The 144,179-nt window shown below is 44.9% G+C and overlaps 1 protein-coding gene across 1 annotated transcript; it reads left to right on the top strand.

Annotated features, from left to right (window-relative positions):
* The first annotated feature begins 43,097 nt into the window (after positions 1-43,097).
* Positions 43,098-138,937, top strand: LOC147673707 (maestro heat-like repeat-containing protein family member 1). Its single transcript, XM_086946407.1, has 22 exons — positions 43,098-43,109; positions 44,802-44,862; positions 52,472-52,599; positions 63,875-63,997; positions 79,505-79,667; positions 80,872-80,970; positions 82,499-82,620; positions 83,379-83,525; positions 89,584-89,676; positions 91,201-91,279; positions 91,698-91,811; positions 92,459-92,520; positions 94,331-94,450; positions 97,620-97,740; positions 99,861-99,901; positions 100,213-100,354; positions 103,247-103,299; positions 103,832-103,939; positions 114,644-114,763; positions 115,657-115,755; positions 129,124-129,207; positions 138,854-138,937. The coding sequence occupies exons 1-22, from the start codon at positions 43,098-43,100 to the stop codon at positions 138,935-138,937; spliced, it is 2,175 nt and encodes a 724-aa protein (XP_086802533.1).
* Positions 138,938-144,179: the final 5,242 nt, after the last annotated feature.

Below are 144,179 nucleotides of genomic sequence, written 5' to 3'. Positions count from 1 at the left end.
GCCAGCAAATGGGGGTATTTTTCAAGCATGGTGCCAGGAAGGGGGAGCTCCAGACCAGTCTCAGGGCTTGGGTGGAGGCACACCAAGAAAGGAAGGAGGAGGATGAAGGGGTAGACCAGGACACGGTGGGGGAGATAGATGGGTTATTCCACTCTGAGGGGGAAAACTTACTCCCAGGACCAGTGTCCTACTCCAGAAGGGGCAGTAGCGCCTCTGGGGGAAGCTTAACTGAAGCCGAGCTCACGGATAGGAGGGAGAAAAGACAGTTGAGATGGGAGTTGGCTAAGTTGGAGCAGGAGAAGGAGGAGAGGAGGATGGCCCATGAGTTCAGGCTGAAAGAATTAGAACTCAGAAGCCTGCAACGGGGGTCCTCTCCTGAAATGAATGGTGGCAGCGAGACAAAAGAGACAGCCAGGGAGACCAGACCCTATTTGCCGAAAGACCTTACAGCTAGCTTCAGTCAGGGGGATGACATAGCTAAGTGGCTGGCTGCTTATGAGGTCTCCCTAAGAGCCCATGAGGTGCAGGAAAAGCACTGGGGGGGTGGTTTGTATAAATACATGCCTCCTGCTGGTCGGGACACCTTGCTGGCCCTGGAACCAGAGGAACAAACCAACTACACCACCATGAAGCTGGCGTTGTTAAGGAAGTTTGGGCTTACCCCAGAAAGGTACCGACAGAAGTTCAGGGGGAGCCACAAATTAAGCACCCAGAACTGGGTGGACTTCCTTGACTACGCCAGAAAGGCCTTAGAGGGTTGGGTCAAGGGCAGTGAGGTGAAAGATTATGAGGGGCTGTACAATCTATTTTTGAAAGAACACCTCCTCGAGAAATGTTTTCCCGAGCTGCGCCAACACCTGGTGGACAGCAAGCTGACCGATCCCCGGAAGCTTGCAGAGGAGGCGGACATCTGGGCAAGTACCCGGGTGTCCTCAAAGGGGTCTGGAGGGGATTCTCAAAAAGCCGGACAGGGCGCCCCTCAGAAGAAGGAGGGGGGAGAGAAAAAGAGTTCTCTAAAGGTCCCCAAAATAATTTCCAAGGAAAGGGAGCAGGTTTCACCCCTAGGGCAAACCAGCCCAGAAACCCTAATCCTGGCCAAAGCCAGCAGCCAAGGGTTCTCCACTGTTTTGAATGTGGTGGTGTTGGACATTATAAGGGGGATGTCAGATGCCCAAAGAGACCACCCCCTCCCACCGGAGGAAAGTCACCGGGAGTAGCTAGTGTAGCGCTCGGGGAGGAGTTGCCCTTAGATAAGGGGGTGAGTGGGCGGGTGTCACCTTAGTGTCCCTGGGAGAGCGAGAGATGGTTCCAAAGATCCAGGTGCCCCCAAATACTACAAAGTATGGGCAATGGGTCACCATCAATGGCCAGAGAGGGGAGGCTCTGAGAGATACAGGAGCCAGTATGACTATGGTGAGAAGTCAACTGGTGTCTCCAGAGCAGGTTGTTCCTAATGTACACCACCCCGCCGCGATGGCTGACAGCAGAATGGGCCACTATCCAGTGGCTGAGGTTCCCTTTGAGTGGGAGGGGGTTGCAGGTTCACTTCGAGTTGCCGTAAGCCCTGCCGTGCCAGTCGATTGTCTGTTGGGGAATGACATGGAACACAACACTTGGAGAGAGGTGGAATACCGGACGCATTCTGCGATGCTGGGTACACCTGACTGGGCCTGTGCAAGCACACGGTCTGCGACTGCCCGGAGAGGGAGTTCGCCTGGGTTGGAGCCTGGAACAATGGCCCAACCCGCTGCTAAAAAGGGACAGACCCGGAGACAGGGAGAGCCTGCTCCGGCTTCCACACCCCATGTGACAGATCGGCCACCTGCGGTGGTGGACCAGGAGTCCGTGGAGGGGGAAGTAAACTCTCTGGAGGATTTACCCATCCCTGCTGAGTGGCATGTGGAGGGAGGTCCTACCAGAGAGGAATTCTGTAAGGGGCAGAGGGAGTGCCCCACCCTTGAGGGACTGAGGCGACAGGCTGAAGCCCAAGCAGCAAGTGATGTTACGGGACACTACCATATTTACTGGGAGGATGGACTCCTCTACAGTGAACCCAAGGTACCCTTGCCTGGTTCATCAAGGGCCTTGGTAGTCCCGCAACAATACCAAGCCTTTCTTTTGGAATTGGCTCATGCCATACCCCTGGCAGGACACTGAGGCCAGGACTAGACCTTTGCACGGCTTGTCCTCCACTTTTACTGGCCTCAGATGAAAGTGGCGTCCAACACTTACTGTCGGACATGCGTAACCTGCCAGGCCAGTGGGAAAACAGGGGTGAAGCTAAAGGCTCCCCTGGAACCACTTCCAGTCGTTAGCACACCCTTTGAGAGGGTGGGCATCGACATTGTAGGGCCTTTAGATCCACCAACAACAGCTGGTCACAGGTTTATCCTGGTTCTGGTGGATCATGCCACACGGTACCCAGAGGCAATTCCTCTGAGGACAGTCACTGCACCTGTAGTGGCGAGAGCCCTAATGGGGATCTTTACCCGAGTGGGATTTCCCAAGGAAGTTGTGTCCGACAGGGGGACCAACTTCATGTCAGCTTACATGCGGGCAATGTGGAAGGAGTGTGGTGTGACCTACCGGTTCACCACTCCTTATCACCCCCAGTCGAATGGACTGGTTGAGAGGTTTAATAAGACCTTGAAGGGCATGATCAGAAGTCTGCCCGAAAGCCTGCGGAGGAAATGGGACGTCCTTCTAGCCTGTTTGCTCTTTTCCTACAGGGAAGTGCCACAGAAGGGAGTGGGCTTCAGCCCCTTTGAACTTCTGTATGGGCACCCTGTACGCGGTTCTCTCAGCCTGGTGAAGGATGGTTGGGAGAAGTCTCCCAGGAAACCCCCCCAGGATGTGGTGAGCTATATGCTGGCCTTCAGGAGCCAAATGGCGAAGTTGTGGAAGCAAGCTTCTGACAACTTGGAGGCCAGCCAGGCAGTCATGAAGGAGTGGTATGACCACAATGCTCACCAGGTGGAATTGGAGTCTGGCCAGAAAGTGTGGGTGATGGAGCCTGGAGAGCTTAGTGCCCTCCAGGATCGCTGGACAGGCCCCTTTGAAGTGTTGGAGAAGAAGGGTAAGGCCACATACCTGGCGGACCTTAAGACCCCTCGACAGCCCCTACGGGTGCTGCATGCCAACCGTCTCAAGCCCCACCATGAGAGGCCCGAAGTCATGTTGATGATGGTGACTGACGGGGAAGAGGAAGCGGAAAACGACCCTCTCCCAGATCTATTCTCGTCTCAAGAGAAGGATGGGTCAGTGGAAGGAGTGATTCTCTCTCCCACTCTAACTCCTGAGCAACGGGAGGACTGCCGCCAGATCCTGGAGCAGTACTCTACGTTGTTCTCCCTTGTCCCGGGAAGGACTCACCTGTGTACCCATGACGTGGACACAGGGGACAGCCCACCAGTGAAGTCGAAGACCTACCGGCTGTCCGACAAGGTGAAGGCTAGCATCCATGGAGAGGTTGCCAAGATGCTAGAGCTGGGAGTTATTGAACCTTCCAACAGCCCTTGGTCCAGTCCGGTGGTGCTCGTGCCAAAAGCCGCACCACCAGGCACCACACCCGAACTGAGGTTCTGTGTGGATTACCGAGGACTGAACTCAGTGACAAAGACTGATGCTCATCCGATCCCTAGGGCGGATGAATTAATTGTCCGGCTAGGAGCTGCCCAATATCTGAGTACCTTTGACCTCACTTCAGGGTACTGGCAGATCTCCTTGACAGATGGAGCAAGGGAAAGGTCAGCCTTCTCCACGCCTGAGGGACACTTCCATTTCTGTGTGATGCCCTTTGGACTCAAGAACGCCCCTGCCACATTTCAGCGGCTGGTGAACCAGGTCCTCTCTGGAATGGAGAGTTTCTCTGCTGCTTACTTGGATGACATTGCTGTCTTCAGTAGCAGTTGGGAGGACCATCTGCAGCATTTGCAAGCAGTTCTCCAGGCCCTGAAACAAGCTGGATTGGCAATCAAGGCCAGCAAATGCCAGATTGGGCAGGGGTCGGTTGTGTGCCTTGGACACTTGGTGGGTAGGGGGACTGTGCAGCCCCTGCAGGCGAAGATTGAGGCAATCATGGCCTGGGAACCCCCCAAGACACAGACTGAGGTCCGAGCTTTCCTGGGCCTCACAGGCTACTACCGTCGCTTTGTGAAGGGGTATGGCACTATTGTAGCGCCCCTCACAGAGCTCACCTCCAAGAAACAACCTTGACGGGTAGTTTGGACGGGAGCTTGTCAGCAAGCTTTTGAGAAATTGAAGCAGGCAATGTGTGCGGCACCGGTCCTGAAGGCCCCAGACTTCTCCAAGGAGTTCATTGTCCAAACAGATGCATCAGAACATGGCATTGGGGCAGTGTTATCGCAACTAAATGAAGAGGGCCTGGATCAGCCTGTAGTCTTCTTATCCAGGAGACTGCTTCCCCGGGAACAGAAGTGGAGTGCAATTGAGAGGGTAGCTTTTGCGGTGGTGTGGGCTCTGAAGAAGCTGCGGCCATATCTCTTTGGCTCGCACTTCCTGGTTCAGACTGACCACCGCCCCCTTCGTTGGCTGATGCAAATGAAGGGGGAAAATCCCAAGCTGTTGAGGTGGTCCATCTCCCTACAGGGAATGGACTTCCGGGTGGAACATCGGCCTGGAGTGGACCACGCCAATGCAGACGGTCTCTCCAGGTATTTCCGCCTTAGTGATGAGGACTCCCAAGGGGTTGGGTAGTTCTCCCCACTTTCAGCTGGGGGGGACGCGTGTTAGACCTGTCTGGCTTTTTGCGTAGTCCCTCCAATTTATTATTTATTTTGTCCCCTTTTTGCCCCTCGTACCTTTAATAATTTTTGTGTCCACTAGTTTTTATAGGTGCTGGCCAAGGGGATAGGTGTTCTTTTGTCCCTCATAGTTTTTCACCTCAGGCCCAGAGGCCTGTTCTGTCAGGAAACTGCTGTAATTCACAAAATGGAGGGCCCTAACTGTTTCCAACTGCCACATCTTAGACTGCCCCATAGTATAACCTTAGGCCTTCCAGAACTTTCTGGACCCTACTGGACTCTGTGGGGGTTGTCTATAAAAGGGCAGGGGTTGGGAAGCCATTTTGTGTTGACCAGAGAGTGGAGGAGTGAGGCAGTGGTGAGAGGAGGAGGACGCACTGGGAGCAGTAAGTTTGTCCTTGTGACAGACAGCCACTACAGGGAGACGTTCCCCCTTCAACCCCTGACCAATCCCTCCCAACCACCTTCTTCTGCTGAAAGGTTCGATCTAATTGTGGTGGAAGCCCCCTCTAAACCTTGGCCCCATTGATCCCAGTCAGGACGCTCCTGCTGAGAGACCTCACTGTATTTCCCCCTCTGGCAGTGCTTCACCTACCAGCGTTGTGGAGGAAGCAGATTCAAGCCAGGTGTTGTGCCCTGTGTTTCCCTGAAGCTGCGAGGAGGAGGCGAGTGTCCGCGGAGCCTTTGTGGCCCTGCGAAGTGAGCGTTCCGCTCTGGGCAGTGTTATCCTTGGAGCCAGGTGAGGGGAAAGACTGCGAGCGAAGGAGCGGAGACAGGGCGGCGCCAAGCGGGAACACTAGTCCCTCTCGCCCGCGCTGCCTCGCTCCTTGTCTGTGGAGGCGGAACCTGTAACACGCAGGCCTGCGGAAGGCGAGGCCTGCGAGAGGCGGGGCTGAGGAAGGAGCGCGTCTTAGAGGCGAGTCGCCTCAGTGTACAGGCGGCCTGGGTCATGAAGCGGAAAGCGTCTAGGAGACGCGCAGGCTCAGTGGGAGGCCGGCGAACCCTGTGTTAAAGACCCGGCGGGAGGCGGAGAAGCCTTTCGTCAATGGAGTAGGCGAGAAGTGCCCTCGTAACTTTCTGCTACAGGAGCCCCTCGCCCAGCGCTGTGTTAAGGGAGCGTGGCTGGATGGAGGGAATCGGCGGGGAAGGCGAACTGCCCAACAGAAGCTCTTCCTTTGCTCCTTTTGCCCCCCCTACTCCCAGCATTCCTGTGCAGCGTGACAAGGGGACCCTCATTAAAGTAAGGAGAGTGGGGGTGTGGGAAATCAGCGGACAGGGAGCCTCTTCGGTCAGATAGAGTCTCTGATACAGGAGGGGATCCCCAGAAGCCTCACAGTTTGTCATCAAGGATTTTAGGTCGACAGGAATCTAAAGAGCTTGGTAAGAAGGTGTCAGAGGAGTGATCCTAGCCATCCTACAGGGTGCCATCTTTGGGATTGACTGCTTGGAAGAAACCTACCTCGTTTTAATCTTGCCAGGGTGTCCCTAGCATAACTGAGGTTATTGATCTTCCCTACTCTAGTCAATTGCTCAGTAGTTGTACCCTCTTTACTGTAAAGTGTATGGAGCAGAGGGGTATACGTGGAGAAAGTTAAAGAGGAATTCTTCAGTGTGCAACTGTTCTGCTTCCCCCTCTTTATTGAACTGTAATGTCATGGAATTGTAGAACATAGAAGGTCCATTGTGATTCTTACTGAAGCTGAATATGTATTGAAGTTGTGATTCTTACTGAAGCTGAATATGTATTGAAGTTGTGATTCTTATTGAAGCTGAATATGTATTGAAGTGAACTGTTGATGCAAGTAATGTATTGATTTGGTAATCTGGAAAGTAATATCATCTATTCTCAAAACAAGCTGTAAAAATACTAAACTGCATTTCTGAACCAGAGAGTAGAGCTATATTTTTATAAAGCAGTGCTTATTTTTCCACATTTTTGGTGTAGCGTTAGTTTTGTGTGTTATTGCGTGGTTTTACTATTGGGTGGTTTGCAACCTTCACACTGTGCCTCTAGAAGTGCATGCCTTACCCCTAGGCCAGGCTACCCTAGGTGACCTGACATCCCAGGTTCCAACAATATGTTTTTTTAATTTTCTGAACGTTTTTTGATTTTTTAGTTTTTTGTGTTAAAAAAAGGCAACAAACTTAAAACAGAGAATTATAAATGGCTCAACAGGAGCAAAAAATAAGAAATTAATTATTGTTTTTTCCGACTGCAATTATGTTTCTCCATTCTATTGTTGATTGTGGTGATATTGTTTTCACCAAAACAAAGTATTGCCCCACAAAAAATACAAATTAATTTCAAATCTCCAACATTTTCTTGTATGTTGAGGACCATGTTGTCTCCTTCAGGTCTGGATTGAGTGGCTTGTCCAGTGGATGTGCTGGGTAAAGGATTTGAAAGGTTTTGGGCAAGTTCAGTATTTTGAGCCTGTGCCAACCAGGTCACTTCCTCCTCCTCCTCCTCTTCCTCATTCTCCTCTTCTTGACCACAAAAGTACTGTGGTGGTGGTCTTTGCTGTGGTGGAGGTGGTGGTGGTGGTGGTGCACCAGCTGAAGCAACAACGCTAGCCATTGTTCAAATCCAAAATGGCTCTTCCTCTCTCTTCTCCAAAATAGGTCTTCCTCTCTCAAAGTAGAAAGTAAGAATGAGGAAAAAAGGAGGGGTCTTTCATCATTTGGAAAAAAAAATGTTCTGAACCAATGAAAAGTGTTATTTTCAGGTCACATGTCTCGTTGCGCTTACTTTACGCTCTCCGGGTCGCGCCTCGGAACGCTTCCTGGTACGCGAACGCAGCGCGTCATAGGATGCATCATGCGACTTCGCGATACGTCACTCTTGCGCGACGCGTCACGATGTTGTGTTCGATCGCGGCAGTTGCGCTAACGGAACGTTTCCCGGTGCGCGGACCGGGTCGCGGTACCAAATTGAGCTAACGGGAAGCTACCCGGTGCGCGGACCGGTAGCGAAACAAAAAAAAATTATTAAAAAAAAAAAAGAAATTATATTAAAAACATATAAAATATATTTTTCCCTTAAAATAAGAATACATTTTACAGCTTACATCATTCATGACATGGTCAGTGACATCAGTGATGACATTACTGATGACATCATCCAGTGACTGTATGTTTCTGTAAAGTTAAAATATGTCTTAATATTGAAGAATGAGTGGATGTATAAGTGTCTGGATGAAGGATTTAGTAGGTGCATTACTGACTGTATGAGAGAGTGATTAAATGTGTCTCACTGAGTGCATGGGTTAGTGACTAAACTGTCTTAATTTGTGCATCATTATATATGTTGTTCTGTAAACTGTATGGGTTATTGATTGGTTGCCCAAGTATTTGTATGGGAGAGTGAGTGTGTGTGTATGGGTGGCTGGGAGGTGTGTGACTCTGTGCATAGATGTGTGAACAGTTGATTCACTAGATGTATGGGTTCAAAACTGCATGTGGAAACAGCTGTATGGGTAGTTGACTGTGTGCATGAGTGTATTGGTGAGTGAATGAATATCTCAGTGCTGCAAGTCAAAGTAAGTACATATGTAAAACACAGTACATGTGAGAGTTGACATATATAAATTACTGTGTATAAGAGCCAGTGAATGTGTGAGTGGCTGCATGGATCATTGAAAACGTGTATCAGTGATTGTATAAGAGAGTAAATATGTGTTAGAATATGTTTGAATAAGTAAGGTGTGTATAACTGTATAGTTGAGGAAATGGAGGTGGGATTGATTTTTTGCATTACTGACTAGGTGTGTGAGTAACTCCATGGATGAGTGACAATCTGTGAGTGTCTGTTTACACTGAGTGTATCTAAGGTTATATTAGAGTCTGAAGAGGTTCATCATATTATCACTGGAATGATGTCATCAGTGATGTTGTCAGTGATGTCATTTGAGTTGTCAACAGTGATGTCATCAGTGATGTCACTGACCATGTCATGAATGATGTAATATGTGACATCATCAGCAGTGGATTGTGGGTGCGCGATATATAGTTAGTGCATTTGGATGTTTAGTGGCCCGCTCTGGGCACGAAGCTGCCCACCTGCTGACGCTGCCCACTTGCTGACGCTTTATGTCCGGTTGTTCTACTAAACAGAACAACACTTGGGAACAAAGTCACCTTGTTCATTTGGGGATGAGAAAAGCAGCAGAAGCGGCGTAACCTGTAATGTGCATTATTCACCTAGGAAAGCACAGAGACAGCTGCGAGCAAGCCCCCAACTACATTTACCAGAATGCTTGATGCCACACGCCCTTTTGGGCGGTACTGTGAACATTGAAAATGAATGTGGGATACAAGGCAGTTGTACCTTTCCTTCTGCGCCTGCCATTGAAGAAGAGAGAAATGTCTCAGAAACGTGTCTGGCGAAAGGCTGTAAGAGACTTACCAAATTCAGTGCGCTGTGCCTCTGCTATTGCCGATTTGAATAAAAGAAGGTTTCATCTGTACTTCGTGTGCGGCGCTTCACCTTGAGAGCAAGTTTCATTTGGATATATATTTATATATATATATGTGTCTCTGCAAATCCTGACCGCCAGTCGAACCGCGGAATGCGCCAGGCAAGGACCTCTGCACCCAATCCAAAATCCTCAATGAAGTGTCAAAGCCACATTAGCGAACAGTTCCATCCGTTTATTACCTAGGTGAAAATGCCAGACCAGTGTCCTCCATATATATATACATAATATCAAAGTTCCAATTTGAAATGGACCATCACTCACTGGAGAGTTTAATCCTCTTTTAGATTTCTTTTTGACAATCAATTTTTTTAAGTTTATTACAACAAGACACATTCATTGGTTGCAGTTCAATTGAGGTCCGAAAAAGAAAATAACAGTACACACAGTTGACACGAAGCAAAACTGTCCTTCAGGATGAGCATGGCAGAGCATAGACGAGGCAGAATTGCACATAAAGGAGGGTGAAATAAAGATACGATGAACAGGTAAATAGGCAGATCCTCAAGGGGGAAGCATAATAAACCATTTACCCCATACTTTATTAAACAAATCCGGGCACCCCGAGCTTCGAACAAGGCTTCCTCCTGGATCCCGCACCAGTCCACTCCCCTCCTCCACTCCTTTAGCGTGGGCGCCTTGGCCTGGGACCAGTGTGCCGCAATGTCTCTCTTGGCCACTGCCACAGCTGTCCCCAGTAGGCGCTTATCTACCCCAGAAACATCCAGGCCATCAAACACCCCAAGCAACAAACATATGGGGTCGTGAGGAACCTCCCAGCCCAATGCGGTCGTGAGCTCTCTTTCCACCCCCTCCCAGATTGGCGCCAAGGCCGGACAGCACCATACCATGTAATATAAGTCAGCTGTGGCAGATGTACATTGTGTGCATGCCGGGGAGGGCTTCAGCCGGGCCTGGAATAGCTGTGTCGGGTGAGATAAGCCGTGTGTAAATAATAGACCTGGACCAGATGAAGCTTGGAGGATGTGGTCAGGGTTTTATGTGCCATAAGGGCATCCCTCCAGTCCACCTCCTATAGGGGGCCCACCCAACTCTCCCATCGACCCCTGAGCTGGTCTAGAGAAGCGGGGCCATTATTCACTAAGGATCAGTAGATACGGACACTCCTCCCCTCCCCAGATTTCCCATCATCACTTGGGCTTCTAACGGGCTGAACTCTGGAAGAGAGACAGAGGGTGAGACATGGGTATGGAGGGCCTGTCTGAGCTGCAGGTATTTATAGTGTTGGGAGTGTGCAAGGGTGTGTCGGTGCTGCAGATCCGCAAAGGAGCGGATGTGATCCCCCACCCAAACATCACCGAGTACTGAGATTCTGACAAGGTCCCACCGTCGGAACCTCTGCAAGGATGAGACCTCTTGCATCCAGGACCCGTTCCATAATGGCGACTGCCGAGTTAGTTTCTGATCCCACCACACATGGCGGAGTGCCGTACGCCAGGCCAGAAACACCATCCTGGTGACCAGGGGCAAGGCCTGCGGGGCTGGGCTGAGGTACAAATAGCCCTGGATCTGTGTAAAGTTCGACGCACCGAGTTCCACCCGATATGCAGGGTCGGACGAGCCGTCTGTATACCAATCATGGATGACAGTGAGCTTCGTGGCTAGGTAGTAGAGGTGAAGGTTGGTTACCCCCATGCCTCCATCAAAGGGGGGGATACTACAGTGCACCAGAGATAGGCATGGCCTACCCCCTCCCCAGAGAAACCGGGTGAGGACACTGGCCAGTTCGCAGAACCAGCTACTCGACAGGTGGACAGTAATGTTTAGCATTATGTAAATAGAACGGGGGAGGACCATCATTTTGAACAACGCACTCCTTCCATAAGGGTTGAAGGGGGGAGTCTGCCACCTCTTGAGATCCGCCTTCATGTGGGCAACCAAAGGCGTGATGTTTAAAGCCCACTCAAGTTCTGGCAGAAGAGCTATCCAAACGCCGAGGTTCTTGACCGAGTGCCTTCTAAGGGGGATGTCCGACTGCCAGTCAAAACAGTCCCGGGAGGGGTGTTGGGGCACTAGGGTTGACTTCGCCGGGTTAAGGCGGAGTCCTGAATACCCGTTCAAATGCGGCAAGGGTAGCCAGGCACCCGGGGCCAGAACTATCAGGGTCAGCCAAATATAGCAAAACGTCAGCCGCGTATAGGGCTATCTTGTCTACTTGACTTGAGTCCCAGGCCCATCCCCGGATAAGTGGGTCCTGCCCAATGAGAGCCGCCAGGGGCTCCATCGCCAGCGCGAATAAGAGTGGCAAGAGCAGACACCCCTGGCGTGTACCCCTTCGGATCGGAAAGACCCCGGACAGCTTGTTGATGAGTACTCGGGCTCTGGGGCTAGCGTAGAGAACACTGATCAGATGGCGGAACGAGGGACCAAAACCCATCCTGTCCATCACATCATGCAGATATTCCCAGTTCACCGTATGAAAGTTCTTCTCGAAGTCTAAGAAGAGTAGTGCCAAGTATGGGGTGAGACGGCCACGGTGAGCCGAAGCAAAATGGAGCCGGCGAATGCAATGGCGGGTGCCTCTGGCAGGCATAAACCCACATTGGTCGGGGTGGACAAGATCTTGCAGAAGGGGTCGTAGCCTTTGAGCCAAGACAGTGGCGAAAATCTTCATCTCTGTATTAATCAGCGAAATCGGATGGTAGTCCTCACAGCTCATGGAGGGCGGTTGTGTCTTTGGAATGACCACTATCATAGCAACATCCGACTAGGGAGGGAATGCCCCTACCTCCGCCACATGGCGGAAAAGATCCACCAAATGGGGGGCCAGGACATCCCGAAAGGTTGCGTAGTACTCTTGAGGAAACCCATATGGACCAGGCGTCTTCCCGGGATGCAAGAGTGAGATAGCGTCCTGGACCTCCTCCAGGGTGAAAGGACGATCTAGAGCCTCCGCTGCCTCTGTGGAGAGGCCCGGGAGTCGGGTATCTGTCTCGTCCAACAAGTCATCTAGGGAAGCACCTGGGGGACGGGTGGTGTAAAGGGTCTCATAGTAATCCGCGAAGGTTTGAGCAATGTCTGAAGACAGCACCCGGAGAGCCCCAGTATGGGAACGGATTTCAGGGATAATACGGTGGACTTTGGGTTAAGACACTAGATTGTGGAGGAGCTTACCATTCTTGTCCCCCACACGTAAATACAGTCGACCGATGAACGCCAAAGCATCTTGGCAGATTCCAATGACGGATCTCCTCATGCACCACAGTCAGCTGTCAGGAGGAATCCCCTGTGCCGCCCCTGAGCAAAGCCGTCTCGAGCCGCTCCGCCCGGGATTCTAGGTGAGCAAGCTGGGCCATCCGCTCCAACTGCTTCGCGTGGACCAATCCCCTGGCCACCCCCGGATAACGGCCTTGCTCACCTCCCACAGGGTCCCCTGTGAGGGGACCGAGCCTGTATTAGTGGAGAAAAAATTACACAGCTCCTGGTCAAGGGACTCCACCAACGTCGTATCCTGTAAGAACCAGGAGTTAAGTCGCCAGACCGCCCACGGACCCCTCAGGGGGGTCCTGAGGCGGAGTGAGATGGGAGAGTGATCTGAGATCCACCTTGGCAGTATCACGGCCGCAGGCACTAGCTGGCAGTCCGTGGCCAGCATCAGGATAAGATCGATTCGGGAGTGAGTATGGTGGGTGGCTGACGTGTGGGTGTATTGTTCTGTACATGGGTTCCATTTTCTCCAGACATCAGACAGACCCAAGGTCGAGGACCAGCTTGAGAGAATCTTCATAGAGGAGACACATGTTCCAGATGGCGGCCCGGTCGTATCCTGCAGGGGCTGCAGAACTGCGTTGAAGTCCCCCCTACTACCATAAGGCCCTGTGGGAGGGAGGAGATCACTTGAGTAAGACCCCGGAGTGTATGGGGTAGGAGCGGGGGGAATATAGAGGCAGAGAAGGCTCAGGGGGCACCCTTCAATGGTTCCTGAGACCACCACATATCGACCCTGTGTATCCGACTCAACGTTAACGAGGGTAAAAGAAAGCCCATTCCTCAGCAAGATGGCCACCCCTCGGGAGCCCCATGTAAACCCAGAGTGCCAGACCCTATAAAAGCCATATCGAGCTAGGAAGTTGCATTGTGTACCCAAGAGGTGGGTCTCTTGGAGCAATAGAATGTCCGGCCCAAGGCGGTGAGCAGCGCGGAGGACCGCTGTACGCTTGATCCGGTCCAGGTGGCCATTGACATTCCAAGAAAGGATGTGAGGAGGTCTAGTAAGGATAGAGGTCCTCTAAGGGAGGAAACTGTGGAGGGCCGGATAACTACATGGATCCCTACCCATCCAGGGGGGAGCACCTCCCTACCCCCGGGCCCAGGATCGGAGTCGCGGTATTTGATGGTCAGCCCATCAATCTTGGGAATCGGGGAAAGGAGGTAGGTAACTGCGAGTAGGAACCCCCAGTGGCGTCCCGTAGGTGGCCAAAAATAAAAAAAACAGGAAGGATGTGATCTGAATGCCCATTGGGAAGTAATCAGAGGATCGGAAATGGCAAGATGAACTGTAACCAGCATCCCGTAGGTGGCTAAACAAAACAAACTGTCAAGGGACAACGGTCCCCTGTCCCACCCAACCGCCCCAACTCCCCCACCCTACACTTCTGAAGCGGAAGCATCTGTCGCCCAAAAACCCAACTATTAACCACACCGCAAAAGGTGATATGCTACTCTAAAACGGTTAGCTACAGTCAAGCAAGAGTCGGACCCCCCTCCATATGTATGGATACATGCCCACAGTAGGAAGTATGGTTGGACAGCAAGAAACATAAGATGGATCAAGTCTAGGATAACAGTGCAAATGTAGTCCTTGGCTAATTCGGCTATCAGAGCCAAGGGAAAACCCCGGTCACGGGGTCAGTAGTAAGTTCTCCCCTTCAGGTCCAGAGTGGTTGGGCAAAGGCATACCAATAGGAATCCTGATCACACCCCCTCCTCCCCACCAGAGCCACGAATTACAGGGCTTCCAGATAGATCCGAGTACGACATGGCCCGTCGCCGGGTAGCCGCCGGCCCAGGGGCACTGCCCATGTCGATAAGGGAGGACACCACAGCAGGGGAGGAAGCCCTCTGGCTCAGGGCCTGACTCGGGGAGTGCCGGGATTGCGTCCCCGGCGACCGAGAGCTCCGCCCCCGACGGGTGCCCCAACGTCTGGATCCAGTTTGGCGTTGTTACACCTTGGGCGCCTCCCAGCCAGATTGGCCCACAGGTTTCAGGACAGGTGCCGGGGTTGCCCCCGGAAGGAGGGGCCGTTCCTCCATAAGCCAGGTCCATGCCGCCTATGGGGTGTCAAGGAAAAAGGTTTTGTCCTGAAAAATCACCTTAAGGGAAGAGGAGTTCGTAACGAAGTCCCATGGTTCGGAGTTTCTGCTTGACCTCGTGGTAGGACCGGTGCTGTGACTGAACCTCCCTAGAGTAGTCCGGAAAAACCAGGATCCTGGAATTTTGGAAGTGCACTGGACCCTGCATCCTGGCGGCCTCTAGGATCGCGTCCTTATCCCGGAAGTTAAGGACCCGCAGGATGATGGGACGGACGGGGGCTCCGAGAGGGGGTTTAGGAGCAAGGGAATGGTGGGCTCGCCCTATCGTGAACCAGGGGGAGAATTTCTCCTTGGGGATCCAGGACTTGACCCACGCCTCGATGAAGGTATCAGTGCGTCCTTGCTCCACTCCCTCCGGAAAACCAAGGAGGCATAAGTTGTTTCTCCGAGCTCTATTTTCAGCGTCCTCTGCCCTACGGTGTAACTCCGCAGTCTGTACTTGTAGACGCGTCACCTGGGATTTAAGAACGCCCACGTCGTCCTCCACCGTGGAAATGCGGGACTCTGCTTCAGTAATCTGGGCCATGGCATTACGGAGGTCCTGCCGGATCAACCACACGTCCACCCGCACTTCCCCTATCTTGGCCTCCACCGACGCCTGTGATACACTGATCGCCTGTAGGATAGCTGAAAGGTCTCCCCCGGCTGCTTCAGGCGCCTCCGCCGACCTAACCGCCGGGTCCCGATCAGACTTGGTGAACTGGTCCATTGTAGTTTGAGTGGAGGGTCCAGGGACCTGAGAGGTGCGGTTTTTGCCCATGCTCCCGGAGGTTCAAGTGTGGGCGATCGGCCCGGGCGGAGGGGGGCCCACAGCTGCGCTCCAGCTGTGGTCCCACTGCCAGGTGTGGCGGTCGATATCCCTCCCACTCCACAGATAAAGGAAGGCGGGTGTCACGAGGATAATATACCGTGCCAGGTGTCGTCGGCTCCCCAAGTGACTCCAGCAGGCCCAGGGCCTCAGGGGCCCCCCACTGGCTAAAAGAGCCCGAGTCTCCAGGCGAAAGGAGTTCAGGCACCCACGCGCGCCACCCGACTCAGTGGCTGATCTGCCTCCCACCAAGCCAGGGCGCTCCTCTCAACTTACAGGCAGCAAGAAGGCAGGGGGGGGACCCGTCAGCCCGTAGGTCGAGGCCGGCCAGGGGACCCAGCGGGCCCTCAGAGTCGGGCACTCCCCCACCCCAGGACCTCGCTGTACACAGGCAGCCTCCTTCAATGCAGGTCTCGTTATCCGCCGCCCCACAGCTCCAGCACAGGGGAAGAACGTCCACAGACTCCGCTGACAGCCCCTCCATCGCCCCGCTCCTCCACCCCCTTCACCTTGAGGTACGTCAACGGCTGCGGATCCAAGGCAGGCTGATGGGGGGGAGGGCGCTCCAGTCGGGGACTACCACAAGGGCGCAGTGGGCCCACACCAGCAGCAAGGCAACTCTAGAAGCGGCCAGACCGGCCCTTCAACATCACCACAGGCAGGCCAATGGGGGAAGGAGGGGCGCCCCGACAGGGGACTGCCCCAAGGGCGCAATGGGGGCTGCACCAGCAGTACAGCGACTTCGGGCGTCAGTGGCAGCCCGTTCGGCCACCAGCACCACCACACCTCGTCCACCACAGCCTCATGCACCGGAGCTCGAAGCAGCACGGCTCGACACAGCTGCCGAAGGGCACGGGGGAGAGGAGGCCCACAGCGCGTTCCCCCCGCCTCCTCACCTCCTCCAGCCCACCAGCTGCCAGCACCTCCACCGCCTCCTCGCTGGATCCACGCAGAGGGACAGGCCACAATCCGATCCCGCAGCAGGATGCAGGGTCCACTCCTCAGCCGCCGGCGAGCACAGAGGCGACGCCATTCCTCCCCCGCCCGGGATTCCAGGCACCCTCTGTTGACGAGTCCCGCCACTCGCTCCGGAGCCGATCCAGCAACTCCACAGGCTCCAGAGCGGGAGGGCACCCCTCAGTCTCCAGCCGCTGCTCGGCCGCACACCACAAGGATAGGTCGGCGCCAGCGGCGGAGTGCAGGGAAGCCGGGTGGAAGGGGCGGCAAGGTGGGGACCCGGGCCGCGGGAGCTAAAGGGCCGCCATCTTAGGGTAGAAGAGGCCGTTAGGAGCCAAGAGCCCGCAGGAGATCACAGGCATCAGATCGGCCCCGCGAGGGGTCAGAGCGCTGCCGGTTGGATGCAGGAATCATTCCAAGGACTCTGGGGCACCAATGGTCGCCAGCAGTGGGCTAAGATGAGGTGGATGACGGAAGGGGTCCGGAGCCCTCTTAGAGTGCGACCACCATCTTGACGCCTCAAGCCACGCCCCCCCTTCCAGATTTATTGGCTCTTTACTTAACAAAAGTATTTTGGAGGTTCGCCTTCATCATTGAAGAAGACGGACTGCCAAAAAACGTTTGTTGTGTAAAGTGCAGATAAATACGTAAGAGGATTAAACACTCCCATGAGTACTGGTCTGTTTGAAATTTGAGCCTTGAAATATATGCTAGCCTGCCCACACACGACGGTGCACCCGCTAGTGAGTGCAGAGTAACCCTGGGTGGTGAACTTCGCTCCGCTCACGGAGTTTGTGGAGTTTCCTTCACTCTGCGTTAAGCGGAGATCACTGAGTTCCGAAAAACTCCACTTCGCGTTCCGTAGCGGAGTTTTTTACCTAGTTTGCGATCGTCAACATCAAGTTGGCGATCGCGAGCTTGGAAAATTAACATCCTGGCGAGATTTCTCAGTGCAGGGTGCATCAGGTTTCTCATGCAAGTGGTTGCAAATACTCTTGACAGCTCGCGTTGAGAAACTGCCCGTTCACGTTGTGAAAGCTGGTGCTCTAGTCAAAATCTACTTGAGCGGCACAAAAGGAATGCAGGAACCGCTTGCACTGTGCATGGTGCCATTTGCAATGATTGCACAGTGCGGACAAGCACTGCAAACAGCCTTTTTCTATCATACTCCCCCTCTCACGTTGCTCTGCATAATGTGGCTGAGATTTGTTTGCAGTTCGCATAGTGCCGTGTAGTGCAACTCTGCAAACTCCGCACAGGGTTAGTGCAGAGGCATTATCCAGGAAATAAAGCAAAGATATATCAAACAATGTTGGTATCAAAAATACTTCATAATAAAAGCAGCATTCCCTGTAAGCACCAGAAAATAGTGGCCAAAAATTATTACAACATGCAAAAATTGCGCAAATTGATAGCCACTGGTTTCCAAATGGTTTAAAAAATGTAAAAAAAGTAGCAATACTCCACAAGAATTGACAACAAATATAACTGGAAATTAGGAAACCCTTCCAATGATGTACATGGTAAATAAACAATGTCTGCTTTTTAATTAACCTCATCCGTGCGGTGCAGATTTACCGCCGGTGCTGGGCCCTAATGAAAATGGGTGTGGTCACGACGGAACGGTTCCGTCATGAGCACAGCTCGACCGATGCTCATGACAGAACCGTTCCGTCATGAGCATCGAAGGGGTTAAAGTGTACTGAAAAGTGATGCATGGAATGTTTGAATTCATCTCATTCATTGGTAATTACTCGGGCCGCATCCCAATCCATAATTATTTTCCATACCATGCCACTTCAGTTTGGATCCAACCATACGCAAATCACTCTTGCCTCTGCTCCAATGAGAACAGGCTAAGTTCTCCCTTATCGGAACCAAGCAACCTAGGACTGGTTTTGCCCTGGTTAGAGCTCATAAAATAGGTATAGCTTTGTTCCTGTAACACAGTGTATGTCCAGACGTGGTTTCAGTGATACTGTGCCACTGGAACAAAGCTTTACTTGAATTTGAAAGCTTGTGGGCATTCCCATATTGAGGAACGATGACCTTTCTGCATTTTACTTAAGGATAATCCTGCTTCTTTTGTTTGTTGGAATTTCCCACACACCAGGATTCTCAACTCATCTTCCAACCTCTCCAGATTCTGTGTGTGTGACATCATCAGACATTGCCAAGGAGCAGAAATAGAAACATAACAAGCAGATGGTTGCTGATAGTGTCATAAGGGCTCCATTAGTGCTGCCTAGGAAACTGAGGCTAAGAGTTCTAGATCTCTGGTGCAGTGGTCACTTTCCTTGGAGACTTGGAAGGAGGCGGTTGGAGCTGTGTTAGCTTATGAGAGCTGCAATTTCTTTAAACACTGACATTTATTAGTGAGCTTGAATACTGCTACAGCTGGTAAGGTCATTTATGTGTTAGAATGCTTGACTGAGGGTCTTATTTAGAGGTTTGTGGATGGGATACTCAGTCAAAAGGTGACAGATACTTCTTCCCCTATGTTACAAGTGCTTTAGATTATAATACACTTGGAATTTGATGGATGGGATATCTGTGATGTTTTGAATCTAAAACATTATGTTAATTTTAAACTTAAATAAAATATAGACATTGTGCTACCTCCAAAGGCCTGTGTATTTTCAGAATCCATGCGCACTTACATAAACACACACACATACTGGGGACAAATGATGAAACTTTACGTTAAAGTTCTGTTTATGCATTAGGGGAATAGACGTGAGGTAATGGGGTTTTAAGGTTAGAGGTTTAGGGGATAATAGTTAAGATTTTGAGGTGCAGATTTAAGTGTTAAGGGTTTTGGGCATAATGTGAAGGAGTGAAAAGGTTAGGAGTTAGGGTTATGACGGTTATAGGTGCTAGGGTTTAACATTGTGAGACATACGGTATTAGGATTGACACTTTTGGGTATAGGGTTAATGGATTAGGGTAATAGAGATTAACACATTGAGTATAAGGTATAGAGTTTAAGGGTATGAGGTAAGTATTTCAGGAATCTTTTTAAGGTTATGGTGAAGAGGGTTAAAATTGTGGATTTAGGATTAAAGAAACCCTGCTTTAATAATATAGAGGAACATGTTTTACATATGAGGTATGCTGATGAGTATTTCTAGATATTATATTAATCTGCATGAAAAATATGCAGGTTTACTTTTCATAGTAACATTGCACTCAATTTATTTCAATGGAACACACATGACTTTCCAGGCATCTATTTCTCAGTAAACAATGTGAATTATCTAGGTACACAAACACATACACTCAAACACGCACCTCTTGAGTATGTAGTTTGATTGTTATCTACAATAATTCCTATGACAATCATAGATGTCTCTCCGATCCTCTTCTTTTTTAGCTTTAAACTAAGTACCCATAGAATTGTGTTCACTAAGCACCAGTTTAGATGATTTCTCATTTCAAAAAAAGTATATTATTTATGTTTGCATGTTTAATTTTTTTGTGATTGGTTGTGTTTGCTTGTGTATTTTCAAAACATCTATAAAGGTGGTAATTGAGCTTGAAGTGTTTTAATTGTTAGGGGCTGAAGTCTGTACATATTACGATATACCTAATTTATGAAATTCATTCATTTTCAAACATTTCCTTAGTGGTTCACAGTTGATGTTTTGAAGTGAAAACTACTTTTGTTGATTTATTGTCCTCAAAATTTTACAGGCATCTCTAGTTTTTGCTTAGCTATTTTGTTTTCTGGTAAGTTGTGTTTGCTGCTGCACTGCTGGACTGGTATTGTTGTTATTAAACTCTGCTCTTCCTTCTGTCTGTTCATGTGAGTCTTGTGTTTGAGGGCTGTCAGGCTGTACACCTGTGTTATGAACTTGGGTATTGGTAAGGTATAGGAGAAAAACGTACAGGCTGTGGGGAAAAGAAGAAGGATTATTTGTGTTCTGTTCAAACACTATTTACCATCTAGAGATATCTCATATGTGTTGACATTAAGGCTGGGCTTGTCGACCTATCAATTAGAACAAGCATTTGCAATGCAATAGGTCTCGCATTAGGAAAGTTTGAGCTATTGGTATTGTAAATGACAATTTTTTTAAATTTATGTTTTGTTTTTGAAAATAGCGAAATTAATAGCTTTGTCATTTACAATGACAATAGTTATAACTTTTGCAAATGTGACACCTATAGCATTTGTAATGCAATATGTGTTGTATTTACGTGACTTACATGTGTTGATATTACAAATAACAATGGCTTTTAATTTTTTTTCAATAATTAATAATTAAATGAAAGTTATTGTAACTTATAATGGCAATAGCTTAAAATTTTGTAAATAACTTTTGTGAAGATTATGTTCAGTGCATTTTATTGTGACGAAAATCCAAGAACAGAAGTGAAGTATTAGGTATACAACGTTTACAACGAAGTTTTTACCACGCACTACCACTACAACGCAGGCATCACCACGCATACCATTACAACGCATTGCGCTGGGGGGCGCTCTAGGATAGGGAATAAGTATCATTTTATATCCAACACCTTCCCTAGTGTCCACGGGGACTGGAGTTGGAATATAAAATTATACTTACCACTATCCAGCACCTCTAAGCGCTATGCGTTGTAACGGTATGCGTTGTAAATACCGCGTTGTAATGGTATGCGTGGTAAAAGTATCCGTTGTAACGTCATACATCCGAAGTATTAACATCTTTTGGTTACAATTGTAATAAAGCTTGAAACATTGAGCGAACATATTTGAACCAGGTGTTGTTGAATGGTTGCACAGATTCATGCTGTGGTGGCGCTGAGTGATGTTGTGATGGCGAACGTGTGATGCTGTGGTGTTCAGTGATGCTGTGGTAGCGCATAGTGATGTTGTGGTGCCCATGAGTGATGCTGTGGTGGTGCGGAGTGATGCTGTATGCTATGCTATGTTTTGTTTTGAAAAACAATGTTTTGTTTTGTCATGCTATGCTATGTTTTGCTATCCTATGCTTTGATTTGTTATGCTATGCTGTGTTTTTTATGCTATGCTATGTTTTGTTATGCTATGCTATAGTTTGCTATGCAATGCTTTGTTATGCTATGCTATGTTTTGTTATGCTATGCTATGTTTTGTTGTGTTTTATTACGCTATGCTTTGTTTTGCTATGCTATGTTTCGTTATACTATGCTATGCAGTTTTTTTTGTGTTTGGTAAGCTATGTTTTGCTATGCTATTATATGTTTTGTTTTGCTATGCTATGTTTTGTTGTGTTTTGTTAAGATATGCTATGATTTGTTGTGTTTTGCTATGTTTTGTTATGCTATGTGTTGTTGTGTTTTGTTATACTATGTTTTGTTATGTTATGCTATGTTTTGTTATGCTATGCTATGCTATGTTTTGTTTTGCTATCCTATGCTTTGTTTTGTTATGCTATGCTATGTTTAGTTTTGCTATCCTATGCTTTGTTTTGTTATGCTATGCTATGTTTAGTTTTTCTATCCTCTGCTTTCTTTTGTTATGCTATGCTATGTTTTGTGTTTTGTTATGTTTTGTTATGCTATGTTTTGTTATGCTATGCTACGTTTTGTTGTGTTTTATTATACTATGCTTTGTTTTGCTATGCTATGTTCTGTTATGCTATGTTTTGTTATGCTATGCTATGCTATGCTTTGTTATGCTATGCTTTGTTATGCTATGCTAAGCTTTGTTTTGTTATGCTATGCTATATTGTGTTTTGTTATGCCATGCTATGTTTTGTTGCGTTTTGTTATGCTATGCTATGTTTTGCTATGCTTTGCAATGCTATGTTCTGTTATGTATGCTATGTTTTGTGGTGTTTTGTTATGCTATGCTATGTTTTGTTTTGCTAACCAATGTTTTGTTTTGTCATGCTATGCTATGTTTTGCTATCCTATGCTTTGATTTGTTATGCTATGCTGTGTTTTTTTATGCTATGCTATGTTTTGTTATGCTATGCTATGTTTTGCTATGCAATGCTTTGTTATGCTATGCTATGCTTTGTTATGCTATGCTATGTTTTGCTGTGTGTCATTACGCTATGCTATGCTTTGTTTTGCTATGCTATGTTTCGTTATACTATGCTATGCAGTTTTTTTTGTGTTTGGTAAGCTATGTTTTGCTATGCTATTATATGTTTTGTTTTGCTATGCTATGCTTTGTTGTGTTTTGTTAAACTATGCTATGTTTTGTTGTGTTTAGCTATGTTTTGTTATGCTATGTGTTGTTGTGTTTTGTTATACTATGTTTTGTTATGTTATGCTATGTTTTGTTATGCTATGCTATGTTTTGTTTTGCTATCCTATGCTTTGTTTTGTTATGCTATGCTATGCTTAGTTTTGCTATCCTCTGCTTTCTTTTGTTATGCAATGCTATGTTTTGTTGTGTTTTGTTATGTTTTGTTATGCTATGTTTTGTTATGCTATGCTACGTTTTGTTGTGTTTTATTATACTATGCTTTGTTTTGCTATGCTATGTTGTGTTATGCTATGTTTTGTTATGCTATGCTATGCTATGCTTTGTTATGCTATGTTTTGTTATGCTATGCTGAGCTTTGTTTTGTTATACTATGCTATGTTGTGTTTTTTATGCTATGCTATGCTATGTTTTGTTGTGTTTTGTTATGCTACGCTATGTTTTGCTATGCTTTGCAATGCTATGTTTTGTTATGTATGCTATGTTTTGTGGTGTTTTGTTATGCTATGGAATGTTTTGTTGTGTTTTGCTATGTTTTGTTGTGTTGTGCTATGCTATGTTTTGTTATGCTATGCTATGTTTTGTTGTGTTTTGCTATGCTATGTTTTGTTTTGCTATCCTATGATTTGTTTTGTTATGCTATGATATGTTTTGTTATGCTGTGCTGGTGAGGGTGTGTGTGAAGGTGAGTGAGGGTGAGGGGGTGTGATGGTGGGGGGGTGTGAGGGTGAGAGTGTGTGAAGGTGAGGGTGTGTGAGGTTGAGGGTGTGTGAGTGAGGGTGTGTGAGGGTGATGGGGTGTGAGGGTGAGGGTGTGAGGGTGAAGGGGTGTAAGGGTGAGGGGGTGAGGTTGTGTGAGGGTGAGGGTGTGAGAGTGAGTTAGGGTGTGTGAGGGTGAGAGGGGGTGAGGTGGTGTGAGGATATGTGAGGGTGAGGGGGCTGAGGGGGTGAGGGTGAGGGGGTTTGAGGGTGAGTGAGGGTGTGTGAGGGTGAGGGGGTGAGGGTGTGAGGGTGAGTGAGGGTGTGTAAGGGTGAGTGAGGGTGTGTGAGGGTGTGTGCAGGTGTGTGAGGGTGAGGGTGTGTGAGGGTTAGAGTGTGTGAGGGTGAGGGGCGTGAGGTGGTGTGAGGGTGAGGGCATGTGAGGGTGAGGGGGTGTGAGGGTGAGGGAGTGTGGGGGTGTAAAGGTGAGTGTGAGGGTAAGGGGGAGTGAGGGTGAGGGTGTGTTAGGGTGAGGGTGTGTGTGAGGGTGAGGGGTGCGAGGGTATGGGGTGTGAGGGTTAGGGGGTGAGGGTGAGGGGGTGAGGGTGTGGGATTGTGAGGGTGAGCATGTGGGGTTCTGAGGGTGAGGGGGTGTGAGGGTGTGAGGGTGAGGGTGTTAGGTTGAGGGGTGTGAGGGTGAGGGTGTGAGGGTGAGGGGGTGTGAGGGTGAGGAGGTGTGAGGGTGAGGGAGGGTGAGGGTAACAGGGATGAGGGGGTGTGAGGGTGTGGGGGTGTGAGGGTAAGGATGTGTGAGGGTGAGGGTGTGTGAGGGTGAGAGGGTGTGTAAGGGTGTGTGAGGGTGAAGGCGTGAGGGGTGTGAGGGGTTGTGAGGGTTTCAAGGTGAGGAGGTGTGAGGGTGAGAGGGTGAGAGGGTGTGTGAGGGTGAGAGGGAGTTTGAGGGTGAGGGTCTGGGGGTGTGAGGGTGAGGGTGTGTGAGGGTGAGAGGATGTGTGAGGATGAGTGAAGGTGAGGGTGTGTGATGGTGAGGGTGTGTGAGGGTGAGGGTGTCTGAGGGTGTGTGAGGGTGAGGGGGTGTGAGGGTGTGGGAGGGAGAGGGTGACAGGGGTTAGGGTGAGGGAGGGTGAGGGGATGTGGGCGTGAGAGGGTGTGTGAGGGTGAGGGCGTGTGAGGGTGAGGGTGTGTGAGGGTTAGGATGAGGGGGTGTGAGGGTGAGGGGGTGAGGGGTGTGAGGGTGAGGGTGAGGGGGTGTGAGGGTGAGGGGGTGTTGGGGTGTGATGGGGTGAGGGTGAGAGGGTTGTGAGGGTAAGGTGTGTGGGTGTGCGGGTCAGTGAGGGTGTGTGAGGGTGGGTGAGGGTGAGTGATGGTGTTTGAGGGTGTGTGAGGGTGAGAGGGTGTGAGGGTGTGTGAAGGTGTAGGGGTGTGAGGGGGTGGGGTGAGGAGGTGTATGAGGGTGAGGGGTGAGGGTGAGGGGTTGTGAGTGTGAGGGTGTGTGGGGTGTGAGGGTTTAGGGTGAGTGAGGGGGAGAGGGTTGTGAGGGTGAGGGTGTGAGTGGGTGAGGGTGTAAGGGTGAGCGAAGGTGTGAGGGTGGGTGAGGGTGAGTGATGGTGTGTGAGGGTGTGTGAGGGTGAGAGGGGGTGAGGGGGTGAGGGTGAGGAGGTGTATGAGGGTGAGGGGTTGAGCATGAGGGGGTGTGAGGGTGAGGGTGAGGGGGTGTGAGTGTGAGGTTGTGTGGGGGTGTGAGGGGTTTCAATATCTCTTGGTCTGCCTTACAACCTGCAGAAATATTACTATTTAGTGGGCTGGTAATATGAGTTCTAAATGTTAAAAGCAGCAACAGAATTAGTTGGTGTTCGACCTGGCCCTCTAAGCCAGGTCACCCCAGATGTTTACCTTCCTTCGCTGAACACAGCTATGTTGGCTTTTAGGACTTTGTGCACATTCCTCCTGCTAATCACTGGTAAACTGAGTGTGCTTTCCTTTTAAAACAGGGTCACATTGGACTACACCTGACTGGTACATTTAATTTACTTGTAAAACCCTAGTACATGGTACTAAATGTACCCACTGCCTGTAAATTAAATGCTACTAGTGGGCTGTAGCACTCATTTTGCCCCCCTGTCCCCCACTAAGGTAGCACTGCAAAACATATCTTACGTCTGCCACTAAATCTGTAGTATAATTTTTAACTAAACTGCCATTCCAACCAGGCACAATAAGCCTTTTGCTAGGCCTAAGCATTCCTGTTTAATACTTATAAGTCACCCCTAAGGCAAGCCCTAATGGCACATAGGGCAGAGTGCAATTTATTTAAAAAGTAGCAAAGGTTTACTTCAGTTTTACATGCCCTGACAATGAGAATATCTTAAAGGCATGACTCACTGTCTCCCCTTTGTTACCCTAAACAGTTTTGAGCAAATATAGGAAAGAGTGAAGTTTAGACAAATGGGACATCCCTCGCCTGCAGACTGGCACTGAAAATGTAAGTGGTACCTTCAAAACCTCTCATCAGAACATTCCTTGACCTGTGTAAGATTAAGAAGAAGAACTGCCCTGATATTTGAAGATGGAAGATCGGACCTGCTTGACTTGAGCTCAGGCTCCATGGAAATGACTCCAAGAGTTAGTTGACTGACCTCCTGTTTGGGCTACAGGGACAAGGCAACCTTCCAGGGGCCTCTCTGCAACTGCAAAGCTGACCAGCACCAACTGGGCCTGCCTGAGCCCTACTGCCGGCCTCTGCTGGAGTGAACGCTGATCCCTAATAGGTTCCCATCCAAGTCATGGAACCTTGGCTAGCATCAGAGTGTTCCCTCGTTATCCGAAACCACAAGTCCTGAGTCCCAGGTGAAGATTCTGAAGTTTTTGCCCACTCTGCGACTTTGAATGGACTCCTCATGTCACACGACACCCATCTGCAATGCCTGCCAACTTGAATCTCCTGCGAGGACTTTCTCTTCATGTCCGCTCCTAGATCCAGCACCACGCAAAGAAACGATGGATGGAATGCTGAATGAATCAAACATTGACCCCCCACTCAAGAGATCTGGTTTAAATTCATCATTATTTTGCTTCCCATGCCATCCCAGTTTAGACACAGCAATATGCAAAACAGTCTTGACCCTGCTTTTCATGGGAACAGTCCTGTCGAATGGCCAAGCCAGGCCATCCTTGTAGCAGAAACAAGCATCCTAGTATCTGCTTAGGGGTATCACCCCTCGTCAGCCAGGCTAGCCTTAATCCAGTGGCACAGTGTGCAAGGGACCCATGCCTGGGCATACCCATCCTACGTATGGAGAAAAGTGCTATGCAAACAAATGATGGCTGGAGGGCTGAATTAATCTAAATCCATTGTTCCTTTGCTCACCATGCCACTCAGCTTAGACCCAGCCATATACAAATCAGTCTTGATCCTGCTCCTCATGGAAACTGTCCAGCCTGAACTTGCTAAATTTAGTTCAATTCCGTTCAGGAGTTCAGGCTATAGCCTTGTCTAAAGTTTCCTATGGAAATGAACATGGAGAAAATGGATTTTGGGACCCTCCTTTTTTCTCGGCCCCCACTTGACAATTCACACCAAACCTTTCAAGACAGTAGCTGAACGGAGCACCTCATTAGTTTTGAAAATGTTGCGAAAATTCATCAAAGGGCCCCAAAGATATTGTTAAAAAAAAACAATTTTTTTAGCCCCAGCATGCGTCTGCCTGGTTGGTTTGAGTGCAGGACACCTGAACATCGTTAGGCTGAGGAGGGGCGAGAGACCACCTGATGGGGAGTGGCCACGATATATAAATCTGTGCGTTTGGCCCCCCTGGAAGAAGGAGCCCATCGAAACCGGCACTGATGAAGCCATTTGAAGGCTGAAACGCATCTGCCTAAGCGTTTTATGGACCATAGATACTTGTGCAAAACAAGAGCTATTAAAGCCTTTTTAATCTCCGGAGCTGAGTCGTCCCTTTTTTCCTACCTGGGAGAAAGTTTTGGTGTATATGTTTCGCCAGGAAGCAGGGCGCTGGTTGACGACCGCCCTCTCGGTCTGGAGCAACGCTGAGAGCCTTTGATTTCTGGTAGCTGAGTGAAACTACAACTCATCGCCCCACATACTTTGGGAGATAGGAGGCAACACTGTTTGCCTGAGAAGGGGACATAGGAAGGCAAAATCATTCCAGGTACCTGTGGCGTCGTTAGGATCCATAGCCAACCAGTTGGGACCTCACATGTTGTTAGGAGATGCCTGTTCCCGTTAAGAAAGCTGGCGCTCGAGTACAAATCTACTTGAGCGGCACAAAAGGAAAGTAGGGACCACTTGCACTGTGCATGGTGCCGTTCGCAATGATTGCACAGTGCGGACAAGCATCCGGTACTGTCCAATCACTGCAAACAGCATTTTCCTATCATACTCCGCCACTCGCATAGCTCTGCGTGGTGCGGCGGAGATTTGTTTGCAGTTTGCATAGTGCCGCATAGTGCAACTCCGCAAACTCCGTCCAGGTTTAGTGCAGAGGCATTAGGCAGGAAATAAAGCAAAGATATATCAAACAATGTTGCTATCATAATACTTCATAATAAAAGCAACAGAAAATAGTGGCCAAAAATTATTACAACATGCAAAAAGTGTGCAAATTGCACACTGCACGCTTGGTTATGACAACCATTTTCAAATGGTTTAAAACATTGAAAAAAAATAGCAATACTCCACAAGAATTTACAACAAATATAACTGTAAATTAGGAAACCCTTCCCATGAAGTACATGGTTAATAAACAATGTATGCTTTTTCATTAAAGTGTACAGAAAAGTGATGCATGGAAGGTTTGAATTAATCTCATTCATTGGTAATTACTTGGGCTGCATCCGAATCCATCATTATTTTCCATACCATGCCACTTCAGTTTGGATCCAACCTTATGCAAATCACTCTTGGCTCTACTCCAATGAGAACAGGCTAAGTTCTCCCTGAACCGGAACCAAGCAACCCAGGAGTGGTTTTACCCTGGTTAGGGCTCATCAAATAGGTATAGCTTTGTTCCTGTAACACAGTGTATGTCCAGACGTGGTTTCAGTGACACTGTGCCACTGGAACAAAGCTTTACTTGAATTTGAAAGCTTGTGGGCATTCCCATATTGAGGAACGATGACCTTTCTGCATTTTGCTTAAGGATAATCCTGCTTCTTTTGTTTGTTGGAATTTCCCACACACCAGGATTCTCAACTCATCTTCCAACCTCTCCAGATTCTGTGTGTGTGACATCATCAGACATTGCCAAGGAGCAGAAATAGAAACATAACAAGCAGATGGTTGCTGATAGTGTCATAAGGGCTCCATTAGTGCTGCCTAGGAAACTGAGGCTGAGAGTTCTAGATCTCTGGTGCAGTGGTCACTTTCCTTGGAGACTTGGAAGGAGGCAGTTGGAGCTGTGTTAGCTTGTGAGAGCTGCAATTTCTTTAAACACTGACATTTATTAGTGAGCTTGAATACTGCTACAGCTGGTAAGGTCATTTATGTGTTAGAGTGCTTGACTGAGGGTCTTATTTAGAGGTTTGTGGATGGGATACTCAGTCAAAAGGTGACAGATACTTCTTCCCCTATGTTACAAGTGCTTTAGATTATAATACACTTGGAATTTGATGGATGGGATATCTGTGATGTTTTGAATCTAAAACATTATGTTAATTTTAAACTTAAATAGAATATAGACATTGTGCTACCTCCAAAGGCCTGTGTATTTTCAGAATCCATGCGCACTTACATAAACACACACACATACTGGGGACAAATGATGAAACTTTACGTTAAAGTTCTGTTTATGCATTAGGGGAATAGACGTGAGGTAATGTGGTTTTAGGTTAGAGGTTTAGGGGATAATAGTTAAGATTTTGAGGTACAGATTTAAGTGTTAAGGGTTTTGGGCATAATGTTAAGGAGTGAAAAGGTTAGGAGTTAGGGTTATGACGGTTACAGGTGCAAGGGTTTAAGATTGTGAGACATACGGTATTAGGATTGACACTTTTGGGTGTAGGGTTAATGGATTAGGGGAATAGAGATTAACACATTGAGTATAAGGTATAGGGTTTAAGGGTATGAGGTAAGTATTTCAGGAATCTTTTTAAGGTTATGGTGAAGAGGGTTAAAATTGTGGATTTAGGATTAAAGAAACCCTGCTGTTACGTTTCTTTAATAATATAGAGGAACATGTTTTACATATGAGGTATGCTAATGAGTATTTCTAGAAATTATATTAATCTGCATGAAAAATATGCAGGTTTACTTTTCATAGTAACATTGCACTCAATTTATTTCAATGGAACACACATGACTTTCCAGGCATCTATTTCTCAGTAAACAATGTGAATTATCTAGGTACACAAACACATACACTCAAACACGCACCTCTTGAGTATGTAGTTTGATTGTTATCTATAATAATTCCTATGACAATCATAGATGTCTCTCCGATCCTCTTCTTTTTTTAGCTTTAAACTAAGTACCCATAGAATTGTGTTCACTAAGCACCAGTTTAGATGATTTCTCATTTCAAAAAAAGTATATTATTTATGTTTGCATGTTAAATTTTTTTGTGATTGGTTGTGTTTGCTTGTGTATTTTCAAAACATCTATAAAGGTGGTAATTGAGCTTGAAGTGTTTTAATTGTTAGGGGCTGAAGTCTGTACATATTACGATATACCTAATTTATGGAATTCTTTCATTGTCAAACATTTCCTTAGTGGTTCACAGTTGATGTTTTGAAGTGAAAACTACTTTTGTTGATTTATTGTCCTCAAAATTTTACAGGCATCTCTAGTTTTTGCTTAGCTATTTTGTTTTCTGGTAAGTTGTGTTTGCTGCTGCACTGTTGGACTGGTATTGTTGTTATTAAACTCTGCTCTTCCTTCTGTCTGTTCATGTGAGTCTTGTGTTTGAGGGCTGTCAGGCTGTACACCTGTGTTATGAACTTGGGTATTGGTAAGGTATAGGAGAAAAACGTACAGGCTGTGGGGAAAAGAAGAAGGATTATTTGTGTTCTGTTCAAACACTATTTACCATCTAGAGATATCTCATATGTGTTGACATTAAGGCTGGGCTTGTCGACCTATCAATTAGAACAAGCATTTGCAATGCAATAGGTCTCGCATTAGGAAAGTTTGAGCTATTGGTATTGTAAATGACAATTTTTTTAAAATTTATGTTTTGTTTTTGAAAATAGCGAAATTAATAGCTTTGTCATTTACAATGACAATAGTTATAACTTTTGCAAATGTGACACCTATAGCATTTGTAATGCAATATGTGTTGTATTTACGTGACTTACATGTGTTGATATTACAAATAACAATGGCTTTTAATATTTTTTCAATAATTAATACTTAAATGAAAGTTATTGTACCTTATAATGGCAATAGCTTAAAATTTTGTAAATAACTTTTGTGAAGATTATGTTCAGTGCATTTTATTGTGACGAAAATCCAAGAACAGAAGTGAAATATTAACATCTTTTTGTTACAATTGTAATAAAGCTTGAAACATTGAGCGAACATATTTGAACCAGGTGTTGTTGAATGGTTGCACAGATTCATGCTGTGGTGGCGCTGAGTGATGTTGTGATGGCGAACGTGTGATGCTGTGGCGTTCAGTGATGCTGTGGTAGCGCATAGTGATGTTGTGGTGCCCATGAGTGATGCTGTGGTGGTGCGAAGTGATGCTGTATGCTATGCTATGTTTTGTTTTGCTAGCCAATGTTTTGTTTTGTCATGCTATGCTATGTTTTGCTATCCTATGCTTTGATTTGTTATGCTATGCTGTGTTTTTTATGCTATGCTATGTTTAGTTTTGCTGTCCTCTGCTTTCTTTTGTTATGCTATGCTATGTTTTGTTGTGTTTTGTTATGTTTTGTTATGCTATGCTACGTTTTGTTGTGTTTTATTATACTATGCTTTGTTTTGCTATGCTATGTTCTGTTATGCTATGTTTTGTTATGCTATGCTATGCTTTGTTATGCTATGTTTTGTTATGCTATGCTAAGCTTTGTTTTGTTATGCTATGCTATGTTGTGTTTTGTTATGCTATGCTATGTTGTGTTGCGTTTTGTTATGCTATGCTATGTTTTGCTATGCTTTGCAATGCTATGTTTTGTGGTGTTTTGTTATGCTATGCTATGTTTTGTTTTGCTAACCAATGTTTTGTTTTGTCATGCTATGCTATGTTTTGCTATCCTATGCTTTGATTTGTTATGCTGTGCTGTGTTTTTTTATGCTATGCTATGTTTTGTTATGCTATGCTGTGTTTTGCTATGCAATTCTTTGTCATGCTATGCTATGTTTTGTTATGCTATGCTATGTTTTGTTGTGTTTTATTACGCTATGCTTTGTTTTGCTATGCTATGTTTCGATATACTATGCTATGCAGTTTTTTTGTGTTTGGTAAGCTATGTTTTGCTATGCTATTATATGTTTTGTTTTGCTATGCTATGCTTTGTTGTGTTTTGTTAAGCTATACTATGTTTTGTTGTGTTATGCTATGTTTTGTTATGCTATGCTATGTTTTGTTTTGTTATCCTATGCTTTGTTTTGTTATGCTATGCTATGTTTAGTTTTGCTATCCTATGCTTTGTTTTGTTATGCTATGCTATGTTTAGTTTTGCTGTCCTCTGCTTTCTTTTGTTATGCTATGCTATGTTTTGTTGTGTTTTGTTATGTTTTGTTATGCTATGTTTTGTTATGCTATGCTACGTTTTGTTGTGTTTTATTATACTATGCTTTGTTTTGCTATGCTATGTTCTGTTATGCTATGTTTTGTTATGCTATGCTAAGCTTTGTTTTGTTATGCTATGCTATGTTGTGTTTTTTTATGCTATGCTATGTTTTGTTGCATTTTGTTATGCTATGCTATGTTTTGCTATGCTTTGCAATGCTATGTTTTGTTATGTATGCTATGTTTTGTGGGGTTTTGTTATGCTATGGAATGTTTTGTTGTGTTTTGCTATGTTTTGTTGTTATGCTATGTTTTGTTCTGCTATGTTTTGTTGTGTTTTGTTATGATATGCTATGTTTTGTTATACTATGCTATGTTTCGTTGTGTTTTGCTATGCTATGTTTTGGTATGCTATGTTTTGTTATGCTATGCTATGTTTTGTTGTGTTTTGCTATGCTATGTTTTGTTTTTCTATCCTATGATTTGTTTTGTTATGCTATGCTATGTTTTGGTATGCTGTGCTGGTGAGGGTGTGTGTGAAGGTGAGAGAGGGGGTGTGATGGTGGGGGTGTGTGAGGGTGAGAGTGTGTCAGTGTGAGGGTGTGTGAGGTTGAGGGTGTGTGAGTGAGGGTGTGAGGGTGATGGGGTGTGAGGGTGAGGGTGTGAGGGTGAGGGGGTGTAAGGGTGAGGGGGTGAGGTTGTGCGAGGGTGAGGGTGTGAGAGTGAGTTAGGGTTTGTGAGGGTGAGAGGGGGTGAGGTGGTGTGAGGATATGTGAGGGTGAGGGGGGTGGGGGTGTGAGGGTGAGTGAGGGTGTGTGAGGGTGAGTGAGGGTGTGTGAGGGTGTGTGCAGGTGTGTGAGGGTGAGGGTGAGAGTGTGTGAGGGTGAGGGGGCGTGAGGTGGTGTGAGGGTGAGGGGATGTGAGGGTGAGGGGGTGTGAGGGTGAGGGAGTGTGGGGGTGTAAATGTGAGTTTGAGGGTGAGGGGGAGTGAGGGTGAGGGGGGGTGAGGGTGTGTGTGAGGGTGAGGGGTGCGAAGGTGTGGGGTGTGAGGGTTAGGGGGGTGAGGGTGAGGGGGTGAGGGGGTGGGATTGTGAGGGTGAGCATGTGGGGTTCTGAGGGTGAGGGGGTGTGAGGGTGTGAGGGTGAGGGTGTAAGGGTGAGGGGGTGTGAGGGTGAGGGGGTGAGGGTGAGGGGGTGTGAGGGTGAGGAGGTGTGAGGGTGAGGGAGGGTGAGGGTAACAGGGATGAGGGTGTGTAAGGGTGTGTGAGGGTGAGGGTGTGAGGGGTTTGAGGGGGTGTGAGTGTGTCAAGGTGAGGAGGTGTGAGGGTGAGAGGGTGTGTGAGGATGAGAGGGTGAGTGAGGGAGTTTGAGGGTGAGGGTCTGGGGGTGTGAGGGTGAGGGTGTGTGAGGGTGAGAGGGTGTGTGAGGCTGAGTGAAGGTGAGGGTGTGTGATGGTGAGGGGTGTGAGGGTGAGGGTGTCTGAGGGTGTGTGAGGGTGAGGGGGTGTGAGGGTGAGGGAGGGAGTGGGTGACAAGGGTTAGGGTGTGTGAGGGTGAGGGGGTGTGAGGGTGAGGGTGTGTGAGGGTGAGTGTGTATGAGGGTGAGGGGGTGTGAGGGTGATAAGGGCTGTGAGGGTGTGAGGGTGAGGGGGTGTGAGGGTGAGAGGGTGTCTGAGGGTGAGAGGGTGTGTGAGGGTGAGAGGGTGAGTAAGGGTGTTTGAGGGTGAGGGTGTGGGTGTGAGGGTGTGTGAGGGGGAGGGGCTGTGATGGGGTGTGAGGGTGAGGGGGTGTGAGGGTGAGGGGGTGTGAGGATGTGAGGCAGGGTGAGGGGATGTGGGCGTGAGAGGGTTTGTGAGGGTGTGTGAGGGTGAGAGTGTGTGAGGGTTAGCATGAGGGGGTGTGAGGGTGAGGGGTGAGGGGGTGTGAGGGTGAGGCGTGTGAGGGTGAGGGGGTGTTGGGGTGTGATGGGGTGAGGGTGAGAGGGTTGTGAGGGTAAGGGTGTGGGGGTGTGAGGGTCAGTGAGGGTGTGTGAGGGTGAGAGAGTGTGAGGGTGTGTGAAGGTGTAGGGGTGTGAGGGGGTGGGGTGAGGAGGTGTATGAGGGTGAGGGGTGAGGGTGAGGGGGTGTGAGTGTGAGGGTATGTGGGGGTGTGAGGTTTGAGGGTGAGTGAGGGTGAGAGGGTTGTGAGGGTGAGGGTGTGAGTGGGTGAGGGTGTAAGGGTGAGCGAGGGTGTGTGAGGGTGGGTCAGGGTGAGTGATGGTGTGTGAGGGTGTGAGGGTGTGTGAAGGTGTAGGGGTGTGAGGGGGTGAGGGTGAGGAGGTGTATGAGGGTGAGGGGGTGAGCGTGAGGGGGTGTGAGGGTGAGGGTGGGGGGGTGTGAGTGTGAGGGTGTCTGGGGGTGTGAGGGGTTTCAATATCTCTTGGTCTGCCTTACAACCTGCAGAAATATTACTATTTAGTGGGCTGGTAATATGAGTTCTAAATGTTAAAAGCAGCAACAAAATGAGTTGGTGATCGAACTTGCCCTCTAAGCCAGGTCACCCCAGATTTTTGCCTTCCTTCGTTGAACACAGTTATGTTGGCTTTTAGGACTTTGTGCACATTGCTCCTGATAATCACTGGTAAACTGATTGTGCTTTCCCTTTAAAACAGAGTAAAATTGGCCTACACCTGACTGGTACATTTAATTTACTTGTAAAACCCTAGTACATGGTACTAAATGTACCCACTGCCTGTAAATTAAATGCTACTAGTGGGCTGTAGCACTCATTGTGCCCCCCTCTCCCCCACTAAGGTAGCACTGCAAAACATATCTTACTTTTGCCACTAAATCTGTAGTACAGTTTTTAACTAAACTGTCATTTCAACCAGACACAACATGCCTTTTGCTAGGCCTAAGCATTCTTGTTTAATACTTATAAGTCACCCCTAAGGCAAGCCCTAATAGCTCATAGGGCAGGGTGCAGTGTATTTAACATGTAGCAATGGTTTACTTCAGTTTTACATGCCCTGCTAATGAAAATATCTTAAAGGCATGATTCACTGTCTCCCCTTTGTCACCCTGGACAGTTTTGAGCCAAATATAGGAAAGAGTGAAATTTAGACAAATGGGACGTCCCTCACCTGCAGACTGGCACTGAAAATAAAAGTGGTACCTTCAAAACCTCTCAACAGAACACTCCTTGACCTGTGTAAGATTAGGAAGAAGAACTGTCCTGCCATTTGAAGATGGAAGATTGGACCTGCTTGACTTGGACTCAGGCTCCATGGAAGTGACTCCAAGAGTCAGTTGACTGACCTCCTGTTTGAGCTAAAGGGACAAGGCATGCTTCCAGGAGCCTCCCTGCAACTGCAAAGCTGACCAGCACCAACTGGGCCTGCCTGAGCCCTGCTGCCGGCCTCTGCTGGAGTGAACTCTGATCCCCAGTAGGTGCCCATCCAAGTCATGGACCCTTGGCTAGCATTAGAGTGTTCCCTTCTTGTCTGAAACCGCAAGTCCTGAGTCCCAGGTGAAGATTCTGAAGTTTTTGGCCACTGTGCGACTGCGAATGGACTCCTCATGTCACCCGACAACCATCTGCAATGCCTGCCAGCGTGATTCTCCTGCGACGACCTGCTCTTCATGTCCGCTCCTAGATCCAGCACCACGCAAACAAATGATGGATGGACTGCTGAATGAATCAAACATTGATACCCACTCAAGAGATCTAGGTTAAATTTATCGATATTTTGCTCCCAATGCCATCCCAGTTTAGACACAGCCATATGCAAAACAGTCTTGACCCTGCTTATCATGGTAACAGTCTAGACCAAACTGAAAAGCCAGGCCATCCTTGGACCAGACACAAGCATCCTAGGACCGATTTTGGAGTATCACCCCTCATCAGCCATGCTAGCTTCAATCCAGTGCGACAGTGAGCAAGGGACTCATGTCTGGGCATACCCGTCCCACTTAGGGTGAAAAGTGTTATGCAAACAAATGATGGCTGGAACGCTGAATTAATCAAACATTCAGCCCCATTCAAGAGATCTGGGTTAAATCCATTGTTCCTTTTCTCACCATGCCACCCCAGCTTAGACCCAACCATATACAAATCAGTCTTGATCCTGCTCCTCATGGAAACAGTCCAGCCCGAACTGTCAAGCAAGGCCTTCTCTGGACCAGAAGCAAGCATCCTAGGACCGGTTTCGGGGTATCACCCCTCATCAGCCAAGCTAGCTTGAATCCAGTGGCACAGTCAGCAAGGAACACACATCTGAGCGTACTCATCCAACTTAACGTGAAAAGGTCAGAGCAAACAAATGATGGACGGAATGCTGAATGAATCAAATGTTGACCCCCAGTCAAGTGATCTGGGTTACAGCCATCGTTATTGTGCTCACTATGTCATCCCAGTTTAGACCAAGCCAACTGCAAAACAGCCTTGAACCTGCGTCTCATGGTAACAGTCTAGACCAAACTGAAAAGCCAGGCCATCCTTGGACCAGACACAAGCATCCTAGGACCAATTTCGGAGTATCACCTCTCATCAGCCATGGTAGCTTCAATCCAGTGCGACAGTGAGCAAGGGACCCATGCCTGGGCATATCCGTTTCACTTAGGGTGTAAAGTGCTATGCAAACAAATGATGGAAGGAATGCTGAATGAACCAAACATTCATCCCCAGTTAAGAAATGTGGGTTAAAGCCATTGCCCTTTTGCTCTCCATGCCATGCCAGTTTAGATCCAGCCATATACAAATCAGTGTTGATCCTGCTTCTCATGGGAACGGTCCAGCCTGTACTGTCAAGCAAGGCCTTCCTTGGACCAGAAAAAAGTATCATAGGGCCAATTTCAGAGCATCACCCGTCATCAGCTAGGCTCGCTTAAATACAGTGGCACAGTCAGTAAAGGACACACATCTAGGCTTACTCATCCCACTTACGGCAAAAGTGCTCAGCAAACAAATGATGGACAGAGAGCTGAATGAATCAAACATTCACTCCCAGTCAAGATAACCAGCATCAGCACAGTAGACTGCAATGACTGCCAAAGAGAAGCTCTAGCAACATCAATAGATTTGTCTTGCGTTGTGTTACCACTTTATTACTTTGTTTGCGTGCTGCATAAGTACTATACACATTAACCCTACCTTAAGCATAAGTGATCTTATGCCAAGGCACCAGAGGGTAAGCACAGGTTTACTTAGTGACTTTTGTGGTTAACCAGACAAGGATTATGTTTATTACTTGAGTGGTGCTTCCACCCCTCTCACTCAGTTTCTAACGCTTGGTCAGTGTAAATTAATTGTTTATGAATGAAGCCAAAGCAGAGTTATCAGTACATGCCTGGAAGGTCTCTCAGGTGCAAGGAATTGTTTTAAATGAGCCCACATGGATGACCTCAGAATGGGGCAGTGACGCAGGGTTTTCAATTATCTCTATCCAGACCTTTTCAAATGATTGTCGCTAATGGCGCTTAAATCAGACATTTTAACATAACACTCTTAGGCTAAACAAGACCATAGGAATTTCATGTGCACCTTGCAAAAAAAAGTTATTGCATCAAAATGCCATCATCAATTGGATATTTTCCCCAAAATAATTTAGCCATAAAGGACACTTTACAGTTCTTCAAATTTAAGTTGAACCACAAAGGGCCATCACCCTTTACATGTTGTTTTGTTCCTATTAGCGGAATATTATTTATAGTGAAATTATCTGTTTAACCCACTAATACATTTTGAAGCTGATGATTGAATTAGATCTCTTGCAATTTCTCATGCATCAACTAAACATTTCGGACTAGCGATCATTTAACACAACTGCCATGTTTTGCACGCAGCGGTCCTAGGTAGCATCAAATAGATGATGAGATGGAAGCTTGAGTTGTCTGAGAACCAAAACAAGACAAAGTGCTTGGCGGACCACCTGGGGGGTTAGGGGTGCGACCGACCTGTTTGCCAGTGCAGGTTTCGGACGATTTTGTTACAGGGTCCAATATTATAGCTGTGCTGCAAAAACGGCCCTGTAACAAAAACAACACCCCACAGGCCAAAAACCATCACTCACACTGGTGGCCCACCGGGGAAAAACCTAGTGCCCGCTACGCCCAGTCTGGCCATGTCTGTGGTGCATCTCAGAACCCTGAGGCAAAAGCCATTGCCTTACTCACTGATAAGCCTGGTATTTTGCCTCCCACCATACCTCTCTTTAAATCTTTCTCCTGCCAAAATATAAAAACATTATTCCTGACCTCTGGCTACCCTACCACATTTCTGTCTAGAGCTTTCATTTCCTTCCTTGCTCCAAGTTGTGCTCTCTGCTCTTCATCCAATGCTGACAGGCTCTCTGAGAGCCATGGCAGGATAACCTGGAACTGATTTATCAGTTTGCAACAGTATGAAACAACTTTTTTCCCCAGTTTTTCTGTCATAGCAATAACAGGATTTGGAATTCGGTATTCATGCTAATGGCTCTCCCTTATAGTCATACATAGCAAAATACAAATGGCTGGTGAACAAGTCACATAACAGACTAGATATTTCACAGAGTCAGGTCAGCGGTAAAATGTTTGAGTCTGGTGCGCAAGGCACAAACATTTATTTATAAAGTTTTGTATAGCGCCAAAGTGACCCTTACGGGTATCAGAGCGCTTCACAATTTTGGGTAAGAGGGATACAGTATTGGGAGGCAAAATAATCATTACATAATTATGCAAGACACGTGCAGGACTCCTGTAGATGTTGGAACTCATCACATATGGGTACAGTAATGGGTGAGGAACATTCGAACATATGTATGTACAGTGCATGTTAACGATGTTGTTCACAATGTGTGGGAGTAGCTTCTGAATGTAAGTCTGAATATCTTTTCCCACTCACGCAAGACCTTGAATCCTAATGTTGCAGCAGGGGAACATCCTTTACAACGCAACTTTTACAACGCACTACCATTACGATGCAACTTTTACAACGCAAGTTATTACAACGCATTGCGCTGGGGGGCACTCTAGGATAGGGAATAGTTTAATTACTATCCAACACCTTCCCTACTATCCATGGGGACTGGAGTTGGAATAGTAAATTAAACTATTCACTATCCAGGGCCCCGCAACGCAAGTCGTTGTAACGACTTGCGTTGTAAAACCTGCGTCGTAATGGCATGCATTGTAAAAGCATGCGTTGAAGCGTCATACATCCGTTGCAGCAAGATGGGCTTTCCAGATCCCCTTGCTCTAAAGCTTTTTACCCTTTGATAACACTCCAGATTGTGCCAACTTCATCATTTATTGGTTAAAGAAACTTTTGGAGGAACTCGTGTGATATTTGACTTATATGATTGATTATCCAGCCAACAGTTGTTAGCCCAGCTGTTTAGTTTGTTGCCCACTACTAAGTTTGATTTTATCCGCGTTAAGCACCGGATAGGAAACAGACTCAAAAGAAGCCAAAAGGCCTAAAAGAATCAGGAATGCAACAGATGGAGGGCATCCAACAGGGACGTCAAGACTTAATCAGAGGAGTGCATTGGTCTAAAACCTGATTGTTGCAGGCTGAGCAATTATTTTCCAAATAACTTGATAACTGATTATTAGCCAGGCTTTGCATCAGTTTGGTGGCAAACGATAAAAATGATACAGGTCGGTATTTGACGTCAACTTTAATTATGCTCCAAAGGCAGCAGTATTTTCCCACCCATTAGGTACCTGGCCTGATACATTAATTCTGTAAGTTTAATTCAAATAATTTCACAAACTGTGTGAATGATCTTCATCTTTCAGATATCCCGAAGAGATCATGATAATATCTCTTTCAGCCTCTCAATTAGCTCTTCCTATTTTATAGGCTTAAAACGCATAAAAGTGCAACCTCCACCCTCCAACCCACCCTCCACACTGCAACTCCACACTCCAACTCCACCTTCCAACTCCACCCTCCACCCTCCAACTCCAACTCCAACTCCACCCTCCAACTCCACCCGCCAACTCCAACTCCACCCTCCGACTCCAACTGCACCCTCCAACTCCACCCTCCAACTCCACCCTCCAACTTCACCCTCCAACTCCACCCTCCAACTCCAACTCCACCCTCCAACTCCAACCTCCACCCTCCAACCCACCCTCCACCCTCCAACTCCACCCTCCAAATCCACCCTCCAACTCCACCCTCCATCACTCAGGAACACCACCACATCCCTCAGGGACACCACCACATCACTCAGGGGCACCACCACATCACTCAGGGGCACCACCACATCACTCAGGAACACCAACACATCACTCAGGGACACCACCACATCACTCAGGGACACCACCATATCACTCAGGAACACCACGACATCCTTCAGGGACACCACCACATCACTCGAGGACACCACCACATCACTCTGGGAATACCACCACATCACTCTGGGAATACCACCACATCACTCAGGAACACCACCACATCACTCAGGAACACCACCACATCACTCAAGGACACTACCACATCACTCTGGGACAACACCACATCACTCGGGGACACCACCACATCACTCAGGGACACCACCACATCACTCTGGGACACCACCAATTCACTCTGGTACACCACCACATCACTCTAATACACCACCACTTCACTCAGCCCAACCACATCATCACTCAGCACCACCAATTCACTCTGGGACAACACCACATCACTCTAATACACCACCACTTCACTCAGCCCAACCACATTATCACTCAGCACCACAACAGCACTGTCCTTGCTTGCTACCAACAAGCATTGCCATAGCCAATAGGACCCTCCAACTCCAACTCCACTCTCAAACTCCACCCTCCAACTCCAACTCCAACTCCACCCTCCAAATCCACCCTCCAACTCCACCCTCCATCTCCAACTCCACCCTCCAACTCCAACTCCACCCTCCAACTCCACCCTCCAACTCCAACTCATTGAACTCTCACAATACGTCTGTACTCACATCCAGTTCAAAGATATACACACACACAAATAACCCATACAGGGGCACTGGGTGGCCTGCATTCATAAAATATCACTGTCACCTAAGCATGGGCGGAAAATCCGTTCCACTCGCGGATTTTGCGGATTTTCGGTAAATTCGCAATCCGCGAACGCTCGCGAATTTACCGAAAATCCGCAAATTCGCACGCAGCGGATTTTTTTTTCTTGGTGATACAATTTTGCGGCGTGCGGTGTAAGTTCGCAATTGCGAACATGTAGGTGCGGCGGGCAGCAACAATCTCGCACTCGCGAAATTACAAAATTTGCAATTGTGCACAAGAAATCCACTAGCAAGCAGCATAGACCTTCTGAAAATGATGATTTTTATCAGAATAACTCCTCAGGTTGACATTTGCCTGCCCTTTTTTGGATTTGAGGCCTTTTGACTTTCTTTGGATCACTTTTGGATTAGAAATAAACTTTCACAAGTAAGTTTGTTGGCATTACATTTGCTGTTCTGCAGAAAAACGAGTTTTGCTAAACTGAAAGCACTCAGCAGCAGGTGCAAAAGTTCAGTTCATCATTAGTAACCATTCCCTGTTGTGCTTCCTGACTGGGGCCCCTCCAAAGTTCAGTTGCTAGTTGCAACAATTGTATGACCCTGCTCTGACCCTCACAGCCGGATCATAGAATAGCTACAAGTAGGCCACAAAGGTCCTGGAAAAAAAAATTGCACTGCAACAGAAAGCAAATTACAGATAAGGAAGCAGGTGCAGACTGGAATTTTAAAACAGTGACACATTAATAAATCAACCCCAAATTAATTCATGTCAGTTGAAGCAGGACAGGTGTGCTTGCTTTTTCCCCCCATAATCTACAGTGATGATGAACCAGAGGGTGGCAATGATGTACCAGAGGGTGGCATGGGTGAAACAGAGGGTGGCAGTGGTGAAACAGAGGGTGCTGGGAACCTGTGATGATGAACCAGACGTAGAAACAACATAATCGAGACCGTTGCGAGCCGACATGTAAGTTCGCAATTGCGAACTGGTACAAAACCCTCGCGAACTGGCAGAAATCCTTGCGAACACAAAAAAAAAAATCCGCGAAAATTCGCGGATTTTGCGGATTGCGAGTTCGCAAATCCGCAAATTCGCGAACGCCAGATTCGCAAAATTTGCCCATGCTTACTCTCACCCACACATCCATTCTGCGAACAGGAGGAGTGTAATGCTCCCCTACCAGTCTCTTATGCCAACTACAATCCCTCCAAGAGATCTGCCCATTCCTTATTTTGATTCATCTACATACTTACTCCAGTAACTTATAAATTAGTTGATTAGGTAATTTTAAAGGCTTTTTGAACAGCCTAGGTGCCAGCTTGAGCTGTTCTTACCATCTATTTCCTTCATACTTATACAATTAACTTGCAACTTGAAAAGCAACCAAAAATATGTTTAAACAATGACGCTGTAGTAGACAGAGAATAGTTGTGTCACAAGCAGGTGATCTTTTAGGGCATTATTCTCATATAGCAAAATGAAGCTGATTCCATGTAACAAAAGCACTTTCGATAGTTAAAAATCATTTACAAGGTTCCATAGGGCCAACATGTTTCATCCGAAGTCTAGACAATTTTTTAGTAGTCACTTATAGAAAGGAAGTGTGACTTGATGAAAATGTGAATCCCCACAGTTTCTGATATAGGCCAATCCTTTTATGAAAACAGTAACTTAAGGTCTGGGTTTTAGGGATGAGAAGTGAGGAATTCTTTTGTACAGCACATTGCGGTGAAGGTGTTTTCTCATTCTCTTTGGTGAAATGATATTGAAATATTTTGGTATTTGGGGATTTAGTATAACGACAGCATAGGTGAGAGTCAAGTTTTCTTTTCTCCTCTCGCATCCCCTGAACTGAACCCTGGATATAGAGATAATGTTCTTTCTCTTATTATCCCTTTTTGACATCAAAAATTATTCATGTTAAAAAATAAGGTCGTAGTTCACAGACCCGTCTTGAATCTCCAGTGTTTATAAAGCATATATTGTATACTGTTTCCTACTATGGGAGGCTATGCCACTGACCTCCGACTTTCACAGCTCATGGAATCCTTTGCTCTGACATTATTGTGACAACTGAAGTTCTTGACTCAACTCATTACTTTTCTTTCTTGATTCCTAGTTAATTGTCTACAGTCTGGTTGAGTGAGCACCATCAACCACAGTTGAAATTTGAATTTTACTCAATTCAGGATGTCCAGCAATGTGAGTTTTGATTTCATGCCTGTAAGTGTAAATGAGGTATTATGCTTAGTTGTCATTATCAGGGTTTGAGTTTCTGAAATAGAGATGAGTACTGCTATTTGAGTGAAAATTCACATGTTAAGTCCCGATTCTAAAAAAAGCTGCAGGTGAACAAAGGTAAAACATAAGACATGCAATCTTTTAAAACAGGAGAGGAAACAATATAGCGTCACCTACTAAAAACACAGGGAGCGAGAAGAGTTTTTGTAGTGACCTTTGAACTATGTTTTTGTTTGATGACTGAGAAATGATCGGACCTAAATATATGGGAGCAGATTTACAATCCCCATGTGCCGCGGTGCATCTAGTTGCATGAGGCACTTGTGGCGTAGCCTGCTGAGTGATATTTACAAGCACAGGTAAAGTCATTCTGCGTGACTTAACCTGTGCTCTTAAGTATCGCCCCAGTTCATGCAACACTTTGCGTGTTAGGGGCGGGACATGGGTGTTGATATGGGTGTTCCCACGCAACACCCGTGTCCACTGATGCATTTCCAGATTTACAAGAAATTGTAAATCTGGAAATGTGTCAGAATGTCAGAAGGTGCCCCTTCCTGCACAAGAACAATCTCCCCATGACGCAGGCATCCTTGCACCACTGTGCAAGGATGCCTGCGCCGGCGCATGGCAGCTGTTTGTGTGCCAGCGCAAGGGGAAGCAGAGAGATGCAACCTACTGTTGTAAATATGTTGCATCCCTGTGCTTTGAAACTAACGCAGTGCAGCACAGCAAAATGACTTGCTTTATCGCGCTGCGTTAGTTTCTTTTAGATCTGCCCCGTGGTTTCTTCCCAACTTACAATGTTAGTTTAAAAGTTCGGCAGGATAAGTAGTGAGCAAATTATAGTGCCTACTTTAAAGTTTTCACTTTCATGAAAAGAGTTGTCATTTGAGATGTTCTCAATTTTGTTGACAATCAATTTAGTTTCTTCAAAAAAAAAGTAGGGGTGTGATCTCTTTCCCATAGTTGTACAAACATCATGTTTAGAGCTCGCTCCACTACAGGCCTTCTATGTGAAGTGAAAGAGTTACACTTGGTGAAACAATTTATTTCCCCTTCAAGGCAGGAGTGAGATATAGGGCAGCACACCGAAGAGGCTCATAGAACATGAAACAACACCGAATCAACCCCAGCCCACAAAACTACTCCTGACCCACCCACCAGCCAACAAACCAACCCGACCCACCTCCTCCAGCCGCCAAAACAAAATCTGACTCACTCCCAGCCTATAAAACTACCCCAACCCCACCAGCCTACTAAACTACAACAAAACACCCCCCAGCCCAAAACTACACCCAGCACAAATAAACTCACCGCTTCCTGCAAGGTCTTCTTGCTTCTGTCCGTAGCAGGCAGCAGTTAGTATGCATATTGCCTTAACCACACATATGCGTGCTTAGGGCATATGTGTGGTTAAGGCATGAGCTGTAGATCTAGCGGACTTGGAACACTCATGGTTTAGACCACAGTGTTCCGACTGTTCCCCGACCATGGCATTTGAATATAGCGGATTCCCTTTAGTAGTTAGCTACTACATTTCAACGAGAAAATGGCTGAGCGGCACAGGGTGTAACATTGTAAATCAATATGATGAAATGGTGAAATCTGGTTTTAGAGAGAAAGACCAAATGATTCTTTCTGTTTCTCTTGTAGTTCCGCATGCGAGCCCGCCTGAGGGCAGTAATCTGCTGCTGCAGACCAGTCCCTGAGGGAGGTAAGTGGTCGAAAGCAAAACCCCTCATTACCTCATGCCACTGAACATAAATGTACTCTGAGGGGCAGATTTACAAGCCCCTTGACACACCGGTTCATCATTCTTTGTGTTGTACCTGTGGCGCATGGTAACGCTCCATATTTACAAGGACAGGAAAAGCCGCCCTGTGTGACATTGCTTGTCCTTGTAAATATGACCCCTTTACACGCAGCACTTTGCATGAAAGGGACTTTCCATGGGTGTTGCTATGGGTGTTCACACGCAGCACCCATGGAACCAGACACATTTTCAGATTCACAAGGAATCATAAATCTGGAATTGAGTGTGAATTCTATTCCTCCCCAGCGGAGGCGTAGGGAGGCGCAACAAGGAGAAATGTATTAATTTCTCCTCGTTTTATTTTCCTCTTTCTATGTGTGCTGCATTTTGCAGCACACATAGAAAGAGAAAATCACCTCTAATGATTGTTTATGTTCAGGAAGGGTTACCTTCCGGCACATCAACAATCATTGAAACAATGCAGTTTTTCAACTTCTACGGGTGCTAATGCAGCGCACATAGAAGTTGAAAAACGGCATTTCAGATTGTTTTTGTGCAGGAAGGGAACCCTTCCTGAACAAAAACAATCTTCCCCATGACGCACGGCTCACGGGTGCAGTTTGTACGCCAGCGCAGAGGGAAGCACTGAGATGCGACATATTGTTGTAAATATGTTGCATCCCTGTGCTTTGAAAGTGACTCAATGTGGCTTGCATTAGGCACTGAGGGGCATATTATCAAGGACCGGTGTTAAAATTATCGCCATTTTATCGGCAGGAAACTGCCGATAAAACGGCGATAATGGGCTTTTTATAATATGCCTTTGTTAATTCCCATAGAAGCCCATGTTAATACCAGAACCTGGGCTTTTATGGGAATCAACAAGGGCGTATTATCAAGCCCATTTTCTGCCGATAAAACGGCGATAATTTTAACACCGGTCCTTGATAATATGCCCCGGGTCACTTTCTTGTAAATTTGCCCCTGAGTTTTCCCCTTTGTGTGAGTTCTTTGATTGTTTATAGTTTTAATGAAATGAAGGGATGCATTTCTGTAAAAAGTACATTTTCAGCAATGAACACACTGTCCTTGAAGCTAATATGTAATAATATAGTACGTGAAATGCAGGTGAATCAACCCCTCAATATTCAAGTACATGCGGATATGGAGGCAGCAGCAGTCACTCAATGTTACAATGTATGGCGCCGGCATTGATCATTTAGTATTTCATTTCTGAGCGTGTTGGGCCACAGTCATTGTGGTGGGAGGTACTGGCTGTGTTTCAAATCCTGGCACCACCTCGGCAGAATGGCCATTCAACAACCAAACACAGCACTGACAAATTATTGGAGCCTTATTGCATGGGCGTGGTAGGCTTGGAGGCCACTGGATCACCAGGCAAGATGGTCAAAGACGTTTTAAGGCGTAGGCAAATTAGGCAATTGCCCAGGGCCCCCACCTTCCAAGAGGCCCCATGGGAAAGTGAACTTTCTCACTATTTGATCTTTGACTATTCTGTTTCTCTGTTAAAACTCTCTACCTCATGCCACTACTGACACTTTTGAGTCATTTTAAGGACTTTTGGGATCCCTGTCAGGACATATTGAATCTGTTATTGTGTGCTCCTGTTATAGTGTGACATGTGATTTAGTATTGTTTGGCATCAAGCAGGATTGAAATAGTAGGAAATGGGTAATACATTTCAAATTTGTACTGTACAGATGCCCTCAAATTATGTCTTACCCAGGGCCCCCCAAATCCTTATGAGGACAATAAAGATGATCAAGTGTAGTGTGGGCTGCGAAAATGTGCAGCCAAATGCTGCTGGTGGCCGCAGAGCTACGTTAGACGGCAGGTGTCTTTGGAAGTACCTGGCACACAGTGACCGAGGGACAGTGTATGCTGATGGCAAAAGGAGAAGCCTGGGCTCGCTCACAAATAGAATCTTTGTTCAGTACGGACACATTTTTACAGAACTCCTAGGCTGTGGATAGGAGGTACCTAACCCCAGAAATATAAAGCAAAATGAACAGTTGTAGGCTGGGCCACCAAAAATGCTGACATTTTAGAACTTTCATAGCTGTGGCAAATAGCTTCAGAAGTTATTGTCCAAAACAGTGACCTGGAGAAAATACATTCCAATGGGGAGCATAGGAGCAGGAACACAACTTGTAAGCCTAACTAACAAAATGCAGTGATTTGCTACATGTGCAAATTAGAAGTGCCTGCCATAGCAGTGCCTTCTAAATCTATATATATTAATCTCTTATATTTGATACAAAAGTCACAAACAGCTGCACCATTCCTGGGTAAAAAAAAACCTTATCATGAATTCACATGTATAGTCACATAACATGAACAATTGTTCAGCTGTATCTGAAGTCAAACATAGATGAGTTGAATTGACCATGCATGGTCCCCCATCACCCATCCTGACTCAAATATTCACATTTTGCAAACAGAGAAAGGCAGGCAACATCTATACAACTGGGGGAATAGGGAGACCCAAGTTGGAGGGCCTTTTTCACCAGGAGCATTACAGGACTGGCAGTGAAACGTGCAGCTACCGAGTTTCAGGACATTTTTGTATCCATCTTTAAACTGATTAGTTTTCAAGCAAACATGACTTTTAAACTCTAGTAGATTAATAGGTTATGTTATGTTATGTTAGTTTATACTATGTTATTATATTGTATTTAATGTTATAATTTTAATCAGCAGCAACTTGGGGCATGAACGTAGGACCATCTGAGGAGCCGCTTTCTTCAGTTTGTGCAGACATATGGGACTCTGTAATCGAAATTGACATTCAATCGAGAGATACTTGTGCACTAAAAGTAACCCTAATTTCTGACCAAAGGCTCTTTGTGATTATCAAATGCCATTGGTGTCCTTTTGGATAGGTTAGAGAGCTCCTGGATATGCTGTCTTGTATGCCGGGGGCTTTAACACAGCATAACATTTGAGGAGTCTCATTATAAAACAGCTCTAGAATTTATCATGAGAGGCACTTTTATTACGTCTGCATAGTTATGGAAGCTTTGTTGGGATTGCTAATTCTCTTTACATTTCCCTCCGTAGGCTTCCTCACGTGCAAGGTGTAGTTCAAGCAGTTAGATTTACATAGAAGTAGGATACAGGAAATAACCAAACCTGAGCAAGACAGTCTGTCTTTCTCCCACAGAATGCTCCGAACTAAAACCAAGCACTCTATCACATAAATTCAACACATCCAAGATGAATCTATGATCAGTTATCATGGGGGTCTCAATTGCACTTAGGAAACGCCACACAACTCCAACAGAACACATAAGACGGAACATGTTTCACAAACTCAACACAGACAAGATATGTAATTTAGCTGGCCAGCATGTGAGTTACAGTAGCCCTACTGATTACGAAACTCACAGAGTTCCACAACATATTAAATAGAACACCACCCACATATTCAGCATGCCACACACTGTACGATGGCTATCACAGTAGCTCCTCCAACAGAAAACATTAGCATACATTGAACACAGATTCAGATACACTATACAATCAAAAGCACCAACATTACAAACACTACACACAGAGCACATACACAGAAGCACATGCACACCTATACTTAACTATTTAGAGAATGTATGCGCTGTTGGTGAACACATACAGCCTTAACCCTTAACTATCCAGTTCACCCAAAGTATGACCAGCCCACAATACCAATAACACATCTTTACTCCATAAAGCAAAGCAGAGGCTGCTCTGCTTTGTTAACACTTGCATCACGTGGAAAGCCACCAGATTGCGGACAGCACCATAGGACAAAGCCAAAGGCAAAATGTGCACTATGCAAATGCTCGAAATATAGTTTAACATGCAGATAAACTAAGCTGTCACTGATACATTTGAATAAATTTGAAATATGAGACAACCTATAGAGCAATGATGCAAAATACCAAACATTTAGCTTTGTATCTCAATTTAGGTTTTGAGTTTAGAAAAGGTTGATATATGAAATGTATGAAGGGAAGCTTTTAAGTAGATCCTTGGAGTTGGTCATCAACATTTATTAGAAGTGAGCAAATAATTCCACCATTATTTTGCTATCTCATTTGGTCCCCTTTCCACATATATGTTTTCACCTTTTAGGCCTCGCCCCATTTTTTTGGTACCTACTGGTGGTGGGTCAGGTTAAGCGGATATATTTTGTCAAGTGACCTGGTGTTCACTTCTTAGACAGGACCTAATGTCCCCCCACCTGACCTAATCGTTGCTTTCTTCTTAATGAAATACTTGTCATGTGTCAACCTGGATATACAGGGCCCTCGGGGAGCCACACCTACCTGCACATTGTCTAATGCTGCTTTATCTCACTGCTCTTGTTTTCAGCATCTGTTACCCCTAACACTACTTACCTTCTGTTCTGACAATTTTGACTTGACGCTGCAGTTTAAGCAAGTGCTGTTTCTGAAGGCCCAGATAAAGGGTGTTTCCATAGTCCAGTCTGGCCAATGACAACGTTGTTACCAATGTTTTTACTGCAGGTGGGGGAATACAAGGTTTCACCTTCTGAATTAGTTTTAGAGTTAAATGTACCTGAGAGGCGACCTTGGTTTGATGTTGGAAGGTGAGACTGTCATCGAAGATGAAGCCTAGATTTGTAGCTTTACGCACTGGGGTGGGAAGTATTCCCATAGCTGGGGGCCACCATTTCTGAGACCAAATGGTGGAGTCTGAGCCCAGCAGAAGCACCTCTGTTTTACTTCCATTAAGCTTCAGGCACTTTGCCCGCATCCAGTGATCCATGCAGGTCATGCACTGATTAAAGCTGGCCGCCGTTTCTTCCAGATTGACTCAGATGGATACTACAATCTGGGTATCATCAGCGTAGGACACTAGCGAGAAGCCAAACTGCCTGATGACGTCAGCTAGGGGGGTGACATACTGATTGAACAGCTTAGGGCTTAAAGATGAGCCCTGCGGTACCCCACAAGGAAGTGAAAAAATGTTTTGAACAAGAATCATCAATCTGAACCTACTGTCGCATATTGTTAATGTAGGATTTCATTAAGCTTAGTGCTAAGCTTGACACTCCCAACTTCTGAAGCCTTAGAATGAGGATGCCATGGTTCACGGTGTCAAAGGCCGCTGAAAGATCCAAAAGGATCAAGGCGGCCTTTGCACCGGAAACCAGCATAGAGCGAAGCTCCTCTGCTGCCATGACCAAGGCCGTCTCTGTACCATGCCTTTGCCGGAAGCCGTATTGTGAAGAGTCCAGCAGATTTTCTGAGGAAACAAAGGTCGTAAGTTGGAGATTTATTATTTTTTCCAAAACTTTAGCTGGGAACGGAATCCTTGCTATGGGCCGATAATTATTGTGATTGCTGGTGTCTAGGTTTTTTCAGCAGGGGGAGGATGGAGACCTTCCTCCAAGCCTCTGGGAAAATGCTGGACATAAGGATCTCGTTGAAAATCAGACAGAGTTGCTCGCTGATCTCATCAGCTGCCTGTTGGAATATTTTAGGAGCCCCTGCTTTCACCAATCTGACTATCTGCGAAACCTGTTCTACATTTGGGGGATAAAAGCATTCAAGCCATGGCCAGGTTGTCGCGTAGGTGAAGAGGGTTGATTCACTTGAGGCTCATTGCCTTTTCCACTGAAGAAATCATAGATAGAAAGCACTGTGTCCCTAAAGGAATCTGCGAGTTAATTGCAGAAAGTAACATTGCTATTCAGTGCTAGTGGGGTGGGAAGTGTCACTAATTCCTTTAAAGTTGAGAAAAGTAATTTACTTGAGTTGCCCGCCTGCTCAATTTATCAGAGTAATAGCTGCTTTTTTTCTCCAGAATCATCTTTTTATATTCGGTCAGTGACTGTGTATAAACGTTTTTTTTGGCTTCTGTATAAGTTTTTCTCCAGCGCCTTTCAGCTTGTCTGCATAGTTGCTTCTGGATGCGCAGTGAGTCCCAGACCAAGGTTCTGATTTCTTCAACCATTTGCTAGTAAATGTTTTTTCTGGAGCTAGAATATTTACTGCGGTTGCTATCCAATTAGTAAAATATTGGTGGATGTATTTACTTCGGGCATCAGTGTCGGTTTAGAGGCAGCTGATGTTAATTGCAGCTGCTGTGGGCTGATTTCCTTCCAATTTCTCCCTTTAAAAGTCCTAAGAGCAGAATGAGGACGAGTGAGATGATGGGACGAGGTAAGTACCAACCGAATGGCCTTATGATCAGAACATGGGATTGGCAACCTCTCCTGCACTTTCAATTGAGGATTATATAGGAATATTCCATCTAGGGTGTGTCCATCCTCGTGGGCAGGATGCTTGATCAGTTGTTCCATCAAGACAGTGGCCATCAGCTCTAGAAGCGAGATTGTATATTGGTCATTTATATTTTCTAAATGGTAGTTGAAGTCACCTAAGATAGAAAATTCCTGAAAGTCAACACTAGACTCGATGATATGACCTTTTGTCTCTACAAACTAGCCCCTGGTGGTCTATACAGCAGTATGCCGTTAAATATACAGTTTTCACTGATGGTGATTCTAAATGAAAGCAGTTCACAATCAGGACCGCTTCCTCAAGTAGAGCTTTTCATCAACAAGGTGTCCTTGATAATAATCACTATTTATCCTCCCCGCTTATCCTGTCTGTCATTCCTGATTAATAAGTATCCATCTGCCCACGTCTCCGTGACAAATGCCATATCTATATTGTGAGGTTCCAGCAGCTCGGCGAATTCAATGTTGTGTTTAATTAAAGAGCGTGTATTCAGGAGTAGGCCCTGGAGGGACTTTTGCAAAACTGTTTGCGGGTAAAGGACTTGATGCGAGTTAAAGCTGCATTTTGTTTTGGTGAAGAGGAACTTCATGTCACACAGAGGGCACACCTTAGGCTCTTTCAGAGGATCGAGTTGCAGACAGGAATCCTTCATCTGGGGGTTAAGACTTACGAGAGTATCTCTTGTATATTTTAAACTTGGGCCCAAGATCAGTAGGGAATGGACACAGGGGGTGGCCCTGTGCCCGATCGAGGCACGGATGGACGCAGAGAGGCTTGCCTTTGGCGTGCCAGCGGCACGCCCTCTGTGCATCCGCTCTGTGAAGCTGCTTAAATAGCAGTGAGTCTGGCGTCTCGCGCACACATCAGTTGTTTCCAACCAAGAAGTACTAGTCAGGTATGTCCGGTCCCTTAGCCCTCCGCAACAAACGGCACAAGCCACGGCAGAACGGGCGGGTAGGGAAGATCACAACAGCTGCCACCCTGATTAGCAAGCTAAAACAAAGTGCCGGTAAGCATGTGGAATGAGGTACAAAAACCAATTACGATCCCAGCAGGTGGAGTAAAAGTCTAAAATGAATACAAAGGTCAATCTCAATGTGGCAAGACCTACTGCTGAATTCCAGAAATAATCAATCTGTAAAAAAATAACATGAAACATAATTTAGTATTTCATGCAAATTTTGCTGCAAGATAAAAATATCTTGTGACACTTCTTTCTAAACTTCTAAAAAATGTCAAGTAACCTCTGTTTGGGCATTATTTGTACATGTGTCTGTTTCTCTGGGTTGTCATTACAGTTCGACTGATGGAAGCTGTCCGGCGCATGGACATAAACATCTTTATGGCTTTTTTGCATACATCTGCTTCTGCAAATTCAAATGAGAACATCTTGTTATGTTGTAAAATCCTGGAACATCGAAAAAAGGTAACTGTGATTCTCCATTGCTTTACCGGGCATTCTAGGGAATAAGTGGCAATGTGCTTCATTTAAACATGTGGTTGTCTCATGGTATGATATATTATGTATGTGAGAATTTCAGAGTATTATATGATATGGCAGTAGAAGCCTCATCATGGAATACAGTCACAAAAACTGTCTTGGGTCCCGTGAAGCTTGTTTGTATCACCTTTGTTCAACCCTGGGTATCTGGGGCTTCGAGCAGCAAAGCTTGACAAAGGAACTTAGGGCAAATCATGTAAGAGCACCAAACAATGGAATAAGAAAGTCACACAAGAGATACAACAATACTTTATGAAAATAGAACATATTTTTATACATTTTTAGAATCCATGTTCATCAAATTTCATTGGAGGTTCCAGAGATATGTATTTTGAAAACAATAAAAAAAACTTTCAATACAACCACAAAACAGCACTGGTCAACAAAAGTTTGTAAATTATTTTAATGTTTAAAACAGTTAGTTTGTCAACTTCAGCCTGACTTAAGGTCACTTTGGGCAGTGACCTGGCCACCAGACCCTTTTTCAGTTCAGTTCCAGCCTTTAGAAAACAACCACCATAGAGAACAATGAAGTGGTTCCTATGCTGGGGATGCAGGCAGAAAAGATGTTCAAATATCATCCTGGAGCTGTGCAGTCGACAAGGGTGAGCTGTGGGTGATTCCTTGGTGCATGGGTGAGGTGGGGAAACTTTGGCTACTGCATATGAGGTCCCATGGCATCCTCTTTGTGACAGTCGAAGGCCAGCAGCGGCTGGGCTACTGTTCTCCCAGCACAGCAATCACTGCGAATATCTTTGGTAGAGGCTAGTGTCCCTCTAAGGCAAGAAATCCTTTGATAGCAGTCCTGGGTCCAGCAGACTCGAGTGCAACTTTTGGCTACATCGGAGATGTCTCTAGGAGCACCCAACAGCAGTCAGTGGTGATTCCTCTGAAGAGGATACTGCTTTGCCGGTTTTGGCTTTCTCAACTTTGGTATCCATGGTGCTGTTCCAGGGGGCCAACCAACTAACCCTTGGAGTCACTGCTTCAATCTGGCTCTGGGATCAATGTTTTCCCAAGCCGGGAGCCGCAGGCACAGTCCACATTTTACTAGTCCAAAGTGCAGCAGGTGCAGTCCTTCCAACAGTGAATCCTCTCTTTGTGCTATTCCAAGGGCAGGAGGACAGTCTTTGTTGGGTTATTTTCCAAATCCAATGTGTACTGAGGTTTAGCATGCCAGGGGTGCCTATTTTATCCTGGGAAAGTGCCTACGGGGACAACGTGGTCACTATTCAATGGGCTAGTAGGCCCACTCCTTTTTTGCGACAAAGTTCAAGTTATGTGTGGCATTTCGCTATCCCAGTGTACAATATTCTTGCTACTATCAAGCCCACAGGAAAACAGGTTTGAGGACAGTGTTTTCCTCTCCGTCCCTGCCTCCAACTTGTCTGCAGGAACAAAAGTCATCCTGCTCGGGTGTGTTGTCACCCTTTAAGGTGGGCATTTCCTTTGAGCCTGCCTTTTGGGCTAACACCTCAGTTGGCCTTTCTGGGAGAGAAGGTGACACCTCACTCTGCGGCAACTGCCTTTGTGCTTAAGCCTTGGAGTTGTTCATATGTCTGCCCAGGTGGGCAGAAAGCTGTCTGTTGGCCCGGGCCTGCACAAAGCCACTGGACTAGCGGGGGCACAGAGTGTCAACTTTTTAAAAGCTGCCCAACTTTAACAGTGACATTAATTTCGATTTGGGCATCAAGTTGAATTTGATGTAAGGTAGTCCCATTCAGAAGTTAGCCGGACTAAATTTCCTCATCTAAACAACAACTTTTAGGGTTTTGCTGCTAAGGTTATATAAACTTATATGTCTTGCTTAACAATATACAGCTCCCTGCCATAGGGGTCTATATGGCTTCCTTAGGGGTGAATTACATATATCATTAAGGGAACGGGTGGCTTTGCCATTAATGGCAATGCCATAGTCAAACTAGCATTGTGAACACTACCCTTCTAGTCTGCAGTGGGGGGCTGGTAGCCTTCTTGTCTTTTGTCACACTCTACACCATATACTAGGGACTCAGTAAGTTAGTGCTTGCAAATTGGGGTCATCCAATTCAAGAAATCTTTTATAATGGGTCAGTACACTGGCACTGGGGTCAGGTTGACAGGCCTAAGTGCACTGAGTCGAAAAAACAGCAACTAGTACTCAAATAGGGGCAAGAAATGGGGCGGGAACATGCAAAAAGCCCGTTTCCTGACAGTGTAGGGTTGTAGTGTGATGTTTTTGGGCCCTAGGGTACTGCAAAGGACTATGTGGTGTGAAGTAGAGTTGTATAAGGTTAGGTTGTCTTGGCTTGTAGTCCAATGCTTTGCTATAGTGTACAGAATAAGTAAGTTGTGTGGTGTTGCAGTGTTACATCATAATTTTGTGCAGTTTACTATAGTCTTGTGTAGTTTGTCAGTGTCATGCTGTGCTGTAGTGCAGCTATGTGTGTTTTGTGGTGCTATGTTGTAGTATGATGCAGAGATGTATTGTAATGCATTACATCGCTGTGTTGTGTTGCAAGTGCCTGGAATGACAGATTTTCATCTAAAGCATCCATTAAGTATGCACATTGATATCGTACTTCATGGATGAGTCATTAGAGAAAACAGTATTGTAACCTTTGTTTGAACATTTCAAATCTGTTCGGTCTGAGACTGTGGGAGAAAATGGCAGACACTAACCTTTCACCGAAACATGTCATGGCAAATTCTTTCTTGGAGTGAAGAAAGAACAGTTACACTGCTAGTTTGCTGTAAAAATACTTCAGATCTTGGGGTCTACAACCTAGAACCAGAAAGACTGGATCATGCCAGGTATTCAAGATATCCCTGTAAAACAAATGTACATAACCTCATCGAAATGAAGATCATTTACCCACTCTGGTTATCCAGAAATGTAACCAGAATCTTGCGTTGAGGGACTTATTGTGAAATACCCTGATCCCGATTACAGCAAATCTGTGAATGGAAAGCTCTCATGTCAGCTACTTTTGTCCTTACAATATTATGTTGAGTGTCATCTAAATGAGCCGTTTGTGAGACGTAAGAATACATGGCTAGTTTCTACTCTGGATAAGGATAATTGAGAAAAATGTGGCACAAGGAAAAGGTCAATAATTACAGACTATTATCCCTATTCTCAAAAGTAGAAATACCTGCAAACGTGCACATTTACTCTTAGACTTTGTAGTAACTTTACTGCTTTTGGCTATTCACCGTTTTCACATGTAAAGTTACAACACAGTGGAAATGTGCATATCCTCGATCCTTGAAACTAGAGGGTGGAGGCAAATATATAAGTGACTAGTTGCCACTGGTAACGTTTCACACTTATTTCACCAGGGCAGAGTTCTCCCTATGGTGTAGTATTGGGGATTTTTAATCTTTAAAATAAGTTAATGAAAATATTTTAATGTATTTTATATTTTTTTTAAACCTAAAAGAAATTGAAAATAAATTATACAGCAATACTATCTTGAAAGTATGTTAAAATATTTCCTGTAAATATAATAAGCTAATACAAATTATTTATTTAAATATTTATTTAAAAAATCAACCAGAAAGTAAAATGTATATTTTTATTAATTCTGAATTAAAAATTACTAATTGTTTGTCGTTAAATGTATTTAAATTATAATAACTTTAATTTGTATATATATATATATATATATATATATATATCCATACACGTTTCGCACCAGTTCCTCCGAACTCACAACTGGTGCCTCCAATTAGCGGGGGTGTGACCCATTTCATTCAACAACCAAAAAAGCAACTGGAACACTCCCGGGGCTTTCAACATAACTTTATTGGCCACATACGCGTTTCAGCAATCAGCCTTCATCAGTGTGGCAAAAGTAAATGTTCGACATAGGCAGAACCATGAGAATGTAAGCAATTATTGTCACAATTGACTATTTTCTATCCAATCGGGAGAGAGTAGTTGAGCCAGTAGGCAGATGGTGAACCGACATCTCCGTTTGTTATTTTAAGGACTGTGTGACTTGTATGCCCAATGGAAAATTTGAGATGTCATCAGTGATGTCACTGAGCATGTCATGAGTGATGTAATATGTGACGTCATCAGCAGTGCATTGCATGGGCACAAGTTAAAGTTAGGTCTACTGACTATTTCTATAGTTTTGTATGAGTGAAATCTCCAACTAACTATAACGTCCCTGAAACCTATTTTTTTTTCAGTGTGGGGTCCAACTAGCCCACTCGATACATCCAGTAAGTGCCACAGTGGAGCTTGCCTCTGATTGGCTGCCAACACTTGTAACCAGGAAGTGTTGACAGCCATCTTGTCACTTGGTATGAGGAGAAAGAAAAATGATTAAAAAAGAAGAAAAGGTGGCAGGGTAAAAGCCCCCTGACCGCATAGGCCTGATCAGAGGGTCCCACAGGGCCTAAAGAGCATTTTTTTGGGGGGCTCGACTTTCACACCCAGCATGACTCCAACCGAAAATATTTTAAAAAATGAAGCGCGGGAGCCTCATGTATGTGGCGCTCCAGAAGGTGGCAAACCAAAGTGTCCATTAAGGGAATGTAGAGGAGAGGAGATAAAGGGCAGCCTTGCCTAGACCCCCTCAATATAGGGAACAAATCCATGAGGGAGCCATTGTAAGCATGAGCAAATTTTGCGGATCTCGCGTTCGCGAATTTTGCGGATTTGCGGATTCGCAATCCGCAAAATCCGCGAATTCCCGCGAATTTGCGGATTTTTTTTTTTGTGTTCGCCCGTGTTTCTGCCAGTTCGCGAGGGTTTTTACAATTTCGCAATTTGCGAACTTACCTGTCGGGTCGCAAGTTTTGCGAACTTGTTGTTTCTACGTGTCCAGCCTGTTTGGGACACTCTTCTTCATCACTGCCACTCTCTGTCACCACTGCCACTCTCTGACTACTCATGCCACCCTCTGGCCCACCCATGCCACCCTCTGTTTCATCACCACACCCTCTGGTTGTCCAGTGTACATTATTTTCGGCAAAGCAAAGCACACCTTCCCTGCCTCAAGTGACCTGAATTAATTTGGGGCTGATTAATGTGTCACAGAATATTTTTTTAGCTGGCACCTGCTTCATTAGTGCGCCCTGATTAGTGATCTTTTGCACTTGCTAAGTGCTTTCATTGTTGCAAAATTAGTTACAACACCTGCCCTGCCCCAACTGACAATAATGAATTAGGGGCTGATTAATGGATTTTAACTTCCAGCCTGGCTCCTGCTTGTCTCCCTTAGCTGTAATTCAGGACCTTTGTGGCATATGTGTAACTATTCTGAGGTTCAGAGCAGGGTCACATAATAGTTTCAACTGGCAACTGAACTCTGGAGGGGCCCCTCAGGAAGCACTACAGGAAATGGCTACTAATGATGTGCCTGAACTTTTGAACCTGGTAAGTAGTTACTTTCAGTTTTGCTAAGATCGTATTTCTGCAATTTTGCACTTATTCGCGGGGCGCGAACTCACGCGAACAGTGCGAGCAGTGCGAGCAAAATCCGCTGCTCGCGGATTTGCGGATTTTGCGGGAAATTCGCAAATCTCGCGGATTGCGGATTTCCCGAAAATCCGCAAAATCCGCGAGCGGAACGGATTTTCCGCCCATGCCTAAGCCATTGACTCCCATGCGTGCCACAGGATTAGGATATAAGAGCATGACCAAGGAGATGAGTGCGGTGGGGATTCCCAGTTTGATCAGAGCTTCTTTCAAGAAGGGCCACTCCAAGGGGTCAAACGCCTTTTCGGGATCCAATAGGGTAACTACAGCAGGTGTTTGGCAGGAGATCCTGTTGACCACTGCAAAGAGATGTAGTTGACTTGTCGTTTGAAAGCTTTATAGAAAGCTCTCATAAGGCCATCAAGGCCAGGGCCATTGGACCTGTCTAAAGAGTCGATCACCTGGGTGACCTCCTCGCAAAAAATTATCTTGCTAAAAAATTGTCATTGGCCATCAGTGGGCCAGACCTATGGCGATCTCCACCAAGTATGATGGGATCTCTGGTGCATTGTCAGGCATGCAGGATGTATAAAGGAGTTCATAATAGTATTGGGACTCTGCCAGAACATCTTCACCAGCAAAAACAGAGGACTCAGAGACGGTGCACAATTCACTGACATAACTACCTAGGCGATTAGGGTGGATTATCCGCACAAGAGTGCAGTCGGGTGCGCCCCCTCACCATAGCACGGAGCCCTAGTGTGTTTCCCTAGATATGCGATTTCCCTATCATCCAGATCGCGAAATTCAGTCAACAATACTAAACGTCAATGGAGTTGGAGGCCGCCGCCTTAGGAGGCACTTAAGTCTATACCTTGGAGGTTTAAAAGCATTGCGGTTGGGAGTGGATATCTCATAGGATACTCAGATGCTTGGATATGCACACCCCACGGATATATGCTTTAAAGGCCTTCCTGAGGGTTGTCTGTGTGGAGACCATGCCTGAATTAATTGCGAAGTAGTGGACGATGGAATGAAGGAGTTCGCTACAGAAGACAGGATCATGTAGAGCTTAGTGATGGATACTCAAGGTGCGCTCTGACCTACATCCATAGGGGACCTGTAGGGTTAAGAGAGCAGGGCTATGATCTGATAGAGTTTGCGGTAGAAGTTTTACCTTTGTAGTCCAGAGTGAAACATTAGCAGACAAGAACCAATAAATTAGCCATATCAAAATATCATGTGGGGCAGAGTGAAAGGTATAACCAGGTGTGGATGGCTGTTGACCACATCAGATATCCTGTAGAGCATAAGCGTCTGCAATATAAGGTGGAGTGCTTCCCATGATTGGGGATAACTACTCAGCTGGGTACTAGAGTCAATGCTAGAGTATGTACGATGTTGAAATCCCCATTCAGAAGAGCAAAGCTGGCATCTGCATGTCCCATATGGGCATAAAACTCCTGAAAGAATTTTGGATACTCAGTGTTCGGGGCGTATATGTTGACTAATAGAACTCGTTTGTCAGTGAGGCTGCCTTGTAGGATTAAATAGCATCCATTTGGGTCTGAGTGACATTTATGGAGGGAATAGGGGCTGCTTTTATGCATCAGGGGGCAGAATCCACAGGAATAGGAGCCGTGACAGGAGAAATAGCGTGGGGCCCCAAGTAGTCACCTATGATTAGGCGCCATTGGGTAAGAGACGTGTTTCCTGAAGGAAGGCTATGTCGCAACAGATATGAGAGGACTTTTTTCCTTTACGTGGATTATTGATGCCACATATCTTTCATGTAAGGGAAGTAATGTCTATCACCTCTCCAGGCCCTTTCTGAGATGGCATAGAGTAAACAGGTGTGAAAAGAACAGCGCCATGTTATAAACTGGCATATAGTGTACCTGTTGTAACAAACAAATACAAAACTGAATGGAAAAAAAGCAGAAAGGGCCCACACCTATCCCCCCTCCCACCCCCACTATATAGGAAAACATCCCATAAAGTCCCGAAAAGGAGAAACAAAGAACTAAACAATCCCAATGAGGCTACTGCAGTGTTCTCCATGGGGGAGAGTTGACGTGTTTGCTTGGTGTGGCCCGTTCCTAGAGGACTAGCTGAAACAGAAAGGAAGAATCAACTACATATAAACAGCATTTGTATGGAAAAAGTAATGAGAAGGCAATGATGAGCAAAGCATACTGTCTGAGGCAATCCACAGGTGTTATGCAGAAGTAGTCCCTATTTTGAGGGAGAATCCAAATACTGCAGGCCATATCAGCTCTAAGGGGACTAAGGAGCAGGAGTCGGTGATCCAGTACTTTGTAGCATGTTCTGTCTAGAAGAGGAGGACTTGAAAGCAAAGTGTTTGCAAAAGTCGTTTGCCTCTGCTGGGTTGTCACAGGAGCGAGGCTTCCCATTGACCTTAACTCATAGACAGGCAGGGTAGAGCATATCATATTTAAAGCCCAACTTGCGGAGAGAGTTCTTAACATCGCTGAATTTCCACCAGTTTCAAAACCTTCAAAGTGGGGAGTCATACCCTGGGTAAGGTCCCAGCTTTCTCTTACCTGCTGGTGCTATTTGATGCTAATATGAGTTTTAAACCCCTAGTTGAGGGTAAGACTTGTGATTTGGTCAAGACCACGGGGACTGTAGCTAGCGTTGCAGAGAGGTTGGGCTCATGGTGACTGGACCCTCTAGTTAACTATTTTAAGTCCAAGTGCATCTCCAAGGAGCTATATGACAGTGATGTATGGGGTTACATGACGGTCGATAAAATTGAACTCACAGAAAATACATTTTAAGGTGTATTCTGCGGGTCCACAAAGTAGCCCAGCTTTTTTTGTTAGTCAGGAACTGTGTTTTAGATACATTGGTGACCTTGTTGCTCTCAGACCCTTGCTGTGCTGGATCAAGATATAGACTGGGGAGGGATGCCAAATAAATAGACTGATTTTGTCTGATTGTCTGACCCTTGACAACATGCATCAAATCCCTTGGATTGCTTATATGAAGGCAGCTTTTACCAGCATGGGTTGGATGTACATATACTGCAATTATTTCTCCCCGTACCCCCTGGAACTCAAAAGACGGAGAGACTTGTTTCTCAAAAGTCCCTTATTACAACATGAACACCAAGAGCTATTGAAACGCTTTTTTATAGGGGCGTTTATTTTTAAAAACAGTTCAGGGTATGGAGCTTTCCTTTCTCTCCTATCTAATGAAAGGGATAGATTTCTGTTGGTACGATTCAAGGTTAACGTGCTGCATCATCTTTTGGCCACATCTAGTGGTCAGTCTCTTTAGGCACTTAGGGTCCTGTGGATGCAACAATATGTCTCCACAGGCTACCCTACATATTGTTGTGCAAATATTTGAGCTTGCCTAGGAAGCAGTTCCTTTTCCCGTTACTGAAAGTTCTGAACTTCTCACAAGGATACCTGGCACTTATGTATCTGCAGCTCCTGATGATCAAGCATTATCTTTTTGCTGTTTCATGCTTTCTACATGCTGCTTTGAGATCAAGACAATCTAGACCTGATTGACCTTGATGTGATGCATGAGATTATATAATGTATTGTTACTGTTGACACATCCGTATTTCTTTAAAAAATGTTAAGCCTACTAGTTTTTACCATTTTAGAAACATATGATTTTATGTTCTTGTACGGTTGTGATTATAGCCGAATAAATGTTTGTATGCTGACAATATGTATATATAGATGTATGCCATGTTACCTACTGGCAGATGCCAGTAGGTAGTTGTAGTTTGGACAATTGGACCATGTTTCCATAGGAAAAGGGTTTTGTAACTTGTTTATATATTTGGCGTAGTTTGACGAATCTTCACTATAAGTGGGCGTGTGAGTGGCTTTATTGATGAGTAAGTGGTTGTGTGAGTACTTGTATGGGTCTGTGAGTGATTGTGTGGGGGTGTGAGTGGGTGCATGAGAGGTTATATAGGAGTGTGAGAGGGTGTGTGAGTAGTTCTGTGGATAATGTCATTAGTGATGTCCTCAGTGATGTCACTGACCATGTCATGAGTGATGTAATATGTGAGGTAATAAACAGTGCACTGCGGGCCCGTAAGTTATAGTTAGATCAGATTTTGTATAAGTGGAATCTGAGCCTAACTATAACGTTCCTGTACCCTTTGTTTTTATAGTGAATAATAGATCTATCCATAGATCTATCCACTCTCCATATTCACTTGAGCAACAAAAAATGGCCAGAGACACTGCACGGCTTGAAATCTGAAGAGACAACCATTGCAAAAAGGACTGAGAGTATAGGGATCCGTTGTTTGTTTATTTACATATATTTTTAAATCACCTACTGGCAGTAGCCATTAGGTAGGAGGACCCAAAACAACTTTTCCTCATGTAATTTCCCATAGGAATTTTGAACCTGACTATAGCCCGAACTGCTGAATGGAATTACACCAAATTTGGCAGAAAGCATGCTCTCGGAATTTGGTTTAAATCTGTTCAGTAGTTTTTAAGTAAAACAAATATATATGTATATATAGAGACGTAGAGGGTCTGCAGATCCGACAGTTCTCATAGTGAGATCTGATTGGCTGCCAACACTTCTACTAGAAAGTAGTGGTAGACATTTTGGGACTCAGGACTTGGCCAAACTCACAAACAAAATGGGAAAAAAATGCAATGGGGCGGGGTAGGAATACTCTGACCCCCTAGGACTGGTTGCGGGGGGCCCCAGGTAACCGTGTCTTGGCAAAAATGTTTAGATTTAAATTGTTCTCTGATTTTCCAGAGGATCTGTGGCCAAATCCCAAAAAAATAAACAAGTACAGTCTCCTGTGCTTGTTTTCTTTAATTCCCTGGGCGGGTAAGGTCCCATGTTTTTTGTTTTTTTACAGAGTTTTATATAGTGCGAACCTGGCCCGAATCAGGTATCAAAGCGCTTTACATAGCACCAGTTGTATTACTTGAGGGCACAGTAATTTTTGCATATGCATATAGGTCAGGGGCGTACGTGGCCCACTTCCCAAGGATGAGCCAACCCTGATGTCCCCATTTCCCGGGGCCCAGCTCTATAAAATATTGAGAGGGCAGCACATAGGCCCCGTACCGTTTTCAGCCTCGGACCCCATCTTCTAGGGTACAGATATAGGTAGAAGGGCGAGTGGGCACGCAGACCCCCTCCCCGGGCTGATTCAAGCCCTAGGGACCCCATGGCCCGGCCCTGTTACTAATGGGGAGTAACTATACCTTGTGCCCTAAGGCAACTATAACTCGCAAGGTCACCATGCACCTCACATTTTACTTCACTCGTGACATCTTCTCCGATATTATTGATAATATCAGTGCAACTTTTGCTGTCAAATTGTTGATGAGATAACAGTTCATGGTGGGGTTGAGTTATAATTAACTTAGGCACAAGTTATAGTTACTTGAGATAACTCTAGCTATAACTGCTGAATTTCTATGGTTTTGAGTGTGGAAAATCTAAACCTAACTGTAACCTCCCTATAACCTTTGGTTTTTAATGAATATATATACCCAATCTACCTTTACCTAAAGCTCTCCCATTTAGTAATAACTATTACTTGTTTTCCAGCCACTCACTCCCATCCCTCCCACGGGTAGTACAAAATTATAGTTGTATGTGTAGGGCTAAGATCTCGTAGTAAAGATAAGAGAGGTGGAGGCAGAGGTCTTCATACAAAGGTTTTGGGGATAAGCATTTTGCAGTATGTTGCAGTTTGTGAATAAGTTCCTGATTGACTCTGTTAATCACATGTATGAAATGTACTTTTTCTTCCAGTTAACACCCTTGAAGGAACTAGCCATTGTACATTGTATGTATACTACCATCACTCAAAGGGAGGTGACAATGAGCAACATGTTGGTGACTGCTGACACTCTGGATAGCATCTTGACGGACTCGGTAAGCAACAGGTTCCCACCGACAGATGGTGATCGTTCATTCAGTCTTGGAAAACCTCAGAACCTTCAGGGCAAAGCAGAATTACTTCTGATCATTCAGTCAGGTATTCCAGATAGTTCCATCATGGTCTGCAGCCGGTATGGAAACTAGCAGTGTTGCAATTGAATGGTTAACAGGCTTATAAAGATGGCTCTCTCAAAGTATCTGAAAGATTTTGCACAGGATGATTAAATTGTCGCCACAATGGATGTGAGTAGAGAGCCTGGCAGACGTAGTGCATGGGAGACGCAATGGAGCACAAAAAAAACAAGATATTACTGACATGAAAAAGTCTAATCAGTTACCCAAAGGAAATAGAAGGGATTTTGTTGGATGGGGGATATCATGGGAGCTACAAGAAATATAGCAGCTCTTATAACGAGAACACTGTCTTAGTTTTACAGTGGGTGGGAATGTAGAAATCAACAGAACTATATATCAGAATATTACATATAGAATATCATTTGACAGAGGCAAGATGGCGGCCGCCAGCTCAGTCGTGTGAGCTGGTATCTCCTGTACTCCTTCACCCGTGAGGAAGATGTACTGTGGATAGTGAGAGGACGAGAGGGTGAAAGTGGGTCTGAGCACGTACCGAGGTGTGCGTAGCTCAGTCCTGGTACTATTGGCATGTTCAGGTTTGCTGCGACAGCTATTTTTCATTATCTCAGCAAAATCCGATTTGGATACATTGTAGCCGCAAGGGGCCGGGCGTAGACGCTGAGCCGAGAAGCAGCAACTGTTGCAGGCAAAACTACTGGAGAGTCGAGAACAGGATATCGCAGAACACTGATAATGCCGCCTAAAGGAGCTAGAGGGAAAGCCCAAGCCCTGGCTGATGGTGCTACCGCTGCTGCTACAGTGGCAGCCGTTGGAACTGTCTCCGGAACGATAGGGAAAACCGCGGAGCAGCTGAGCCGTAAGAAAGCCTCTAATCTCAATGGTAAAAAAAATAAAGGCGAGAGCTGTGCCCGTGGTAACTCTACAGGCATGGTCAGTCCTGCAAAATTCACTATCCCGCAAATGTTCTCACAAGGCAAAGGTGGGAAGAGTGGGAAAACGGGTGTTCAGGGTATTCCGAATCCCCAAACAGACAAGCTCCTAGGAACATTGGGTGTTGAAGCTGTTGTTGGTCCCCCCGGTCATCATGAAGGAGAGTTCAGGTGCTCAGCAGATTTCTCTGTATGGCGCTGTTGCAGTGGACAATTTAATATCTGGCAGCAATATGGATCTGGCTAACGGCGCTGGTAAAAAGGATGGGCGCAATCCTGCAGGAGTGAACAACAGTGGGGTGAACCCCTTGAACTGGGTTGCCAAGATACTGAACCAGTTGTACCACAGAAGCTTTGTAATGATAATAACATTGCGGTTAGAAGTAAAAATGACTCGGTTGGCTTGGCTGGGGCTCTTAATGGGACAGAGTCACTCAGTCTAGATTCACTAACGAAGGAGACTCATAAGCTGCCCAAGAGCTGTTGTGTCTATTTGGGGAAACTTAGAGATGGTATTTTCTGAGGGGGGGATTTGAGAGTGCAGCATTAAGGAGCAACTGCTGGAGGTATTATTAATGTCAGAGAGTATAGTTTTCACTTTGTCGAGGAAGTAGTGTTGGAGGGTGTTACAGTCTATTGGTGTTTCTGATTTTCTTGCTTTCTTGCTTAGCTCTGTGAAAATTTTAAAAGTTTCTTTCTGTGTATTTTCTGCGTTGTTAATTCAGGATTCATAGTATTCCGCTTTGGCTAACAGAATGCACTTTGTATAAAGCTTAAGAGATGCTTTATAATGGTCCCGTTCTATATGATCGTTTGTTTTCCTCCAGCATCTCTCTAAATGGCGGAGCTTTCTTTTACATTCCCTCAGAGAAGAGTTGAACCAGGGGGCCCCATTAACTTCTCTGTTGATCTTATGTTTCCTTTTGGGTGCTATCTGATCGATGGCCTGGCTAAGATTTTGCATAATGTTCGCATACTCCTGATCCAAATCACCATGGGTATTAAGCAATTGTGTGCATTTAAGGAGGGTGTCCGTCAGAGTTATTGAATCAACTGAGGTCTTGAAATGGTAAAAGTGCACCATCTTCATACAGATCTCCAACGGAGGAGATCCCCGATTCCTCCCAGTCATGTAGCCGCTGTCAATCTCCTCCATGGGGGAGCTCCTCACAGAACCACACCGGGATCTCAGGGGCATATGCCGGGCTCCCTTTATTGCGTCGTATAGCCCCATACCAACATTGCCTCAGGACCCATAGATCCCTGGATACCTCATGTTCCCGCATCGTGAGCTGTAGCAAAATCCGACTCAAGTGACGAAGCTCTAGGTCCCTTCTTCTCTGGTTTGTCTCCATTCACAGCTTCCCTGCCAGCCGTTGTGCGAACCATTGGAACTGGGCCGCATTGTAGTAGGCCTCAAAATCCGGCACTGCAAAGCCTTCCTCCCGACGCGGGCGCATCATGGTCGGCAGAGACACTCTTCTTCGTCCCGTTCCCCACAGGAAGCTCGAAACCATGGAGTTGAATTGGGCAAAGCACTTTACAGGTATCCAAATCGGCAGGGTAACAAAGTAATAAAGTAAACGGGGGAGGGTTATCATTTTTAATAATGCCACACGCCCCGCAACCGACAAAGGCAGGGAGGCCCAGAAGTCAAGGTTACTCCTGGTTGAATGCAGAGCCCTTCCGATGTTACCCTCAAATAAATCAACTGCCTCGTGCTAAATTCTAACCCCCAGATCAGACATCCTATAATTTATACCTACATACTGACTGTTGGAACTGGGGTAGCCTGGCCTAGGGCAAGACTAGCATTTCAGAGGCACAGTGTAAAGGTTGCAGACCACCCAAAAGTAATTCCACGCAATAGCACTCAAAAAGAAAACACTACACCAAAAATGTGGAAAAAATACATACTGCTTTATAAAAATAATATTCTCTTTGTTCTCACAATATAAATAACTTAGAACATTTCAGGTCACTTTAGTATCAGCAATTATACCACTTAAATTACTAGCAAATTATCAACTTGTCTTGAAAGCAGTTACTATACTCTTGAGCTTTTATCACACTTTTGCATTCAGTATATATACAGTACTTTATGTTTAGTCACACACCATAACCCTGTCTGGCATGTAACACTTACTCTTCCAAAGGCCAGTTAAAATATAGCCTGTACTCTACACTTGGTTCTATAAATATCAATAACACTGTTAAACTGCTGCACAGGTTATCAATTAATTACCATATGTCATCACTTTTAAAATTTAGCAAGAACAGCACTTTAATCCAATCAGAGCAACACTTTCCTTTACACGGGTAACAGTACAGTTTTTCTACTGAACCTATTTAAAAGCAGTTGATTAAGCACCACTTAAATCAGCAGTTAATTGAGCCCTGCCTGGGCTACCTTATGGACCCTGTACTCCTGGGGACAGTGTCTCAATGTACTCACTGGTGAGGTATCTAGCAAGAACCCCAGTTTCCCTCGTAGCAGGCACTTCCCCCTATAACCACCTCCTTACTTGTGATATACCAGGCGGTGGTATTCTTGCTGCGCCAGAGGGTGAAGGAAAAATAGTGAGCAGGAGAGAGCCACGCGCTGGCGAGATACCCAGCTTCTGGGGCCCCCCCAGCTCTCCTCTACGTGACACTAGCGACCAGAGAGGTAGATTTCACTTAAATGCCTTCGCCGCGTTTACGCTTCCTAGGCCTCCCCTCCCGCTCACGCCAGCCTCCCTGTGTGGCGCTCGAGCAGGGGAGAGAAGCTCCTAGACGCCGCTGCCGCCGTGGGACTTCCGGCACTCTTCCTCCGCTCTCCTCACACGGGAAGACGACGCGCTGTTCTCATGACCCGCCTGCCAGCTTCCGCCTCCTCTGATCCGGCTCCGCCTCACGGAGCCCGGCAGCTCAATGGGACATGCGCGAAAGGCGAGTGTCTCACCGCCTGAGATCGCGCTGTTCGATCGGCGCTGCCCTCCTCCTCCGCTCACTCCGAAATTGACAAGGGCTTACGCAGTCCGCTTCTCACCTCAGAGCCCTCGATTACAGCTCCACAGCAATGCCGCTCGCCCACACCGATGCAGGAACAGAACGGCTAGTTGAATGACCGTTTCTGCTCCCTCAGCATTCACACGCCGACCCAGGTGCAGAACAGCTTGTGGTCCCGCTGCCTCGGCTTCCCCAGCCCTCGTTGTCACAGGTAGGAGGAGGGACACAGGGGGTTTTGGCACCAGGGGGGGCGCGATTCCAGCAGTCGGGCAGCACTTGGATAACAAGCAGAGCAAGGGGAGGGGGCACCAGGATAAGCCCCTTTCCGTAGGAGAGTCCTTCTACAACAGTCTCTCTAGAATCGATCTGCTGGGCAGAGGACTGCGCACCGCAGCACTGCAGTCTCCTTCTCCTGAAGACTTCCCCTATATAATTTAGACAAGGGGCAAGCTAGGCGCCCAGGGTCTCCAGGAACCCTCCACAGCGGGGCCAGGACAAGTAACCAAAAGGGGAGTAGTGGGGTGGATCAGTAAGGCAGCTTCCCAGTCCAGGAGGTCAACCCTATATCTAACCTTTTCCCACCCTTAGCTACAGCCTGCCCTCCAGCTGACTTCCACAGGTAGACAAAATGGCTGCCCTGCATTCCGCCTTATATAGGCTGCCCTTCAGTGGTCCAGAATGGACCAGAAGGTTCTAGAATGCCCTATTCTAGGCTATGGCCAAGTTCTGTGTGTGACAGTTAGGGCAGTTGGTGGCCACCATTTTAGGTGGTGCCAACTTTCCTGTCAGAACAGGCCTCTGGGCCTGAGGTAAAAGTTTATGAGGGGGAGAAAGAACACCTATCCCCCTGGCCAACACCTACAAAAAGTCAGTAGACAAAAAAAATTATCAAGGGTATGAGGGGCAAAAAGGGGACAAAATAAATAATAATGAGGAGGGACTTCCCCAAAAAGCCAGACAGGTCTAACACGCGTCCCCCCCAGCTGAAAGTGGGGAGAACTACCCAACCCCTTGGGAGTCCTCATCACTAAGGCGGAAATACCTGGAGAGACCGTCTGCATTGGCGTGGTCCACTCCGGGCCGATGTTCCACCCGGAAGTCCATTCCCTGTAGGGAGAGGGACCACCTCAACAACTTGGGATTTTCCCCCTTCATTTGCATCAGCCAACGAAGGGGTCGGTGGTCAGTCTGAACCAGGAAGTGCGAGCCAAAGAGGTATGGCCGCAGCTTCTTCAGAGCCCACACCACCGCAAAAGCTTCCCTCTCAATGGCACTCCACTTCTGTTCCCGGGGAAGCAGTCTCCTGGATAAGAAGACTACAGGTTGATCCAGGCCCTCTTCATTGAGTTGCGATAACACAGCCCCAATGCCATGTTCTGATGCATCTGTTTGGACAATGAACTCCTTGGAGAAGTCTGGGGCCTTCAGGACCGGTGCCGCACACATTGCCTGTTTCAACTTCTCGAAAGCTTGCTGACAAGCTCCCGTCCAAACTACCCGTCGAGGTTGTTTCTTGGAGGTGAGCTCTGTGAGGGGCGCTACAATAGTGCCATACCCCTTCACAAAGCGACGGTAGTAGCCTGTGAGGCCCAGGAAAGCTCGGACCTCAGTCTGTGTCTTGGGGGGTTCCCAGGCCATGATTGCCTCAATCTTCGCCTGCAGGGGCTGCACAGTCCCCCTACCCACCAAGTGTCCAGGGTACACAACCGACCCCTGCCCAATCTGGCATTTGCTGGCTTTGATGGTCAATCCAGCTTGTCTCAGGGCCTGGAGAACGGCTTGCAAATGTTGCAGATGGTCCTCCCAACTGCTACTGAATACAGCAATGTCATCCAAGTAAGCAGCAGAGAAACTCTCCATTCCAGAGAGGACCTGGTTCACCAGCCGCTGAAATGTGGCAGGGGCGTTCTTGAGCCCAAAGGGCATCACACAGAACTGGTAGTGTCCCTCAGGCGTGGAGAAGGCTGACCTTTCCCTTGCTCCATCTGTCAAGGAGATCTGCCAGTACCCTGAAGTGAGGTCAAAGGTACTCAGATATTGGGCAGCTCCTAGCCGGTCAATCAATTCATCCGCCCTAGGGATCGGATGAGCATCAGTCCTTGTCACTGAATTCAGTCCTCGGTAATCCACACAGAACCTCAGTTCAGGTGTGGTGCCTGGTGGTGCGGCTTTTGGCACGAGCACCACCGGACTGGACCAAGGGCTGTTGGAAGGTTCAATTACTCCCAGCTCTAGCATCTTGGCAACCTCTCCATGGATGCTAGCCTTCACCTTGTCAGACAGCCGGTAGGTCTTGGACTTCACTGGTGGGCTGTCTCCTGTGTCCACGTCATGGGTACACAGGTGGGTCCTTCCCGGGACAAGGGAGAACAATGAAGAGTACTGCTCCAGGATCTGGCGGCAGTCCTCCCGTTGCTCAGGAGTTAGAGTAGGAGACAGAATCACTCCCTCCACTGACCCATCCTTCTCTTGGGACGAGAAGAGATCTGGGAGAGGTTCGCTTTCCGCTTCCTCTTCCCCGTCAGTCACCATCATCAACATGACTTCGGGCCTCTCATGGTGGGGCTTGAGTCGGTTGGCATGCAGCACCCGTAGGGGCTGTCGAGGGGTCTTACGGTCCACCAGGTATGTGGCCTTACCCTTCTTCTCCAACACCTCAAAGGGGCCTGTCCAGCGATCCTGGAGGGCGCTAAGCTCTCCAGGCTCCATCACCCACACTTTCTGTCCAGGCTCCAATTCCACCTGGTGAGCATTGTGGTCATACCACTCCTTCATGACTGCCTGGCTGGCCTCCAAGTTGTCAGAAGCTTGCTTCCACAACTTTGCCATTTGGCTCCTGAAGGCCAGCATGTAGCTCACCACATCCTGGGGGGGTTTCCTGGGAGACTTCTCCCAACCATCCTTCACCAGGCTGAGAGGACCGCGTACAGGGTGCCCATACAGAAGCTCAAAGGGGCTGAAGCCCACTCCCTTCTGGGGCACTTCCCTGTAGGAAAAGAGTAAACAGGGTAGGAGGACATCCCATTTCCTCCGCAGGCTCTCGGGCAGACTTCTGATCATGCCCTTCAAGGTCTTATTAAACCTCTCAACCAGTCCATTCGACTGGGGGTGATAAGGAGTGGTGAACCGGTAGGTCACTCCACACTCCTTCCACATTGCCCGCATGTAAGCTGACATGAAGTTGGTCCCCCTGTCGGACACAACTTCCTTGGGAAATCCCACTCGGGTAAAGATTCCCATTAGGGCTCTTGCCACTACAGGTGCAGTGACTGTCCTCAGAGGTATTGCCTCTGGGTACCGTGTGGCATGATCCACCAGAACCAGGATAAACCTGTGACCAGCTATTGTTGGTGGATCCAAAGGCCCTACAATGTCGATGCCTACCCTCTCAAAGGGTGTGCTAACGACTGGAAGTGGTTCCAGGGGAGCCTTTAGCTTCACCCCTGTTTTCCCACTGGCCTGACAGGTTACACATGTCCTACAGTAAGTGTTGGACGCCACTTTCATCTGAGGCCAGTAAAAGTGGAGGACAAGCCGTGCAAAGGTCTTGTCCTGGCCTAAGTGTCCTGCCAGGGGTATGGCATGAGCCAATTCCAAAAGAAAGGCTCGGTACTGTTGCAGGACTACCAAGGCCCTTGATGAACCAGGCAAGGGTACCTTGGGTTCACTGTAGAGGAGTCCATCCTCCCAGTAAATATGGTAATGTCCCGTAACATCACCTGCTGCTTGGGCTTCAGCCTGTCGCCTCAGTCCCTCAAGGGTGGGGCACTCCCTCTGCCCCTTACAGAATTCCTCTCTGGTAGGACCTCCCTCCACATGCCACTCCGCAGGGATGGGCAAATCCTCCAGAGAGTCTACTTCCCCCTCCACGGACTCCTGGTCCACCACCGCAGGTGGCCGATCTGTCTCATGGGGTGTGGAAGCCGGAGCAGGCTTTCTCTGTCTCCGGGTCTGTCCCTTCTTAGCAGCGGGTTGGGCCATTGTTCCAGGCTCCAACCCAGGCGAACTCCCTCTCCGGGCAGTCGCAGACCGTGTGCTGACACAGGCCCAGTCAGGTGTACCCAGCATCGCAGAATGCGTCCGGTATTCCACCTCTCTCCAAGTGTTATGTTCCATGTCATTCCCCAACAGACAATCGACTGGCACGGCAGGGCTTACGGCAACTCGAAGTGAACCTGCAACCCCCTCCCACTCAAAGGGAACCTCAGCCACTGGATAGTGGCCCATTCTGCCGTCAGCCATCGCGGCGGGGTGGAGTACATTAGGAACAACCTGCTCTGGGGACACCAGCTGACTTCTCACCATAGTCATACTGGCTCCTGTATCCCTCAGAGCCTCACCTCTCTGGCCATTGATGGTAACCCATTGCCCATACTTTGTAGTATTTGGGGGCACCTGGACCTTTGGCACCATCTCCCGCTCTCCCAGGGACACTAAGGTGACACCCGCCCACTCACCCCCCTTATCTAAGGGCAACTCTTCCCCGAGCGCTACACTAGCTACTCCCGGTGACTTTCCTCCGGTGGGAGGGGGTGGTCTCTTTGGGCATCTGACATCCCCCTTATAATGTCCAACACCACCACATTCAAAACAGTGGAGAACCCTGGGCTGCTGGCTTTGGCCAGGATTAGGGTTTCGGGGCGGGTTTGCCCTAGGGGTGAAACCTGCTCCCTTCCCTTGGAAGTTATTTTGGGGACCTTTAGAGAACTCTTTCTTTTTCTCCCCCCCCTCCTTCTTCTGGGGGGCGCCCTGTCCGGCTTTTTGAGATTCCCCTCCAGTCCCCTTGGAGGACACCCGGGTACTGGTCCAGATGTCCGCCTCCTCTGCAAGCTTCCGGGGATTGGTCAGCTTGCTGTCCACCAGGTGTTGGCGCAGCTCGGGAAAACATTTCTCGAGGAGGTGTTCTCTCAAAAATAGATCGTACAGCCCCTCATAATCTTTTACCTCACTGCCCTTGACCCAACCCTCTAAGGCCTTTCTGGCGTAGTCAAGGAAGTCCACCCAGTTCTGAGTGCTCAACTTGTGGCTCCCCCTGAACTTCTGTCGGTACCTTTCTGGGGTAAGCCCGAACTTCCTTAACAACGCCAGCTTCATGGTGGGGTAGTTAGTTTGTTCCTCTGGATCCAGGGCCAGCAAGGTGTCCCGACCAGCAGGAGGCATGTACCTGTACAAACCACCCCCCCCAGTGCTTCTCCTGCACCCCATGAACCCTCAGAGAAACCTCATAAGCAGCCAGCCACTTTGCTATATCGTCCCCCTGACTAAAGCTCGCTATCAGGTCTTTTGGTAAATGGGGTTTGGTCTCCCTGGCTGACTCCTTTGGTTCGCTGCCACCATTCCTACTAGGAGAGGACCCCCGTCGCAGACTTTGGAGCTCCAGTTCCTTCAGTCTAAACTCGTGGGCCATCCTCCTCTCCTCTTTCTCCTGCTCCAACTTAGCCAACTCCCACCTTAACTGTCTTTTCTCCCTCCTATCGGTGAGCTCGGCTTCCGTCAGGCTTCCCCCAGAGATGCTACTGCCCCTTCTGGAGTAGGACACTGGTCCTGGGAGTAAGTTTTCCCCTTCAGTGTGGAATAACTCTTCTACCTCCCCCACCGTGTCCTGGTCGGCCTCTTCATCCTCCTCCTTCTTTCCTTGGTGTGCCTCCACTCAAGCCCTGAGACTGGTTTGGAGCTCCCCCTTCCTGGCACCATGTTTGAAAAATACCCCCATTTGTTGGCAGAACATTTTCAATTGTGACACGGAATAGACCTCTAGGTTTTCCACAGCGAACTCCATTGTGAGTCAGGCAAACCTAGATACACACCAGAAATTTCAGAGTTGCAAGGGCAACCTAAAGCCAACTCCACCCACCACCAGGAATAAATTTGGAAAAATCAAAAAAGACAAATTGGGAGGGCCGCAAGGAGAAAACTCCTGGTGTAGGTTTGGTGTATTACGTCAAATTACTAGTGAGTAGCTGCAACCAAGTCAGTATCCCACCGCTAGGCACCAATATGTTGGAACTGGGGTAGCCTGGCCTAGGGCAAGACTAGCATTTCAGAGGCACAGTGTAAAGGTTGCAGACCACCCAAAAGTAATTCCACGCCATAGCACTCAAAAAGAAAACACTACACCAAAAATGTGGAAAAAATACGTACTGCTTTATAAAAATAATATTCTCTTTGTTCTCACAATATAAATAACTTAGAACATTTCAGGTCACTTTAGTATCAGCAATTATACCACTTAAATTACTAGCAAATTATCAACTTGTCTTGAAAGCAGTTACTATACTCTTGAGCTTTTATCACACTTTTGCATTCAGTATATACAGTACTTTATGTTTAGTCACACACCATAACCCTGTCTGGCATGTAACACTTACTCTTCCAAAGGCCAGTTAAAATATAGCCTGTACTCTACACTTGGTTCTATAAATATCAATAACACTGTTAAACTGCTGCACAGGTTATCAATTAATTACCATATGTCATCACTTTTAAAATTTAGCAAGAACAGCACTTTAATCCAATCAGAGCAACACTTTCCTTTACATGGGTAACAGTACAGTTTTTCTACTGAACCTATTTAAAAGCAGTTGATTAAGCACCACTTAAATCAGCAGTTAATTGAGCCCTGCCTGGGCTACCTTATGGACCCTGTACTCCTGGGGACAGTGTCTCAATGTACTCACTGGTGAGGTATCTAGCAAGAACCCCAGTTTCCCTCGTAGCAGGCACTTCCCCCTATAACCACCTCCTTACTTGTGATATACCAGGCGGTGGTATTCTTGCTGCGCCAGAGGGTGAAGGAAAAATAGTGAGCAGGAGAGAGCCACGCGCTGGCGAGATACCCAGCTTCTGGGGCCCCCCCAGCTCTCCTCTACGTGACACTAGCGACCAGAGAGGTAGATTTCACTTAAATGCCTTCGCTGCGTTTACGCTTCCTAGGCCTCCCCTCCCGCTCACGCCAGCCTCCCTGTGTGGCGCTCGAGCAGGGGAGAGAAGCTCCTAGACGCCGCTGCCGCCGTGGGACTTCCGGCACTCTTCCTCCACTCTCCTCACACGGGAAGAGGACGCGCTGTTCTCCTGACCATGCGCGAAGCGCTCCTCAGCTTCCAGACCCGCCTGCCAGCTTCCGCCTCCTCTGATCCGGCTCCGCCTCACGGAGCCCGGCAGCTCAATGGGACATGCGCGAAAGGCGAGTGTCTCACCGCCTGAGATCGCGCTGTTCGATCGGCGCTGCCCTCCTCCTCCGCCCACTCCGAAATTGACAAGGGCTTACGCAGTCCGCTTCTCACCTCAGAGCCCTCGATTACAGCTCCACAGCAATGCCGCTCGCCCACACCGATGCAGGAACAGAACGGCTAGTTGAATGACCGTTTCTGCTCCCTCAGCATTCACACGCCGACCCAGGTGCAGAACAGCTTGTGGTCCAGCTGCCTCGGCTTCCCCAGCCCTCGTTGTCACAGGTAGGAGGAGGGACACGGGGGTTTTGGCACCAGGGGGGCGCGATTCCAGCAGTCGGGCAGAACTTGGATAACAAGCAGAGCAAGGGGAGGGGGCACCAGGATAAGCCCCTTTCCGTAGGAGAGTCCTTCTACAACAGTCTCTCTAGAATCGATCTGCTGGGCAGAGGACTGCGCACCGCAGCACTGCAGTCTCCTTCTCCTGAAGACTTCCCCTATATAATTTAGACAAGGGGCAAGCTAGGCGCCCAGGGTCTCCAGGAACCCTCCACAGTGGGGCCAGGACAAGTAACCAAAAGGGGAGTAGTGGGGTGGATCAGTAAGGCAGCTTCCCAGTCCAGGAGGTCAACCCTATATCTAACCTTTTCCCACCCTTAGCTACAGCCTGTCCTCCAGCTGACTTCCACAGGTAGACAAAATGGCTGCCCCGCATTCCGCCTTATATAGGCTGCCCTTCAGTGGTCCAGAATGGACCAGAGGTTCTAGAATGCCCTATTCTAGGCTATGGCCAAGTTCTGTGTGTGACAGTTAGGGCAGTTGGTGGCCACCATTTTAGGTGGTGCCAACTTTCCTGTCAGAACAGGCCTCTGGGCCTGAGGTAAAAGTTTATGAGGGGGAGAAAGAACACCTATCCCCCTGGCCAACACCTACAAAAAGTCAGTAGACAAAAAAAATTATCAAGGGTATGAGGGGCAAAAAGGGGACAAAATAAATAATAATGAGGAGGTACTTCGCCAAAAAGCCAGACAGGTCTAACACTGACCAACAACTCCTGCACCACCACTGTCACTCTCAATACCCGCCAAATCATAAGTCTCACAAACTTTACTCTATACAGCTTATCTCAAACATAAACACAACATCCCACACCGATACCCATAAAAAATGCAACAATAAAACTGTTCTGCTTTATCTCTGATTCTTTTGCAAAATAATGGTATACTTGGTTGTGATTTTTGTAACTATTAAATACATTTTTTGCATATTGTGTTCAGAGTTTTTGAATTATGAATACATCTAACACACCTTATACATTAGAAAAACATTAATCTGGTCAAACGGAAAAAATCATAAAATCTCAAATGTTATCCACTCTATTTTTGCTGCACATTGACAGTAAAAGAAAGAGAGGTTTATCTCACAACTAACGGCAAAAGAAAGCTGTAAATACATAGATCAATTAAAAAGTAAATGAGCATTCATCAAAGTAAATATTTCTTTGTAACAATATGATGCTCAATATATATCTAGGAGAGAAACCGGTGGATTTCAACGTAGGTCTTGTTTCACCTCTTTATATATTTTGCAGAGCCTTTAACCCCTTCGATGCTCATGACGGAACGGTTCCGTCATGAGCATCGGTTGAGCTGTGCTAATGACGGAACCGTTCCGTCATGAGCTCGTTGGCTCATTAGAACCTTCAGCTCAGCGCGAAAATTCGCGCCGCGCTGAAGGTATTAATAAGACTATAACAAACATTAGGCCCCTGATTTAGAGGTTGGCGTACAGGTTATACCGTTGCAAATATGACGGAGTACCCTGCCCTCCAAGCTTTTGTCCACCTGCCTTATTTACAGGTGGGCAGACTACAACTTTTCAATCAGTGGATTTCTTGATGGCTCAGTCGACCAAAGCCTAGAATCATTTTCTTTTGCCCATCACTGCAAAAACACTTGCCTGTGAGGGACAGGAAAAAACAATAATGATCTCCACACCTTGGGAGGTAATGAATCTTTTGTTTTTCAGAAACTGCTGCTTCATGGGTTTCTGAAAAAAAAGTTAAATAGTTGGTGAACGGCTGTCAAACTGAGGATGGCCATCCACCAAACCTTTTGTACCTTGACGGAAACCGTTGTGACAGTGGTTACTTTCAAAGTACAGAGATGATCGCTGGGCAAGAGGTCAGCTTGAAACATAACAACTCAAATACCATTGGGGTGGTGGACACAATGTCCTCTGACACCCTGGAGGACACTGCTTTGCCTGTCAAATACAAAATCAGGCCCCAAATTCCATATTTTCACTCCTAAAGAACTTCTGAAATATCTTGACAAAGGTAGCAATATTGTAACACCGAGACTCGGATTCTTCTTTACATACCACAGGTAGGCAAGGGCTGAGAACACAAAATAGAGTCAATCTGTATATAACAAACTAATAGATTCAAAGGGTAAAGCTCTCTCATAGATCTTGATTTGTATTTTGTAGAATGAATTTCCTATTTTAGTACCTCATTTACACACAGAAATGTGTGTGCATGTCTGTACTGGTTTGTGTGTGTAGTTGTTTATGTCTGTGAGAAACTGAGAGAAGAGAGAGTAAGAAAGGGGAGGAGAGTTCGGGGCTGCACTGATTTAAAATCATGGACTAGATTGGCAAAAACCACAGGAGGTAGGTGGTGTTTGTTTTGCAGCAGATTCTGCCAAGGCATGTGCTGGGCCTTTTGTAACAAGCATTGTACTTGCACCCATTTCACCCCCACACTGTGTCAAGATGCATTAGACCATTTGCTAGGAGGTTAGGGCCCATACAAATGAGGGAACACTTTTGTCCAGGTGTTTCTGTTAAATTACTAAGCACTGGCAAAGGCAAACTGGATCGCAGAAGATGTCTAACTCTAAGGGAAGCGGTGCAAAGGTAGCACACCTACCGAGGCACACTTTGGGAGGTGCTACGGAGAGTCTCAGAAACCTAGTCATCCCCATGAAGATGAAGTTAAGTAATATACCCACCTCCAAATGTGTTCCGATATGCTGGCAGTACAAAACAGAACAGCAGCTTGGAAGTGCCACACATCTTTCACTGTTGCACCCTCTCTGGCCTCTGACACTTCAGGACTTCACTAGCAAGGTCATGTTTTTATCAAGATATACAAGGAGACGAAACAACTGTAGACCTATTTCGTAACACACCACATTGTTGTTAGCATGTAGTTCATGTATTATACCATTACAGTACTGTTGATTTATTGACATTGTGCTTTATCATGTATTTCCATGTATTTTTATCTAAGACAGTCGGTCCTAATTAGAGTAATTAAAATACATTTGTGTTAGTCTTAAAATAGGTAAAATATTTGTAAATATAATCATTCAGTGTTTTTAGAGTCAGTTTACCTTTTGTTCCGCTCAAAAAGATATTGCAGTCTCTAAGGCCAGTATTGTGTTGAAAAGAGGTTAAATATTTCACAAACTCATACCACTAGTACAGATATGTTATAAGTAGAAAACACTAAGGTAATCCAGGTCTAGAGAATAGCCAAATATAATTAATTATTTCTGATGATATATGACCCATGCCAATACAGAAGGCGACTAGGTCGAATAGCTCGCACCTCTCAGCCTGTACCAAGCAATACATTTGGTGCACATCCTAAATGGTATCAGTCACTTTTGGATACCTCTGCAGTGCAGAAAGACATGCATTTATAGAAAAGAAAAGCCTTTTTGATGTGAAATTAAGAAAAGACAAGAATTTCTGATATTTTGATGGACTTATTTATTCATTCATTGGAGGTACCAATATATTTATAATTTTCTTATGACCCATTTTTATCCTGTAAACATTCTTGCTGCTAGGGGTCAAGAAATCTCAGGCTACAGCCTTATTTTCAATCTGTTTTGGCAACTGCTGGTTCTACTTGGTCTATTTCAAGGAGTGATTACATTGTTGTCATTTGCTCCGCTTCTATCTTATTGATAATTGAGTCTTAGGGTCTGATTAGGAGTTTGGAGGACAGGTTTACTCCATAACAAACGTGAGGGATATCCTGTCCGCTTTATTACAATTCCATTATATCCTATGGCTGGAACATGTAATATGGCGGACAGGAGATCCGTCACGTTTGTGACGGCGTATCCCATCCGCCAAACTCATAATCAAGCCGGTATTGATTTGTTCAGGCATCCCCTGTTTCACAATATTCCCTCTATACCTGATCCATGGTACTTAATACTTGTTTTGGATTTGTTTTCCTCCTCTTGTTCGTCACAAATGTTTCAAATTACCAATATTTCCTATTTCTGCAAATTTAGGAGAATGCGCCTGAACTTGAAAGGATGGCTTTAATGTGTCAAATTACACTTACCAAGTGGATACCACAGTCAATATCATCTAAGATTGTAAATCTGTTTACGGTGCCTTCTATTCGAGAGGAGATTGTGTTTTGGGCCATTCATCAAATGGCAATTCAATACGGTAATTTGAAAAAATGCTATGTTGTTGTCAAACACTGTGCTCTGTGGCAGTCTACCGGATTCTACATTCATTTTAGGTCTGTCTGCAAATAGTTTTATCTGTCTATGGCTCATGTCATCACAACACTCAAATACACAGAGTGGGCTCTGAAGCATGCGGCAACATGTTCTTTCAGTTCCCTTACTCCATTGCTTGTTTAAAGTATTTCTACATTTTGTACAAAACCCATAACAGTATGGTGAATTTATGCATTTTACAGTGGTGATTGAGAATGGATCAATCACTAGCATTGCATATACAATGCAAATTGAAAGTGGAAAGAAGCCACAGGGTATATTTAAGTTATTTTCCACATATATTTCAAACTGATTGTGGCATTCAGAATAGAGTCCCATGCCCATGCTTTTGCCATTTCAGCCCGTATAGTTAAAACGATTAATTTTTTAAGGAAGTGACAATTAATTGGAAGGAAATACAACAGCACCACTATGTGTTGCAATCCCATGTCATAATGGTAATTCAAATAAGCTCTAAAATGATTACTTTCTGTACAGTGCTAATTAAAGAAACAAGCATCTCATTGCTTATGCCATCAGAAGGCTTCAAAATATGGAACTCCAGCAAGCGGCCTTAGAAGTGAATGGCTGCATCTTAAATACAGGTCCACTGACAGCCACTTTTGAAAGATGCAAATGTATTGCTGCTATTTTGGTTATTATGTTCAAATGATACATATTATTTTAGATTTGTTGAAATATAGTAATTTCACATTGTAGATTCACATTTTAGCACCACATACCAGCACCAGATGTCCCTTACAGGTTTTGTTTCATTATGTCTCTTGAGGAAAAACTGTTAAAAACTGAAACAGCTCTACACCAACCAGCTACTTAACTATTAAGCCTTTATTTGTACAAGGATTTAGAATTTCTGTAAATGCAGCAACTTTGCTATAATGCCGAACTCCTTCATCACGTCATAAAAAGGTGCGAGTGAATCCTGGGAAAAGACAATGTGAAACGTTCTTTAATGCTTATTGCATTACGTTTTATGTTCTGCTGGGTGGAAAATATACAAAGCTATGCATCAAGATTTTTTTACAATATGTTTCATGACCAACACCACCTTTGCAGCACGCTCATCATCTTAAGTTGGTATTAGTCTTTAGTTTAATTAATATTGTTTATCCTATTTTCTCTTACAGGACCAGAAATGGAACCATATCTAGATCTGATGCTCAGAACGTTCGTTCCTGTAATGAAGACGGCTTCTACAATCAACCAGAAATATTGGTTTAGCCTTGGTGTGCACCTGCGCTGGTGGAGCGGTCGGGTTCGGTTTGATGGTTGGGAGAGTGTGGGGAGAGGACACCTTTATTAAGTTCACTTTTGTGACATTTCCTGGGAGCACTCTTCATGCAAAGAGATGCAATTTCTTATGTCTGATTGGTGCAGAGAATAACAGTCCCTATTCATCCCATTGTTTTCAACAACTGATTACTTATCTGCATTAAACTTTAATTTGTGGCACAAATCAGACCTTAACTGCAACATTGGTCTGCATAATGTGTAACTCCACTACTTTCTGGTATATTTGCCAATTGAACTGGCATGCTGAGCTACTGTGTCAAGGTTGCCATATAACGACTGGAACACATCTCTAATCTGTATAGTGCACCTCCGGGAAACACCCTATTCTTTTCAGTAATAAAAAACTGAGGGCGTGATTTAGAGTTTGGTGGACAAGTTGTATCCTATTGTATGTGTAATAAGAGGGACGGGCTATCCCATCACGTGTGTGACGGGATACCCATCTGCCACAGCCTGAATCAGGCCTTATGTTGTGAACTTACCTCCCTAGGAAGTGGAGCATTAAAACCTGTAGAAATTGTACATCATTTCCCAGAGGTAATTGTTCACTTCAATGGCACAGACATCTTGTTGCAACCTAGAGCTCACACAATTGCAAACTAGTCACCGTGTTAAGTAAAGAAGACTGGTGCAAATCATGGAGTAAATATATTTTTACCATTTTTGCCTCTTGAAAAATAGAGAATGCAGGAAGCAAGATTTTCTCCCAACTAAACATTTTCAATATTAGGACAGAAAAAAGGGGCAATGTGATTTCACACGTTTTGCTATGCTTAATATAGGAAATTGAATGAATCAGTGTTTATTTAGATGTGAGATTAAAACCAGTGTAGTGTCTTCCTGCCTGATTAGCAGAATAGTGCAAAATCATTACACCACTTTTTTACTCTGGTGATATCTGAACCAGCACTTCTTTGTTAACCACATAAAATGATTCACAAAATTATTGATAAGGAATGCTCGGATGCATCATCTTTTATATTTTTACATACTTTTTTTTCATTTGCCAAGAGGGCAAATATCGTCATACAGTAATAACTTTTCCAAAATCTGATTTCTCCACTCTTATTTCATAAACAACAAAACTGTACAAACTAAATTGCTTTGTTGCTAATTGAATGTAAAAGGTACTCTGTTGACACATATTCTGCCTTTCCTTCATTTTAGTTCAATACAATGAGTTGCAGTAATGTGGAATTATTATCATATATTGTCTAGAATGCTTCAAAAGTGCAATAGGATGCATGATCGAAATGGATACCTTTACAGTATCTATGAGAGTCAGAAAAGTCCTATGTGAATTGAGTCTAATACCTGCTAAAAATAATTTCCTATCAGCAGACGCATTGCACTGTTTTTGCTCAGTATGTCCTATGCACTACCAGACAAGGTGGTACATATGTAGATTAATGCAACACTTAAGCCTTTGAAATTAACTGTAATGTTTTTGTTTTTGTGCAGTCATTGAGATGTTATCAGGCCAGTTTGCTTCCAGTGTAGACACTCCTCTAGTCACACTTTTCTTTGAAGCCTACTCAACCTGTAAGGTATTTCTTCTTGAAACCATCCCCAGTGTCCAGGAGGTGAGTTGGTAAAGTGGGGAAAGAACAGAGTGCAGTGGATGAAGGCTTAGAGCTGTTACGTTTTGTGAGATAACTGATGCATACACATTGACTGCCCCTTCCTCTGCCTTTGCATATATACTTCATTTGATGAAATACAAAAAAATATGAAATTCATTCTCTTGACCCAGACTTGTGATCTCTATTTATGTAGCTGAATAAAATGTGTAAAAACCTTTATTGTACCCGACCAAGTATCAAATTCCTATCAGGTCAGATATATAAAACAAAATTAAAGCTAAACCATGCTATAATACTTAAGTATTAGGGAACAGTAAGTGTAATAAGTATTTTTGAAAAAGAAAGTGACAGAATTAGATTCTAGGGCAATTTAATAAAATCGCAGCTGCAGTAGTGTATTGTCTATGTCTACCACAACCTGTCCATGAATAGGAGGCAGGGTAAATATATTTTTTTTAAAGAGCTGGGGAGAGGGAGAAAATAGAGAGAGTGGGTGGGGAACCCTCAACCAAATAAGACAAGAGTGAAACAAATTCATGGATAACATTTCTATTTTAGAGAATCAGTTTTGTCTATTGGAATATTCTGCCAGTGAAACAAACCACTGCCTTTGCATGACAGAATCACTTCCTAGTGAACAGATGTCAAGTGCAGCTGCCTCTCCAGGGAACCCTCTACTTCCACATGTGGCTCATCTTTTCTTAGTTGTTAATGTCTAGTGTGTGGAACTGAAAACCTGGTGTAATTTATCTTAACAGGTCTGGGAGCAGGTCATCACCACTCTGGGACATTTGGCCTCCGTTCTGCCAGAGGAGCAACTAGATAAGGAGATTCCTTGGTTGGTCAATGAAGTTGAAAGGCTCCAGTCCCAGCTGCCTGCTGATATGGCATTTTGTTTGCTCACGGTGAGTGTGACCTTTATTTGCTGTCCATGCTTGCCACTTCAACGAATCCCAAATGATCCACTCATAATGAACACTGTATCCCATAATGAGAGATTAGCTGCAATGAAACACTACATTATTGAGAAATTAGGGTTGAATACAGAACTACAGGATTCCATTGGTGAGTTAGTTACACCACAGGTGGAGTTGTGAGATGGTTCAGGCCTCCATCATGTGTACATTGGGCCAACATATTGGCATTCCGCTCCCGACAGTACCAATGTTGTGGGTATCAGAAATTTTGGGATGTAGGAAAAATGTATGATTCCAAGTTTGCCCCTTAGGTACCCCTGAGAAATAGAACCCACACACCAATTTGAACAGTAATTCCCCACTATTTGACACATTAATGCCTGGTAATTATTTCAGTTTTGAGCTGGTGTATTGTTTTGGGAGATGAAGGGATTACAGGGAATATAGTTTTCCAACATTAATTCCAAATACTGAACCAGCTCAATTGTGATTAGTACACAATCCATGAAGTCAGCCAGAGAAGCAAAATGCACATTTGTATTTGTTACATATGAAATCGGGAGTAATAAAGGAGGAATGTGTACCAAAGCAATTGTGCTAGAATTTAAATAAACATCAACAGTGCTGAAATTTGCTTCACCTGTTGTTGTGATACTGGGTAAGTAACATTGGTTATGGAAGTGAAATTGAGCATACTGACGCTCCATCTTGATGCGTTAATCATAACAAAACAGCAGATCTTCAGTCACTAGAGCCCTGACATAGGTCCCAAGCAGTAATTGGGCTTACTAAAGCCCTAGTGACCTCTTATAACAAACAGTGTGCCATTGCACTTTCTCTAGTCTGAGAGGCTGCTTACACCCTGTGAAATACAAGTAAATTTACAAATGACCTTCACTAAGGTGACCGAACATACAGGTAAAACAGTGAAGTCTTAAGAGGAGCACTGGAAATGTATCACGTTGGTAATCAATAATGTGTTGGAATTATAGAATACTACTTTTAGTTGATATAAAAACAAATATTAGCAAAGGAAAGAGTCCGTAGTTAGAGACGTACGAACTGTATTAGCTGAAAAAGCAAGAGTGACGTAGACCTTGGTGGACACACTATTAGAATCATTACGTCTCCAATCTGCCAATTTTCATTTCCACAGAACTATTGTTTTTGAGGCTTGAAAATTGTAGATTAATGTTGAGGATCTAAGTGGAACAGTTTCTGCTAGGTCTGAGCACTTACAGTTAAAAGGACAGGATGTTCAAATTTCCTTACAAGTCCTTCTTTTGACAGTCTCCACTTGTAATAAAAATTTGAATACCAGCTACAAACATAAAAACATGACAGAATTTTGTTGTATGGCATATTGACCATATACATAATTTGAGGTTGTTCCCCCAATGAGTCTTCCAAGCCTTCATTGCAGGTGATCATTCTCCTCATTAGCATCTGTGTAGCTAAATGTGTTCCTAAAACTGCTTTTAGTCATCACCCATCTTCTGTGTTGCAGCTCCTGCCTCCACATTGTCTTTGATTCTCATAAGCAAACACTATCCTTTTAGCTCCTCTGTACTCCCATGGTTCACAGTGTGCAGGGGTGCAAGAGGGACATTGAGCAATCCTGGTCCACAACTGTTAATAGTGAAACAGATGTAGCGGCGCATACATGGATCCAGGTTTTAGAGGAGCACCCCAATTATGTCTGTATTTTACTATCTAACAGGACAAAAGGGGAAAATGTATTTCCAATAGTGTTCATCCACCCATGCTGCATCTAAGTGTACCCTTTGGCTTGAGGGTGTATTTTGTTGACTTTAGATGAGACTACATTAGTGGAGTGTGGATCACTTGGAGAAGCAGGCAGATACCTAGAGGACCTGTAGGATGAATAGGGAGAAACAGGAGGGTGAAAGGGAGGTCAAACAGAGGAGGAGGACAAAGGAACAAGACTCTCCAAAAAGTTCAGTCCAACTGAATGGAGGAGGAGGAGGAGGACCAAGATCACTAGCAGGATTAGGAACACACAGAACTGGATTTCCAAGATAATGAAGAGAAAGCAATAGCAGGAGGACCGTGGGAAAAACCTGGAGGATCAGGCAGCCAAAAACCACAGTCGACCAGGATGACTGAGACCCCACGGACATAAGGCCCAGCATGCCCAAGACAAAGAGGAGGATCAGTAAAACCAGGAGAATAAGTAGAATGAAGTAGACCAGAAGGACCAGAACCAGGAAGCCAAAGAGGAGAAGAAGTACAAGTAGCCACTTTATTAAGCGCCATAGAAGCCAGAAACTAGCTGACTCCAAACCCTTTCGGCGGTATAACAATGAATGTATGCTAGCAAGAATTGCCCTTGGCAATGCTATCAGGGTTCGGGAAATGGGTACTGTCCGTACTGCAAGATATAAATACAAAAAAGCTATCCATAAAGCCAAGTGACTATGGGATGAGCTTAGATGGCAGGACCTAAAAGAAGCAAATTATTCTGGAATATCATTAAGTGAGGCAGAGGGGGTCAACCTGATCAGCCCCTAAGTCATGTCTCTCATGAAGGATGGGTTAATTACTTTAGGCCCCAATATGCGCGTAACCCTTTAGAGGATCAAATGGAAGAAGTTAGTTATATTTTTTATACTGATGAGGCTTTTAATGACAAAGAAGTTTTAGCAGCTCTTAGTGCACTTGCTGGAGGTAGAGCGCCAGGACTCGATGGTGTCCCTGCGGATGTGTTCCTCTACGACAAAATACGATGGGGTAGATACATCTTGTTGATGGCAAATGCAACAGCCCAGGGTGCCCGATCCCAATTTCCTGGAAAGGGGCCGTGATAATTCCAGTATATAAAAAAGGAGTTAAACTCAACCGAGGAATTACAGACCTTTCAGCTTGATAGATACGATTCAGAAGGTAGTTGGGAGGTTGATCCTGAACAATATCTTAGACTGGATTGAAGAGAATAGTGTATTGTCCCCTTTCCAAGAGGGTTTCCGTAAATACACTAGCACCATTGATCAAGTCATTAATTTTATTCTTTTATAGTGGAAGACTGTGACATTGGGCAAGGGCAGCCTTTATGCTGCCTTGTTGATCTACGTTCAGCTTTTGACCTTGCCCCCGTTCCCGGTTATGGGTGACGTTGAGGGAATTAGGCCTTTCGGACGACATCTTAACCTTCGTAATGAGGCCACACAAGGGCAATCATGCTAGAATCCGCTGGGGAGGGCAGGGTAGGGTCACCACCCAGTTTCTGGTTGAACGAGGGGTATGGCAAGGCTGTGCCATGGCACCAACGTTATTCTATTTGTATATTAATGGAATAGTGGACCGTTTGTTGCCAGTGAATACGGATGCCCCTTCTCTAGCAGGTGTACAAATTCCGATTTTAATGTTTGCAGATGACACATTAATTATTTCCAAGACTCCTAATGGCCTCCAGCGAGCTCTATCAATTTTTGAAGATTTTTCTGCTGCTCGAGGCCTGGAAGTTAATGTGTCAAAAATGAAATTAATGGCTTTTAATCCCCATTGAAGTTTTAAGGGGAGGGCTTTTATGAATAAACAACCACTTGAACTGCTCAGGGCTTTTACCTATTTGGGTATACAGTTAGAGAAGAACCTTAAGTGGGACTGCCATATAGATTTAGCAGCCCTGAAACATCGACAAGTTACGGGAGCTTTAAGTCTGGAGCATAAAACGTCTCTAACAAAACCAATTAGAACAGTCCTCCAAGTTCATGAATCTAAAGCTGTTAGCTCCGCGCTTTATGGCGCCGAATTATGGGGGTTTGAGAAAGCAGCTCCTTTAACTCTTTCTGAAAATAAGTTCCTCCGTAGCATTACCAATCTCCCACAAAGCACCCCTCTTAAGCCACTTAGATTTGATTTGGGTAGAAAAGCTATTATTGATGTCGCCAAGTTGCGTCCGATTTTATATTGGCGCAGGTTGTGAACGACACCTGAACTCTTATCATATGCCTCAGGTTTTCTGGATGTAATAAAATCTGATGCCTTCCACAAAATCGGTTGGTTAAGAGGTGTTAGGAATAGCCTGATTGGCCTGGGAATGAGAATGCTATGGGAGAGCCCATTAGAGGCTTCTTTTCCCTCTGAAAACATCCTAAAAGAGAAGTATTGGGAGTGGGCTGCTTTTAATGCTTGGAGTAACTCTGACTCATCTTCTATGGTGGGAATCTTCTTAGAAACAAAACTCACACCCAGATTAGAATCCTATTGGGATAATATCACCAGGCCGAGAGATAGGAAGCTTTACTTCCAACTCAGGGCAGGCTCCTTACCTTTAAAGTCCCTTATGTCCAGGTGGACTCCCACAGGTGATAACATCTGTCCTGCCTGTGGGAGTCATAGCGAAACAGTTGCCCACCTGATTTTTGCCTGTTCCGCCTATGCACTCCCTAGGCGAGTTTGGCTGGCTCTAGTGTGCAAACTACTTTGCACATTTAGGAGCGCCGAAGCGGAAAGGCTTATGCGCACCAGCACTTTACAATGTATCACAATAGCGGTAGCCAAATACCTAGGATGGGCGTGGGCTATAAGGCTGAAACCTAAATCTGGGTCATTCTTTGGTGAGCATTAATTTGAACTTCCCTAGCCTGGCCACTGAACGTGATTGATTATTTTAACTGGGTGTAACTTTTATCTCGTCCATTTGCTCTGAGATCTAAGTTTTATCAAACATTTTTAACTATCCAGCCAAGGCATTTTTAACTATATCTAAATGTTGTTTGTTTTGGGCTTTTATGAGTATACTTCGAATAAAGCTACTTTGGAATGGAATGGAATGGAGAAGAAGGATGTGCAAGTGGAAAGGGAGGGTCATCAGGAGCACCAGTACCACCAGAACAAGAAGGAAGAAGATGGACAGGTCAACATGGAGAACCTACACCACTGTGAAGACCCTACACAGAATGAGGAGGAGGAAGATGGCCATGAGGATGAGTAGAAGGGGAGGTGAGGGTCCAGGACAGCCAAGAAGTTTAGAAACTCCAGGACCACCAGAAGGATTTGGAAAACTTGAACCAACAGGGGACCAATACCATGTCCAAGAACTAGGAAAACCAAGTGTATCAAGACCAGGAAGACTAGGAAAAGGATTTCTAAGAGGACTAGGAAAATAAGGAGGAAAACCAGGAGGAGAGAGACCAGTAAGAGGAAGAAGACCATGAAGAGAAAGCGGAGGCTAGGAGGTCCAGAACAGCAGCCACCACCATGACCACCATGAAAAACCTGAAGGCCAACACCAGGATTACTAGGAGTAACAGCACCAGAGGATCCAGAGAATCTTGGAAGAGGATGACCAAGATTAGCTGGACCATGAACATAAGGACAATGAAGATCATGAGGACCAGCAGGGCTGGGACCAGAAGAATGAAAAGATTGAAGAACACCAGGGCAAGAGCACCAGAAGAACATCGTCGTAACAACGTACATCCCAACAAAACTGATGGGTACCATTAAGACCAAGACCAGCAGGAAGACCAAGGCCATGAAGGAAGGGACTAAGATGGCCAAGAGGATCTATACAGTGCCATAAGAAGGAGTAGCAGACAACCAAGAGAACTAGAACCACCAAGAGAACTAGGACAACCAAGGCAAGGGCCATCATCAACAGTGGCTAAGAATACAGGGCCTACGATGACAAGTGAGTCTAGGCTACATGTGTTAGGGCATGCCCCTGTTAAATGCTGAACATGTTCTCTTCTGGTTCCTTGATGGACTAAAATCCAACATCTGACTCCAACAGATAACCTCTATAGAAATCACTATGTGGATCTGAGAGATCTTAAGGCACTGTGAGTCAAGAAAACAGAGCAACCAGGAAAGAAAAAAATGGACATAAGCACGGTCATCTGTCAAATCTACTTGTGGTCATATGTGTTTAGAATTAGTACACAAGAGAGCTCATTCACACACCAACTCACTCTTGCATTCAGACAGAATTTACACTTTGAAGTTTGTAATTCACCACTGACCATCATCATTTGCACACACTGACCTTTGGCCTCATCTCAATTTTCTTATCTCCTTGCAGACCCTTGAGTTATGCATCAAGGCAGCTGTTACTAAGAGTTGCAGAGCGCTGAATGGAACTGTGCCAACCGTGCTTGCCGTCCTGCATCACCTGGTAAGTGTATACATGAGGACAAACAAAGTATTTCAGTGGGAGGCGCCAGACATTTCCTGTGTAACATATTGTAACAAATAAAGTTTCTACCTTAATCCAATTTATAGTAGGAGTGTTTTTAAAGGGCAACATTTGGGAACTCTCTTGCATAAAATATTAAATTATAATCCATAAAAATCCTATATGAACCAATTTGCTTCTAGGATGCAAAGAAAGAAGACAATGGATATAAATATGTCAGTGTTGAGAGCTCCTCTGACAGAACCCCCCATAACTCTGCCTCCCGGCAGCTCTGGCTCTGATAATAGGTAAAAGAGGAACAGAGTGACAGGGAAAGGGAAGGGACCCAGGGGGAACACCAAGGATGGAGACCTGAAAGAAAAAAAAACTGTACCGAATAACAATGGTTTACAACAGAGACATAATACTAACAAAGCTTATCTCAGAGGTTCAATTGTCCAGTTAGACTTTACTATATAACATATACTGGAATCTTCATGACATTCCAAACAACAGTACACCCAATCTTAAATCTTTATATTTAATAATAATAAGGCTATATCATATACATTTGAATAATGCCATCAATCAAGGGAAATTCAGTATTTATACCACTAAGGTTCCTAAAGTCAATATGTGCCGAAACTACCCCACAATTTAGTTCAAATAATCCAAAAACACAACATTTCTGGAATATCCTTACAATCCAAACTTGAAGCATTCAAGACCCCAGTCCACATATAAGAAGGCCCTCTGAAAACAGGTGCACAACTTGACGGCCATAAGCATGAAATTCCAAATAGCAATGCTGGCACGTGGAATCTGGAATGAATGGGAAACAAAAGACAAGCATCTCTGATGAGGACCAAAGTGCGAGAACTGAATGCCGGTAAAGAAAAAAAAATGAAGTGGTACAGCAGAAACAGCGAGTGGCGGTGAGAACAGAAAAAGGCCCTAATGAAGCCACCGACAGAAACAATCGCTCCCCACTCTGCTGACTAGAGAACTGGGACGCAAAATGGGCAAAAAGTGAAGCAAAAAAGGCCTGCTCTGAAAATCATGCAACCCACTATGCTGGCCAGACACCGTAGGACGCAAAAGGGGAACAGCTTTACCGTCCCCAGAGATAAACCAAGATGAAGTGTAACAACAGCCTTCGTCTTGATTACGTTGAATAGCTGCCACTAGTGCCAGCTTTGTTAAAAGCATTAAGAACCACTACCTTCTGCTATCTTGCCAGACTTCTGAGTCTACAAACTATCCAAAAACCATAGGAAACTAAGGCATCCATCTTAGAGCGGTAACTGAGAATTTGCACTTCCACCAATATCGGGCACCCTGAATATGCTGTATTCCACACAATTAATTTTTCTGTCGTGTGGTATGGATCTTGGCCCCATAAGTCCTGACAAACTCCTATGCTCTCATTCCCCCACTGGAAGTTATTTGCTGTCTGGATGTATGGGATTGGCTTTCAGATAGCCTAGCTTCCATTATTATTTATTATGGCTTTGTTATTGGCAGATCTGCACACCCTCAAGTGGGGTTTCCGATGAAACAGAAGAGCCACTCAAGTTGTCCACGGCTATTATCCTGTCACTGGGTGAGTTGGTCATAAATGTATGTATGTATATATTTGTGATACTGCAAGTATATATTGGCCTTTACTAGGGATCAGGTCCTCTGTAACATTAATTTCTGTACACTGCCCTGCACGTAACTTGATCGTCTTAAAAGCTACTATTGCTTCAGTATTTATCTCCCCCCACCAGTACATTGGTTGGCTTGCTACTGGAATATGGTGCCCAGTTTACTATATACAGCTATAGTAGTCACGTGAGTACCATGTGCTCGTAAGATCATCATTAAATGCTGCAGACCATTGATAATATAACTCCTGGACATGCATTGAAGAATGGCCTTGATGGGCTGCTCCCCAGCGTTGAGTTCCTTCTTGCATAATTTTATGTTGTGTTATTTTTCAATTATGTCTATTTTATCTTTTCACTTTACTCTTGCAGCCCATTCTCACTCTAGTGAGGTCCTTAAATATTTCGAAAGTAGCTTGATGCAGATAGGTGCAGAGTCCCGTGCCACAACATTACAGCTGCTCTGCAAGCTCCTTTCGGAAACTGGTAAGACTGTCAGTGGGTGGGTGGCAGTGTGTGATTTAGGCAGGGAAAATAGTTAAAGGGATATAATGCTTGTCATAGAATCCGGAGCCCTAAGTTGTATTACCAACGTACTCCCTTACTTGTCCAACATGGTGCAGCTATAAGCAGAATTCTTCAATTTTATATTCTTCAGCTACATTAACTGCCAACTTTTCCTGGTAGAGCACTGCAATTTACGAATAAAGTCTTGCTTACATCAACTTCAATTATGTGAATCATGGTGAAGAAATAAAGGAGTGCCACTGTTTTCTTTTCGGTTATTTGTTCCCATTTTGAGCCATTAATGGGACAGGGACACTGTGAAAACCGATCCGGACATAGACACTGGACAGGAACAGAAAGTGAAATAAACTATATGGAGCAGGTCGAGACAGACACGCTCAGTGGTACATGATGACACAGACATGCACGGCAAAACAGGAAGGCATTGATAGCCCCATGGGGCTCACAGTCACAGACTCACAAACCAAAACTGAAAGACAGGACCCTCAGGGTGGTAATCACAGTTGATAGTGGAAACTTCACTACTTATGTATTAATCTTGATCTTACTAGACAAAGTCAATATCTATGTGTTATGAACATTTGGTGTATGGCTTTATTTAATAGATTCAGAAGGTGCCTTTTATCTGGATGCTGTCCGTCACGTGCTTGAGGATGACAATCGCAAGGTACCATCAAGCTATTATACGTGTGTTAAAGCACTTTCATAAATAGCAACTCAATCTAATTAAAGTTATGCAATTTTTTGCATAGTGCAGTAGTCCTACTTACATGGACTCAGAGCTGTGGTTTGCACACCACAATCTGTTGACTTTCTCCAAGGCAAGTCTTCAGTGAAGGTGTTGGGTCATGCAACCTCCAGCCATTTCTGTCAGTTCAGTGTGTCTTGTGTTCCATTGTCTCCCTATCCAAGTGGACATATCCCAGTTTTCCTGCCTTAGTCTGTGTCAATGCATTATTTTCAGACCCAATCCCAGAGGTTGCTGATCCCTAATTGTTTAATAAATGTGTGTTAAAAGAAAGTTTGTGTATGCTGTTAACATATTTGGTCTGTATTTCACATTGAATTGATCTGTAATACCCCTCACTGAGGAGGAGAATGTTGATGATCAAATAAGGGGTTTTGAAGTTCAGAATATTAATATCTCTTCAAATCTTTAACAACCGTGGTGTAAGGTATTTCAAATGTCTCTACCAAGAATAATATTTGGGCTATGTCTCAGCGAAATCTCACCAAACGTGGATCGATAATACAGGATAATATTCAATGTGCACGTTTGAAAAGTCTGATTGTGATATAAAAGATGTATTTTATGTAGAAATTGGAATATATGTGAATTTCTTGATGCCATGTATGTCCACAAGGTGCCTGACTTCAGTGCCATGGAGAAAGCAAGTAACTCAGTATCAGAATCACCATGTTCAGCATGTTAGCAAGCACAGGACATAGGCACAAAGGAAATTCAACAAAGCTGTTTTCTTTTGATAACGAACAAAAGGCTGTATTGCCATAACTTTGTCTCTATTGGATTCTCTTTGAGAGGTGTATTGGGTTTGTCATTTTTAACCTCAGGGCACGATATAAACCAAGTTATCCTTAGATATTTTTCAGATTAAACCAGGAACATCAGAGACAGGACTCTGCTAGGAATGCTAGAATCACAGAAATCAAGCATGGATATATTCTTTGGTAGTTGAAGCCATAGTGGCCAGATTGTGCAAATATACAGCGTACAGAACCATGTTAGGGATGTCAATTTTAACTCAATACTGGATACAGGAGACTGTGACTATTTACGGTCTTGAGCCAAAACAACTTCTTGAAAGTGATATGGATCAACCAAACAACAAGGTGTGGGACAATGAACTCTAAGTACTGCATCCCATTTGTTATCTGCTGTCCGTGTGGGGATGTCTGTCTGCTCAATCTTACAGGTGGAGTTAGACAGCGGCCATCATTCTTCCCACAGACGACTCTAGTTTTTTTTTTATTCCCTCAGCAGTGGAATCCACGGCCTATTGAATTCTCATTTGCATTTATGTAATCAATATCAGGTCCTGAGAGCTTTTTTGTTGGTTGTAACCTACCTAGGCATATTTTGCAATGTTTTTTTGTAAATATTTTATCAAATCTCAGGCACCTATAGAAGGTGTAGCCCACCTGGAATATTTGAATATTCCCTCAATCACACTTCAGTCAGACACTCTGTAAAAACAGTTTAATTAAATTGACTCTAGTTTCATTCTCAGATTGTCATAATAGCCCTTTTTGCAACATACTTTAAAAGGTTGTATCCAGGTACTTGCTTTCCACACATAAAAATGTATATCTGTCTACTCTGTGGACAAAAGGAAGGAGAGAATGCATGGTTTTCTCACACTCCCTTGCTACTTTCTCACTGGAATGTGTGATTTTCTCCTATTCATACACCAAAAGGGTTTCTCACTAACCATGCTTACCTTTTTTCTCAATTATAGGTTATTCTTGCCACTTTAAGTTTAATGTCCAGTTTAACAGCCAAAGGTTTTTATGATGTGAACGGAAGAGCTGTGATGGATTATGTGCTTAAAAAAACCAACCTCCTTATCAAAGAGCAGGTAAGTGGCAGAGGTACATATTTGGGTAGGTGAATGTGTTAGGGAACAGCAACAGTAGTCAGCACACAAGAAATAAGTGGACCTTTTAACCCCCTTGTGTCCCAATGTAGTTACTTTGCCATATAATATACATCGGCAGTGTCACATATTTGCCCCTGGTGGTGGAATATAGACCTCATGTCCCTCTCGTTAGTTCCCATAGTCTCACCTTGACATGCTATGTTCTTCGTTTGAGCTTGATGTTCCCTACTTCCACTCCAGTGCGTCTTTCTCCCTCCGTCACTTTTATGGGTGTCCCTTATCCATTTATCTGCTTACATTTGCACCTGAAATTCAGCAGCTGCCCATCAGTGCCAACACTGTACATGCCTTTTCTTCATGTCTTATTATTCCAGGGTGCCCATGATGTGAACCAAACCCCTCAAGCGAATTTACTTCTAGCTTTCACCTTAAGAGTTATTCTTCCAGTACACCCAATCTATGGTTTTTCCATTATTGTGAAAAGTTTAACCTAGTATACCCTTACTATTGTGGGGTCTGAGTTAGCAAACTACCAAATCCTACACAAAGTAGCACAAACATACTTCAAATCAGTTTTTCATATCAACACTGCCTCCCAAAAATGCAGTTCCAGGTTTTGTCTTATTGAGTGTAAGAAGTACCATAATGTAGCACATACTTCCCCATCAAGCAGCAAGGGGAGGGCTCATGGGGCATCACAATCTTTGTAGTGAGCAAGAGAGACTACCTTGTGGTGCCAGAGGTGCAATGTCTCAGATGTAGTGTCCAGTGCATCAGAACCTTACATATGATAAGTTAGTCCACCGGTATTTTGACTGTATATGAATGCTATACACTTCTACGCCAAATGACCATATACTTTTATTCTCTGTAGAGCGGAGCATGGGTGCATAACCTCATTTATACATTTTTATTTACATGTTTGCGGCTAGTGGTTTTAATTTCACATTTGGATTTGAGCCAAGAGGTTCTCTCTGTGCTGAAAATTGTGATGTTTTCACTCTCAAATCTCTTGACCCTCCATGAGGAGAGAAAACACAGTGAAAATGATGCGAAAATATATGCTACTTTACTTCTCTTGCTTTTCCACATTTTCACAGGGCACTAGTCACATGGATCCTGAATCTGATGTTGAAGAAGAGACCATCCACATCCAAATCTCTCAGCTCCTCAATAAAATTGCATTACGCCATAAAAATACTGACGAGGTAAGTGAGAAGGATGTGAAATAAGGTGGGTCAATAAACTAGAAGTGTACAAAATATAAATTGCAGAATGTCCAAAGACTCCTCAATTCCCAGGTTATCTTCATTATCCTCTAACTCACATAATAGCATGTTTTAGTAAAGCTCTCTCTGCTGCACGTTTGTATGTGGGAAATATGCACATAGTGATCTGAACCATGAATGCATGTTTAAAATGCATTCCTTTTCCACCCTCTTTCCTTGCCTTATCATTTATTTTTGTCACCTCCTCATCTTGTTGTAAAGCGCTCCAACACCCTCGGGTCTGGCCAGCGCTATAGAAAACTTCCAAAATAAAAATAAATAAAAAATACCATGATTTGCCTTCGGGAAAGCACTGGACTTTGGAATAGTATTTACTATTCCAACTCCAGTCTGTGCAACTGTAGGGAAAGAGTTGGACTTAAAGTACAACATTAGTCCAACAACGCTTTCCTTCAGGGAAGTGGTTGTATTGGCTTGCTTGATAAAGGAATGCATTGAAAAGACACACTAGGGCACGTACAGCAATTACGAGTCTTGATGGGCAATGTGTTGGGATCTTAAATACCTTAAAAACATCTTGTCTTCCTGCCAGAAGCTGCCAGAAAGACAGTGGTCCAGTATTTAATCATGTTGAGACTGTATTACTGCATTGTTCTGTATCTCGGAGTGTCACAGACATGATGAAGAAGGCGACAATGGGTGCAGAATATGGCAGCTTGGCTGCTATTTCATCTGCCTAGACACTCACCATCAGCCCCAGCTCTACCAATGCTGCTCTGGCTTCCGTTAAGGCTTTGGGTATATTTCAAAGCCATGTGCTACTGTCACAAGATTCTCAATCATAAAGGCCCTAAATATCTTCACCTCTGCTCACACCTTATCTTCCTAAAAGAAATCTGAGATCAGCTGATGCCTCTCTTGCATCTATCCCCAGAATCAAAAGTGCTCACATTGGAGGCCATTCCTTCAACTACTTGGCAGGCAAGATGTGGAACTCCCTACCACTTTGGCTTAGGCAAGAAAAATGTGAAATACGATATCGCAAGAATTTAAAAAAATGTTTTTTCACGCTAACTTAGATTAGGGGAATTCATATTCTTACTCTGTATAATAGGACTGATACCCCAGTGCTGGGACACGCAGCTGACGCAGCTATGTGCTTTATAAATCTCATTATTATTGTTATTATTAGTGGTTTGGACCATGTTGTTAAGGCACAGCGTGATTTGAGACGCGATGTAAAGTCTGTTTCCTCTGCTGCAGGGATAGAGGTCTGCTGTCACATGCAGTCCTCATTCCCAGCATTTCCAGCATTCATAGAAGATTGTCGAATCCTACCTCACTTTTTTTAATGAGGCAGGAGGTTTTCCAAATTATTCTAAATAGCCACTTTGAAACGAGATTGAATGGCACATATGTCGCATTGCAAAACATAGCTACTCAATCTGCATCTCCAGTTTGCTACTTGCCCGATGATACATCGAGCACCAATATTTGATATCAACAGGGTCGTTCATTCCCAGCCATAGCTTTACACACTCTGGCACATTTATAAAGATAGTTCTGTTTTGTGATTGTTATGAGCATAACAGCAGATAATGAGATAATTTACAATGCAGCTCACTCACAGGGTTTTTGGAGAATAAATGTTTCACTCATTCTCTGCAAATAATTGCTCGGATATAGAATCACGGATTGTAGCATTGAACAGGGTTGGTGGTACATCAGTGTAATACCAGCAATCTGTCTTGGACCCCATCAGCAAGGAATGGTATCAGGAAGGGGATAATACAAATGTAGCCCCATCTCCAGAAGACCCACCAGAAACCCTCCCACCGGCTATGACAGTTTATCTGTGGGAATGCAGCCTTATTAAATGCTAATGATACTAATACCACATTCGCTGCTCTTTCTTGCAGGGATTTTGGAAAGAGATTTTGAGCTACATGCTGGAAGATGACTATACTTCATCCGTGCCAGCACTGTGCCAGATGCTACTTGTTGTAGATAAGAAAGCAAGCATCAACTTTCATGAATGTGGTGAGTCTTAAGCATCCTACTCATTGACACAGTGGGATCTACCATTGAAGGCGGTTAATGCTTCCTCCTCCACTCCCCAGATCCCCTCTTACTTTGTCATGATCAGGCATGAGTTGAAGAACCAGTCCATTAGCTCAGGATGTTATGGTTGAGTTACTATAGAATGTGGGTGTCAATATTTCAAATAACATTTATTGCTATCCTTTTAGAGATATATGTGGCTGTGCTGATGTTGCTGCTCGCGGTGAGCCTTATTCACAAGGAATTAACTAATTGCTGCGTCTCAAGCCATTTGGCTGTGCCACACTGCGTTAATTCCGAACCACCGGGATGCTTCATATCTTCAATGATATAATGGATCCCTTTGCTCTCCCAGTGCTGGTGCATAATTAGCTGCCATACACCTATGAAGGCACCCTTGTACCATGGTGCAAGGGTGGCTGCGTCACAGGGATGATTGTCTTTGTGCAGTAAGGCATATCTTTGTTTTTATGCAGTTAGGCATACCTTTGTGCACAAAAACAATCACAATAGGTAATTTCCTCTTCCTAAATGTGCTGCAGTATGAAGTACGCTAAAAAAGAGGTAAGCAACGAGGAGAAATAAAAATATTTGTTCTTGTTGCACCTCCCTATACCTCCCCCTGGGGAGGTGTAGCATTCTGACACATTTCCAGGTGTACTATTTCTTGTAAATCTGGAAATGCGACAGAAGCCTTGGGTGTTGGGCAGGAAATCTCACAGCAAAACCCATGGCACAACTGTTCCACACAAAGTGTTGCGTGTAAAGGGGCCATATTTACAAGGGCATTAAAAGCCACGCAGGGTGGCTTTACCTGTCCTTGTAAATATGGAGCAGCAGGTTGCACTGCTGGTGTGTCTCAAAATGTGATGCACGGGTGGCACAAGGGGCTTGTAAATAGTCCCTATATACTTTTTGTAGTTTGACAGACATAAAGTGACTTTCCTGTTTGTTTCAGCTCTTAGTCTGGTTAATGCTCCTACCCCCTAAATGCAATGTACTAACTGTCCCAGGTTTCCACACACCATGAGGCTACTCAGGGCTCTAACGCTCCTCTTCAAACCATGGAGTATTCTTGCTCTCCATGATGTTACCTCTGTCTAGTATGTTGATCATGCCCTGCTGGGTATGGTACCTATTTATGTGTTGTTACTTTTGCAGACCGCTACAGGGATGTATTTTATTTCTCCATGGAGTTACTTTTAGCTAGGATACTTGTCTCTGCAATGTTTCTGGTTCAAAATGTTGTACTTCAGCTCCATAATAAAATGCTAGTTATTGGCCCTCACTTGTAAGCAGGGATGCATGCTCAATGATGGTAAGTGAAAATAAATATTTTGACTGACTCCAAGGTTACGAAGGATATTCGCATCTGGTGGTGAATACCTGTAATTGCTATAATTCCAGGGATCCAATTAGCTCTCCCCGCTCAACTTTCCAGTGGATGTGTTGATAAAGTGCAAGTGACCTGGGCAGGTGGTATCATAGTCTATTTATTTGTCACTCATGTTAGGATCCTGAGCAGAATCGAACAGGCCAAATATGTGCTCGTTCTTGCTTGCCCCAGGTCGTTAACCTTATTGGAAAAGAGATATGCAAGAACATGTTCTGGAGTCCTCTTTTCTTCTGGGGTATCCGCTGTCAGAAAATGGCTCCTATTTTTCCATGGTCCTTCAGGGTGTAAAGCACGTCCACGGCTCATGACGCATCCTCTCTTATCCCACTGGAGTCTTCTATCCCTCAATGAAAGCTGTAGCAGGAACCTGTGCATGGCAGCTCATGTAGCTCCTCCTCCAGCTTTCATTTCTTGACAGCAACCGCTAAGGGAGGGAGGAAGAGAATTGCAGCATAGGCTGTCAAGGTACTGTACACCCCTGGGCACTCCTTAGTGGTAGGGGTGCCTTTGCCAGTATTTGCAGGAATTTCAAAGCATCCTCATGACCGCTAGAGGCTCATTGAAATGCCACCCATCATCTTCTTTACAGGTAATACTGGGTGTCTTAAGTGTGTGTGTCAGCCATATGTCTTTCTTTGGCAAGTATTGCTCAGTAATTTATGGATTGAGTATGACATGTCTTCGTTCTTTTGTACCTAAACAGCTAAAGAAATTCCAATACACAGACTCTTCATAAGATTGCTGGTGAGTATCACATTCCAACCCCATCATATTCCACCAGATCCCTCTTCCCAAGTTGTTTGCTGCCATTTCTATGCAACCTACTAATAGAGATCTTAAATTCAACGCTTTTATCCTTTTTAATTTGATGGTTTTATTTCCAGTAAATTGGTTATCAGTACGACATGCTACTTACATTGTACAGAAACAGCCAAAATGTGGTTGCTACTAAGTACTGTGTAGAGGACAAGGTAGTATTTCCAGAAGTTTTAAAGGCTAGAGAATAGGAACGCATGAAAGAATCACTTTCTGAATTCTTTGTTGTGGGTTTTCAGGTAATTTCTTCATATCCTCGCTGGGATGTCGAAAGGGGAACTTCAGTCTTGGCTTTTCTCAAGCGCCTGATTCCTGCAAATTACCCATTTCTAGCAAAACTCCTCAAAATGAAGATCCCGCCGCTGATAACATATTTAGAAGGTGAGACCCCAAAGCATGAACTAGTGAGCACACAATTTAAACAAGTATTAATGGCATTTCAAACAACCATTGACCAATGACAAAGCCATTAAGTCTGGTGTTGGCTCGTAGCTTTTAGACCTTGTCCACTCATGTTTTTTTCACGGTTTTTATAAACTTGTATTGTGGGAGGTGATGCCAGGTACATACCAAGATAAAAAATAGTGTTTTGGTCTCAAAAGATCACATTCTTATTGTTGTCCCTGGAACTAAATGAAAATAATTTGTGTGTGGATGTGCTTCTTGTGAAAAAGCAGAACGCCATTGTTCACAGTGAAGTTAGCCAACGGCAGAATTGGCCCATGATGTATGCTGCGGAGGACAAAAGAGAATGTGAATGATAGGACACGTTAGACCAGCAGATGAGGAGGTCTGGCTGAAGGCTTGTATAAGTAAGCAAAAAAAGAAATAGTCACAGTCTTTCTTTGTAGCTGGCCGATACTATACTCCAAACCGAATGAGGCAATAACAGAAACGGAGTCAGGTATCTTCTTGCAAGTTCTGGGTTACTTCCGCATATAACAGAAAGGCAGTTGACACATTGGTTTGCCGAAAAAATCAGTTTAATACAAAGCTTCAGCCATGAAGCGCTTCATCTGTCAGACACAGCCTTGATCACATAAGAATGCGGCATCTTGATTCAGTGTTTTAAAGTACATATGTGCCAAAAAACTCCATAAACATAGAAAAAATGTCTTCAGTATATCCAAGGTCAACATTATTTTAGAGCACTACCTGTTTTGGCACCTTTTCTTTTATTTCAATTGTGACTTATTGTAACAACTAAGTAGCACCAACTCTTCTAATGACTAAACTTGAAACAAAGACCCCTGGTGGCCTCAATACAGAAGAGATTTTGCACACACATTCATAAACACCAAACGCTCTCTCTGCGTTTGTATTATAAGTAGGTATTAGTCAGGGTACATGGTAGGTTAGATTAGTCTACTCAGTTGTTTGTGTGATGACTAAGGATGAACAGGGTATTTCACAGCAATTAATATGAAATAAAATGTTAGAACTCTGGTACAACCATATGTTGCAGTTAAAAGTAATGTTTTAAATGTTGCATAATTGAATCCTACTATGTGAGAAGTTCACATGGAGGAACATTTAGAAAAGTTGGTGATATTATGTTGTTAATAAATTGATTGATACATATTGCTGTAAGGTTGGACACCCTTGTTTTCTGAAAAACAAGATTTATATTTCAGCCTGTGTAGCAGATATCATGCGGAAGTGTATTATTGTGTTTTTAAGGTAGAATTAATTGCAAATTATAATGTCACTTATGTGAATTAGTCGGGTAGTTCCTACAAATCTAGAAAGGATCTCCACGTTTTAGACAACATAAACTAAGGGATCGGTGTCCAGACTGATTCCAGACACCCCCAAAGGATATGTTAGTATGTAGACCAGCTAGCTCACAGTGCCACTATAAGCCCCACAACCTTACCAAGGAGAAAATAGTTTCTGGCAACTATCGAACATGAGAACCCTGACCCCTCAGGGATCATGGAAACAGTACAATACTTTTTGCTTGGTCACTTGTGCTCACTTTATCTCAGAGAGATACACAGACTAAATGGTGGGGGCGTTTTCAATAAGTATTTATTGAACCAGAGTCATCTAGCATAAAATACATGTGCTGCAACAACCACGAGACAGAAACAGATATAGACGATTACAAGCACCAATAGAGTAAATAAAAAGTAGAATTCTACCATGGTGCTAAAATAGTGAATATATGCAGACATATAAATACATGAAGTTAATAGTGTGTACTCCTACGATGCAAACCCTAACTAGATGTACCTAAGTGTACCTAGCATGTATGTTGGTGTATAGCCAAGAACCTCCTAGGAAAGAGCAAAACCCAATACCTGATGTGAGAAAGCAAAGGACCCCATCTTGGTCTCGAGTGGACAACCCACAAGTAATGTCAGACGACTGCTAACTGGAGTATCTGCATGCAGGGACTTCAGCGTCTCGTGTCAGCATGTCAGCATAGAATCTTTTTCTCCTCCTGCTTGCCCAGCAAAGATGTTCTACTTATATACCTGAAAGGTACCATCAGGGGTTCTACCTAGATGTTCCATGGTACTGTGGGCATGTCAGCCAAGGATGACGATAGTGGTGACCCTTATACAGAGATATTATGCACAAGATTGTAATCCTGCTGTGATACTAAGAATCCTCATGCATAATAAATTAGGCTAGTTTTTTGAGAAAACTACACAACATTTATGCAGCACCTAACTAGGTAAAAGGTCAGGGCCAGAACTGTTATGTAGAGCAAGGTAGGACAAATGTCGGTAAAAGCTTGTTCGACTACCTAGGACAATATTGGGGTACATTGGGTATTATAGCAAATTAAGAAGTGTTCCAAATATTTTGGTCTTTGATATAATAAAGGAGTATTTTTCTATGTGTATGTAATTTTAGAGCACATATGCACCTTCGTACTCTGAACCACAACGGCGATCCCCTATGTGATCAAGGCTTCATCTGACAGCTGAAATGCTTATTGGCAGTAGCTCTGTAATAAACTGATTTTCTGCAAACAAGTGGTGTGGTGACCTTCCTGTTATATAAGAAAGGAAACCAGAATATATAAACCTAAAATTACAACCAGATATAAGGAGCTAAGAATGACATCAAGGGCACATGAGCAACTAATGACCTTGAACTCAATTCCCAGGACAGGCTGAGCCAACAAACACATTTTGCACACTTTGAATTGTGTGAATCTACTTCTGCTAGTGCTTGGTATGTAAGCACATTGCCTTTGAAATGTTGCTTGCTATTCACTTTTACTTACATATATTTCTTTTTTACCAACTACTATTTCAGCTTCCACGGAAAGAACCTTTAACTTGGCAAAGTGGAAATGCACGCTTGTTTCAGTAAGGATGAATTGCTAATGAATGTCACACATGACGCTTGTCTCTTTGTTTTCCATAGCCACTCATTCAGCGTGAATATATGCAGATATTAAATTCACCCCATCATAGTGCTGTTCTGCTATGAGGTTGCCCTATTCGCCCCATATCCCTATTATTTCTATGGATTATGATCGTTACTATGGTGTTGATTATGATTGGGCACAGAGGGGAAGCAGCCGTACTCGGTACATAACATTTCCATAATATGCAATATTTACCAGAAGCATTAAAAACCTTATTGGCCCAAGTTGACATTCATAAAACTGGAAATTGCATGCTTACGACACCTAGTCCTACATGTATCAGAGTTTATCTGCATGTTTTACCCAGGGAAATTACAGGCTCTACAGTGATCATTGCATTACTCATAAATCTGACTGTTGTTGCACAGGGCTACAAATGTATCTTCTCAAAATCACTGCAGACGCCAGCCGTGGATACTGCATTTACGTTTCTATTACTGCATTAAAGTCTCTCACTGTTTTCCTTGCAGTTCCTGGGGACTATCCTAAAACAAGCCGTATACAGAGAATGGCATGTCTCTTTTATGGAAGAACTCACCGAACAGATTGACAGTTTTGCCCATCATGTGAATGAGGAGGTTAGTGCTCTCAAGGGTCAGTACTGAACCATTGGGGAAGTCAATTTAACACAAAGTCGGAGAAGGGTAGAACTGTATATTCCATTAGTAAAGGTAATTTTTATAATATGGGTGCACAGCATTGGGCTTAACCTGTTGGGAAAATCAGGGATGGTTCTCCCACTCCCTGGAAGGACTGACCTACTAAGAAGAAGATGGAGATTAACTCCCTGAGGTAATCCTCTCCACTTGAATCAATAAAAGCCACAACATTTCAGGGCTATAGTCATTTCCCTAATGGATCTCCTTTTGCCAATAAGTAGCCTTCATGTTAGAGTCAATCCCCATTCAGGGGATGTGAGGCCATATTCATGCAAAAAGCAGTGGAGATATTGTTCCTATCAAAAAGCAAAGAAGAAAGGAAGGCGGGCAAAGAAGGGGGAATCTTAAGGATTATTTCTTAGTGCCCTCACACATCACTGAGGATGTAATGCTTCATAGTTGGCTTGCTTCTCATAGGTCTAGCGCTATAATGCCCTACGGGCCCCACGAAGGGTCACTTTAAGGGAGATCTTTTTATTTTTGCTGTCTGATGAGAAGTGCTTGTGTAAGGGCATTTTGAATGTGAGGGGTGGAGTAAATGTGTACAGTGAAGTAAAGGGAGACTAAAACTATCTAAGAGATACCGAACTGAAGTGTAATGTAATGGTTCCCTTGGTAGGATTAAAAAAATATAATTTGGTTGGGGCTAAGACAGGGGCGTGATGTACCCAAGTAGACTAAATCTGTGAGCGTGGTCAGGTTTCGATGGCCTAAAAAGGTTCCACAATGATTGGTCAGGACCAAAAATATGGGGGATAGTCCGACCCCACACCTAAGACATGATATGCTGCTAAGGTATTCCTTTAGAAGAAAATACCTGGTTCAAAATGTTTAGAATTGATCATCTAACCTAGAAAATAAATGAAAAAATAAAGAAAACACTCAGTAAACAAATGTTTTGTATGTTTGGTTCAATGTGTCACCAGAATCGATTTTCCAACTCACTGTATCATAGTGTCTCTAAAGGTAGACATGTGCATGCTGACCAGTCACCACAACGTGAAAGAAGTGAAAAGCACACAAGTACATATAATATAACAGAATAAGCAAGTGAACATACATGGAACAGACAAAATAAACCAATCTGTGTTTGCGTTACTCAGCGTATCATAAGTTATTGGTTGTCCTCCATTGTGAGTGACGGGTCTTACCCTTTGGATCAATTAATTATGCCCTATAGGTCAAAAGCAGAGGGTAGTGCTCAGCTGCTGGCAGTGGAAAGAGCTATGATGGTCAGTAAAGAGAAACAGTAAATCAAGGGGACCCAAATGACTTAGTGTTAAAAGAAAAAGAAAAAGTTTTAAAGAGAAGCAACCATACTCACAAGGTTTCTGCACGGAGAGCACAAGAGGCCTACCCTCCTCTGCTCGCCTGGCTCGAGACTGAGCAGAGGAGAAGACCTGTCATTGAAGGTACGGGAAATTGGAGCGATTGTCCTCAGGTGTGGTGTGGGCAGCAGCTGGAAGGAGTGATGACCTAGTGGACAATGAGGAGAGGAGGGGAGGGGCGAGCTTGAGCCAAAAGGAGTGAGCTTCTCACGTGCTGATGTAACAGAGGTATCATGCCTCAGTGGCGCCTATCCCAGAGTGTGCAATGGTTAAAAGCTGGGCATCCCAAAGTCATCCATGGTTTTTGTAAGGTGGCCTCTAAGTAGTAAACTAAGACAGTTGAATGTTTTGTTAATCAAGGGTAATGGTAAGAGAAAAGTATAGTTAACCTAAGTACTCTTGCATATACAGTGATGGAGAGCAAATCAGGTGCACATAACTCCTAGCGATCCCTCATGGTGGAATCTAGGCATATTGGCATCTGTGTTCATGTTGGAAATCTAGGCCACCTCATGTAGTAAGTAACATGAGGCGGCCAAGTGGTCTATTCCCAATGGATTAGGATGCTTGGTGAGCACTATTGGGAAATGTCAAATGAGGAGAAGAGGAAAGAGAAGAGGTAGGCTGGAGCCAATTGGAGCAAGCCCCTCATGTGCTTGTGTAGCAAAAGTATCATCCCTCCGTGGTGGACATCTTGGAGTGTGTAGCGGTCAAATGCATGCCGACCAAAGTTGTCAATGGTATTAGTAAGGCGGCTTCTGATGGATACAACTGCCAGTGGATTCCTCACCTTGTGAATATCCCCCTGCATCAGCAATGTTCAGAAAATTCTTTGTAGCTCGCCGGCGTGGACGACGTTACAGGAACGCACGACATTGCGCGCGGCTCCGCTGACGTCACCGACTCCATTATAGGCCTACGCCGGCGTGATGACATCAGTTCCCTTTTTTCCACGTCGTCGATGCTAACGGTTTCGGGGAACCTCTGTAGCTGTTAGTAACTTTGTTACTGTTTTCTCTGTTTGGTGTCTTCTTGCTTCTTTGTTTCTCGCTGAAGATGTCGTCCAAGAAGACCGGGTTCAAGCCATGTGGGGAGTGAAGCAAGATGATGTCGATTACGGACCCGTGCGAGGATTGTATCTGGTGCCTGAGTTCGGACCACAATGTCAAGGGCTGTTCTTCGTGTAAGAAGATGAACCTGAAGGCTCTTCGAGAGAGGGAAGCAAAACTTCTGGTGGCGAAGTTGAAAGGTAGAAAGGAAAAGAAGACTTCGAGATCGCGTTCGAGTAGGGCGAGGTCGAAGTCGAGGCCGAGGTCCCGCAAGGCATCGCCTTCGAGGTCATCATCAGGTCATGCTTCGAGGTCAACGAAGAAGAAGCATAAGAAGCGAAGGCATGGATCTCGACATCACTCCAGTAAGGTCTTGGAGTCGAGACCGAAGTTGCCTAAGAGGAGGCATAGAAAAGATGAGGTGTCTCCTTCACCTGGTGTTCCAGAAGGTGAGGCTTCGCCCTTGGAGTCGCCAGTGCGTTCTCCGGCTCCGGTATCGGATCCCTCTCCGCGCCGTCCCCGGCTCGAGAGGAAGAAGAGGCTCCATTACCTGAGGGCTCGATGACTCCAGTCCATCCGCCTGTGGAAGAGGAGGCGAATCTGGAACCTCCGAGAGAGCATCCTGTGGGTCCTTACCCGCCCTTCCCAGCTCCAGGTCAAGACCCTACTTCGTTTTTAAACACAATGTATGGAGTCTACTCGAGAGCTTTGTACCCCTATGGTGCACCTCCGGGTCCCATGGGTCCATTGGCATATAATTTAGTAGTTCCGCACTCCTATGCTCCAGCTCCTTTTTTGCCATTTATGCCGGTGCCGGCTCCGCCTTGGCATTTCTCGGCGCCTCCGAGGTCGTCAATGCCGATTCCATCGTCGCCGGCTCCGGCTCGACCTCGTGAGCAGCGACCTGGGCTTCCGGATCCGATCTCAACTTCGGCACCGGCTCCGTCGGAGTCGGTCACGGATCCGACGGCGCGACTCTGGAAGGAGAGATCGAGGCGAGAAGCTCAGTGCCTTATAGAGGAGCAAAGATTTAGAGAGGCTGCGGCTGAGGTGGAAGAAGGTGAGCTTCAGGAGGACTATTTTGATGATTTGAGGGATGCTAGTGGTTTGGAGCTTTCCCCTGAATGGGAGCTGTCCTCTGTATCCGATGCCCCTTCAAAGGACGTTGCACCATACCATGTGGTCATCAAAAGAGCTGCGGATCTTTTAAATTTGACTTTGCCTACAGCTGAATACAAGTTTAATCTTTTGACTTAGGTCCTCCATGCCCCATCTTCAGTTGTGGAACCATTGCTTCCTTTTAATGAGGCTTTGACTGAGCCTATATCGGAGGTTTGGAACAGGTCTCTTACAGCTCCTGCAGTGGCTAAGGGTGTTGCAAGGAGGTATAGGGTAGCACCTGGTGATACTGAGTTTCTATCCTCGCATCATTTGCCTGAAAGTCTGGTTATACAGGCAGCCTGTTCGAAGAAGACTGTTGGTGCTTTCCCTCAAGTGCCTGGGGATAAGGAGTCCAAGAAACAGGATCAGACTGCGAAGAAGATTTTCTCTTCGGCAAGTTTGGCTCTAAAATCGACCAATGCCACATGTCTCTTGGGGAGATATATACATGCCCTGATGGACTCTGTACGGCAATTGGATCCTAAAATTCCTGAGGACAGCAGGAAGGATTTTAATGAGGTGTTGGCCGATACACAGGCGGCTGCACGTCAAGTGATTCAAAGTGGTCTTGACACTGCTGATTCAGTTGCTCGCATTATGTGAATTTCTGTTGCCTCTAGAAGGGCTGCCTGGCTGAAGTCATCTGACTTTTCTGTGGACGTTCAGGCAGCCTTGTTGGATTTGCCATTTGATGGTGCTGGACTATTTGGCAAAAAATCTGATGCAGCTTTGGAAAGATTTAAGGACAGTAGGGCTACTGCCAGATCTTTGGGGCTGCAGTCCAGAGGCTCTGCGACTAAGAGGTATAGAGGTTTTGGACGTTCGTCCTTTCATCCCTACCGTCAAACTCAACAGTAGCAGCAACAGCAAAATCCACTATATAAATCCTACAGGGGCAAACAAAGAGCTCGTCCTCGAGGACGTCAATCTTCCTCCTCCTCTGCCCAACCCCCTTCACCATCAGCAAAGCAGCCCTAGATCCGCCATTCTGGATCATGCGGGTCCTGCAGGGGGTCGGCTTACCATTTTCTACGGGATTGGGAATCGGTTACATCAGATCTTTGGGTTCTCAATCTTGTAGAGAATAGGTATGCTCTTCCCTTTCGGGAATTTCCTCCAGATTACCCTCCTTGCCAAGGATTTTGCTCAGAGGACCACCTACGTCTCCTGCAGGAGGAAGTCCTGTCACTGTTACGAAAGGGTACGATAGAGGTGGTTCCGGGGCAGGAAAGGGGTCAGGGATGCTACTCCCAGTATTTCCTGATTCCCAAGAAGGGTGGCAGACTTCGTCCAATCTTGGATCTTAGGATCTTGAACCTTTACCTCAAACAGGAGAAGTTCAAGATGCTCACCCTTGCTCAGGTTCTTCAGGCGTTGCTGGAAGAGGACTGAATGGTGTCGATCAACTTGCAGGATGCTTATTTCCATATTCCTATCCTGAAGTCGCACAGAAAGTATCTCCGTTTCACGGTGGGATCGCAACATTACCAGTTTGCGGTCCTTCCGTTTGGTCTTACTACTGCACCTCGAGTTTTCACCAAGGTCATGGCTGTGGTGGCAGCACATCTCAGAAGGTCGGGGATACCTGTATTCCCGTATCTGGACGATTGATTGATCAAAGCAGAATCTCCAGAGACAGTGCTCCATCATCTGCAAGTCACAACTCAGTTGTTTTACGGGTTGGGTTTTTCAATAAATGTACCCAAATCTCACCTGGTGCCCTCCCAGCGCAACCTGTTCATAGGTGCGGTACTGGACACAACTGTATGTCGAGCATTCCCTCCACCTCAAAGGATTCTCGACATACAGGGAATGATTCCTTTTTTTCTCAATGGAGCGGTCGTTCCAGTCCTGAAGGTCCTTCGCCTGCTCGGTCTGATGCCTTCCTGCATTCTGTTGGTCAACCATGCACGCTGGCACATGAGGGCCCTCCAGTTGTATCTCCGCAGGCAGTGGTATCAACACAACAGAGATCTCAGGGGGACCGATTCACAGAACTAACTTAAGACAAAATCCTAAACGTACTACTTTTGGTATTCACAGAAGTTAGGATTTTGTCTTAAGTTTGTCTTAAGAGAGACTTAGGACAGACTTAAGACAGACTTAAGTTAGGATTTTGTCTTAAGTCAGTCTTAAGTCTGTCTTAAGACAAACTTAAGACAAAGTCCTAACTTTTGTGAATACCAAAAGTACTAAGTTTAGGATTTTCTCTTAAGTTAGTTCTGTGAATCGGGCCCAGGGAGTCTGTGAGGATCTCCAGAGAAGCTGCAGCGGATGTATCTTGGTGGAGCGTGGAAGGCAATCTGTCTCAAGGAAAGCCTTTCCATCTACCTCCATCGGTTGCCACGGTGATAACGGATGCATCCACTCTACGGTGGGGTGCTCATATGGGGGATCTGGAGATCAAGGGTCTTTGGTCTCCAGAGGAAAGGTTGCTTCACATCAACCTTCTAGAGTTGCGGGTGATACGTCTAGCACTCAAGGCCTTTCTCCCTGCCCTTCGTGGGTGGTCGGTTCAAGTCCTGACGGACAACACCACCGCGATGTGGTATGTCAACAAACAGGGAGGAGTCGGGTCGCAGTGTCTCTGCAGAGAGGCTCTGCGTCACTGGTCCCGGGTTCAGGACCATCAGATTTGTCTGATGGCAAATCATCTGGCCGGAGTTCTGAACGTGCATGCAGACAGTCTCAGTCTGCAGTTCTAGGCCGACCACGAGCGGAGGCTTCATCCAGAGGTAGTTTGTCACGTCTTTTGGACGTGGGGAAGTCCTCAGGTGGACCTGTTCACCACCCACGAGAATGCTCACTGCCCGTCATTCTGCAGTCTCCAGTATCTGATGCCCGGAGCTTTGGGGGACGCGTTTCAGTTGAGTTGGGGCTCACAACTCCTTTGCACGTTTCCTCCCATACCCTTGATTCCTCGGGTTCTGAGAAAGATTCGCCAAGACCGGGCCCAAGTCATATTGATCGCCCCAGATTGGCGAAGAAGAGTGTGGTACACAGATCTTCTCCACCTCTCCTCGTGCCCGCCGCTCCGTCTCCCTCTCAGGGCAGATCTCCTCTCTCAGATGGAGGGGCAGGTTCTACACCCCCACCTCCAGACATTACACCTTCATGCCTGGAGATTGAACGGGGCAACCTGGATTCCTTTTCTCTCCCACATGATGAGGTGGATGTCATTCTATCGGCCAGACGTGACTCCACCAAGTCTATCTATTCTTATAGGTGGTCTCGGTTTGTTTCCTGGTGTGGGGAGAAATCCATCGATCCTTTGAGGGCTCGTTTATCAGCTATACTTCAATTTGCTCTTTCTTTAGCGCAGCAAGGGTTTGCTGTTGCTACAGTCAAATGTTATCTTTCGGCTTTGTCGGCATTTCTCTGCCTGCCGGATTAGCCGTCCTTATTTAAGTCTCCTGTTGTTTTAAGATTTCTAAAGGGCCTTACGAATACATTTCCTCCTACTCCCTTTATTGTACCTCAATGGGACTTGAATCTGGTGCTTACTGGGTTCTCCTTTCGATCCTTTGCACAAGAGTCCCTTGAGACTTTTGTCTTTTAAGACGGTCTTCCTGGTTGCTATTACCTCGGCAAGGAGGGTAAGTGAGCTTCAAGCTCTTAGTTCGAAGCCCCATTCTTGACCATTCATGCTGAACGAATGGTTCTTAGGACCAGGGTTGCTTTTCTGCCTAAGGTGGTAACTCCCTTCCATCTAGTACAGTCTATTACCCTTCCTACCTTCTATCCTCCCCCTCACCCTTCCAAGGAGGAGGAACGGCTTCCCCGTCTGGACCCTAAGTGGGCGGTGAGCTTTTATCTTGATAAGACAAAGGACTATCGAGTGGATGACCAGTTGTTTGTTGGATTTGATGGCTGTAGAAAAGGAAGAGCTGTGCACAAGCGCACACTTTCAAGATGGATTATTCTATGCATCAAGATCTGCTACAACCTGGCTGGTAAGGAACCTCCAGAGGGTATAAGAGCTCACTCTACTAGAGCAAAGTCATCAACATCTGCTTTGTCTAGGGGTGTTGCTGTAGAGGACATTTGTAGAGAGGCAACTTGGGCCTCCCTCCACACTTTTGCAAAGCATTACTGCTTGGATACCGAAGTGAGGAGGGACGGCCACTTTGCGCGTACTGTCCTTCAGGACTTTCTGGTATAGAGGAGTGGACACCCTCCTCCGGGAGTGGGGACTGCTGTGGGAATCCATTCACAAGGTGAGGAATCCACTGTCAGATGTATCCATCAGAAGAACAAGTTACTTACCTTCGGTAACGCTTTTTCTGGTGGATACAGTATCTGCCTGTGTATTCCTCACAGGCCCACCCGCCTCCCCGTTGTCCACTCTTCCATACCTGAATTTCTGGTAATGTTTTTTTAATGTATACATGTTATCCTCAAAGGAAGTGTGTTCTTGTACATGATTTACTATGTTATATTCACACTATGTGTGTTAACTTGACTAGTTTGTACTGTGTATACTGTGTATATATCTATTGTTTTGGTCCGTCCGTGTGCCTCGAAGGCACGGAAAAAAGGGCGGAACTGATGTCATCACGCCGGCGTAGGCCTATTATGGAGTCGGTGACGTCAGCGGAGCCGCGCGCGATGTTGTGCGTTCCTGTGACGTTGTCTACGCCGGCGAGCTACCAAGAATTTTCCGAACGTTGCTGACGTAGGGGGATATTCACAAGGTGAGGAATCCACAGGCAGATACTGTATCCACCAGAAAAAGCGTTACCGAAGGTAAGTAACTTGTTCATCTCAAACAGTAGACTAAGACAGTTAAATGGTTTCTTATTGGAGGGTACCACCTCATTGGTATCAACAGAATCATTTGTGTTACTGAAGAAGATACCCATGCCAAGTCGCAAAATGCTTATCATAAGCACTGCTTAGTGTGGTGTCTGGGACTCCATAGCCGGGCATTCCATATGTGACATGGTGTCAATGGTGATATGGTATACCAGTATCCCATGTATGAAGAAAATGTCAATCCAGCTATAGTAAGAGAGTATCTGATTTCACAGGGGACTGAATTACACCTCGCACTAGAGGATTTCAACTTTCAAACCTTTGCTTTTGGTGGAGAGGCATAAAATCCACCCTTGCTCCATTCTGAAAAGGTTTAAAGGGCTTCATGAATTAATTGCTTCCAAAATTATCTGCCGGAGGTCATCTGGAGAGTGGTTAGAGTGGGAAAAGTGATGGCACATTTTTGTAGTGCTGTGTCTGCAGCATATATTGCTCCAGTGCTCCATTATTCTTGGTTCGATAGCGCTCGTGGTCATTCCCGCGTAATGAAGGCCACAAAGGCAGGTGATCAGGTAAACACAGTTTTTTGTACTGCAGTTACTGTGACTTTTCTGTTTCCAGGCGAATTAGGGACCCAACCTGACCTCTTAGGAATGTTTAGTCAGTGGGCATACCCCGTAGGACCCACAGGGATAGTGCCCTGTGACAGGTGGTAAGGCCCACAAGGTGTTCGGCATGTGAGACTGTTGAATAAGAGGTCTGGTGTTTACCAGGAGGTCCTTCAGTTTCTGGATACACTTAAAAGCGAATCATGGCTCTGGAATCTCAAGGGGCCCAGTGCGTCATCACTCCTTCCCACGGTCGCATGCACCCCACCCAAGGACAATCACTACAATTACCTGCACCTTAAAATACGGGTCTTCTCCCCTGCTCAGTCTCAATCCAGATGAACAGAGGATGGTAGGTCTACTGCGCTCTCTGTACAGAAACCACATGAGTATGGTTGCATCTCTTGAAAACTCTCAGTTTTTTCTTTTTTTTCTCACCCCAAGGCAATTTGGGTCCCCTTGACTTGCTGTTTCTTTATTGTTCTTTCCACAGTTAGCAGCTGAGTACTACACTCTTCTTTTGACCTATAGGTCACTGATCCAAAGGGTAAGACCCTTCACTCACTCCTGAGGACGACTTGTGATACACTGTGTAACATCAACACAGATTGGTTTTATGTTGTCTGTTACCGGTATGTCCACTTGCCTGTTCTGTTATATTGCATGTACTAGTGTGTTTTTACTTCCTTCACATTGTGGCGACTGATCAGCCATAACAATAGCATGCACATACAGTGTCCCGGAAAAGCGATCCTGGAGACACATTGACCCATACATGCAAAACATTGGTTTACTGTGTGTTTTCTTCATTTTCTCATTTTTTTTCTAAGTTGGACGATCAATTTTAAACTTTTTGAACAAAGGTATTTTCTTTTAGGGGATTACCTACACTTTATATCACATCTTAGATGTGGGGTAGGGTTAGCTCTCCCTTTTTTAGGTCCTGAAGATGTGGTACAGATACTTTTTGGGCTAACAGGCAAGAAACACGTTGACCTGACCACATTCACAGATTTAGGCTACTTGGATACATAACCTCCCTGTAGTCGCCCGTACCAAATTATGTTTTATTTAAACCTGCCAAGGAAACCATCAGTTTAAAGTCCAGTTGAATACCTCTTTTTAGTCTCTCTTCATTTCACTATACACATTCACTCAACCTCACACATTCAAAACGCCCTCACACTGGCACTTTCATCAGATGGCAAAAATAAAAAGATCTCTGCTAAAGCGACCCTTCGTGGGGCCCACAGGGCATTGCATTGCCAGCCCTATGAAGAACACCCTTGATGATGAGACATTACATGCTCATGGATTTGTGAAGGCAGCAAGAAAAAATCCTTAGGATTCCCCTTTCTTTGTCCGCCTTTCTTTCTACTTTGCTTTCTGAAAGGAGCAGTATTTCCACTGGTTTCTGCATTAGCACTTTCAGAGCCTAGGTAATGGACCTTCATTGGCTCACATTACCCCTCACTTCCTTGTTTTGAGTCATATTCAGGACCATATACAAATCTATACAATGTCCAGAAAATATAACTATACTATACATAAGATAATAAACATTTCACTCAACTTATTAAGTGCTATTTGAAAGTGTGAGACAAATATGTGCGTAGAGTGAATCAAAGATGAATACTCCAAGATAAGTAAGACTTTTATAGAGTGAGCAGGAGATGCTGTTTATTCTTAACTCAGACTGTCTTTAATTCACTCCCATATTAGGGTTTTATTTTCCAGTGCCTTGGTAAGTGCATGGCCAGCTGTGATGATACTGCACTGATCTTACCCTTCCTTCGAGGCATGTTCGAATCTACTAGGTTCATCGCTACGCCTTACCATGCAGTGAGTACCAAGTGCATTTCTTACAATTATCATAGATTTATTTCCCGAGAGTATTTCACCCTGTACGACCACAACAAAAACAAGTTGAGAAGGTAGTCATATGGGGCTGTGGAGCATCTGGATGGACATTGTGTAGATTTGTAACTTCATTCATAGAGCTTGATGGTAAATTATTGATGACCGGTGAAACATTCCTCACTCAGTACTTCCTCTCACCCAAAAGTGTGATTTTGTACTCCGTGCATAGGCAAATTATAGTAGAGTCAAACCCCTCTACAGAGTAGATGAGGACTAAGTTAGCAGAAACTGAATGTAGAGCTCCTTTTTTCAGGTGACTAATAATGCATTTCATCAGGGATAGTTAGGAGCCTCTTTAGGTGATCTCTCTTGATAGAAGCCAGTGTTTGAACAAGATAAATCAACCTTAATCAATGTAGCAGATAAAGCGGTGAAAGACATAAAGCTATGTGATGACTTTGAAATGACTCTCTCAGAAAGGCCTTCAAAATAGACAACAGTAGACATGAGGAAGAAAGGATAAGCACCACTTCTAAAGAAATCGCACTCCTTTGTTGTAAAGAAGGCTTGTGTATTGAACTGTCCTTGCAGTTCCTTTATGTGAAACACCAGAGAGAACAAAGTGACAGAAAACAAATAGTGACGAAACTCTCATCTTATTGTCCAAAGATGCTTTTTAAGTAGCATGGTAATGGCCCTCCAGCATAGCTGTATGAAGGTATCCTTAAATCATGCTTTCAGGCCACTGAATATATTTGCTTTACTAGTTGACAATCATTCACCAATACCAGCTGAAATCTCTTGTACTAAATGTCTGTGTTTGGTTAATGTCTATTGTCTCCCTGAGGCTGAGAGTTGTCTTTCCCTATTTGCAGGGCATAGTAATTGGTTTCCAAACATGTGCCAAGGTTCATCCTTTTGCATGCCGGCAGGTACTTGAAGCGTACAAGGGTTGTCTTTCTGATATTGAGCTGGTAAGAACCATGCATCTCTTTCTGTCTCATATTTCAAACTTTCCTCAGCAGCGGCGGTTCACATTTATTAAATGTATTTTACAATTAGATAAAAGTTTACGAGAAAGAAAAGCTAAAATATGTCTAAAGACGTAGGCAGTCTACAATTCCGAAAACAAAACTGTATCAAATAAATGGCCAGTGCAGCTTCCATTCCTCATGTGTATATAACATTTGTTGAAGAAATTTAGAAATTTGTTTAGAACATTTATTTTGAAGGGGCTTATGATACCAAATGCAAGAATCTCTTAAATTTACCATAAAAACAAGCCATTCAACCTTTACTTTCTCCTTTGATTTACTCATGACTTCAGAAGTAATAGAGCACAAATGCCACCCTCCAAGACAACTTACATTTAGGAATGTGGGTGTTCAATACAAGACCGGGTCTAAGACCAGGCCCTGGACTCAAGGGGGGAGTGGTACTCGATATCAAACAACAGGCCTGGGTAAAGGCTGGGCTCTGTATCTACAGAATACAGTTACATTGAGGAAAAGGTATACGGCTGAGTCCATATTCTATAGCACAGCTTACTGTATTCTAAACTCCTACTGAAATGGTGACTGGCCCGGGCCAGGAGGCAACCGGCACCAGCACTGGTGTGTTGTGTTACAGGACTACCTCTCCTGTCTGAGGATGGGCCTTCATGAGGCCAACGTGAACAACCCACCCTGACACACGGCAGTGTGATTGCATTGTAGGGGCAGAGAACCACACATGGGAGGATCATTGTATTTGGGGGCTGGGTGACACTGAGGCCAGGGTTGATTTAGGCAGCCGGGTAAGGCAATATTCACTGGATCATTGGTTTTGATGGGCATTTTCTTCGTGGCCTTCCTGCCGCCTTTGAGGTTGTGTGTGTGTGTGTGTGTGTGTGTGTGTGTGTGAATAAGAGTTAGGGTTAGGGTAATGGTACACATTAAAGTTAGGTGTAGAGTTAATGTAAGCATAAAGGATAGAGATTGACTTCAGGCTGCGCATATTGTGCCAGTTACTGAACAGTTCTTGTTTAATGTTAGTCTTAGGGATAACTTTATGGCTAGAGATGAAGTATGGGCATGATACAGGGTTAGGGTAAATAATTTGTTCAGCATACTTTGCTGGAATGAAGTAGGTTCCGGTCTATGAAAAGTGGTGGGAATATTATCCTCCTAGTGTTAGGGGGTTTGGGTTTCGGTTATAGTACATAATAGTAATGGGCAAGTGATAGTGATAGCATTATGGTTAGGCATAGGATTTTGGATTTGTGTACCTTACAACAAGAATAAAATCCTATAAAATCATTTTCAGATACTTATACAGCATTAACATTTGAAATATCAGTTTCTCACTTTTCTTTTTTTTTTTTTCCTCAATTTTTTTTCCTCAATATTTAATTTCTAAATTTTAACCTAAATACCACTGGCAGGGGACAAGAGTCTTTTGAGCAGACAAGGGCAATAAGGTAGTGCTGCCCAAAAGTTCTTTGACACCATAATTCAACTTTGAGTGAATAATTTATGTTTCCTGCGCCACCACAATTGTCTGGCACAGAAAAAGAATTGTGTTTAAACTTTATCATAACCAACAGCCATTACACATCCCTCACTTATTTCACAGTACATTGCGTACCAGGGCAAGTGGAAGCTGCACTCCAATAAATGCGCCAATAGCTGTGACAAAAAATGTGTTTGTTAAGGCATGAAACCTATTAGCTGCACCCTTTAAACGAAATAAAAATAAGCTGTATAAGTTTATAAATGATATTAAGTGTGATGAAATGTAGGTTTTTCATTTGAAGTTTAGCAGTGCCCAGAAGCTGCATGAAGCCGTCACTAGATGGATGAAATTACTTTTTCCGACAGGTTAAAGATCCGCTTTCTTGCAAAGCTCTTAACTTACAAAAGTGGTTACTTCATAGGTCTTTGCTCTAGACAGCGCGTGTGCACTGCTCTAACCAGCCTGCCCATAGGCTTCCCTTTTGCTGCCCCAATCGTCACTCCATTCATCCGTGGCATGAATACATCATGCCTCTTCCTGTATTGAACCCCCCCTGAAAGCACCAGCCAATTACTTATGTGTTAACACAGTGGCCAATTTAGGTACTCATTTTGGGAATACTTTTTCCATTGGTTAGAGCTACTGTGCACGGTGGTTACAGGCGCACTCTCTCGTTGATCTTGCAAATGCTTCTTTTTTATTGTTATCTTGTGCTTTTATCTCAACACATTATTGGCTCAGGTTTGTTTTCCGTTTGTGGTGTTTCCGTTGTTCAGCAGGTGCCCCTTTATGGCCGCTGCTTCATTGATCTAAGGGGTATCGCAAAGAAATTGGAATTTCAACAGCACAATGCCTGTCGTGTAAAAAGCTGTTTTTCTGTAGTGAGAGCATAATTCTGACAATGCCCAATGCTGTGTTGGCTAAAACACCGCTTCTAAGTTGTGAAAATCAAATAGGAGCGCTCAGTCAGATCATATTGGAAGCAAGCCTGCCTATATGACCTGGTAGTAAGATCATAGATGGGACCAAGCAAGATGTGAAAACATGGGGTACACGCTACATAGGGCTGCAGTCTTCTCTGCAGGTTTCGTTCTCACCCAGCAGAAACATTCAGTTTACTCGTATACTTTCTTTCTGCTCTCCTCCTTCTGACTCTGCGCACATGTTCATGTTTAACAGCCTGAACACCGTAATATTAATAATGTATGTTTTCATTTATAGCTCATGTAACTGCATTTTTGTAGTTTCATAGCATTGCAGCACGTCTTGCAGATAATGTTTTTAACAACCCAGGCACAAATAGATATCACATAGGCCGAGGACTTTAAGTGGGCTGGGTCTTGCTGGTGCACCAGCAGGTCTAAAAAGCAAGTGCTTGGACTGGTCCTTAACGGAGTCTCCATTTTTGCCCGCACCCTCCAGGCAGACACCTCCGTTTTGTCTGATTCCTCTTTTTAACTGGAATGTCTGCTCTGATCCCGCTGCTATGGGGAAGTTCCTTGCTACAGGGAAGCATGGGTCTTTTACCATTGCAACATACTCTGCAGAACAGCAATATAATGCAGAGTGCATTATACAGTGTTCACTACAAATGACATTAACTGTCATTGTCCTCTACTAGGGAAGGTTTTCTGCCCTTCATGTGCTTGTATACTTCTGCAATTAAGGCAACGATTATGCTTACATGCTGTTGTTGCACAAAAGGACATATGACTTGCCAGGCCACACCAAGGTCACGTTATGCTTTTTTCGTTCTTTTTTTTCTGGCAGTTTAAATAGTGTAAACTTGGCCCTAGGGCACTAAAGGGCTTTACATGTAAACCATATATTTTTACATGACAACTGTTCTGCAGGAAGAAATGCTTTGAGTGTGTAATCGAGGTATTGAAGCATATATTTAGTTAAACACCAAGGTTGTTAAAAATAAGTTGTGCAGGAAAAAAAGTTTTGAGAGAAAGGCAAGGGCTTTACTTGGATATCCTGCGTTAAACTCAGGAAAAACAGAAGATGGCCTATTTAAACTAACCTTTTCAAATCCTCCCTTTGATAACCAGCCCCCATTGAGAGAGAAAAGACTTAAAAGGAAACACATTATTTGAAAAGGGCATGGAAATGTTCCCCCTCAGATATAGCCAATGGAAATACACACCATTGACAAAGCTGACAACCTGGGCTTGTTGTATCAGCCATGTAACTTGCTGTATTATATATCTGGGTACAATGACAGCAGCTCCAAAATACTAGTGGGGAGGCACACTATACATAAGCACATATTTTTAGCTTACATGTTTTAAGCCACATCCGTAATCTTCTTGCCACGCCCCTTTGAGGGACCCACCAGTTTTTTCATACCACTTGAAGCCCTGCATAGGCCTTTCGTCGTAGGCCAGGGTTTATTTAATGAAGCATGCTACAAACAGTAACTTTCTACATTTAATTTTTTTCTTTCTGAGCATGATGAGCTGCCAACTGTGGTAGACTTTTATGTTTATGGTAATTCAGCATTAGTCGTATCATGTTGGAAATGTGTATAACACGCCCTGGCAGCCGGGGCTGCCGCAAATTGCTGGAATCTTTGTTTCAATTCTTTTGAGGCTAGTCTTGTTCATTATTCTATGATTCTAACTCCTCTGGCCTTGCACCCCTCACACTGTAGTGGAATTGAAAGTGTGAGCATTTAATTGTCCCTTTACACCGCCCACCTGGGCTCTGCAGGTAGGGCCTTTTCCTGCAAAGTGTGGCCCGCACTGAAGTGGCCTCCCACTCCGTGCACTGCCTGGTCAATAAAACATGAACATTGCCTATTTTTCTCAGAAAGTAAATGTAGGTCAAACAGTTAGTATGTGTATGGAAATCAGTGGCAAACTGTAAGGTGCTACACAATAAACATTTTGGTAACTGTCAAAGTCATTTTACACTCATTATCTGATCCAATGAAACCTGTTACATATGTTTCTGTTATTATATCGATTATACCGTAATTGCATGTACATGTGATTTTTCTAGGATTACCTTTGTGGGCATTCTTCCAAGGGCAGGATGACATATAGAACATTTAGTGACACCCATATTTTCTGCATCTACAAATCTGTCAACTGCCCCCACACCGTGGTCAAAACACACACAGCCATTTTGTTTCAAAAAGGGGGTGGGGTCGCACACTACTCACACACCGGCGGAAGTTGCCCCTAAGGACTCTGGTCATTGTAGTAGAGTGTTCGCGATGCATCATCTTTCGATCTTGCTATCTTCGCTGTCTTCGCCATCCCTGGACACGTGTTTCGGGTTTTCAACCCTCGTCAGCAGGGATAGGCAGTGTTCTGGGGTCGCCGATGGCTGCCAATATCTTCCAGGTATAGTACCACTCGGGTGCGTAGGTGCGGGATCCCAGGCTCGTCAGCCCACTGCTCAAGGGAGCTTTAAGTTACAAAAAGGGGGTGGGGTTGCACACTACTCACACACCGGCGGAAGTTGCCCCTAAGGACTCTGGTCATTGTAGTAGAGTGTTCGCGATGCATCATCTTTCGTCCTTGCTATCTTCGCTGTCTTCGCCATCCCTGGCCATTTTGTTTGTCGGGAATGCTGCTACGACTTATTCATAAACTACAATGTCTGCTTGCTCATTCAATCTTGCTCTCTGTCTCACTCTGAGAACACGGAAGAGAACACATATGCCCTTGTACAGGCAAAGCATTGCAGCACTATTTAGTATCTCTCTGATGGTAAACACGCAGCTGGATAAAGTCATGTTTTTTAGGCCTCAGCTCTAGACGGAGCATATGGGTTGTCTCAAACCGTGACATGCTGCATCTACTGGAAGGGCTTTAGCCTGCCCATGGGCTTCCCATTTGCTGCCACCATCATCACTCTTCAGTTATATCCACATATTCCAGAGCACACCATGCCACATATTTCCTCTACACAACTTCACACCATGCCATACAATTCCACAACAAACAATTCCAATCTAACACATCACTCACTCCCTTGCACTATCATCAACCCTGTCATCACTTCCCTATGCACCCACTGCTTCTCTCATCTCTCCCTCAGACTCCCAGTACCCCCTCTCATCTTACAATACCGCTGATCTCTCCCATCCCTCCCTCACGCTCCCTGTCTTCTCTCTATACTGCCTGCTCACATCTGCTACCTTCCTGTACCTCCTCACGCTCTTCACTGGTCCACCTCTCGCCTCCCCCCTATTATTAGTGCCCCTTCCACTTGTACCTCTATCTCTCTCTCTCTTACTCTCTCTCACTGCTCTTTCTCGCTCTCTCATGCACTCTTCCCGCCTCTCTCATACGGTTCACTTGAGTTCTCAAGCACAGTTTCCATACCATGCCTTTTCACAAATTTCTGTCACTCAAACCCACACTCTCCTCTTATTCTTTAAGTGTTTTACTTTCCTGTATACATATGTGCCCCCACTTTATGCATCTATGGCCTCCTCTCCCCTTCTTTCTCACATACACTTTCTGCTCCTCTATCTCAAATTTCTGTCGCTCAAACCCACACTCTCCTCTTATTCTTCAGGTGTTTTCCGCATACACATGTGCTCCCTTTTATGCATCTGTGGCCTGCTCTCCCCTTCTTTTTCACATACTCTTTCTGCTCTTCTCTCTCAAATTCAATCACCATTTCCTGCACAAACTACCTATCCCTCTCTAACTATCATCCATTTCTATCTATTTTGTGCAGCTCTCACCCCTATCTATTCACAATGCACCACAATTCCACTACACAAATACACCACACACTTCCACCCCACACAATTTCAAAACTAACAACTTGAATACAACCAACATAATTCCACTGGACACCACATACATCCACTACACTCCAAACCAAAAAACATAAGTAAAAGAAATTGCCATTTACGTCTATAGCTCTAACCCGTGCAAATTCGAGACCTATTGTAAAATCATGCAAGCTAATATATGTGGAGGTCTCTGCTCATTGGCTGGTGGTATGACAATGGTGATTAAGATGATCAGTGGCTAACAAAAGCAAGACAAAGAAAGGCTCAGATTAGATGAATAGCTTAGAGAAATGCAACAGCACCAACAGCAGTCCCAGCTCTAGCTAGTTACTCTAACACTTTACACTGGTATTGCATGTATGTTTGCATAGATGTTTGTATAATCTGAACTTCAGAAATATTGGAGTGTTGATAGATGGGCCAGCCCATCAAATAATGAACTCCATTTGGGCTGGGCAGTGGAAGCATGTACTCCACTGACCTGGTAGCCATACAGCTCACCGTATTGAGGGATTTCTGACAGCCTGAAAATCCCATGATAGGTTGTAGGACTTCAGTCAATAATAATAAAAGTTGGGGAAAAGTCCAGCTGGCACAACTGCAGGGTCAGCTTTGACAGCAAAGTGAAGAGATTGGTTGAGTTTCATTGCTGCAATTTCACACTGGTTCAAGAGCAGTTATTGCGCAAGAGGAAATTCTTGTTGAGTTTTCCTGTAGCTGGATAGTAATTTCTTTATTTAAAAAAAAAAAAAAATATTGAGTTTTCAACACATTTAAGATCACACTACTGTATCACTCCATAGCACTCTATCCCATTCCCCCCTTGCACAACATCCCATTTAGTTCTGGAATACCATGAAGTAGACGTCAGTTAAGTCTGCTGCTACCAATCCGGTTCACTATAGATGGATATGTGCCATGGACAACTGTGCACTTTCCACCAAGAACTTCCTATGGGTGGCCAGCTCTGGGTGTTTTGTGCTGTACTTTCCACTGTGCCCAGATTCTATCATACTTTTGTGGTTACCCTCTGGATCTGTACACTGCTTCCGCAGCTAAAGAGCAGTTATACCATCCCTCTTGGCTACTTTGAGATTGTGGGGGACAGCATCTCCAAGGGCCTGCTTTGTGACGTTTAGCAAAACACAACCGGTCCCAATCATCAGTTTTTGTCCCCTTACCCATCCCATCCCAGAAATACTTCCATGATAGCCAACGTGGGATTGTGTTCTATCAGAAATTGGCATACCCTTTGTAGGTTAGGCTATAGCAGGATCCAATACACCTGAATCACCTGGCATTTCCATACCACATGCATGAAGGAGCTTCTGGCCTGTCCATAACGAAAATATTCAGGGCAGCTGTCCCTCCCCATCCTTCATAGCCTCTCAGGGGTTTAATATATTCTTTAACCTGGTCTAATCTCAGGTGAGGCAATATTACCCATTTTCGGCTGCCATTGTTTACCTTAATCCATTTGTCATCATCCAAGGGCTGCAGGTCTGACTCATATCTTTCCTGCAATTTGTTTAGCCGATCTGGGACATTTAGCACCAGAATTCTGTATAAGCAAGATCTGCCTTTCCTAGCAATAGCTAACATCATGAGTCAGATTTCTAATGGACTGTACTCTTGTGAGCGCTGTTATGTGGCCTGTGTGCCTAACCAGTGTATGTCCGCACAGTAGGTAAATAAACAACTGGGATCTCTGTAAATCCTCTTTAGCTTCAAGTTGGTCATAGAACATCATATGGTATGTCTGCCAGATGTCTCCCTATTTACAGATCCCAAACTTATCTCAGTGCCCTGCAGCCCTACCATCTCCGTTGGGCATGTACCCGGTACAACAGCTTCTTCCTAGTAGGCAACCTCCAGTTAATCAATGGAATGGCTGGAACGGCTAAAATGGCTGGAACAGTGGGCAGGAGAAACTCCCCATACAGCCTAACCCTGTTGCTTACCCGGTAAGGGGAGTCTGCTTAAGTTTCGTGGCTGGGTCCCCCCGGTCCTCTATTAAAATTGGTATAGGGAATTGTTGGCTTCCTTTTAACTTCACTGGCACTTTTTTCTTTAGGCACATTCACTATGCCTTCTCTGACCGGACAGAACCCAATGATGAAACCAATCGCCAACTTTGTTGGTAGATGAGGGTTCTTTTCTGTGTCATAGTCTTTTCCACCACCATTTCGCACTAATTATTTGGGATATAAGTATTTAAAACCTTTTATCTGTCTCTGTTATGCATCTTTCATTGTTGCTCTTTTGTTGTTGAAAATGATTATCCCAGGGGTAAAAGAGTAACGTCCTGACCCTGTCTCTCTTGTTGATTAGATATATTGTATTTTAATCATATTAATTTGTAAATCTTTTCATGGTTCTCTGAGCTGAAATAAAGTTATTCTTGACTTGGCTGGCTCTTTACTCCATCATGATCGGGGGGAGATCTATCCCACCATATTTCCCTTAATTTTGCATGTCAACGGGGTCATATTCCTGTCCCAGCTTTCCTATTGGTCTCATGTGTTAGAAATTGGGTGTCTGGTTGGCAAAAGAATGCAGCCGGTCCAAGCAGAAGCGGTAATCCTAGGTAAGCTAGATCCACACTAAAAGATAACCTGTGTTCACCCTCTGGTAGCTTGGCACAGAGCAGTGAGGCTTATATAAAGAGGCAACACACAGCAACAGAAATAATACTCCACAAAAAGACTCCATACAGGTTTAGAAATACTAACACTATTATAAACAAAACAAGACCAGAATGACAAAAATCCAATGTATAGATGTTGAGATATTAATTGTTAAAGGAATACATGCAGTGAAGCGCTTAGAAGCAAGTAGCATTAAAAAAGTTACTTTACATCGTGCTGGACCGGGGCAACATTCAGGCTGACCGCGTGGAAGGGCAGGCCAGCTACAGGACCCATGCAGGACCAAGTGATCAAAGTACCTTTCCTGGTCACAAACAGTGAGATGGGTCGATCTGTTCCACGTAGCGATGGCGATGTGTCAGTTCGGAAGATGGGTGCTTGAGTCGAGAGGTGTTGAGTGATGTGCCTCACCAGATTCTGCCACACAGTCGAGGGAATGCCTCAATCTCACCAAGCTGCAGTGGCGGAGATGCGCTGTCCGATGCATTAATCTCTAGAGGCAAAGTGCTGGTTCAAATATGATGTGGCAATTAAACTCCAGCAACAGTGTTGATCGCCGGTTCTATTACACACAGACAAGAGATGCGCCAAATTCCATGTTGCAAGTATCTGGGCCACTTCCAGTAAGCTTCAAACAATGAAAGAGTGTAAATCAATAAATGTATAGAAGCACAAAAGGAGAGAAGATGAGTATGCAAGTCTTATTAGATTTGTATAGGAAGCCCTCACTCACCACCCTGGTTGGTGACATGCTGCATCATCGGGCCCACCGGGAAAACCCGAATGCCTCCACGGTGTGCTACGCCAGGATTACAGCGGAGCTGGTTAGTTGTGAAGATTATGTAAATGTGAAAAGGGTTTAAAAATGTCCAGATTGTGTCTCACATAAAAACTTTATTCTGTGGCCAATCTGACATATTAAAAGCAATGTGTTTAGGAAACTACCAAGTTAATTGTTTGGCTATTTCCACTTAAAGTGGGGTCAACATGTTTCTGCCCTTGATGTGTGATTTACTGGGCATTTGTCAGGACCATGGGGAGTGTACCTCAGCTGTATGGGCACGCTAAGGCCCACCCCACGTGAAAGGTAAAAATCAGTGTAAAAAAAGGTGCAAAATGAACAAACCAACAAGTTGTGGGAAAATTACCTCATAATCAGAGGAACCTGTATAGTTTGAAAAATAAAAGATCCACTAGAAGTGTGGCTCAATGGTTAGAGCGGCAGACCCTGATGCAGAGGTCTAGCCCAGGACCAGAGTTCAATTCCCTGCCTCGGTGGGTCTTGGGCTCAAAATTCCACGGACCTGATCATTCTCGCCTCGGTGCCTATTCCAATCATAGAGTCCAACTCTGGGCAATAGCTTGCTTAATCTCCACAACGGCCCCCACAACGCTAAGGATGCCTGGCCTCCACCTTGGGGGTGCCCAGGAGTGGATGCCTCACAGGGAAAGCCAGGATGGGTTCCACAGCGGTATTCGTACAAGCGCCTTGAAACCCTTGCGGGTGAGTAGTGCGCTATACAAGTATCAATTTTTTTTTACAATTTACTAGGTCTTGGGAGGGGGTGGAGGCAATAATGGCACACCGCCCGCAACGCCTGGCACCCGTTCGATACCTGCGTGTAGCCTCTAACCGGACCACTTTCAGTAAGTTAAGGCACAGGAGCAGGGGTAAGGACTTTGATATCCCTGAGTTTCAAGCAACAGGAGGCAAGCCACAAGCACCTGGAGATCACTTGGCGGTAAGGCAGAGACAGCAGGGCAACGCAAGATAGAAGCAGGCCTTTCAAGCTTGCAGTCTAAAAATGAGTCATTTCAGCACCACAACAGTCCTTCTGATAGATTCAGTTCAAGATCTAGAAGTGTCTGATTTTCGGGGTGGGGGTCAAAGACCCAGTACTTATACCCAAAAGTGCCTTTGATCTGAGGGTGTGACTTCAAAGCAGCCCTCTGAAGTGCATAGGTTCTCCTTTCAACTCAGTCCTGTCCATCAGGGATAATCTGTCCTTTTTGTGAAGACAGGACGCTGCCTATTCAAGTGACGTGTTAGACCCTCCCTTCCACCCCGCCCAAGCAAGACCATCAGAATGCAGATATATTTAGATGGGTACTCAGATCCATCTATCCTTTATGTGTTGTGGCGGTCTTGCTTGAATGCACAAAGTGTCGCTGTCACCCACCCCAGACGTATATTAGAGACGGGCTGTCACGCACAAAAAGCAGTAAGTGCAATGTCTACTTTCTAATAGTGCTGTAAATAAATAGAGACTAAAAAGAGCCCGTTTGACTAAGGCCTGTGCAATGTGTCTTGCATGAGACGTAGTATTGTGACCTAACTAAAGAGGAAGCATCTGTTGCCCCAAAAACAAGCAACCTGAATAGGAACAACATACCATACAACATAGTACTCTATCAAAATAAAGTAATCACCATAGTCTTGTGTAGCAGGGAGTGATTTGCCCCAAGACAGCCCCTCTTTACAGATGCAATGTGTCTCTTCTTTGTCAGTGAATGAGAATAAACTTGTAGCTCTACATGGAAGAAAGGAAGGAAAGGGACCAAACTCTATACCACTGAATAACATCTCATCATCCACTGGTAGCGTCCCCTCCCCCATGATCACCAGAGCTCTCTGAGGAGGATGCCCTATGTCTGTCCTCCAGTTGTGACCACAGTTGGCCTCCTATCAGTCTGCTGAGTTTCCTCCTAGAGTGGGATGGTTGACCCCCTTCGGCCTCCCAAATTGTCATTGGCTCCTTAGTTGATATGGGCAGTTATTTCCTCTCCGCCGCTCAGTCCCAGAGCTCTTCCGGACTCTTAAACAAAATGGTTCTCCACTGATACATTACTTTCAGTTTGGCAGGGTACATCAGCATATATTGAATGTCCTTAGCCCTAACTTTTCACTTAACCTCTAAGAAAGATGTAAGAAGGGGCTGCACTTTACCTGTGTAATCGGGTCAGAGCGTTGGTGCAATGGACGTTGTTGTGCCTGCCGCAGGATATAGTCTGTCCATAAGGTATAGTATACTGATGGTAATGCCTCTAGGCGGTCTTCCTGGCTGTGGCCTTAGGGGCAGTGCCCTGTGCACCCTTTCCAGAATGAAGTAGGAGGATAGCTCACAATCCATGATGCAGGTTCTGAAGTATTCTGTGGGGAATTTCTCTCATGTTGCCCACCCCCTCTTTTCTACTCTGGGCCACCAAATCAGCTGGGCTGTCACAAGCCCATGGGGGGTTGCTTAAAATGAAAGGTGGTCCCTACCACTCCCCTCCCATTTGGCTGTATCCTCTCCATTGAGAGTCAAGAGTCAATGCAGAGGTAGAGGTAAGTCGCTGCAGTGAGATTGTAGCTCCAGGTTGTGTCTGTTGGCGGAATGTCCATCTCCCGGCAGGTCGTTGTTTGCCTCATAAGTTTCTCTCATCCCCGACTCCCTACATGGGCTTAGGTTGGCCAAAGGGGACAAGTGTAGTGGGCACCACATGGATGTTTGCATCCAAGAAAAGGTTGCCCCATAGTTGGCTCAACCAGGCTGCAGTTTCAGTCCTAGCCATGTGTGGTAACCAGTCCATCTCCTCCACTCTAAGGTGCCCGTTACATTGTTACGGGCCACCACCTGGAAGTGAAAGCAGCAATGTGCCACACCTCAGCCACGAGCCTGTCTTCTCTTCCTCTCACGCTCCAGGAGTCGATACAGAGAGGGTTTGCCACTGTGGGTTCACAGCTCCAGGTGGTGTTTGCCTCTGGCAGGCCCATCTACAGGTCGTCGATTGCAGAAATTGGCTCTCCCATCCAGGGCTCCCTGGATAGGTTCGGGTGGGCCAAAGGGGGTGATTATAGGGCCACTGCACTGGTGCCTGCAACTGAAAATAGGTCACCTAAGGTTCGGATTCAGCAAGGTTCTAGGAGCTGGCATGTAGCTCGCTCAAAATGCGGCTCCCATTTAAGGCTGCTTGGCCACGCCCCCCAGTAATTTCTTTCTTGATTTCTTTACAATGTAGTGGAGGTGAGTGATCTGTCAATGGTAGGCGAACCCTTTGGGAGCCAGGATGGTATTTATCAGATTAGGTAGAAACTGTATTGTTTTGAAAGAGCCATACAAGATTTCTTAGGTAAAGAGCAGAGTGAGCACGTATGGTAGCAGCACACGTATACACTGCCAAATCACTATTATTCACTGTTACTGCATGTTTGATCCATTTCTCACAAAAGCAATATTTCACTCACACATATGTTCTGCTTTTAGGTGATGAGTACAAGGTGCTAAGGATGTGAAATGCGAAAATAGGAGTGAACATAGTATGCTGTTTCTTGTACATGTGTTTTTTATTTGCTTGAGGTGTGCAGCCTTTCATGAATTTCATCTTCAAGACTCATGACAGTCTATATTTGTTTACAACGGTCTTGGTAATGCTGATCTTTTATATTATATTTTCAGGATCCAGACAATCTGCTTGAAGAAGTACCACTACCAGAATACAGGGACGACTTCCAGATCCCCAACTTTTCACCTGAGAAACATGTGAGTTACAATACCATCATGTTCATGTGCCTTCTCTCTCAAATTCTGTTTCTTCCATACCATCTTCACAAACAAAGTACATCCACATGATATCACACGAATAACTTCCCATGGAAACTATACTCCATTCTCAGAAAATCAAGGAATTCTTTACGTTATTAACAAGGAGTGAATGGTGTAGCAACTCAATCCGTCTCTCATCCACTGGTACCCTTAGAGAGCTAGAGCTGAATTCTTAACTTCAAAACTGGTTTTAGTGCATAGTGTAAATGTACAGAGGTGGAATTTATCTCCTAAAGGAAAAATAGATTATTTAAAACAATTACCCTTCTGACTACAAGACTAACCTCTTCTGCAAAACAAAATACACTGGGGTTGATCCAATTTGTGGGCGAGCAAGGATCTATGGGCTAAAAATTCCCTTTCACAATAGGAGCAAATTTAGCTTTTTCTATCCTCGCTTCTAGACTAGACAAAGAATTTGGCTGGCCTTGGCTTTAATTAATGGAGAAAAAAGCTCCTATTCCTTGGGGTCAACCATTTACTGGCAATGCCCACTATTTGCATTTTTTGAGAAAAATAAGTCAACTGTTATACATGTTGTCATGTCTAAATAGCCTTCTTGTTTCCATTCTCTCTATCTACCAGCTTGAGGACATGATCAAAATGATGAAAAGCACTCTCAGGTTGTGCGAGTTCATACTTTCTAAGTAGGGTGAGGTAAGATTTTGATGCTTTTTTCCTGTCAATGTGAGAGTGTGAGTACTATCAGACTAAAAGGATCACACAACAAACCATCACTTATCGATGGGGGTCACTGGAATGTAATGTAAATGTAGGGTGGATCTGTAGAGAGCTGCTTGTCACCCGTGAGGGTCCCAAGGCACTTCTTCCATACAATAATGGGTTTACTATACTTACCAAACAATCCACCCTATGCTACATAGTTTACATTTGTTTACAAATAAATGTTTTGCTAGTTTAGAAGAATCAAATTACACATGGTGTTGCTCTGTGGCAAACGTTAACTACTCACCTGAATTTATCACCCATGTGTTATACTGGTACTAGAGAGGCAAAACATTTTGCGAGAACAACATTAATATTTGATAAAACAGCAAAAAAGTATTGTCACAGAATGTACTACATTATGCTGCATAATTTGCATTGTGTTCCATAATTTGGCCTTCCTATGTGTCTCATGAATAACAATATTGTGGGACACTAATATCATTGATAAAAAAATCAACAGACAAAATATCAAAAGGTAAGTATGTAACGCTTTTCTGTACCTAATTCAACTTAGGGGGACCAAAATACATATACATATATCTTTATTTATTTGGAGTTAAGAATGGCAAATGCATATGTCCCTTTGTGCATTTACCCTTTAATATTTTGTCCCTCGATATTTTGTCCACAGTATTACTGTACCACAATATTCTTGTACTAGACGTTCAAGAGTACAATCGGCCCTTCTTAGTCTCATAATTCCAGAGCCACTTATAATGTAAGGCCTTTGGTTACTGTTTTAAATTACATTACAGTTATGAGGGTTGAAAAGGAACGAAATACATAGGTTTTCAAGAGCCTAGGGAAATATGTAACCAACAATGGAACTAGCAAGACTGAGCGATCACATCCTATTGGTGCTGGAGGAGGAGAGATTTCGGGGTAGGGTTGTCCAAAGCACTCATCATCATAAAAGAAACACCTCTATTTTGGGGAAGACTGGGTGTAAAACCTTTTAGAAGAGAACTACTTTACCAATTCAGAGATTCATCATGTGAGAATAGAGCCACCAAGAGAGTGGCTGTAATTCCTCTATGGATGCTTTGTGATTGCACAGAAGAGCAAAATAATTCTGCAAATGTGGTACAGATGCAAGGGGGGGGCCATGAGTAAGCATCGTTATCTGCCCCCTTGAGTCCGCCCAACACTGTCATGGAAACATGGACCGACTGACCTCTAGTTGGCAGTCCCGACCGCCTAATTATGATGCAACCACACATGGTGCGGTCACATACTTACATTTCCGGATGAGAGCATGTGTTGTGGCTATAAATCAGCTGTTGCACAAGCTCCCATAGAGAAATGGGAGGCCGTGTTCCTCCCGGCACCTTGTGGCAGGCACCTCAAGGTGCCTGCCACACAGTGCTGGGATCAAAGTGCCCCATTGGACCCCAACCGGAGGCCGCAACAGAAGGGGCCCAGCTAGAGACCCCCAAACACGCTTTCCAACAGGCTTTCCATGTCGGAAGCTGGCATGGAAAGTATGCCCCGGAAATCCTGCATCATAATTAGGTCTCACGGTTTTATGGTATTTATTATTTGAACATTTCCGTCTGTATTTGTCCATATTTATTTTTTGGCCAGCTGATTGGTATTTATCCATATTTAATTTGTGTTGTTTAAATAGATGAGGTAATAACTCGTGTATTTCTGCATTTATTTAACAGATAAATGTGGCCTCATACTTAAATGCCTGTCAGGTTCTAGCACATTACACAGTAAAAAATATAAACATAATAAACCCACACTAAAGAAATAGTGTAATAACACATATACATGTTGAGATATGCAGTAATTAAAGGACATATCATTGAGTTTTGTAGCTCCCTGTCATTATGTACAGCTACTGGCCTGAAAGTGATTAATCTCAGCATGATGAATCACTCAAAAGAAGCTAAATTATCTGTATTTTTCAACTTTCAAAAATAAATACAGACAGGGGAGACAGTGTTTTCTGTCTGTGTTTATCTGTAAAAAGCAGACAAAGCGGAAATCAGGGAACCCTAATCATAATATGGACAGTATAAAAATGCATCCATATGAATTACGGGACAGACTCCGACAGGCCGAAGGGCTCCTTGAGCCTGTTGGAAGCCAGCTGGAATGACTGGCCAGTTTCATTTCCGACAACCGAAATTGTATTTAGGGGGTCAATAGTGAAACCAACCATCTCGGTCGGAAAGCTTCCATTTCGACCGAGATTGTAATCAACCCCTAGGACTGACATTTATCAGGCCTGTTTCACATTGTTAAAAATAATCTGTATGATTCCAAAACAACAGGGTGTGACACTGGAGAAGCAAGAGGCACCTGCTGGAGTACAATATTGTATTTCATCAAAAAGGGGGAAAGGATCACTTGTCCTGCGAAAAACTCAGGTCTGCAGGTTGGCAACTGGGTGTCTCCCAATAAAATGACCCTCATACACGTGTGTATCTCTCTTGTTTGTTTTCGTTAGCGGTATATGAGGTGTCCCCGCTTGTATCACACGTGCGTGCGTAATCACAGGGTCAAGTCATTTGTGTGCACCCTCCACCAGGAGGTTTTACCTTAAGTTTTAAGGCAGTAGTGATCGTGGAAAAAAGTGATTAGGATGGTGATAAGTGGTTTAAAAAATAGTCCAGATATCCAAGAACGAAAAATTTATTACATTTGGAATCGGGCTATTGTTAAAAAGAGGTAAGTTCGTGCAGCTCTGGAATTTGTTATGAATTCTAGCGCACTTAATGGTCTGCTAAAATGGTCGACATGTTTCAGCTATAGGCGACAATTTGTCAGACAGCTTTCTTCAGGACCAGGGAGTGAAAGTGATAAAGAATAAGTGAAGGAATAGGTAAATTTTAACCTGATTCTTCAAGTGTTGAGAGGTCTCATTGTACCTGTATATGAAAAACATACACACAAAATACAAACCAAATGGGAGAATAGGGGAAGGGGGAGAAAAGAACTTGGTAAGGTACAAATATGTACACATTCAAAATCGCTTGATTTCGAATAAAGAAACTGTAAAATGGCAATACTTAGCGCAGAATCACTCTCATTTCAGGCGTCAACTCATCCATTCTCATGCCTCATCAGCGTGAGGTGATTATGCTATACTGTTCATTGGTGCTCATAACTGTAACCGGTAATTGGTGTTTATAACATTTCTCATGGTGGAATTCACATGCTTATTTTAGGGCACGTCGTGCTCTTAATATGGTGTAATAGAGTGTTTCAAGTGGTCGTGGTGGCTTTCTTGTTACATTCATTGTGAATACATGATTTTCATAAGTCACGTGCACAGTGGGTTATCGATGCAGAAACAACACTCTTTTCCTGCTCTTTAAATTCTAGCGGGGACAGTGGTCTAGAGTCCGTGGTCGATGTCGGATATGGTGTGAGTCCCTATCTGGTTCGAGAGGTTGTGCCTACCTCTTTAATTGTAGCTAGTAGCCTCATCGGGGGAAGGGGATTCTATGAGGACGGTAGCGCTGGAGAGGAGTAAAACATACGTTAGTACAGACAGATTTTACTTGCGCTTTTGGTCTCGCAATTGAGCGTCATTTTATTGGGAGACACCCAGTTGCCAACCTGCAGACCTGAGTTTTTCGCAGGACAAGTGATCCTTTCCCACTTTTTGATGAAACGCAATTCAATGGAGTCTGAAAGGATCCTATCTCTCACTCCCCCCAATTGATTACCTGTATCTAGCAGCGCACAGCTGTGGGAGCACAAAACAAAGATTCGAATACACATTCAAATCATCTATCCTGCCTAGAGAATCCATCATGGCGGATAGCTTTGGACTCAGTTACACCTCTGAGGACTTTGACGAAATACTTGCCAGACCACCACTACTCATGGAAGGTGACCTCACCCAAACTCTATCTTCAACAGCTGAATGGGACGAGCTAAGCGAAGCCAAGAAAGAACAAGTACGCACGGCCGTGCACGGAATAATCATGACAGAATACCTTCGGGTAAATGCAGCACCAAGAGGACTATGGGTATCAAATGCACCCCGGATTTTTCTCAAAGATCTCGCTTTCAGGAAAGACTGGTCCGCCATCTCCTGGAAGTGCACTAGAGACTATCTAGTCCTGATAATAAAGACAGCCACCAGACTAACAAATGAACTAACAGTAAAAATAGAAATTCTTAAAACAAAATTGAACAACACCATCAACATAACCATCTATAAAAATCGTTTGGAGGAAATTAACAAAGAGATGAAAGAAAGTCAAGAATACTTAATTCAAACCAAATTACAAAAACTAGCGAAAGAACTCAAGAGGTTCTCGTTAGAAAGAATCCATCCTTACAGCAGTAAAGATTACAAACCCAACGAAAACACTACAAATTCAGATTTAAGTAGTGCCTCATCCAATGATGGTTCAGACCACAGTGGAGACGAACAGCCAAATCGAGGAAGAAACAATTTCCGGAATAAAAGAGGATATAGGAGAGGCTACAACACCACAGGACGCCCCCCATATTACCAAAACAATGGACAAGGAATGCCCTTCCATCCCTTCAACCCAATGTTCCAAGGTTGGCCCAATCCCTATTTTCAATTACCTCTAAACCACCAAATGCAGACACAAGGTGGACACAATTACCAACAAGGGGTTCCTTTTTTAGGGAATGGCCGAAACAGCCGCCGACCAAAACAAAAAGGAGTAACCTGGTCAGACCAAACAAGACAGGTGGAGACCAGAAGTGTAACCAAGGCGAAAACAGGCCTCAATCCAACGACCTCATCGTCAACTTGACCGAGAAAACCCTCACAAATGAACAAGTAAGCGTCCTAAATAAAGGACTTGGATATGTTCCAACTCCCAAAACAGACATTTTCAGAACGAAATATGAAATAGCACATTTCTGTCGCACTCTAAAATTGAAAGCCTTCTTCAAGGATGCAACACCACCACCCGAAGAAGGTGATACAACTTTGAGAAACAAATCCACATTCTGTCCCCTGAATTCCCAAGTACCTATCGCAATCTGTACATTTGAACAGGCCATAATGAAGGAATTAGATGACCTGAACCAACAACCGCAAAAGGTCTTTCAAAACATCACCAAAGCGGAACAATTGGCCCTAACAGATCTACGGAATGACAAAGAACTAGTGATCAAACCGGCTGATAAGGGGGGAGGGATAGTTCTCCTCACTACAGAAGGATACGATAAACAATGCACTGATCTATTGGCTGACACAAAATTCTATGAAGTCCTCACCACAGACCCTACTGCACGTCTACAAAGGACCATATCACTCATGATTGAGGAAGCAGAGGCTAATAACTGGCTATCTAAAAAAGAAGCGGATTACCTGGTAACCAAGTCACCCATAATACCGTACTTTTACTCCCTTCCAAAAACCCACAAAGGGAGAATACCACCCCCAGGACGACCAATCGTCTCTGGAATTAATTCACTCTTGGAACCACTATCCGAATTTGCAGACCAGTTTTTAAGGCCCTTAGTTCAAAAAACACCCACATACCTCAAAGATACGAGAGATCTTCTGAACCTACTCAAATCCTTTACATACTCTGAAGACTCTATGCTCCTGGTGGGGCTAGATGTAGAGAGCCTCTACACTAGCCTACCACAACAGAAAACATTGAACATTTTAGAGAGCATACTTTTCAGTACAGAATGGCCATACAAAACCCCAAGACACTTTGTGCTTGAATGTTGCAGATTGGCTCTGATGGAGAACTTCTTCATGTACAAAGATACCCTCTTTCTCCAACGTCATGGAACTTCGATGGGCAGCACCTTTGCCCCCAGCGTGGCAGGGCTGTACGTGAGTAATTTTGAGAAAAAGTTCATTCAAAACTAAATTAACCCTTTCCTTGATAAGATCGTCTGTTGGAAAAGATACATAGACGATATCATATTGATTTGGAAAGGAGATGAGCAAACCCTGGACTACTTCCACCGATGGCTTAATGACCAAGATGATTGCTTGAACTTTACGTACACTGCCAACAAAGGAACACTAGACTTCCTAGACATAACCATCTTTGCGAAGGACAACACCTTACATACTAAAACATTTTTCAAGCCTACAGCCAAGAACAGTTTGCTATCCTTCAAAAGTTTCCACCCCCGACCTTTAAGGGAGAACCTCCCTTATAGCCAATTTCTCCGTCTTAGGAGAAATTGTAACTCCACAAGTGATTACAAGGATCAAGCAAATGATCTTTGTGGCAAACTCACAGCAAGAGAATATCCCAGAAAGATAATCTCCTCTTGCAAAAAACGTGCACAAAACCAGCCAAGAGAAGTGCTTTTAGAAACACACCCTAAGCCACAGGATGACAGAACAACATGCGTCACCACCTATAGCCCAGTCACAAACAAGGTTAAGAAGATAATTAATAAAAACTGGAAAATAATTACTTCAAACAACCTTGACTGGCCAAAACCCCGTTTTGCCAACAAGAGAAGCAGAAATCTCAAAGATCTATTGGTACATACAAGACCCCCTCCTAAAAAGAAAAAAGAACATCAAGGATTATGGAACAGTACTCCGATAACAGGACACTATCCCTGTGGTTCTTGCCTAGCTTGTGAAACTACAAAACCTACCAAAGAACTACAACTACTCCCTGATCTAACATGGAAATTAAAGAAACATACCAACTGCAACACTAGTCATGTTATATACATGATTACATGTCCATGCCAAATGAAGTACATTGGCATGACTTGCCGCAAGGCCAAACAACGGATGTATGAACATCGGAGTAATGTCAATTGTAAAAGAACAACAACGAAAATGTCATCACACTTCATAGACTTGGGGCATACGGCCAAAGATCTGCAATGGGTCATCCTAGAGACTCTTGAAACTGTCGACAGGAATGCCCAAAAAATCCTGTTCGAAAAAGAACAACGCTGGGTGCATAGACTGAAAACAGACACTCTAGGACTCAATGATTCTGTCCCTTGGCTTGCTCTCAACAAATGAGAAAATCACTACTTGTCTACCCCATTCCTCATCTCTCTTTTTGGGCAAATGTCTGTCTTTAGTAAATACAGATCACTTTCCGATTTGCCCCTGACCGTAATAAACCATAAAAGGTCACCGGTGATTCACTAAAATCCCCTAATGCCCACAAATTTGATAAACCACTATTACACAAATTAAATCAGTCATATTGGTTATTATCTCGAAACATTCTTAACATTTCTCGCAACATTGCGAAGATTTCTTCCATTTCCATACTTTACTGCTTAAAACATCCGCCCCTCCAACACCAACCATTTCCGGGTGGTTGGAGGCAGAGACAGCACATGCTGCAGACGAGGACGTTAAGGCGCAAGGTAGAAGACGAAGACTCCGCTCAATTGCGAGACCAAAAGCGCAAGTAAAATCTGTCTGTACTAACGTATGTTTTACTCCTCCCCAGCGCTACCGTCCTCATAGAATCCCCTTCCCCCGATGAGGCTACTAGCTACAATTAAAAAGGTAGGCACAACCTCTCGAACCAGATAGGGACTTACACCATATCCGACATCGACCACGGACTCTAGACCACTGTCCCCGCTAGAATTTAAAGAGCAGGAAAAGAGTGTTGTTTCTGCATCGATAACCCACCGTGCACGTGACTTATGAAAATCATGTATTCACAATTAATATAACAAGAAAGCCACCACGAGCACTTGAAACACTCTATTACACCATATTAAGAGCACGACGTGCCCTAAAATAAGCATGTGAATTCCACCATGAGAAATGTTATAAACACCAATTACCGGTTACAGTTATGAGCACCAATGAACAGTATAGCATAATCACCTCACGCTGATGAGGCATGAGAATGGATGAGGTGACGCCTGAAATGAGTGATTCTGCGCTAAGTATTGCCATTTTACAGTTTCTTTATTCGAAATCAAGCGATTTTGAATGTGTACATATTTGTACCTTACCAAGTTCTTTTCTCCCCCTTCCCCTATTCTCCCATTTGGTTTGTATTTTGTGTGTATGTTTTTCATTTACAGGTACAATGAGACCTCTCAACACTTGAAGAATCAGGTTAAAATTTACCTATTCCTTCACTTATTCTTTATCACTTTCACTCCCTGGTCCTGAAGAAAGCTGTCTGACAAATTGTCGCCTATAGCTAAAACATGTCGACCATTTTAGCAGACCATTAAGTGCGCTAGAATTCATAACAAATTCCAGAGCTGCACGAACTTACCTCTTTTTAACAATAGCCCGATTCCAAATTTAATAAATTTTTCGTTCTTGGATATCTGGACTATTTTTTAAACCACTTATCACCATCCTAATCACTTTTTTCCACGATCACTACTGCCTTAAAACTTAAGGTAAAACCTCCTGGTGGAGAGTGCACACAAATGACTTGACCCTGTGATTACGCACGCACGTGTGATACAAGCAGGGACACCTCATATACCGCTAACGAAAACAAACAAGAGAGAAACACACGTGTATGAGGGTCATTTTATTGGGAGACACCCAGTTGCCAACCTGCAGACCTGAGTTTTTCGCAGGACAAGTGATCCTTTCCCCCTTTTTGATGAAACGCAATTCAATGGAGTCTGAAAGGATCCTATCTCTCACTCCCCCCAATTGATTACCTGTACAATATTGTATGGCAGCACATTTTTATAAACTGCCTTACCTCTTGTCGTGTTTGAAGAGTCACAATCTCTTCAGTGCTGACTCCCCCATCACCTTGGTTAACGTTATTCAAATTCTTTGCAAGCCAAAGTTGAACACAGAGCAAAATATATCTTATGAGCTCCTGGTGCCTCCATTGCTTGCTGGACTGTGAGGATGGGCAATTGCCTACTTGACCTATCTGACCTTGTTCTTTTCAACTTTCAGGTTTCAACCTACTTACCATTTCTTTGGCCTTTGATTCGACCACTGCGACTGATACCACTGACAAAATGTATTGAGGATCCCTAACCATCTCCCTTTCTCATAAACATTCATTGCTGAAACACAATATCCCACCAGAGGACATCCAGAGAACCATTAGAAATCATTGAACAGTAAAGCTACACCAGCCATAGAGAAACATGAAGATTTGACTTTTGTGATTTGGCGAAGGACGACAACTGCATCTCAGGAGTATGGCTGAGGATCACTTCGAATGATAACAAAGTACTACTTCCCCCTGGTCTGGTGCTCCTACATCAAATCATTCACCAATATCATCCATGACATGTTAGTTCATAATAACTTGAGCAATATTAAGCAGTTGTGGAATAGTCACTGTACAGCCATGGTGAATTTTAAATTGCTTACTATTTGTAATGTAAATCTTACTGTTTAACATGTTTGCATTGCAAATGCTCTTGTGCAAACTCTCGGAATGTGAACAGGCGTGAGAGCCCAGCGGCGACCCTTGAGGCATGAGAGCCCTGCGGCGACTGAAACGATCAGGAATCTGCCACAGGGGCGAAGCGGCTTACCGGAACTCAGCGAGAAGCACGTGATGCGGAGACATAGGTCCAGCGACGAGATCAACGAGTTGGGGGTCCGAGGTGCGGAGGAGCGGAGGAACGACGTGGAGCCGGACCAGCTTCGCGATACGGAGTGAGGCGGGAGAGCGCGCCAACTTGGAACCGTGGAACGGTGGACACGAGGCGGCTGGAGAGGCTGCAAAGTAGGAACCGGAATGGAATGAAGTCAGCAGCACAGCGCGGAGGCGTAGGGCGATGATGGAAATAGAGGAGAGGCTGCAGTGAGCAGAGGTGAGGGATCGCGGCGATATCAAGAGGCATCCATCAGAAGTGGCCAGAGACAAGATCCATGATGTGCCTTCAAGATACATGATGCATTGGAGAATCACCGAGGAATTGTTGCTTCGCTGTAGACGAGGTGAAACCACGAAGTGGCGTGCCTGACCTTAAGATGGCGGCCGCAACAGATACTCAGTCGAAATACATAAGCATAGTGCAGTTCCTTCTGTCTAGTACGACCAAGGACCAAAAATAATTGAAAATAGATCCCAAAATGGCGGAAAACAACTCATAGATAACGAAAGTGGGCATATAAAGAGTGTAAACCATCTACAACAGGAGAAAGTAAAAGAGGACTCCTAACAGGGGCAAGGAGAAAGGAGCAAATCCCATGGTCCAAACAAATCTATGGAAAGTGAAAAGGACCAAAACTACAAAAACAAAGAAAGGAGCTTATCCCTTGGTCTAAACCAAGCCATGGGAAGTGAAAGAGGACTAAAACTACAGAAACAGAGGAAGGCATCAGCACAAAAGTGATACAATCACGACGGACATCTTGAAAAGTCCTCACAATTAAATATAAAGCACAACAAAAGAAGAAAAGGTATTTAATTAACCACAAATATGGAGAAAAACTACCTGAAACTAATAAGTGGGAATGCCTACATCATAAAATACCCAACCTATTTTTCTAAGAATGCAGCCAAAACATTTAAGCATAACATCATGAGGAAAAACCCTGACACATTAATATGTGACACTTCTGTGTGCATGGCCAAAGGAGTCATCACGAAAGATATGATATTCTTCATCAGAAAAAGGGCGAAATGGCGCATTGCCTTTACAACGTTGCTCTATATAAAATCCACAACTAACATCCCTCATGGTACAAAATATATGACAAAAGCATCACCCAACCTGAGAGCGGACCTCTGCATTACTATCTTCAAGACTGGGATAGTGATGATCCAAGCATCTAACAACGACCTGGAAAAAATCGACAACTTTTTTGCATCCTTAAAAAGAAACATAGAGACCACAAAGCCACTAATACACCGGAGAAACACAGAAGTCAACCTGGTCACACCCAACTACACCAATATAATAAGCACCGCAACTTGGGTCCGCCAGGAACCTGTTCAAGTCATGCAATCAAGAGTCAATAGGCCTTTACAACTCCAGAGTCCGTCAGAAAACATCACAGTCTCATCCGACGCTATCTCCACAATTAGTACCCCAACCAGGGACCAACAGTAACATGAACAAATCAGCACTCCATCTAGAGACCTCCAGGAACAGACCAAATCAACCAGGAGCTTTATGCGGAACAGAAAGTAAGCTGGCCAGGAATGAAGACGAAAGAACGCGAAATACAAACAACTTCAACAACAGTGGATCGCCAAGCCTAGACAGAACTTCCAACTCAGCAATTAAGGTCCGAGGAGAAAACAGACCAAAGGAGAGAAATAAGAAGAAAATGAGACATGGGTCCGAACGGAAACTCAGGAACAGAAAACGTGAAGATCGAATCATACGGAGGAATAATCACACTCAGTCACCTAAGGTCATGAGAAAAATTCTCGAGATTCAAACACAAATCAGTATCATGTCGCAGGAATGATCAAACACCTTGAAAGGTATAGAAAGACTACGTGATATTACAGAAAACACTGTGTATCAAAAAAGGGGGAAAGGGCGGATCACGTCAAGATCCTAGGGCTCAGTTTACCATTCAGGAAACCTCAGAATGGAAGGTCCAGCCACAGTCGGAGCCCAAAGGGACAATGTAAGGCAAAGACAGACTAGGCTGTTCCTATAGACTAGTGAGTTATAGGAAGTAAAGATACGGTCACAAGGGGAGAGAAGGTAGTGCTCAGTGGAGGGCTTCCCTGGGTATCCAATATGTTGGTATTAATGGCCTCACACACCCTTGCGAGTGTCATGCTTCATCATTGACGGTTGCTCCTCGTCGGGCAGGCGGTGCAATGCCCCACGGGCTCACCTCAAAGAGGGGCTCTTTAGCGGAGATCTTTTTACCAACTGCCTCGGGTGAAGTGCGGGTGAGGGGCCAGAAAGGAACGGAGAGTGTAAGTATGTGAGTTAAAATGTGACATGAGGTACCTGAGATCAATTTATTCTGGTGGTCCCCTGTCACAGTTAAAAACAGTGGGTAGCCTATGATCGCTGGAAATTAGGATTCCACGTGACAATCCAGGGCTACAGATTTTATCGTGAGGTCAACATGTTTCTCGCTTTAGCCCTCTGGCTGCGATTCTTCAGGAGCTAGTGGTTTACATCTATCCTCAAACAAACATGACCTAGTTAAGTGTCAGTTTAAAGGTTGTACTACCTGTATGGGACAGCTCTTGCCTATGGAGACAAAAGAGATCATTACCATGGTTACGTTACAACAAACGCCTTGTGGTGACCGTGAACACGCAGTGCTGTGATGGGTGCAGTGACATAAAGGTAGTGACATACCAGTGAAACATTGGTGACCAGTATGCATTTGACTACATATCACATGGCTACTTTGCACCGCACTACTAACTAAAAACAAAAGGTAACGTTTAAAAACAGCAGCAATTATAGAAAATCTTCCGTCTAAAACCTGTGGACAGGGTAACATGTTTACTCACCTAATAGTCAAAGTGTCTAGGTGTCAACAGTACCCGGTAGGTTTTACTTCAAGGGGAAAGAACCATAGGGGTTTAAGGCTAAAAAGGAGGAACAAGCACAACAGCAAACTGTATGAATCATTTCCAGTAGTCATCTTTTCACACAGTCGCCTAATGGTGTCAGAGGTGTGGGGAAAATTAAGTAGGTCGGCTATGACTCCAGCCCTACTATAGCCCATAGTAACAAATGGTATAAGCTCTGGTTAAACTTGCATAGGTTACAGTCAGATCTTAGCAGCCCCATGTTAAAGAGGGTTCATTTTATGGCTACCTCTCTCTGCCCATCGTGTTTGGCTGTCTTTGTGTCCCTTCGACCACTTAGTAGTGATCATACTAACAACAGTAACTTAAACAGAGGACATGGGTCAATTAAAGTTCCTCCTCATTGTGCCCGTATTAGAGTGTTATCAAATCCTTTTATAATGCCCACATACCATGAACTAGATCGTACATGTTAACGATTTGAAGGAAATAAAATGATGGGGCTCGAGGAATGTCCTCGTTATTTAATAGTGCGTTGCAGGGTTGGACACATTGCCCAGTTAAACGCTTTCCCATAGCAATCCCCGGACGGCATGGAAGGCGCTCAAATGCCGACGAGTTGGAAGCTCTGCCAAAGTGTTCTGTGGTGGTTTGCCAGGTGCAATATCACACGCCGGTCTTAGCTCGATGCTTTTGTAGTTATCAAGTGTTGTTGGTAATGCGGACGCATTGCCATGTTATTGTTATGTGAAATGGCCAGCTACGGGGCGCAATATCATAGGGCTAGGGAGTTAAGCACGGTGTAGGACCTATGTGAAAGGTTAAGCGAGTAGCAAAACGGACATATTTAAGCTCCGGGGCACAATGTTACAGCGCTAGGAAGCTAAGCGCGGTGTAAATTGTCGCATCGGCGCGGGGGTAGAAGCGGCTAAAGGGGGAGTCACTTACTTCCTGCTGCCTTGGTCAGCGCCGTCTGCCTACCCATCCTACCGGGATCCGGATAGCTCCGAGACAACGGGCAGGCACCTTAATGAGTGATTTGTTGGGGGCGTGGTCAATTCTCCTAGGAGGTCATGTGTGAATGGGAGTTACCAAGAGGGCCATCTTGGAAGGGACCCAATTTCGATGAGCACAATGCAGTTACATGGAGGGTGGGTTTATGGATAGATCCTTTGTTGAATAAAACAATTCACAAGAGTAACAACTAATGTATAATCAATGTTTCATATATCTTATACCATAAACGGCCAAGGGGGCAAGTCACTAAGGTTAGTGTTATGTTTATATAGTATGTTGATATAGTAGTCGTTCTTACAGTGCACTCCACGGAATGTCCTCATTGAGACCCCACCTGTCAGAAGAAAGCCTGTGAATCCACCTCTGTTCCTTCTGGAACAGGTTCTGTTTGGATTTGTTACTTGGTGTCTCTAAGATAAGCCATCTCAGTGAGTCAGCAGTGTGATTAAGGTCTACAAAGTGCTTGCACATCTTTGTGTTGGTTTTCTTGCAGCGGAAGTTGCTTCTGTGTTCCGCAATGCGGATCTTGATAGGGCGCGTGGTCATGCCCACTTATTGGAGGTCACAGGGGCATCTAAGTAAGTAGATGCAATTGGGGGTATTGCAATTAGTGTGACATCGAAGTTCCCACAGGAATGTCTCTGTTAGTTGAATGGATTTAGTGATACTGGTAAAAGGACATACACTACAAGACCCGCAGGGGTAGTGACCTTTCACTGGTGGAAGTTGCCAGAGTGTGTTTTGTCTGTGGGTATCTGCTTGTTTTGGCCTGGTGTGGACCAAGAA

The sequence above is a fragment of the Lissotriton vulgaris genome, chromosome 12, assembly GCF_964263255.1.
Source record: "Lissotriton vulgaris chromosome 12, aLisVul1.2, whole genome shotgun sequence".
Taxonomy (NCBI): Eukaryota; Metazoa; Chordata; class Amphibia; order Caudata; family Salamandridae; genus Lissotriton; species Lissotriton vulgaris.
This window is presented reverse-complemented; position numbering and strand designations above follow the sequence as displayed.

Coding starts and splice junctions, on each gene's coding strand:
- LOC147673707 (XM_086946407.1), top strand. Junction 91,280..91,697: donor GGCTATTATCCTGTCACTGG/GTGAGTTGGTCA, acceptor TTACTCTTGCAG/CCCATTCTCACTCTAGTGAG. Junction 97,741..99,860: donor CATCAACTTTCATGAATGTG/GTGAGTCTTAAG, acceptor GTACCTAAACAG/CTAAAGAAATTCCAATACAC.